This window comes from Aplidium turbinatum, chromosome 1 (assembly GCF_918807975.1).
Source record: "Aplidium turbinatum chromosome 1, kaAplTurb1.1, whole genome shotgun sequence".
Taxonomy (NCBI): domain Eukaryota; kingdom Metazoa; phylum Chordata; class Ascidiacea; order Aplousobranchia; family Polyclinidae; genus Aplidium; species Aplidium turbinatum.
The window spans coordinates 37,038,857-37,183,035 of record NC_137472.1 but is presented as its reverse complement, the minus strand read 5'-3'; the positions used below and the strand labels follow the sequence as shown (position 1 = coordinate 37,183,035).

General features: G+C 38.5%; 3 protein-coding genes, 1 non-coding gene and 2 pseudogenes across 4 annotated transcripts; 3 read left to right on the top strand and 3 right to left on the bottom strand.

The window, feature by feature from the left end:
* The first annotated feature begins 70 nt into the window (after positions 1 to 70).
* Positions 71 to 4,189, top strand: LOC145777343 (mitochondrial import inner membrane translocase subunit Tim17-B pseudogene; annotated as a pseudogene).
* A 10,785-nt stretch (positions 4,190 to 14,974) lies between these two features.
* LOC145782517 (uncharacterized) lies at positions 14,975 to 46,718 on the bottom strand. The gene is made up of 7 exons (XM_082594324.1): positions 46,355 to 46,718; positions 34,644 to 34,739; positions 32,413 to 32,466; positions 30,635 to 30,679; positions 19,930 to 20,025; positions 16,069 to 16,122; positions 14,975 to 15,382 (listed from the first exon to the last, which is right to left on the bottom strand). The coding sequence occupies exons 1-7, from the start codon at positions 46,687 to 46,689 to the stop codon at positions 15,307 to 15,309; spliced, it is 756 nt and encodes a 251-aa protein (XP_082450450.1). The 5' UTR covers positions 46,690 to 46,718; the 3' UTR covers positions 14,975 to 15,306.
* Positions 46,719 to 63,323: 16,605 nt separating this feature from the next.
* LOC145777263 (hexokinase-4 pseudogene) lies at positions 63,324 to 66,051 on the top strand (annotated as a pseudogene).
* Positions 66,052 to 79,263: 13,212 nt separating this feature from the next.
* On the bottom strand, positions 79,264 to 99,944 carry LOC145779829 (uncharacterized). The gene is made up of 3 exons (XM_082591484.1): positions 99,565 to 99,944; positions 83,534 to 83,683; positions 79,264 to 80,092 (listed from the first exon to the last, which is right to left on the bottom strand). The coding sequence occupies exons 1-2, from the start codon at positions 99,942 to 99,944 to the stop codon at positions 83,536 to 83,538; spliced, it is 528 nt and encodes a 175-aa protein (XP_082447610.1). The 3' UTR covers positions 79,264 to 80,092; positions 83,534 to 83,535.
* Positions 99,945 to 106,091: 6,147 nt separating this feature from the next.
* LOC145779237 (uncharacterized) lies at positions 106,092 to 120,145 on the bottom strand. Its single transcript, XM_082590779.1, has 3 exons — positions 119,419 to 120,145; positions 118,084 to 118,272; positions 106,092 to 106,806 (listed from the first exon to the last, which is right to left on the bottom strand). Exons 1-2 carry the CDS (start codon positions 119,796 to 119,798, stop codon positions 118,086 to 118,088), a joined length of 567 nt encoding a protein of 188 aa, XP_082446905.1. The 5' UTR covers positions 119,799 to 120,145; the 3' UTR covers positions 106,092 to 106,806; positions 118,084 to 118,085.
* Positions 120,146 to 137,138: 16,993 nt separating this feature from the next.
* Trnaq-cug (transfer RNA glutamine (anticodon CUG)) lies at positions 137,139 to 137,210 on the top strand. The gene has a single exon. It is a non-coding gene; the product is annotated as a tRNA-Gln (tRNA).
* The last annotated feature ends 6,969 nt before the right edge of the window (positions 137,211 to 144,179 follow it).

Genomic DNA, 144,179 nt, shown 5'->3' with positions numbered 1-144,179 from the left:
ACAGTCCAGGATTCACAGCCATACAGCAGAACTGACCAAATATACACATGTAAAATTCTACATGTAAAATTCTAGAATAGGTATTCGAAATTCTAAATTAGAAAAATTATTCTAGAATAATTCTAGAATAGCTAATTATTCTATTTTGCCCATCCCTAACTGCAGCATATTGGTTTATTTATTATAGTGATTGGAATCATTCCTTTAGGTTTATTTTGTACTGTTGGCTTGTAAGTAAAAGTTTATGCCCACTAAGGCTTGTTTAATTTGGTAATGGATTATACTAGAGATCCTTGTCCCTGGCGGATACTAGATGATTGTGGTGGAGCGTTTTGTCTCGGTTTTATTGGTGGTGGATTATTTTCAATGGTAGGTGGTGCCAGAAATGCTCCAAAAGGAATCACAAACAGACTGATGGGTGCCATGGCAAATGCAAGAATAAAGGCCCCAAGAACTGCGGGAAGTTTTGGTGTGTGGGGATTTACTTTTTCAATGTGTGATTGTTCACTTGTTGCCTTGAGAAGAAAAGAAGACCCATGGAACTCAATAATGAGTGGTGCTGGTACAGGTTTTATTTTAGCAATTCGACAAGGAATTGGGCCAGCAGTTGGCTCAGCTGCTGTAGGTGGTGTGCTGCTTGCGCTTATTGAAGGTGTAGGAATTGCTCTTAATAGGTTTCAAGCACCAATGTATAAACCACAACCCCCCCAGTTTGAAAGTAACAATGAACTTTCCACTACGGGAGGAACTTTACCTGCGTTTCAATAGTTTCTCATTGAAATGTATTTTTGTTATATATACATTCAATTTTGTTATGTTTTAGCAATTTTTGTTAAAATTTTTCTGTATTTCTACGAATGTTTGCGGAATTGTATTGTATATTCGTATGCGCTCATAACCACATAACTTTTTCCAGAAGAAGCAAACGGCCAAAGTTTACACAGTTTTTTACATGCATTCATCGCATAATCTTTGTTCTGAGTCCAGACAGTTAGGTGCCTTCCAATGCCAAGTAGGCACTGTGGCATCAGGATATTTAGATCCAGTACACTGTGGCGCTGGGTCATTTAGGTGCTATTATGTGTGTCAAATTGCACTTATAATCATTTATCAGAAATGCTTGTTTATGTGACAGTTCTTCCCACTGTGTTACAAAGTGAATTTCACTTTGGAACATCTGTGTGCAGTGCTTGACTAATGACTATGTACTGCAGTATGCAAAGCAAGTACAGCCAAGAATCCAATTAGCAAGCTTTTTTGTTTGAACAGGTGCACGAGGTGTAAGGATGAAGATTTTTAACAATAAACATACAAAAGATAAGTTAAAAAGTTAAGGGTTCATGTAGAAGTTGTGGCTTACTCCAGAAGAAACTCCCACATGTCTGACTGGAGCCGCCACTTCTTCTGATGAAGCGATTTACTAAAATTAACAGCCTTTCGTCTGCATCTGTACTTTCTTCACTTTGTTGGCGGTGCATATCCAGCAATCATTTGTTCATACTCCAAATCGCGAGATCTACAGCTCACTTTGGATTCTCCTGTGTGCGGCTTCGTCATGATTTTTTGTTCGATCCGTTCGAAAAAAAACAATGCCTGTGGCAATGTCTGCAGTATTATCATCAAGCACCTAATGAAATAGATTTTACTGGGAATATCATCCAAAAATGACCGGCGCCGCACCTAAATATCCTGACGCCACAGTGTGTGCACCCATTTGGCTGGCATCTAAGGATGTGCTTCGTTTATTCTTTAGGATCACAAAACTGTGATGCGCCCTTTCTCTTGAAGATAAAACATTTTTTTTATTTGTCAGTGTGGTAACTCTGCTGTTGCAATTGTTGAGTGTGTAAAACTTTGTTTTGGCAAACGCAAAATGTCTTTATTTGTCTTAATTTTGGGTGAAGATTCTCAGTAAAAAATTTTATTCCAATATCTAAGCAAGTTAAATTCGTCATGTAGCTACTGAATTGAAATGTATAACAATCTCATCCTGAAGTTAGGTTAATAAAATTCAAAGTTGCATGGTTGGTTTTGTAACAATTCTACAATTTCCGCCAGTTGGAGCAAAAATATTTCAAAACGTACTTGAAAGAACATAATTTTATTTTGCTCAATGCTGGTGTTCGTTTTACACACATTGCTTATTGCTGTCAATGTTACACTTTATGATGTGCTAGATTGCCAGATATTGCGAAATCCTGTGATATAATGTTTTTAGGTGTTAAGGTTTTAATGGTGTGAACTTGATGTAATGCATGTTTGTGCCAATATTGCTATTTTAGGAAGGATTTTGTGAAGGATGAAACAGCAAGATAAAACAACGTTGGTTCATTTTTACATTGATTCAACGTCTGCAAACGTTAAATCAACGCAAAAAAGTTGATTTGCTGTCTGGGCACAAGCACTGTTCTCCCTTTAGCGGAACCCAGTGAATATAAGGCTACGTTTACATGAGAGGCGAAATGAAAACGACCGAAATGAAATCTCAAAGCGGCGTGAAAAACTTTTTGTTCACATGGAATCTCGTTGCGACTGCTGTTAGTTTCGGGCGAAAGGAATTCTGTCTCTACGCATGAGTGATTTTCGCGCTTGTTGTCTTGGCTACTGCACGTCGAAAATAAAGCTAGTTAGTGATCATTTTCACCATCTTGTTGAAGAAGTTATTTCACAACGTGTTAGGCTACTTTACTTAATTAAGAAACGGCATCGGAGTTTTTTCCACTATTGGGGGGTTCACTAGTTGCGTTGATGCAACTGCGATGGATACCCATTATTACAACCGAACTGCGGTAGCTCAAGAAGCTGAACTGCTGTCTTTTAGTAAATGATTACAGCACATTGCATACAAAGCACAACAGACGAGTTAAGAGGTATAGTTAACTGCCAAGCAATTTGTGACGAAAAGGGTTTTCATGAAAGTTGAAGTTCGATGGTCTGGCAGTGTTCATGATGCAAGAGTGTATGCCAACTGCTCCATTAACAAAGCCTTTTCTCAAAAACTTATTTCATTTGACTGTCAAGAAGAATTCTATTATTATGACTTCACAAACAAAACTATTTTATTTATGTTATGTTCAAGTTCTTTTTACGTGCTACACTACAAATACAGTAGGCTACCAGTTAACTGATAATAATCAAACTACTAGGGCAAATCTCATTGCTAGGATCTCATTGCGGCGTGTTTACATAGCCGCAACCAGTTGACATCGGTTTCACTTCTGTCAAAACTACCGATGTGAAATCCAGACCGCCATGAATCTCACTTCGGTCGCCGCGTGTAAACAGATTACGTGTCCGCCAAACGAACCGACACGGAAATCTTTCATTTCGGACGCAATGAAACGTCATGTAAACGTAGCCGAACTTTCCAGGCAACTTCAGAAAGAAATTGCTCTCCATTAATAGAATTGCATTCTATTAATATCGGTGACCGGGTATATATCAGTGTTTCAAAACCCATTGCAAAACTGTACGGATTAAGCTTTCAAAGAGACTTTCTTATTCCTAAGATAAAGAATGGCATATTTCTAACTCGTGAGAGAACCTGGATATTGAGCATCCAGTTTTCTTTAAGGTTTATGCTCCATGTTGTAAATGCTGAACAAGTTAAACAACCGCTTAAAAAGTATCAGTTTCACAAAGCCTTCTATCAAATGATAAATAATAATAATTAATAATAATCTTCACGAATAATTTTTTTTTTAATATTTATTTGCTTGCGTTGCCTGCAGTTTGTCCACTATTGGCGCTCCAGTTGTTCCAGGAACGAGGAGGCGACTGATTCTTAACTAATTCATCAACTTACTTTAAAGTATCAGGTTTGGTGGCCGTGCTTAACTATATTTATTGATGCATATACCGCAATATTAGATCCTTTCATGCACGTCTTAAACCATTAAGGTTTTGCCACCTTTTCCTTTTGTTAGTTTTGTTACTGTATTTCTTTTTCACAATATCATTTCTTTTGCATTCTGACAAAGAAAAATAAATTGAATTGAATTTTGTTTCTCTTGAAGTTGAGGTGACTTGCTCGACTGCGACTGGAGACCATACCAAACAACATTGAAAAATATTTTGTGTGAATTGTATTTGTAACTTATTTTTGGTCTACGTTGCATCTACGCCACGTTTGCGGCTCTCAGTAACGGAAGTGATGCAAATAAAATACGAGAAAATGTACAATGCAGAAAATAAATGTAAAAGATAGTTTTGCCAACTTGGTTGTAGTGCATTTGCAACGCACTAGCACAGGTATTAGGTGCTATACTTCAAATTATTGCGTGCGAAGTCAGTATGGTGACCTCATAGATATGACATCATACAGTGGTAAATTTGATAGTTTTTGAATCATTGGTTATACATTATGTACGAGAATGTTTTACAGACAACAATTAAAAACTTAATCTGAGCCGTAGTTGATCGGAGATTCGTTTTTATCAAACGAAACGCACAAAAAATATACTTTGCTTCAAAAGTAGTAGCCTAATAAGTGCACGGTCCTGTGAAATATATGCGCAGAAAAACAATGAAACGTGAAAATTTGCATGCGTGTAACAAGCTGAAACTCGGTGCCGTTGTGAACTGTATGCAGTTACGTATAATAGGCTAAGAAAACAACTCTGTAGTTTAATCACAATCCTTTTTTTACTAAGCATTGAAGTTACATCAACCATTAAAATTGGTCACAGCGGTAAACCATAATCTCTTCTTGGGAAAATTTTAACATAAAGTTCCCTAATCCGTTCGTCTGTATATAATGACCGAAGAAACACACACTTGAACTTCTTTTCAAACAGTGTATTCCTGTAAAATTAGCCCGAGGCTACCGAAAACGAGGGGGTGCAACGCCTACACCACTTAAACTGTCACTACACAACAGATTACTTGGATAAAAGACGGAACTTTTGTCCAGCTAGCAAGCACTAAGCCAACAGTTAAATGAGCGGCCAACTTTCAAGCAATCATTTTACGAATGAATCAGAAAAGATATCAATATCTCAAATTCACGTAGAAAGTAACTGTGACGCAATAAATGAAAGACAATTATGAAGTCATTCCAACAGGTGTTTAAAGCTGAGGTAATATTTCCTGTTTAAACAGGCCCAAACAAGTTTGACACAAGTCTATGAACGATGGTGCAATTTTGGCACATTTTCTAGCAACTTCCATGACGTAATATTCAGTAGACTTGAACGGTTTTATATGACGTTTGATTTGTACAGAGATTGGCCGTAACATAGCGGCCCCTAGTTATGACAGTCTAACATGGCATAACTAAAAAAGAATTGAAGGACAATCGTGAGCCAATGAATAAAACACACGATACACAAATTTTTTGAATCACTCACGTTTAAGTTAATACGCAAATACAAAGGGCATGCAAAGAATGAACAGCAATAAGAATAAACACGACGATACATGAAATTGGTACCATAGGTACACGCTAAATGACGCTATATACAATAGTTGCGATAATAACCGACTGTTCCGGGCTCAGACAAGTATCGGCCACCGCAGACAAAACCAGGCTCAAACCATAACACTTAGGTGTTCTTTACGGGGGCGAGGCACGAAATATCCCTCAACACGTAGTCTACTTTCACTTTCCCCGTACTCTCATCATAGTTGCAGACGGCAACTTTGGCTCTACGAACCACAGGCTTCCCTTTCCTAATTTGTGGAACTACCTCATGCACCCTCCCAAGTTGATACTTCCCACGTTTACCAATGTCTTGGAGAGAACCTACCACTACAAGTTGACCAGGCTCCAAATTCTCGGCCATTTTTAGCCATTTTTTCCGGCCCTGAAGACCTGGCAAGTAAAAATCGATCCATTTATTCCAAAACTGCTGAGAAAGTGACAAATTGAACCGATAATCCCTTCTTAATTGGTCACGATCATGTGGTTGCCCAACAGCACAGTATGGGTCTAAGTATGGGGTCAAAAGTGAGGCAGGGGTGATGACAGTAAAATCCCTAGGGTCGTCACTCAAAGGTACCAAAGGGCGTTCGTTCACGATCCAAACGGCACTGCCTGTGTACGTAAGCAGTTCAATAAAATTGGGCTTACGAATTGAAGAGTCCAAAATGTGAAAAAAGTATTTGGTCACATCAGCCATGAAACCAAATCTTTCAAGCCGAAATCTAGCCAAGACATCTGCCAGAGGGTTTAACAAGTCAGACAATTCAGGACAAGAAGACATTACATCATTTACACAAGTTCCTCGGAATTCAGATTGTTTTAAAGCCTTCTTCTTTAAATCAGCAGCTCTATCTGACGCCAACACAAAATTGTTAGGTAAATCAATAACTTCCTTCAACGGAACAGGTATCTCAAATCGACCATCTTTCAACTCAATATTCGGTTCGACAAGTTCTCTAGCCAAAATATCATTGCGAGACAATTCACAGGTTTCATTTTGCAAAGTCAAATCCTGAATGACTTTATTCAGGTCTGCTATTTCCATATCGCGAGACTCAATTTTACGCTGAAAGCCAGAGATGACATCCGACTCTGAAGACGTCTGCACTCTGCACACTTTAGCAACGCTTTCAACTAAGGGTGACTTACCACCACAAGCCAACCAACCGAGAGGAGTGAGTAAAGCATGCGGTTCACTACGATTTTCACCAACACGTTCTTCTTTTGTCCACATCAAATAAGCGTTGTCATTGCCAATCAGTACATCTACAGTACTACAATCATTCAAATGAAACATATTCACGTCATGAAAATGACGGAAACCACTTAAATCTTGTTTATGGGGTAAAGTTTTAACATCGTCAGCCCAAGCTGGGTTAACCACCGAGGTTATATCACAAAACAGTTCATCAGTCTCTAACGACTGGATGTTGAGTTTAACAAGGTCAGCACAAGTAGGTTTCTGACCAGCCAGGGTATCCATTTTAAACGACGCTTTATCATACGGTTTAAGACCAAGTTCGCACACCAAGTCACTCGAAACAAAGGTCAACTGCGAACCAGGATCATGCTGACAATACACCAACTTCGATTTGCCAGTCATTGGATTCAAAACACGAGCAGCAGTAACGCGGTTAAAGGCTGCTTTAACATTTCCAATCTTAACATTACGCACAGGAACTCTGGCACCAGCCTCATCTTTACCGACCAAATCCAGAGAATCACGTGACGTCACATAAAAATCATGCAGAAGAAAATAGTGTTTCCTATCGTTGGTAGGTCCACACTTACGACAGTTATTTGCATGATTACAGTCTCTAACCATATGCTGGCGCAAACAATTCAAGCATTTGCCAGCTTTCACAATGACATCTCTCCGATCTTTAGGTGTCAAGCGCAAAAATTCTTTACAATTAGACAAAAAATGATATTCAACTTGACCACGTGACGAACAACAAAAACACGCCGGTATGTCACTATGTCTGGCCACACCGCCGCGCGGTGCGCCAACAGCAGTCGAGTACTGCGAACTCCCTGAAATCACATTATCATGGGGTTTTACCGACGTCTGCCTAACCGGACATGAAGGCAATTTTCCTTTGCCAAACTTTTTAAAATGCTGCGACTCACCAGAATCGCCCATTAGCATAATGCTAAAATCAGTCGACTTGCGCGTTTCCTCCCGTACTACAAAATCAAACAAACTCTGAAAAGTAGGTTCCTCAGTGCTACCATACTGATCACCTAAAAAGTCAAGATAACGCTGCTTAGCGTCAAACGGGAGTCGTTTAGCCAAATCCAAAACAAAACGTCCTTCTAATTTATCACGCTGACCATAAGCTTTCGCGTAAAGCAAACACTGCGACAATTCATCTTTAAACTCTTTCAAATCACTGGAAGAGATAGAAGTCAATTTGCTACCATAGCGATACTTTCTAATTTCTGGTTCTGCGAAAAGACCTCCACGAACTCCAAAACGTTGGGACAAGCGAGCTAACGACATTTCTATCCTGTCTTCCTCTGACAAGCCAGGAGTGTCAGAAACCAAATTAGCAATCGTTTGTGCAGCTGTTCTAACACAAGCTGCTTGTAACAAAGTCAAACGAGTTCCCTTAAAGGGCGAAGCTGCCATCAAGGCCATAACACGATTTTTAAAGAAGACAAATGGCATATTATTACCATCGTAACCAATCAAGGCCGCCTTATCGAAGAACGTCCTACTATTTTGGTATTCAAAAAAGCAATCCTGCTGTTGAGAACTCGATTTAGCGGGAGAAGACAAGCTATATCCCTTAAGGGGCTGAGTGGGCTCAGTCACATGCACAGCCTGATCACGATCCTCAAACACGTTAAAATCAGGAGACACGATACGCCTCTCACAACCACCTAAATTACGTGTAGCTGGGCGATCAGCAACTAGCGGCGCAGAAAACTTTGAAGGGGGCAAAGCATTACTGCTAATGGCGGCCCCGTGACCTGTACGCTCTGGGGGAGGAGTTCGGTTGTAATTTGCAGACCTTGGCTCTACAGCCTTCGGAAGACCCTTAGCCGCGGCCCCGAGACCTCCTGAAACAGCTGGAAAACATGTGGATTGTACAGGTCCACTTACGGATTGAACAGGCGTGTGGAAAAGGTTAGGTAAATTAAACTGTGATTGATGTTCACTTCTGGAATGCCTAGAAGAGCCCTTCCTAGAGCTACGCCGGGAGCCCAACTCAGAACGATATTCAGCTAAAACTACCTCTTTACGTTGTTCGGCCCTCAACTGAGCGTCTTTGAGTGCGAACTCAGCAGCTCTAGCTTCAGCTTTCGCGGCGGCCTCAGCAGCTCTCGCGGCAGCCTCTGCTCGTATGGTCTCAGCTCTCGCGGCGGCCTCAGCAGCTCTTGCTTCGGCCTCGGCTTGGATTTGGAGCTCCTCTCGTCTTAGCTGTAGGTTAATTTGTGCAACTATCCGTGACGAGCTCTCAGACATCCTAGTGCTTACATTTGAGGCGCTATCCTCAGGATGTATGTCAGCATCTAACCTATCTGAGAAATCACTTTCTTTTTGTTCGAAGTTATTTTTTAACGAGTTAAATTCGGGATCTACCCTATCACGAAGTTCTGCCAAGATTGCAGAGTTAACAATTTTACTCAAAAGAGCATGGAAATGCCTTAATTCCTCTTCTAAAGTAGATAAGTTAGATCGAAAAATTAACAGTTCCTGCTTATCACTCAAAGAACCTAGGGCCACAGAAAGTTTCCCAATTTGAGTCAAAATATCCCGTCTAAGATGCCGGGCCTCTCGAACTGACTTAGCCTCATCTTTAATGGGTCCCTCCCCAGAATGGCCTGCCCGACCGCAAAGAACATCATCAGGCTTAAACTCAGTCGAGTCGACGGCGGTCGAGTCCCTGTCACCACCGAGTGTAGACATATTAAATGTTAGGGCTAAATTTAACAATTAAAAAATTAAGTTACACAAACACACAAAATTACAGTAGTTATAAAAAACTTAACTGCAAAGACCGTAAAAATACAAAAAAGAATTTAAATGCACGATACCGTAGCTGTACGAGTATGTGAAGTCCAAACGTCCACAAAACTTGCTTGGATTCTTCCACTTGAATCTTCAAGCACAGATGGATTGCCTTTAATCTTCTTTCTTGCCAATGAATGTCAAAGTTATTTTTCTTCTGTACCAAACTGAGAAGAAATGTCTTTACTTTTTAGCTTAAAGTTCTTCAGTTGCCTACCGAGAAGAAATGTCTTTAATTTTCTTTGCTTCTTTAGACTACCAACCAATAAGATCTTCTTTTATTATTTCTTTGCTTCTAAGTGCTTCTGTGCCAAACACTAGACAGAGAATCGTCTTTTATTTTTTATGCTTTAATTTCTTGGCCCACCAGCTAACAAGAACTCGTCTTTTATTTTTTATGGTCACAGCGGTAAACCATAATCTCTTCTTGGGAAAATTTTAACATAAAGTTCCCTAATCCGTTCGTCTGTATATAATGACCGAAGAAACACACACTTGAACTTCTTTTCAAACAGTGTATTCCTGTAAAATTAGCCCGAGGCTACCGAAAACGAGGGGGTGCAACGCCTACACCACTTAAACAGTCACTACACAACAGATTACTTGGATAAAAGACGGAACTTTTGTCCAGCTAGCAAGCACTAAGCCAACAGTTAAATGAGCGGCCAACTTTCAAGCAATCATTTTACGAATGAATCAGAAAAGATATCAATATCTCAAATTCACGTAGAAAGTAACTGTGACGCAATAAATGAAAGACAATTATGAAGTCATTCCAACAGGTGTTTAAAGCTGAGGTAATATTTCCTGTTTAAACAGGCCCAAACAAGTCCAAACAAGTTTGACACAAGTCTATGAACGATGGTGCAATTTTGGCACATTTTCTAGCAACTTCCATGACGTAATATTCAGTAGACTTGAACGGTTTTATATGACGTTTGATTTGTACAGAGATTGGCCGTAACAAAAATAGCCTGTGCAAATTAAAAAGTTAATAAATTTCTAATTTGTTCAGGTTTGCTTAGTGCGTTAACTTTTCCGTGTGCTACATGTTTCATAAAAGAATTTGAAGCGTTTCAAGGCATTCTTGTTAGGACAATCATGTTACGTTTGGCCTATAGGCCCATTACTTGACAAAAAACACAAATTGATTGAAGTAAAGATTGATGAGCCACAGTTCGGATAAGGAATAATGCATTGCCTACATGTCTGTATTATTTATTTCCGTCAGACAAAGCTGTCCATATCCAAAACAACGAGATAATACACAGGGAGCGTTCAAATATTACGTAACGCTGTTTTTCCCAATTTTTGTCCCCCCCCCCTCCCCCATGTGACGCCAACGTAACGTTTTTGTCAACCCCCCCCCCCCCTCCCCCACGTGACGCTTTTCCATTACAAAGCCCGTTTTGCCAGTTTATATCAAAATTATGACGTGGAAACACGTGCTGATAAAATATTTTGGTTTGTATGCACCTAAAGCTTAAGGTTGAGTCATAAAATTATAGCTATATTATTTTTTTGGATTAAAACGTTATGTACCTACCGAAGACGTTTAGTAGCCTACAGCAAGCGGATGGAAAATTTGTATTGGTGTAGGCCTATGTGTGGTAATTGTGCCATCATGCCGACAATAATCGAAAGCGAATGTTGCCATGACTCTGCGTTAGCCAAAACCAAAACTGTTTCAAAGTCTTGTTGTTTTGTCGCTTTGCTATTCGATCCAAACGCCCGATTGTAGGCTACTCACAGACCTGTACCTAGGTCGATCGAGTTTTGTTGGTAGGCTACTGCATTGACAGTGGCTTTCACATATCTTGAAAAATCAAAGACAGAAGGAACAGCTTCAGGGATGAGCAGGTGTCTGGACTTGGTGCCTTGTAGCTCTGCCTGTAAATCACGTTGGTAATCGTTGGCCAGAAAATGATTGCTGCACACACGGCAGTGCTTGTTTGCAGGTGGGTCTTTGAGTTTCATCGCCGAGATCCATTTCTTCAGCTTGTCGTCATTATTCAGAGGTAAACGATGAAAGGATACCCCTTTGACGATTCCCCGGTTAATACAATCGGAAGCCATACAAGAAGCCACCATTTTAAGGGCGTAAAAACTCCCTTAGCACAAAATTGTTCGCTGTTTCGGTAGCCTACGCGATTTGTTCCTTGTGTTTGGCTGTTTGCACGCAAAACAGTAGACCTTGGATGCGGCGTTGCCAGCCAAACACGTCATCAAAAATTTTGACCAATCAGAATCATTCAAATCAAAAAAGTTTTTTTAATTAATGGTAACACAAAAAATAAAAAAATTGTTGAAAAACGTTTTATTTCAGAAAGATCTACAAATACAAAAGCCATGTATTTTCATTGCAGTGCACCTTTAAGTTTAAAGCATAAAGACCAAAAACAGTCTTTAATAGGGCTACCATATGTCCTCTTTTAGGAGGATTTGTCCTCTTTTTTCATAAAAAATGAATTGTCCTCCGAGGACACTTGAAAATGCTCAAATGTCCTCTTTTTTGCATTGCTATCATTTTCAACAAGGTTTTATTTTTATGTGACCTTGGCGAAAGCTAAATAAGGCTAAGCAACGATACTGAAAAGTAAGGCTATGTTTTCTGTAGGGACAGTAGAATATCGGGATGCGCAACTACATCCGCTTTTGGCTTATCCGCAACACTAGAAGGGTTACGATTTTTTCTGATTTACAAAATAATGTACATTTTATAGGATATATAAGAAGAATGAAGTTGGTTTTAAAGTAATTTAAGGTTTTCGTTGAAAACAAGCGAGCAACAAAGCGTGAAAAAAAATGTCAAATTGGCAATTGACCCTTCTAATGTTGGCGGAACAACGGAGTTGCGCGTCCCGGTATCTACCGTCCCTAGTTTTCTGTGAGCTGTGGCTGAAGTAGGCTATCCTTGTTTAAGAAAAGTCTTTATTGACTTTGAGGGTGACAATACATTGCTTGCTGTGGATATGGTGGATACATTTATTTCTGTGGCAAACGAAGGCAGTGTTACTCGATGACCATACCAGATGTATTTCTATTGTTCGACTCTTGTGTTGCCTATTTGGATAAATAGACCACTAATTTCATTTTCCGAGTTCACATCCTTTGATAGGATGCTTAATGCTTATGCTGTCTTACCAGAGCCGGTCTTACACCAAAGAATAGGATAACGCTTTTCAGCGGTGTGTGGAAGTATCTGTCAGAGAAAAATGTTGGCATTTATGACCTTAAACTGTTCGATCTATACCAAAGCTAGTGCAAAGGCGTCTTAAACCTGATAACTAGCTTGCATTAGCTTTGTTTAAATCAGTGGTTCTCAACGGAGGCGGTACCACCCCCTGGGGAGGGCGTTTTGATTTTGCAGGGGGGAGATATGATTACCTCGACTTAAGGGGGGCGTTTTGATTATTAGTGGGCATTCTGGTTTAAACCATCTACCGCCCAGCGTAACGATTTCGTCAATAAGCTCGTATCTTCGTGGTAGCATTTAGCTTACTAGGCCTACCTCATACCTGGTGGAAAAGGGATTCAGCTGTGTTGTTCTGCTACATAGCCTACCAAACAGGGAAACCCACTTGACATATCCAAATGAGGTGATCTTCGAACGTTTCTCACTGGCTTTACACCGGGTGTGAAGAAACTGGCACTTTCTCACCAAGCCCAAGGTCCACACTGACTACCAGTAGGCCTATACTATTTTCTGTTTATGCTCGCAAATATATATTTGCTTTTCATCAAATATGGTTACTAGTCTCTAAAACCTTACAGCCTGTTTCACCCTAAAAGGGGGATCATCAATCATTTGAATAACTTAAGGACTTTCTGATGATCTCCCGTTTAGGGTAAAACAGGCTGTAAAGGTTTTAGAGACTGGTAACTAGTCTATATTTGATGTAATTCACTCTGCTTGGTTTTGAGCACTTTTTGTAGTATTAATAGTATTTTTTTTCTCTTTCCATAATTAATCATTTTTGTTGGGGGGCGGTAAAATTTTGCCAGTTTGTGAAGGGGGAGTTGGGCCAAAAAAGGTTGAGAAATACCGGTTTAAATGATGGCACATTAGAAAATGGACAGAATACCGTAGTTCAAATATTGCAGAACTATAGATGTAAAACGCATGTTTTCTGCGGTGAAAATCAAATGAACAGCAAAATGTTCATCAACTGAATCTGACAAATAGATATGTTATGTTTTTTATTTGTCACTTTTGCTACATAGGCCTATAATCATCTAAGATGTAAAAATTGTTTAAACGTAAAAATCCACTGGCATTTTACTTGCTTACTAAACATGTCCTCTTTTTGGGTGATGAAAATATGGTAGGCCTATCCATGGACTTCTAAATAGTAGCATCTGGACTGGAAACTCAGTGGGCAACATGAGGCCAAACAGTTGGCCAACAGCCAAGTAACTAACCCTGTTGGCCAACTGTTGTACCAACTGTTTGGCCCCATGTTGCCCACTGCGTTTCCAGTCCAGATGCTACTATTTAGAAGTTCATGGCCTATCTTTACTGAATTTATTAACAATCAACGTAGCCTAATGTACTTCAATAGCTGCTGAAGTCAATCAGACATCTGTGGTCGATCAAAGTTGTCACTTTCATTGCAAAGCAAACATACGGTAGCCTACTGCTTTCTTGCCGACTTGTGTGAAAAAGCGCTTGAGCATATTTGTTAAATTCGCGACACTCCTATTCAACTTTACGTTTCTTAGCAAAATCCATAAGAAAATATTTAGTGTAAATTCAAAATCTAATTCTAACTGAAAACAAAGAAACTAAAACACAAAGAACTAAAGTTTAACCAACAATCACTATTATTTGTATACGTTTCCGGTTTAATTATTACACTAATCAGCCAAATTTCACTTTGATCTATTTTTCCGGCTTGAGACTGAAGGAGATTCTTACAAGAGACAAAGAAAAAGAATGGAAGGCCCGTTTATGACAGAACCTAACATGTTTGTCACTTGACTAAAAACCGAAAACAAATAATTAAAGAACTAAAAAATAACCAACAGTCACTATTATTTGACGTAGTAAGCAAGTAGTGGTGGATTGCGGCAGAGTGTGGCCGCGGGCCACAATTATATAAAGACCGGAAACTGTCTGCGGCCCGCTCAAAATCCCGTCGCGGGCCGGCCCTCGGGCCGTATGTTGCCCTCCCTGACTTAGAACCTGTATGGAATTACAGTATCGTAGTTGATACTTGAAAGAGATTTTGTTGGTGCTGAATAGGTGCTGTTGGATATGATTTCAGCTTAATTTAGTATCCAAACGACGATACCAGCCAGCACAAATAAACTACCGTACCGTACTCGTAAGCGTTACGTAACGTTTTGCTTGAACCCCCTCCCCCCGATGTGACGCTAACGGAACGCTTTTCATAAACCCCCTCCTCCCCCTCGATAGCGTTACGTAATATTTGAACGGTCCCAAAGGTCACAGAGAGCCACTTTGGATGTCATCAGGGAGCTCACTAAATATGTACTGTTATAAATTTATAGGCTACATACAATGAGAGTTGAAAGTACTCATAACGATAAAAACAATCAGATGACATCAGGTCTGATATCAAGCGATTTGAGGAGTTTGGGCTATGCAGCGGTTAATAAACGAAAACATGTTTTTCCTCAATATTGTGGATCTATATCGAGCCACATCTAATTTCCTAGTCTTGACCAGAATTTATAAGCACATTTTTACGTGTAAAGCCTAGGCTACGTTGAAGGCGTTTCTATTAGAACACAATGGATGAAATGGTATGTTTTAGTCCTAATATCTATACTAGGACAACGCTTTGTCTCAGACCATAGCCTAAAACCAATGATTAGGCTACAGAGTAGACAAATGAGAATTTTATGATGTGATACAATTACTTGTTTCTTCAGCTTTGATGCAATTCCTTGTTGAAGAATTTCCAGCACGAATGTCCCTGAAGGGGGTAGGTTATCACTATTATGGCTGTAAAGTGGATACAGTAGGTTACGTTAAGATATATCGTTAAGCGGCGCTAGTTAGACTCTCATGGTGTGCCTTTGAGCAACGCATTTCAGGACTGCTCTCCATTCAGCAGCACCTAGTGCAGGGGCGCCGGAACGATTTTTGGCAGGGGGGCAGGATTATGAAAAAAAGCCAAATTTTTTAAAAGTTTTAAGATAAGATATAGCGATAATGCTCATCTGTCAGCTCACTATCGAGTAATGATACAAGTGTCCGGCACCCAAAGAAGGGCATAGCCTAATGCTATTTTATAATGATGTAACTTACTGTGTTGCAGAAATTTGTGCCGTGAATATTATTTTGAGGCAAAAATGAAAGATTATAACTAGGCTAAAAGTGAATAGCAGAAATTGTTATAACTTATTGCAAAATGTGCAGTATAGCTTACATGACCTTAAAACGGCACCATTGCCCCCTCGCTTCCGGCGCCCCAGACCTAATGGATGGAATAATTCCCAGGTAACAACACTTCAACAATTGGAAACTTCACTCTGTCAATCTCGGTAACCGGCCCTGCGTCAAAAGCCCGAAATTACCAGGAATACTTATCAAAGCTTTCCCAGTCCGAGGATAAAGATTCAAAACCAACCAACGCTACATAATCTATTTTGTTCTTACCAAACTTCTTCATTGCTGTCTGCTGCACTTTTTGACGAATCATCATCTTCTTGTCTGTAACAAGACCATGGGCCATTTTTTACAATTTAAAGTTGGTTTGGATACCTTAGCCAGTCAGCAAACCCAACTGGGGTCCAGTAAAAATTCAAGTGGGTACTTGGGCATGTGGGTATACCATGTGGGGTGGGTTATTTATGGGTCACAAATGTACTAACACAAGTCTAATTTTTCATGTTTGTTTAAAGAACTGTCCCAAAACGAGCCCCTTCTCTTAATTTCAACTTCTTAGTATTTTCTTTTAGTTTGGAAAAGAAAGCAGAAAATCTGTGATCCAGATTACAAAGGACATCAGTCCAACACCCTTCGGAATCGTTTTTTTTTTTTCAAACTGGGCTTCAAACAAGAACTTGAGCCCGCAGACAAATATAACTGGAGCCTAGTTGGGGCCAAAATATTGTCTGTTTGTTACCCAGATGGGCCCCAGTTGCTATTGTTGGCTGGGTTACCAACCGAAAATAGCCTAAATCTTATCAATTAGGTCAGGGCTTCCCAAACTGGGGGTCGCGTAACGAACTTCGGGGGTAACACTTATGTGCAAGATGCTGTGAAAGTTATTAGCCTAACTTTATTGAGAGTCGTGCAGTCAATAGGCTACCCGCATTTTGTAAGCTTATAGTGAAATATGGAATAGGAGTTTAAAACCCTCTTTGCTGCATTGTAAACGTGGATTTCGAAATTATGAGCCAATGCTTTAAGAAGTTATCAGTGTTAAAAATTCAAGTCGTGACTTTTCCAACGAAAAAAAGTTTGGAGTTTGTCCGCTATTTTTGTAAAGACGTTTTTGGAAAGGCTTTTCAAATTATGTTATTTGTCAGGTTTGCTTGAAAAAGGGGAATGAATTCAATTAGTCCTTCCAAGGAAAAAACATCTATGTTTTTACATTGAAATTTAAAGTTGGAGCGTTCATCATAAATTAAACATCTAGAAACAAAAGATTGAAAATGATTTATTTGAGATGAGTTATTGTCATTTGCTTAAAATTGAAGAATGCTTAAAATTTCATGGAAGGATAAAATTACAAACAAAGATGTAATATCCAGAATACAAACCAACATGGAAGTTCTACAAACAATTAAATCAAGAAAATTGAAATATTTTGGCCACATGATTCGCAATAATTCTATTCAAATACAACTACTAGAAGGAAAAATGAACGGCAAACGAAATAGGGGCAGACCACCAAGAATATCGACACTTGTCAAAACTGTTGAAAGAGTTTAAAAAGTATTTTTATCTAGAGTTGGACAATACCAATTTAGATTGGATCCAAAACCCATTTGCAATGCAAAAAACAAAGTACCGCGCACCTCTCTTTAAAATCTCGGGAAAGATTTGCAGATCTATCTTTTGACTCGAAGTGGTGGCTTGAATTTTCTGGAAAAAAGTTTCACACTTTTTGGCTTAGCCTAACGTCAGAGCGGAATATTCACCATTATATGGCTTAGCAGTAACCGCACTCCTGCCGTTTGTCTCCACGTATATGTGCGTGTCAGTGTTTTCAATGTTGATAAAATAACGTTCCAGCGGAAGTAACATTGAAACCGCCTTGAGACCAGCATTGACAAACATCGAGCGACGGCTAGACTTGCTTTGTAGCAGAGCGCAGTCGCACCCATCACACTGAATAAATGTGTGTACTTTTTTATTTTGTTTCCAGCAGGCTACAAGTAGTAGCCTTCGATTACGGATAGCTTGTTTTTAGTTTTCGCTTAAAGCCTTTCAATAATATCACAAACGTATATTTCGCATTGTTTGTCCTTTTAACCGTAAAGGGTCGAGGACAATTTTAGAAGATTAAAGGGGTCTCGAGCAAAAAAGTTTGGGAAGCCCTGAATTAGGTTATAGGCTATTTGTGGTTTTACTTTACTATAAGTTGCTTGAAGAGACGCACAAGGCTTTGCATGTGTAATATTTTGGCCTCAACTAATCCTTTTAGCCCTAATGCTAAAGCATAGACTTCTAGCGTTTGCTTTCACATGCAAAATAAGCACAAATAATTTTTATGGAGTATTTGCAACTCACATGTCATTTAGGCAATTGTTCAATATTTAACGGTGAAATTGTTGGCTGCTACAGACTAATGTTAAATTCATTTGGGATAAACGGCAGGTGGCTTCTCTTTTCCATTCCGTGAGGCGTGAGTAGCATCTATATAGAGTAGCTTAATTAGGCCTACTAACCTGCAAAAAAGGAAACTCACCTACACAGAGCCTTGAACTGGACGCACAGCTGCAAAGTCTAAGGCAGGGGTCACCAAACTTTTTTCTCTGAAGGCCGGATTGCTGCGAGATTAACAGCTGCGGGCCGGATGCAAATTGCGAAAAGATATACAACTATTTAGACTCTCCATTGACTTGAATTGAGCACAATAAATAACAAAGTCAGCGGTGGAATAGCAAAATTGTGATGAAAATCGTAAGGTTGCTGGAAAAGATATCCGCTGCTGTGATACACTACAGGACATCGTGCTCTTGAAAAAACATTACATCTTTCCAAATTTGGTCTATAGGCTGTCCCCATTTGTAGTGGCCTAATGATAAACAACAACGCTAGTCCTTTACAACAAGTTTGGTAACTTTTTTTCCTTAGCTGATATTTCCGCAGCACGCGGTGGGCCGGATGAAATCAGTTCGCGGGCCGTAGTTTGGTGACCCCTGGTCTAAGGAAAACAAAAACCTGCCTCCGACAAGTAGGCTATGGATATGCCCTATTGCAGCTAATCACAGACCACAGAATGTGGTGTAACGTGGCTCAATTGATTAGGGGACAGTGTCCCCGGGACACCTCAGAAGCACAAGAGTTTAACTTGGCATGAAAATTAGACAATTTGTAGACCATAAAAGTCGAAAGTTTAGCAATTATTCAGTAAACCTATTCGTAATAAAGCATGGCCATTTTTACCTTTTCTAAACTTGGCCTATTTGCAAACTCATACGATATAGCATAGCCTACACATGAAAAAGTCTTATAACAAACAAAAATCCAATTCCTTAGAGTTAAGTATGAATGCATGTGATGTAAAATTTTACCAATCTAACTGCAATCAATTCTATTAGCTATACCGTTAATTTTGCTTTTTATTAGCCTCTTTTCAATAGAAATTTAGTAAATATTACTCAGGGCCGTGTTAACTGCCCCCTGTGCCTCCCGGACGGGGAGGGGCTACGGTTGTTTTGGCGCCCACTCATCTTAGTCTGTTTAATGTTTTTTGACTGGGTAAACATGAAAGAAGGACAATCAATAGCTTAAATCATGCAAGGCCGTGTTTACTGCTTCCCAAACCTCCGGTTGGGGCCCAGCAGCTCCACCGTCTAGTGGTCTACGCAAATTTAGTTCCTGCAGCGTTTTTCGGCTTGTACTGTAATTGCAGCCTACAAATGTAACATTTCATATATTTTTTTTTCATTTTTGTAGATTTTTGGGTATGCATACTTTCAGTTAGGGACAGTGGAATAGCCTACCGGGGCCCGGGGCGACTCACTTTATTGATTCTCCTTGCGATACTGTTGGAGGGTCACTGCAAAATTCAAAAATTAGCAGAACTGAAGATTGGCGGAACATTTTTGCTACAATTTGTTTTCTTCTAAAACATCTAGCCTAAGAGTTGTTTACTTTTTGCTGAGATGATAAATGCGAATTTTCTCTCTACATTGAAAGAATTTGCGACCATAACCTAACGCTTTCTGTTCCCTATTTGTAAGAGCTATCATTATACATAGGGGCCCACAAGCGGATTTCGGTAAAGCCCAAGATCGTGCTCACACGACCCTGCTCATACGTTAATTACACCTTAAAACTTACATTGCACTCGCTCCACTTAGTAGACCGTTGGTGGAACAAGAATTGCTTGTTTCCTGTTCGACTGTTTGTGAAGAAACAATAGGTCCATCATCCTCACTGTATAAAATGGAGGCAGTGTCATTTAATTATTAAAAAAACAGGTTCCTGTTACATTGTTTGTTGAAAGTATATTTTTGCATAGATTTTACAAGCATACTTAGTAGCATGCCTTTACTAAATCCGCATCTGAGTTTAAATTTCTTTAAATCTCAATAATCCATTGACTCTGAAGCAAACCTTGCATCACATTTGCAGTAGTGCTCATATTGTCCAATCAATGCATTTGAATGAGCTCTTTTGCTGAACTCAACAACACCATATTGCTCAATCAGAAAACGACAAAACCTAACGTCTACTTTACATTGTAGGTGATTTGACAGTTTTGAAACTCACAATTAGCCTACAATTAGGGTAGGCTATGCAGGAAAAGCTTCAACAAAAATTAGCTTATAGACCTAGGCTACTTTCTATTAAATTAAAATATGCAGCTATACTGTAATCTGCAGTCAACCAGCTCTAGCAAGCAGTAAACATTTTTAAAAAGTTTAGAAATGCCCCTCAAGAGAATCTTGATTAAACTACGCCCCTGGTTCTACACACCAAGCAAGGCTACGGTACGTGATAAACGGAGTTGATGGTTGCGTTACCACCGATTGTCTCGGTGGTAACGGTTAGATGCAACCCTTATTAAATATAAAAATGTGTGTGTGTTTTCGTTGAACCGTGTCTTTGAAACCCATGTTATGGTTTTGCTGAAGTTAGGTTACTGCTGTAGGTGTAGGCCAGCGGTTCTCAACCGGTGGGCCATGGTTCACTAGTGGGCCATGGAAAGATTTTGAGGTGGGCCACAGACCTATTTAAAATTTGCCAGAGTTAGTGAAAAAATTAGTTTCATTTGTGTTACTATAGTTAATTTTACACTTGTGTGTTTAGTTTAGTTTTTTTGATTGTAGCAACAATGAATGATGCTGCTGTAATTTGCTGCGGAATGGTAATCTCCATTCTAATTATTGAAATAATAATTTTGGTGGCGTAATGTAGGTGTAGGTAGCCTAATCAATGCCGTCTGTTGCATAAATAATATACGAACGTTAATTTTAAGCAACTACAGTACAACAGTGTGGTTCTTATAGGGAGCCACTTGGCTCAGGGGCGCCGGAAGCGGGGGGGCAGGGGGGGCGGATGCCCCCCCCTGCCCTCAATTTTTCTGCAGATGGAGGGGCAGGGGGGGGGCAATAGTGCCCTAATAAAGTCATGTAAGCTACTGCACATTTTGCAATATAACAATTTCTGCTATTCGCTTTTAGCCTAATTATAATCTTTCATTTTTGCCTCAAAATAATATTTACGGCAAAAAATTTTGCAACACAGTAGCGTATAGGCCTTAAAACTCGTTTTTTTTTCGGCAGCCATCGTGGCCTACCGTTAGCTCCTTCTCGGCAGCCAAATCTGCGTGTTGGAGGCCAAAATAAAAATAACGATATCACAAGTAAATAGAATTAAACTTGCAACAATGCTAAAATAATCACTTAGCATTGATGAAGTCTGGGCCTGGGCGACGTCCTACAATAGAATCGTTGCACCACGCAATAACTGCTTTATCGGGATTGTAATCCTGTACTGCGGGACCATCTAACGACACTCGCACGAGTGTCTCCAATGTGGCTGTTAAAGAAGTACGCTACTCCCCTAGAATTCGTTTTAGCAACGAAAAACAACGTTCGACATGTGTTGACGATGACGGCAAGGTAATAAAATAAGTATTTTAATGATGTGAAAGACATTACTAAACGAAGCATGATTTTTGCAAAATAAGATCAAAAAATATTTTCCCCTCGGATGTCAACTAACCCAGTTATCCTTTTTAACAACGATTCAATGTCCGACAACATCGAATCGACATAAAAACGACAATATTGCCAGCCGTCGTAAATTGGCACTTCGGATTAAGACTTTGTTAAAATAAACGTCGAGAATTACAAACAAGACTGACAGCGCTGGTGATCGCAGATGGATATATTCCATCAATAATAAATATTCTCGTACAATGCAACAGTGGCGATTATGACGCGCTGACCTAATTTTGCGTCACTCTTTGATACTACATATTTTCAACAGTTAATCCACGATCATTTTATTGCGAAATTAAATAATTGGCTAGAAGAGACCGGCGGCCAAACTTGGCCGATTGAGGAGGTAGCACCGGCGGTCATTCAAGCACTACTAAGCGGCCATGGCCGCAGGCTTCTTTAACCGTTTGTCCTGTGACGGGGGGTCGGGTGGGATTTGGTACTTTTCAAAGCAATATTACTAAAGAACTACGCAATCCACAGCTTTGAAATTTTTTGACTTTTCCTAAAAGTTATTCAAGAATTTATTTCGATTTAAATGACGTTGCTATTGTCTATAGTTTTAGAGATATAACATGATTTTCATAACATACTCTGGTATTTTAGCCTGCTACTAGCTAGCCCTTTTGTTTTCAAATTATACGGATTAATAGGATTACTGAGTGCCGCCGTGCGTGGAACTGCGACGCAGCTATCTCATGACTTGGTTTTGTTGGAACGCATTCAACCGTAATGATTCCGCCTTTTGTTTGCAAACTCGAGTTTTGAGTTGCTTTGATTAATCTTTTAATTACATCTGAGTTTCTTTGAAATTATCAGAGAGCATACGATAAACCATGTTGAAAAAGATGTCATTTTACATAGTTTTCTATGGCGAATACATTTTGTTTCTAACTTATAACAAGAAGCAATACGAAAATTCTTGACAAAACTCAGTTTATCTCATAAAACAAACCGACTGATGTGGTAAGTTTCTTGTTGATTTCTTGTCGGAAAATAACAAGGAGTGAGTTCTTGACCCCCCAATAAACTTCTGCAGTACCGGTACACCTATATTCACATGGATGTTGCTAAAATGTATTATAAAACCGAGAGATTGAAGAATACTGAAAAGAACTTGACATCGGCTATCTAAATTGCTCTGCTTTTGTGGAAAAACACGCGCAACTAAATTATTGTGCTTTGACAAACAATGCACATATTGTATTAGCACTGAATCTTTACCTAAATGGTAATTTTGCAGTTGCTTGAGAGATTACAAAATTATTTTTTCTCTAAGAGGATTCAAAAGTTTGATACATCTCAGCAGAAACACTATTAGGACCAACTCAATAAATTCAAACTGTTTATTCAAATGTTGGTTTTCAAAAGCTTATTTTCAGAAAACGGTGTAAACCTATATCTTTTTCTCAATAAATTTGGACATTTATGTCATTTGGAGTAAAGTTGTTGGTTGGGTTGAAAGAATCTGAAATCAATGCCTCGTTTTTGTAACGTATTGCAACGTAATCTATCAGTCAGCCGCTTTTGTGCCCTTTTGTTTTCGAATACATTTCCGTGCCAAAAGATTGGGTTTTGTAATAACGCCATCAACCGCGAAGTTGCATTCTTTGACTGCATCTCAAACGCTATACCATTCTCAGCAATTTTTCTAAAGCATTGTTACACAAAATGCATATCTGACAAAATAAGGGAAATATGTTGAATTGAATCATTTTTTATACGGATCGTTTTCCTTGTCTCATAAAATTAATTAGAAAAAAGGAAAAACGAATTTTATCGTTTGGCATAAAAATTTGTAGGCCTATATTGAGGTTCACCTTGGTTTGCAGGAGAAATGAAAATCACTACAAAGGATTGCTGCTCTAAGTGATTTTCACAGCTATTTGATCCTACGCGATGATATCAATTATAGTTTCTATCAGATGAAACTTGTTCAAACTATTTTTTTTTAAAACTATGGTTCATTCAAGAATATAGTACTTTGTAAATATAACTTACTTCATTTTTGTGTTTTTACTTCGACTTTTTCACAAGCAAGGCTTTACACAAAACAACTTCAGTGTGAGACTACCCAGTAATGTCGATAAGTAATTTTTAACATGAGTCGATTGACCAGAGTAGCCTAAGTGGACCAGAAAGCTGTGGCAAAAACTTGATTACTTTTTATCAAAATGTTTGCACATTGGGAACAGCAATCACTTTGTTTCACATCAGCAAGTCACTTTTTGTCATTGGTTCAACGTCTGCAGACGTCTGAACTAATATACAACAAAATTGGTTTTCTGGGTCTTTGGTTCGGAAAAACATCATTATGATGTATTGTGACGTGGTCTATCGGCCAGCAGTAGTTTACGCGCTTTTTGTTTTTGAGTGTGTATCAATCACAAAAGATGGCTTTTGCAGTAACGCCGTCAACCGCAAACTGCATCTAAAGTGCTATTTCAAAATTTGAAGAGAAAGAAATCTTCTAATGCGTAAGAAATAGCTTGCCACAAAATGCATGTCCAACAAATTAGAAAAAAATGTAGAAAACGTTATCCTGCAAATCTAGTTGACAACATGAAAAAAGCCATGCCAATCCCAACCTTTTTGACCTTGCGGCACCCTATCAAAGAGATAAATAGTTTGCGGCACCCTGGCAAAACTGGATCAATTTTATGAGGTTTGTGTATTTCAAATAACTGTATGAAATAACACAGAACCGGTTATACAGTATAGGCGTGTAGGCTAAATAAATGTATTTATTCAAAAGTCAGTGTGAAATTTGGGCTTGACTTCTTGCAGAAAGTCCCTTAATATCTGGGGGCACTATTCCATAAAGCCACCCGCATTTCTTCCTCGACTATAAGCAGTCGTTCTCGTTTTTATGTTCATTTATACGGAAAATTCACTCTCACATAGCCTAGGTATGACGTGGAAAACTGCAGAAAAAGCACGATAGCTTTCTTTCCAACGCAAGGATATTCATTTTGAATTTTTTTTCCAGAACTCGTCGAGAGGCATCTGCTTGTGCATAAGCTTAAAATTTCCATCGTTACGAATGTCAATTAATTCTTCTTCTTTAAGATTCAAAACAATATGAGAGTCCAGTAAAAGTGGATTTCTCACCCATGCGTAATTTTCCGTGGACAAGCTGGGGAAAATATTTCTAAATTTTTTCTTCCAATGATTTTAGGTGCTGAGTTATTAATGAGACAACTTCTTTGTTGTTCATTTCAGAGAAATGTGAAAGCATGTCAAAGTTCCCGTTCTCCACTTTTAAGGACCACATTTGCAGTTTTTCTTTCAGTGCTTTCATTTTATCGGTTGAAGTTAAGAGAGTTTCATTTTTGCCCTGCATTCTCACATTCACGTTATTTAAATGGTCGAAGATGTCTACTAAATACCCTAACTTGGAGACCCAATTATAATTGCAAAGCAATTCACAAAATTCCTTTTGCTTTTCAAGGCTGAAAAAAGGAGCATTTCATCCTTCAACTCATATACTGTAGCCTAGTTGAAAAGGAGCGATCTTCCTGGCGTCAGCACTACCTGACTACTTACTATAGAACAGCGAGCATTGCGAGCATTGTGTGAGCGAGTAACCATACCGGTGTAGCCTCCACACTAGCCATTAAGACTTTTCCCAAAAACATGTGTTTCTCGGCAGTCGAGTGTAGCAAGAACTCAGCGATAGACACTTGTTTCGCCCATGAGGCTGGGCTCATCAGTACCGCACCACTAGTTCTTGCTACACTCGACTGCCGAGAAACCCATGCATTCTATACTCGTGACAATGCTTTTCCTCGCGACAACCATCTTACTTGGGACGGTATGCAACAGAAGATTTGCATACTGTAGTTTGCTCCCATATCCTTACAAAGCTTGGCAAATAGACGTGATTTAAGTGGTCTACAGTACTTTTGATGTAGTTGACCATTTCGACAACTTTGTTTAACACTTTTTTAGGTCTGAACCTAATGTTTTCCGACAAGAACTTCGTTGTCATAATATCACCATTTTTCCTTTTTGCTAACGATACATATCCTTCAATTGACCTTGACCCAATCATCGGTTTACAATGGTTCGCAAACAATCGTGCAATTTTATAATCGTGCTGGGTCACACAATCCAATAATCCATCACTGCAATTTGACTTTGTGCGAAATGTGCACGTGAAACGCAAAATAAAATCATGAAATCTGGTAATACTGATGCGTTTCAAACGTTTTTATGGAAAGAACAGCAACGAGTCACAATATCTTTCACGCTGTTTTTCCTGGGCGAAAAAACGAAGGCTTACTGCCAGCCCAGCGACTTCCCCACTAAGCGACCCTCCAGAAAGGAGCCGGGAATAACTGCGAGACGCGCAACTTACGCACTGAAACTCGGTTAGAAATAAATAAATTTCGCACTTAACGGGTTAAAGTTAAAACAAAGAATGGGCCGCACTATTGCAATATCTCGCGGCACCCTTGAGCATTGCAACTGGCACCCCAGGGTGCCGCGGCACCCCGGTTGGGAACCACTGGTTTAGACACAAACGTGTATTTTTAAAATATCAATAACCTTCAATTTTACCGAAGGAAAAAGTCAAAACTTTAGTGATTGTTTTTTTTTTTGTACAACAATAGCAATCAGCCTAAAAAAGATTTTTTTGCAAGATTTAATATCTTGCTAAATGTATTTATTTTTCGTATCGTTATCCCACGACTTTGAGTTTGTCACACAGAACTGGAGTTCCATTTGGCAATGTACAAACGTAAAACGACCTCTTTTATAACCTACCAATACGATTTGACTAAGCGATTATTATCACTACACTTTATCAAAATTGTTTGCAAAATTTTTTGATTCAAAGTGATCATTGTTGGTAAGTATGGAAACATATCACTTTTGCAATGTATCGTGACATAGTTTATCGCTTTTTGTTTTGGAGTGCATGAAGTTGGAACGAGCCTAAGTTGGAACGAGCTCCTATCGAAGCAAGTGGCTACCTTTGGATAGGTTGTTGTTCAAATACCATGTGACACCATCAGGCTACCTTACTTTTCTGTATTCAACCGCTCGCCAGACAGCAAATCAGTCATTTTTTACATCGATTCAACGTCTCTAGATGTTGAAACAATGTTAAAAACGAATGAATAGCTCCCTGGGATGTGCTGCAAAATACAAAGTGTTTCTTGATCATGTATAATCAAATTAGACAGTGTGAGTGTGAAAAGAAAACTGAACTAAACACAATTGATGCCAAATAAAATGTTTACTAAAGTTCATTGCTTGATTTAGTTCTAATATCAAGTGATGACAGTACGTTTGAAAATATGTAGACTATAACATGTGGCTCAAAAAGAACTTGAAACAGTTTTTTTGCGGTGATTTTGTCTCTCTGCAGATGTTGAGACAAAGCGAAAGATTTTTACAATGCCTCCGGCAAAACAACAAGCAAACGCAAGTCGGACGTCAATTACGATTTCATTGAAGCGTGGACGACGTCTACGCATAAAAGATTAAAGTCCAAAAGAAAAGAATCCGCCCGTCACACTCAATTATAAAGTAATTAAGAAGCGGTTTCTCAAATCAAATAAAAAAAATATGACCAGCGATCAAATTATTTGATTTTTCAAGTCTTGCTGTTGAACAAATTGCAAAAGATTTTCGATGCTGTGTTGTCAGATGAATTATCTGCATCATGTGAAAATTTGATTGTTCTATCTTGGGTAGTTTTTGAGTTACACGAGCTCAAAGTGCTAGTGTCGAACCGACCCCCCCGTCCGCAAGTCAACTGGCCAAAATACGTCACAGGAAATAGGGTTAAGGCTTGACAGTAGGTTACATCATTATAACAATAACATAGCATGATGCCCTTCTTTGTATACCGGACACTTGTAGGCTATCATTACTCTATACATAGTGAGCTGATAGATTAGCATTATCGCTATATCTTATCTTAAAACTTGAAAAAAAATTGGCCTTTTAGTAAACAAAAGTGCCCTTTTTTCGTAATCTTGCCCCCCCAGTCAAAAATCGTTCCGGCGCCCCTGACTTGGCTCTGTTAGGAGACATTTTTAATTTAAAGGGAGGAATAATCGTGTTAAAAGAAATTGGGAAGAAATGTAACTTTATCTAAATAATCTATTGAAATGGTTAATTTATTTATGACTGAGCACATAGTTTTACATCAACGTCGAGTTTTTACAACACTTTATGATGTAATAGACCACCTTCTGATTACCTTCAAGTCATAGCCTAACTGAAAGCGGTAGCCCACTGAAATTCGTGCCGATCTGTTTTTAGTAGTTTTTTATGAATTATTGTGGGGAGAAATTGACAATAGTTGTGTCTTTCAAAGAAGGAATTCAGCATAAATGTTAAGAACCACTGTAGCTACAAGTGGTCAATAACGTTCAGGAGAACGCATCTCATTGATGCACGGTATAATCTGTTTTGGAACATTTTCTGCTGTTTTTTTGTTTTTAAATCTATTCTGCAGTTTTTTTCTTGCATAAACAATTAATGGGCCATAAGAATTTTTGTGCAAAGAAAATGGGCCACAAAAGAAAAAAGGTTGAGAGCCACTGGTATAGGCAATAAGTTCAGTTCAGTTCAGTTGTTTTTTTATTTCTGACCATCATATCAAAACAATACACGTCAACATAGCAAAGGTCAAGAAAAAGGTAGAAGCGACAAAACGCGAACGTTAAAACGTGCTTGTGATCGAAGTAAGTTATTGAGTTGAAAAAAATTTGGCACGGTCGCAACACCTTCAGAAAAAATTAAGATATAAAGAGAAAATAAAAAATGTTACAAAACAAATAAACATATATAGGCTATAACTTTATTAGCCTACATAACTTTAGCTGATATATTGAAGATTTGTATGGACAGTTGCTATGAAGATCGGCCATGGTGCGTTATCAAGAGTGCTGATGGTCGTAAGGGGAACACGTCTTGATGCGTTTAGCTCATAGCAAAGAGCAAGGCAGGCAAAGAAAACCCCACAAAGAAATCCTACCACGGGCAAAGCCATTTCAAGCGCAACGCACCAGGCCTTGCACGACTCACAAAATAGATTAGGGAATCACATCGTACTATAGTCTATTCCAGGGCTTCCCAAACTCGGGGTCGCGACCCGGCAAGGGGTCGCGTGATAAACTTCAGGGGTCGCAGGGAGTGTGCCAATTTTACTCAAAGTAGCCTACTGCATATTAACACTTCTGTGTAGCAAGTTATTAACTGTAGCCGAACACGTTGAGAGTAACGCACCTAGTTTACGCGTATTTTAGCAAATTGGTGTGGTAAAACGGAATCGGAATTCAAGACCCTTTGTATTGCAATGTGAAGTAAGATGGCTTTCGAAAGTTGAAGCTAGAAAGTTTAGGCCTATTAGTGTTGAAAACTGAAGTCGTGATTTTTCTAAAGAAAAAAAAATGCAGACTTTGCCCATCATTTTCGCAATGACATCTGGTTCTTGAAATTAAGCTATTTATCAGATTTTCTTAAAAAACTGAACGAACGTAATTTGTCCCTCAATAGAGAAAACATTTATGCTTTTACATTGAAATCTAAAATTAAAGCGTTCATGAACATATTTTAACGTCTGGAAACAAGAAGTTGAAAATGATTCATTTGAAATGTTCTCATTTAGCCTACTGAAAAGTTTTTGGTTAACAATGATGTGAAATCAAATGTTAAGCCTTTGATTATTAAACGTTTGTCAAATCTTTTGACGGTGTCATAAGTATTTTTTCCAGAATTGGACAATACCAAATTTTATTAAATCCAAAACCTAAACCTACCGAGCACTTCTCTCAGAAAGAAATTACTGATCTATCTTCTGACTTAAAGTTTAAATTTTGTGGAAATTTATAAATTTTATGCAAACACCTTCACACTTTTTGTTTTTTGCTTAACGTTAGAGCGGAATATCTACCATGACCTGATTCAGCAGTAGGGCTAACCGCACTCCTGTCGTTTGTTTTGACGTATTTGTCTTGAAAATTTCCAGCAGAGTAAACTGAGGCAAATGCTGGGTAGGCTACTCGTTGAGTGGATCGTCTCACCAATGACGCAATTACTAAAACCAGTTAAAGACTCCCTCAACCCAGCAAACATTGATCTAGAATAGTGGGAACAACTTGCTAGTGATAAGTCAATCTGGAAGAAGAGAACGAGGGAAGGCACGGAATTTTTCGAGAAAAAAAACAGGATGCGAAAGGTTCAAAAAAAATAAAACATTAGAAAATAAGCTAACAACCACGTTCCCAACTTCCCATACAATGTGACTTTTAGCCACGTCTTTTCCACTGTAGAGTAGGCCTCCAAAGCCACATCCGACTGAAAACAAAACCAATGCTCGGACAAGAGCTGGAGCCTACGACGACAATTTGTGCGAGTCAGCGTGTTTAACTTTGATGAACGGACACCATCAAAACTAAGCAACATTGAAACCGCCTTGGGACCAGCATTAGCCAATTGAGCCACGGCTGGACTTGCTTTGTAGCAAAAAACGGTCGCATCCACCACACTCATATCCATCTGAATAAATGTATTTGGTTCTTTGTTTTGTTTCCCGTAGGCTGCGTGTAAACTGTCAAGTAGTTGAGTACCGTCAGCTGGTTTTAAGTTTTCATTTGAAAACCTTTCCATCAATATCACAAATGTAGGCTATATTTCGCACTGTTTATAATTTTAACCGTGAAGGGTCGCGAAAAGTTTTAGGAGATTAAAAGGGGTCGCGAGCAAAAAAGTTTGGGAAGCCCTGGCCTATTCGATACCCTATCTAGGTCTCTTCAGCAGCTACTAGGCAACTCAGTAGATTAGCATCTACTCACCAATCTTCCACGACTTTTTCAAGAATTGATAATAAAACATTTTGGCTGAAAAAAAAAAATAATGGTAAAGTTTATAATGAAGCGATAGGTGTTCGTAAAGTAGGGTAAATCTTTCATACACGGTAAATGCGGCATACTGTATCAGTGCCGGTCTTAGGGTATTTCGGGCCCTGTGCGAAATGTGCTTTGCGGGCCCCAATGACAATGATGTAATTCAGTAGCGTAGCAAAGTATTTTGAAAGGGGAGGGGGTTTGACGGCTGGTGGGCGAAAAGACGACACCCAGCGGAGTGGGTCTGGGGGGCCTTCCCCAGAAAATTTTGAAAAAAATACTTTGAATTTAGTGCATTCTGAGCGCATGTTCAACAGAAATTTGGGTATGAATATTAACTGTAAAATGGTGATGTCCGGTGGCATAGCAAAAAGATAAGATCATGTTTTTTCTGGCATTTTTCGGAAGTAAAGCTGAGTCTCCATGTGTTCTTGTTGCTAATTCCTAAAGCCGCAACTGACTTCAAGAATACTGGTACTTGCTTGTAAATCGAATTGAAAAATTGCGGGCCCTGTGCGATCGCACGGTTTGCACACCCCAAAGACCGGCACTGACTGCATGCTTCACTAATCTTAAAACTAATATGCTTTCCAATTACTGAAGAAGCCGAAAATTTTTGACAAAATAACAACCAAATAGATAGGCCTTTATTATTTTAGGATGTTATGACACCAACATAACGACGACGCCACACGGACAACTTCAGTACTCTACTATTTTTTTAATCTTTGGCTGCCGACAATAGACAAGACACCGACAATCTGACTGATATTGTTTAACTTACTTAGCCCATGCTATTAAGTTTAATCTTTCGGTTGTATACTAAATGAAAGATCCTTGAAAATCTTTGCATAAGTTAATCAATAACATCGACCAACCAGAAAAGAGGTTAAGAAACATCAGCGTCCATTTCATTACTCGTGGTAACCGGTTAGGGTGGTCTACTATACTAAAGCTCGACCAGCTAAGAAGCTAAGTAAAAGCACTGGAGTCAGCATTGTTCCAGACGGTTGTTCGCCTGGTCAAACGTCATATAAAAACCGTTCAAGTCTACTGAATATTACGTCATGGAAATTCCTAAAACATGAGCCAAAATTGCGCCATCGTTCGCAAGACTGTGTCAAACCGGTTTAAACCTGTTTCAGTTTGAAACCTGTTTGGACATGAAATGTTGCGTCACGAACTGCTGGCGTGCCTTTGAGTTATCAAATCACAAATTTTTCTGATTCATTCTCGAAGTTGTTTGTTGGAAGTCGGTCGCACATTTAACTGGTTTATTTGGTGCTTGCTAGCTGGACAAACTCTCCGTCTTTTATCCAAGTAATCTGTATCGTAGTGACAGTTTTAGAGGTGTACGGCTTTGCATCTCGATTTCGATAGCCGCGGGCTAATTTTACAGGAATACACTTATTGAAAAGACGTTTCGCAAGAGTGTTTATTTTTCGGTCACCTACATGCAGACGAACGGATTTGGGAATCTTATGTTACAATTTTCCCACGAAGAGATTATGGTTTACCGCTGTGACCAAGCATCTATAATAGTCTGGTGAGCTTGCAGTTGAGTGGTAGCAAAAAAACACAAAAAAAAATCGTTCCGTTGGACTGAAAGCAAAAATCTTTTGAGCTGCACAAGTTGTAGTTTAGTTCGTAAATCCAGAGACAACAGGCTATTCAGAAAGACTTTTGTCATTGGCAAAATATTTGATGACAAATGCTGATTTTCTTACCAAACTTCTTCATTGTTGTCTTCTGCACTTCCTGTTGAATCATCATCTTCTTGTCTGTAACAACACCCTGCGTCAATTTTTACAATTTAAAGTCGATTTCAGCAAGTTTACCAACCCAAACTAGCCTATATTTTATTAATTAGATTATATTTGTGATCAGAGTTGTTGAGAGGATAATTCAGGCCCGGTAGCCTACCAATGAAACTCTTGGGCACCAACTTTAGACATTTCTATGAAAAACGCAACATATCCAACGAATACGAGATGGTTAGATGGTTTCTTCAAGTTCCCAGGCCACTTGGAATTTGTTTTTTTACCGGCCCTTAAAATCATCTCTGGCCCAGTGTTCCAACAGCATCCTTTGGACCCCCGGTTAACGCGACTGTTTGTGGTTCTTATCAAAGGTTGCTTTTGAAGAGACAAGCAAGACTTCACTAGACAATAAAGGCTAGGCTAAGCCTTTATTGTCTAGTGAAGTCTTGCTTGCAACAAGGCTAGGCTATGGCTGTGCCTGTCCCACTGCAGCTTAATATCGAAGACCACACCATGAGCTACGATACATCAAACTAGTAAACTACCTCGTAAAGCAACTTGCCTACACCCAATGAGCAGTGGGCACTCGTCATCTACTGTACCTTTGGAGAGAAGCTAACCCTTCCTGATTACACGTCAAGCGAGGAGGCGTATAGGCTATTTAAGTTGGAAACACCACATCGCCACATTTGTGCATGTGAGCCTCAGCTGAAACCTAGTTCATAAATTTTCAATAGGCAGCAATGAGCGGTGGGATGGCGCAGCGGGTAAGGCGCTCGCTTTCCAATCACGCAATCCTAGTTCGACTCCCAGCTTATGCTGGTTGTTGACAAACACCGCTCACCTCTACCCAGCCTCCCAGGGTGTAATAAATTGGGTAGGCGTAATTGCTGAAGTAAAGGCGGCCGAGAGAAAGGAACTGGCCACCCTATTCTCGTTAGTGCCGATGGCTTAGTATAATGAGAACCTTATCTTTCCCCGATGCTTGGTTTCAAGCATGGGACTCACTTTTATCGTTTTACCTATGAGATTCTCGGGCCCCATATCAAGACTCTTTTCAGAAAAACGCACTCTACTTAAAGAAACACGGTGGTATCTTTAAGTTTTTCGTGGCCTCGTCAACTTTTCCTTGCACGTGCAAAGGTTAATGGCTCACAAAATCATCTCGGGTTTGGGCAGGGCTTCATAGTATAAGGATCGCCAACTATGCTGGATTTCTGACAAGCGGAGTATAAAAGTGTTGCCAGATATTTTTTAAACTTTTAGAAAAACTATTTTTTGGCATTTTTAAAGAGTGGTGGTCGCCCAAAGCTTGTCTATTTAAAAATTAAAACTAATCTGAAGTTTAAAGTTGCATAAGATCGAGTTAAAGTAGTTTGTAGTTGTGTTACTTTGCAATAAGAATGTGGATTTATGCGCAAAATTTAAATAAAACTTAGAAAGAGAGGTTAAATTTGCAAAGAATATGATAGTTTAGTAAGTGAATAATATATTTTTATTAGATTAGTTTTAAAATAGTTATTCACAGGCAAGTTTTGGGCGACTATTACTTTAAAAATACCAAAATAATATTTCTTCTAAAAATTAAAAAAATATTTGGCAACACTTTTACACTCCGCTTGTCAGAAATCCAGCCGAGTTGGCGATCACTATACTATTAATCCCTGGGTTTGGGTCTAAAATTACCTCCTGGACCCGCTTTCAACGCTATTGTGAACGGGTATGCAAAAAATGCATCAGTGTTTCATATACATCACTAAAATGTGTTGTCAATATCTTAAATTTGATCAATATCTAAGATTTTTACCCTTATGTTTATTGGAAGTGAAGAAAATTAAGGAAGACAAAAAACTTTGCTCGAAGCAAAATGTTGGATGTTTTAAAACTCTTTTTTTGTTCAACAAAAAACTATGAATTTACAAATGTTTAGTGTAAGCTTCGAACTCGTTCCGACTTCGCAAAGAAAACAAAACGGAATTTTTTAGCAAAAACAAAGTTGAGTCAAAAGAAAATGAAATACTTCGAAAAAATGTTTTATACAATGCTAACGTGAAGAGCTATTACGCTCATGTCTGTTGAATAAAAATGCATGTCATGTAAAAATTTAACAATCAAATTGTTAATTTTATTAGCTGGGCCAAATCGAAATATTTTTAATAGGAATGTAGCAGTCATACGTCAATTAGAACTTAACTTACATAGCACTGGCTCCGCTTAGTAGAGCGTTGGTGGAACAAGAATTGCTTCTCTGCTGTTCCACTGTTTGTGAAGAAAGAGTTGGTCCATCATCCTCACTGTATAAAATGGAGGCAGTGTCATTTAAGAAAAAAGCAGGTTTCTGTTGCGTTGGTTACGTAGGCTTTACAAGCATATTTAGTAGCATGTCGTTACTGAATCTGCATCTGAGATCAGGTTTCTTATATCACACCATAGTCATGCTGTATTTGTAATAATGAAGAAGAATATTACAAAACGCCTGGTTCAAGAAATAAGAATAGGTCTACATTTGGTAATCTTGGTTTGGTTTTTGAAACAAAACCAAACCAATCAACCAGCCAATCAATGTTATTGACAACTCTCTTTCTTTAAGTAAGTATAGAAGATAGTAACTGAGCTTCTACTCTTATGCTCAGTCTATAGCAGGGGTTCCCAACCTTTTTTACTCCGTGACCCCCTTTCAAAATTTAAAAAAATCAATGCCCCCCCTATTTTTTCAACTCTTTGAAAAAATTAAGAAACGCCATTTTAATTAAAAAACTTTTTCATACAGTAACCGGTAGTTAGAATGATATAAATACAACACACAATAAGCATGATAGTAGGCCTACATTAATTAGTTATTCGGCTACATATGCAGTTAATGTGATGGTTGAGCTTGTTTTTGCTCTGACAATGTCATAATTGCTGGTTTGGTAGTGGAAGGAGCAAGCTGCATGCAGTGGCGGATTTAGGGCAAAATTTTAGGGGGGCCAAAGAAGTATGGAACAACCTTGCCGCAAATGGCTTGGGAAAATGTTTTGCGTTTTTATCAATAAAATTGCCTAAGTCAGGAAGGCTACCCGCAGTCATTCCCACATCACAAATCAACACCACAAGTGACAATCAGTTGTAAAGTTGAGGCAATGCCATAATGCCGCTCGTGGCAATTAAAAGCAATAACGAACGTGGAATGATAATTTAGGTATTTTTCACTAAAACTTTAGGCTATACAACAGTGATTGCTCCAAGTGAATGAAAATGGGTAACTACCACAATCTATTTCAATAAATCACCAACCTTGAGTGCCTGAAGCTCACTGGTGCATAGCCCAGAAAATGCATTATATAAAACATTCAAACGGCCTAGGTGGACTTAGTACAAGTGAATGGTACTCAGTTAAGATATTGCGATTAAAAAAATAATTCAAATATAAACAAAGCGCTTGCAGCAATAAGAGTCTACTATTTCTGTTTTGTAGACTGAGCGAAATCGGGCTTATGCCCTATCAGCAAAACAAAATATTGTGAACTCACAATGATGCAATTGAGCAAAAGAACAATACGATTAAACTACTCATGCTGATAATGTTGCAAAAACATCTCAATACGTAATTGTAATTTGTAACAACGTATAAAAATGACATTAGCTTTCCTAATGTAATTCGAATGTAATGTAATGCTTTCGTAACGTAAGCTTTTTCGTAAGCTTTTTCTTTTTCGTAATGTAAGCTGTAGCTTTCCTAATGTAATGTAATTCCTAATGTAACAAGTAATTCGATCACAAACATGTTTTGAATAAAATACGTAGGCCTAATAAATTTAGCAGAGATGTGTTTAAGACCAGATCCAGCTTCACTGTCCAAAAGGTTGATGTATGGCATTCCATCCTATCTCTCTGCCTAAACTGCCATAAAATCTGGATTGCTACCATGCATGGGCGTCCGCACATAGGGGCAAATGGGGTCAGCTGACCCCCCCTGGAAAGTTGTTGGATGAAAAATGAAAAAGCGAGAACATGCAAAAATAGGCAATTTTCTGAAAGGGGGAAGGGGTGAAGGCATAGCCGTACGAGACCAAATCATTTTGGGGGGGCAGAACGTAAATTTGCCCAAATCTGCACGCTTTTATAGAAATTGTCCAAATAAGTTATAATGTATGCGGTGCATGATAACAGTGAAAAACTGACATAACAAGATCACCAGCTAGCTAGAATTTCTTACCAAAGTAATCAAGATAGAACAATTGAATTCATCTTTGAAGATACGCATACAGCTTGCCAACATTTTTTTGCAACCAGAAAAAGCAGGTCAAGTGCAAACAACTAGATCTATCTCCACAGAACAGAAGTCAAGATATTAATGAAAATAAGTGGAGCTGCCATGTTTCACACAAGATATTGCAAAGCAAATATTTTGCCAGCTTGCATGGCAGGTTTTGAGTTTGGAAAGCTTTGAAATAAATGAATGTATTATGATTGGTTAGAGATTATATATTTCAGCAGTAGCATTTTAAATGTTGGTGAAATTAACATGACACTGTTGCATAAACAAACTTAATATATTTTTTTTTGCTTCGGGGCGCAACTGCATCATTTTAATTTGGGTAGTTTTATAAAAGTAACCAAACAAAGCTAAGCAACACCACAACATTAACATTACATTTAACAGGTAGGCTATAGCATTTTTTTGTTAAATGTTGTGGCGTTGCTTAACTATGTTCGTTTATGGTTGAAAAAGCACTGTAACCTCTCCACCCGAATTGTTTTATAAAGGTATTCACCAGATTTATATAAATTCATATTTTGTAGTTGCCCAAATCGAGATGATGCATTTATGGATAGTATGAAAAAAATTAAAGACTTTGTAAATTTTGATGCCGAGGCAACTGCCTCACGCTAATTTGGGCAGTTTTATAAATAGAGAGATAATTTCATATTTTTTGTTGCCAAAATCTAAACGATAGGCTACAGTTATGTAAATGGTAAAAATTAATGAATTTTTTCATTTTGTTGAAACTGCCTCACGCTAATTTGGGCAGTTGCATTAACAGACTAATCAGTTTCATCAGATAATTTCATGTTTTCAGCTGCCCAAATCAACACGATGCATTTGTGAAAATTAATAAAATTAGCTATAGGCTATAGCAAATTTTGCGTTTTTATTTGGGCAGTTTCACAAAAGTATTAGAGACATATTTTGGTGGCTGCCCAAATTGGCATGATGCAATTGGTTAAATGCACTTCGTACTACAGTTTGATCACCATGCAATACAATACATAAATAGGCTACGGGTGTGCCAAATGAAAACTTTGCGGCACATTTCTTGTGCAAATAAGAGGCTGTAGCCTACTTTAGTTTAATAGGTAAAATATATTAATTTATAGTTTTTCATAATTCCTGCAATTTTGTAGCTTTTCATATAGCAATTTTTGCCCTAATAGTTGCAAGATTTTGCCCGAATTTGCAATGGTTTGAAACAACAGGGGGGCAGCTGCCCCCCCTGCCCCCCTGGCTCGTACGGCTATGGGTGAAGGTGATACGAGTGATGACTGGCTGGTCAAGCTCACCGATTGTGATCATCACCCTTCTTCGGGAGTATCCCACTTCCTCTCTTAATTTACGAAGATACCTACGAGCTACCCGTAATCGCAAAATTCGACAACTTGAGCTGCTGTACTCTCAGAACCACATTACTAGTGCGGGCACTGGCTTTATCTCACATAAATCTGAAGAAGGATAGTTCACAGTTTCAGATAAAATCATCTCGTATTTCGTGAATTCAATGAAGCTGTTCGTAACATGAAATCATACAGAAAAGAACAATCAGCCACCAGTTTAGTTAATCAGTTCTTGAATAAAAAGTGAAGTCGACGTGGGTCTTTGCCGAATTTTTCGATGACTTTTTGGATGAACGAATTTTGTCCGAGTTTATTCGACTTCTGTGGACACTCATCATACACAGCCCGGATAGCCTGTCGTCAGACAGTTGATCTGAGCCATGTTTTGACCCGCCTCATTGTGCTGAATGATCTTTTTACCGTACAAGTAGTGGCGGGGAGGGTCAGTAATGTTATCATCGCTTGACGTACAGCTGGAAAAAGTTCCATAGTTTTCACCAAGTGCACAAATTCCAACTCTTCCTGGTCTTCGGAAATTTTCCTTTTATGGTTATGTCGTACCACGACATGGCGTCCTGCTGAAAATTGTCAAAGTTGTAGAATTGGTGTATGGTTTTGACCAGGGCTTTGTAGTCTGAACGGTCAGTTTTCTCCATCTGCGCTGGATGCAGTCGGTATAACATTAATGCCAGCATGTTCGTCTCTGAGAAGCGGCTTTTCAGAGACTGGATTAAAGAGTCCATGTGAGGAACGTAAATGGAGCGGCGATAGTATTCCTCACTGGTGCCACCAGTAGGCTATTTGCTCTGAATACTTAACGCTAATTTAAAAAATTTGCTGTTGATATAATCACAACTCATAACTTTTTTCTGTGAATGGTTTTAAAGATTATATAGACTCCCAAATACCATCGCGTAATGGCTTCTTTTTCTCTGTTCTTACCTTCTTTTACTATCTCTTCTTGGAACTACTAGCTACTAGCAGTCGGTCGCTGCGGAAACCACACAGTTATGACAAAACAAAGTGCATTATTACCCCAAATGTATATATTACACATAACGCAAGGTTCACTTGAGCACGATAATAGTACCGGTATGCAATAAAACGATTATATAACTCTGATAATTTTTGCTTTGGCCAATTTTGATAAAAATCCGTAGAAATGTAAACACTGATAAAAATAATAAATTGTCTGGATGGTGTAATGGACAAATTTTCAAAAAAATTTTGCATCCGGCCGAAACGGCAGAGTGAACCCACCTTGACCCCTCCTAACCGAAAACTTGCGGACGCCCTTGCTACCATGCATTATACTATTTAAACTTGAGTTAAAAAAAGTTTCTTTATTAGTTATTAGTATTTTATATAATGTACATTGTCTCTTGTACCGTTATCAGTGGTTATAGCGGTTAGTAGGTCTACTTGCTGAGACTAAACATCACGCATTGTTTTAAGTTAGTAAAATGGAAACTTACAAGTTAAAGTATAGCACAAAAAAGAAATTTGCATGCAGACATAAAAAAATAAATTGGAATTTTAGGGGGCGCTACGGCGCCCGGCGCCATATGTAAATCTTCCCCTGGCTGCATGTCATATTGAATATTCAAGACACTGCGCTGCTTTGTCTTCAGATCGAATTAAAGACCATTTCACGAAGATTTGGGCAAAATGTACTAGTGTTTTTATTAATTTTTTTTTTTGTTATATAGTGTTGGAGTGGACTGAGATGATAAATTTAAAAAAATATTATGTTTCAAAATTTTCCATGGCCCCCTTGAAAGAGGCTCATGGCCCACGAGGGGGCCATGGCCCCTAGGTTGGGAACGCCTGGATAGCCTACTCTAACCAAAAAAGCATTAAACGTTAAAATGCGTTATTGCACTGTATCAACCAGTGTGAGTTAACGAAAAACCATAGTGACGTAATTGAGAAGAAAAAAAGCGTTCAGGAGGGGAAAAGCGTTCAACACCAAACCAAGGTTGCTGGTTCTATGGTTTTTCGGCGAAATTGGACTAGTTTCGTTTTAGAGTCGCAGGAAAATTGCAGCCATAGGCGCCGACTTTTCAAAAAACCTTGAGGGGCGAGAAAGGTGATGACGTCATAACCGTAACGCTATTTTACTCAATTAAAATAGTCTTTGATTAAGCTTACTGTCCTGTTTATACTGACACCTAGGTCGCAAACCGAATTTATTAAAACTGCTGCTTGAAACGATTAGTTTTACACATGCAGGACGCCTAGACGTAAAAAATTGTTATTGTTAGATGTTAGGTCATTATTGGAACAGTTGGAAAACAAGCCGATTAATTTCCTTTCCTGCAAGGGCATAACAACGATCAAGACAGTGAAGTTATCGAAATAAAACGCAAAAAATCATGATCAGCTATCAGTTTTATTAACCTCGTTTTGCTAATTACTTACCTTCAAAGCGTTAACAACGGCGAAGTGTTTTCTTTTGTTTTTTATCGAAAGTCTTTGTAGTCGAATACTGTCGAGTATAGGTCGAGATGTTCGCAAGTGATGTTCACCTCAAAAAGACAGGTTGAACTTATACACGGAACAAGCTGTTTTTTCCAGGCAGATTACAAAATGAACGCATTTTTGCTGCGGGAAATTGCCGACGTAGATTACGGAAGGTGAAATGGCGTCGGCGGAAGCAAGTTTTGAATACGTTTATTTGCAGTGATTCAACCTTAATTTTCAATTTTAATAATTTCTTGTCAATTCTAAACTTTATGCACTTGTTGAGCAATATGCAAAGCTCACGAGACAAAACAGCGGAAAGAGCTGTTTTAAGAGATCGATTTTTTTATTTTTGCGTGTAAGATATAATCGGTCTCATTACGTAACATTCCATGATCGTTGAAGTCGATGTCAAACCTTAGCGGCCGCATAAAACGATGATGTCAGGTTAGCTGGGTGATAATAGCGGTAAAAGACGTCGTTAATGCAGGCAATACCTGCAACCAAGCTCATTAAACACCTTTTCTTTTATCGGTTTTTGATTTAATTCTCACACATTGCGAACAAAACAATGCGTTCTGTTCAATTATAATAATTGATCTCACAGCTGGAAGACCTCGTTGAAAATAGCACGTCTAATTTAGTTGGTTTACTTAATATTGCTGTGAATAGTTACGTGACTATTCCAACAGCGTAAGTTACACTACGATCTACTTTGAAATTTCCATACCTCATGTCAATCCCAATTCTTAGATGAACCATCGAATGGTAGTGTCGGAATAAGCTATTCGACTTATACACGGGTGAAGGAAATAATACCAATTTTCGGCTCAAAAGTAGGGGTTCGACGTATACGAGATTGACCTATACTCGAGTATAGGCTACACGGTAGTGCAGGAGTGTCAAATATCATATAGATGAGTGTATATTGATGAGTGTATGTGATGTATATATTTTCACAATATTTACATCAATATAGTGCTTATTCAAGCAAAACACGGATGACAGTTTTGAAAAATGCATTTTTTCTTTAAGCTGTATTCACGTAATTGTTCGTTGTGTCGTAGTTTCAACTCAATAAAGTTTGCTAAAATCGATTTCATGTTTGAAGTCACAAAAAAATCTAATGGACGCTTGGATAACTCGTGAAATGAGAATAAACATTCAACCTCGCATTCGCTTTTTAGTCCAGTCAATCCGGCTCAAAATAGGGCTTGACCCACCACTAATTGCAAATGTTTTGACCCATACATTTTCTGAAAGCTTACATCATACAGAATAACATACTAAAAATCTGCTGCAAAAAATTTAGTGGAACACCCCTTTTTGGGGGTAAAAACAAAATGGCCGCCATGTGTCCCAAAAATCTTCATTTTAACGTATCTTTTCACCAAATTCATGTAATTTAGTTCTGTGAAAGAGCTCGTTCTATATTTCTGGTACAAGGAATTTATAAACAGACACTGGAAAGTTGAAAAATGAGATAAAAATTTGTCTTAATAAAATTTTATAACAAAATTTAAAAATAAAATGGCCGCTGTGAGTCTCAAAAATCTTCGTTTTTCCTTATCGTTTAACCTAATTCGCACAATTTAGTTCTGTAAAAGACCTAATTTTATTAAACAATTAATAGTTCAAACTAAGGCATCATCATCAGAGTCAATGTCTTCCATTAGGCCTAATGACGAATTTGAACATGACCCATGACATTCGCCACATGCAACTGTACATTCTAAACCAGATTTCCGGCATGTGCATCGAATTGTAGAACAGCCGGTCTTGCAGTTGCAGACAATCATTTCCAGGAACTGAGATGGAGCTGGAGGTTTGTCTGTCATCACAGGCACCAGACTGCCTTCACTAAAATGCCAAACCCACTGTTCCGGTGGCACATCTGTCTCATGACCCAGCCACACCTGCACTTGATGATATATCCTGAGACTGTGAAACCTCGCTGCTGGTGACGTGGGAGGAAGAGAACATGGGTCTACTGCAGTCGTACTTCTTGCTGTCTTTCCACAGAAAATTTGATATCTTAGATCGTCAAGATTGTCATCTTGCCTTCCATAGAGCGACTTCCCTGCTTTTACAACATCATTTGCATTTGCAGAGAATGACATGAAAGTTGCTGCAGCTGTTCTGAAGTTTTCATCAGTTCTTAGTTTTGTAACAGCTTTCTGTTTGCCTATTCCAAATACCCTTGAAGTGGTATCACATCCCAACAGTGCATGGGCAAAGAGAAGATTATTTGACACAGTGTCTCCAAGAAGTTTTCTGGTGACTAAAATTGATATTTTTTAGTGCCCTTTTTAGATGCTGTTTGCAACCAGATGTGTGTGGTATTACTCTTCTTGTAATGTATGAGCAAAATCAGAAGGTCAGTATCACTTGCTAAAACTACAGTGTCTTGTTGCTGTGCAGATGACATCGCGGTTTCTACTATCAGGACATCTGCATCTCCTCTGGCATAGTGGACAACACATCCTGCTCTTTCGAGTCTGTCCCCTATCATATGAATTAGTCGCTGTCTATTTTTATGGTTAGCAAGAAAGTCTTCCTTTTTGGTTTGGAGCTTCATTGTTGTATCGAAGATTACTTCAGCCCCAATCCTACCAACAGTTCTTCGGAAGTGAGCACCATTTTTTGTGGAAGGCGAATCTGTGTAACCATCAAACACAACAATACAGGCTCCATATTTGGACATCACATAATCAGTGTAAGCTACATCTGCATGATTTCATCCCATGCAGCTCCTTCTGTCCAAGGAAGTTTATGGAGCAGGGCACCTCCATCTAGTACATGCTGGACTAAGGGCTTACATGGTTTTGGAGCAGACTCAATTGATGAAGACCACAAGAAGTCAACCAAGGAGGCCTTGTTGGCTGGTCTAATGATGAACTTTGATTCAAACAAGGCTGATGGAAATTGACAAAGTTCATACTGGAATACCTCTGGTAGCTGATTCGTTGTTGTAACAGCCCAGACTAAACGTTGAAATAAGAGGATGGGATCAACACTCACTTTCCTGTCCTTGACTTTGACGGATTCTTTTGCACCCATGGTGATAGCTTGGTGTTTCTTTTTGAAGGAATGCTTAGTCACCTTTACTCCAGGCATTAGTGCACAATGTCCTCTGACCGCGCGACTCACTGCTTTTCCGGACAGCGTGTGGACCACTGAATTAGGTGCATAAACTATTTCCAAGAGTTGTTGAAGTCCAGTTCCGTTCATCAAATGTCCAATGCTGCCTAGGTAGCTCATCATGGTGTCAAATCCTCCGAGTCTTATCACAGATGGTTGAAGTTCTGGCTGACTTTCAACCATGCTAAATGCCTTTAGCCACAATGGTTGATCAAGTGTGATGACAGGACACACTTTACATCTGGTTGCACGAGACGAAATGAATTTCAGGGTAGAATAGATGCATGAGAGATCACTGGGGTCCATGGCAATCATGGGCAGGAACAAGACGGAAATTTTGCCTCCTTGGTGGATAAGTTGCATGAAGCCAGGCCATTGAGGACGTGGTACCTTAGGAACCAAAGACGATTCCCATAATAGATGTGCCATTGCGTATGGTTCTTCTACACCAGGATCATTCAAGTTTCCATACTGCCTTTGATGTAAATTCTCTTTGTCTTGGTGGAAGTACTTAATAGAAATTCTGCCAACGTTAATAATGTGATCTGCTGTCACTTTGACTCTTGGTAGGCTATAACTAATGAGTGCTTTGCTGCCGGTGTCATCATGGAAATAATGCCCATTCCATGAAATGTTCCATAACCATCAATGCTATGCAGATTGTGGTCAACATTATCTGCTGAATATTGAAGAAATGTGCCCTCACTCATATCTTCTACAATGTCAGTATTTTGTGTTACTGCTGCACTTCTCTCAAACATTTGAATGTCACTGTAGGAGCTGCAAAATCCATGCTTGCTCAAATAGTCAACAAGCATTTTTGACTGGAACAGATGATGCATCTGCACGCCTAAGCCTAACTGTAGGGGAGCAGTAATAGCATTTGGTCTTGCTGCTTGCAAAATAGCTTGTCCAATAGAAGCTATTTTAGGGTCAGCATTCTTGCTACAAACCATAGTCTGAAGAAATTGAAGTAGGGACTGAGGTATGAATTGCAGTGCCGTCTCTGTTGACAAGTCTTCAAAGTCTGGGTAGGTGTCTTTTAACTGTTCGACTTGTTTTATGTCTTGCTTTATTAACTTTGCTGCTCTCTCTGCTCATACGACGAAGAACTTTGCTGCTGTTTCTATTATGTGACTCTTTTCCTCATCTCTGTCTTGCTTTGATTCTTGATGAAAGTTGCCAATAATCTGTGAGGCAGTTGCGTGCAGAGTAACTATATTCTCTTTTCCTTGCATGTCTGTAATTATTACCTTCTCATTGAAGTGCTGCTGCATCTCATTTTTCATATGAGTGAATCCATATGGTTTCATGTCGGTGCCCTCCAAAAATTCTTGCATTTTATCTCTCAAATCTTGAATTGACAATGTCTCATCATCATTGTTTGTGAAGTATTCCATTGTCATCAGGAATGCCTCGTGTCGTTTAACATCTTTGGCTCTTCCACTTCTAACAACTTTCTTTCGCTTCCCTGTAGTAGATAATGGGTAATCACCATCAAAAACTTTTGGAATGCTGCGGCCAGTGCGAAAGTTGACATTACAAGCAGTATGGTAGACTGCATCTGCAGCTGGCAAATCGTGTACATAGAGGACTCTCCCCTTGACAGCATCAGCCCAGGTTCCAGGAAAAGCAACACATGCTTGAAGTAGGGTCTATGTTCGATTTACAGTGAGTTATTAACAAAGGTCTTTTGCAGAACTAAATTAGATGAAAAGATATAAAAAAATTAAAGATTTTTGGGACTTGTGGAGGTCATTTTATTTTTAAATTGTTATAAATTTAAAAAAAACACGTTTTTGTCTGATATTGCAACTTTCCAATGTCTGTTTTTGGATTCCTGTACCAGAAATATAGAATGAGCTCGTTTACAGACCTAAATTATATGAATTAGGTGAAAAAATATGGAAAAATGAAGATTTTTAGGACACATGGCGGCCATTTTGTTTTTACCCCTAAAAAGGGGGTTCCACTAAATTTTTCGTGGCAGATTTTTAGTATGTTATTCTGTATGATGTAAGCTTTCAGAAAATGTATGGGTCGAAACATTTGCAATTAGTGGTGGGTCAAACCCTATTTTGACTGGACTATTTGTGCTACCACGCGTTTTGACTGTGAAGTTGCTCCTCACGCACGGGAAGATAAGCAGTGTGTGACTGTGAACGTGCGCATCTCAGTAATTCACGTTCCAGCGAAAGCCAAGCGATCAGCTGCTGTTTTGCAGTCAAGAGCAAGCACAACGTTAGGCTGTTTTTCGCTTTCGGCATTCTTTAAATCCGTTTAAATGATCTAAATCTTTTTCGCGAAGTATTTTATCTTTGAAACACCACTTGTAATTTAGACATTTTTGTTGCCCCTCAACCATAAATTAACGGGGGGCGCCGCCCCCCGGCCCCCCCCGGAAGTCGGCGCGTATGATTGCAGCAATAGAGGTTTGTGTGCTGGTTGAGTTGTTTATTTTCAAACCAAGTTTCACAAAATGAATGCCATTTTCAGCAAAAATTTTTTTTTACTTTAATTTATGCAAACTTTCAAATTTTTGGCTAATTCTTAGTGGCAATTGGGCAGAATAAAAAATATATCTGGCAACTTTGCATCAAACCTATGGTGGAAAAAAACAATGCAGAGCAGATGGCATTAGCCTACATTAGCCTATCATCATGGATGTAACAAACGTTTCATTAACAGTTAATACAACAAACAATCTTACTCGTCAGAAGAAGCAGGTGATGTAGCATGGGCGTGATCCAGATCACAGCCCCCTCTCATAGTTACTGACTTGCCATTGTTCAAAGTGTTAAATCTGGACTGTTGAAACTGGGACTTCGAAGCAAGGTTTACTGTGATCTTATCCAGTTTATTTCGCTTTTGAAGAACTCGGTAGACATACAATCGACGATTGTCAAAAGCGTAGTAAAAACCATCTTTTCTGCATACTCTGATTCTTGGTAATGTATGAACACTCATCCTTCCAGCTGCTATCTTTTCGATTGTATCATTGACAGATATTCCACCCCTAAAGTTGTTGTTTATTCGATGGTGCATGAAACGGATTTTGGAAGGTTTTAAACTTATCATATTACTGTAGTGAGTTTTACAGAATAGCTGCACAAAACTACACAATTCAAATCGAGATACGACGGCGCAACTAGCACAATAAAATTTAACCTTGTTGCTAACACAATGATCTTGCTTGGTCTGCCACTATTGATTGTCTACTGAAGAAAGAAAAGAATTGATCAATGCGCAAGAATTGTTTTCTCACGCAGGGAAATAACCTATTGCCATACTAAGTTCAGTGGCAACCATAATTAGATGACTTCCGCCGCTTCCGCATTGATAAAGCTATAGCCCTGGATCAAGTATAAGAACTAAGAAGGTAGAGATTTAAATCTGAACAAGCGCAAGCTCAGTTACGTTAAATGTTGCATCTGACCTGAATGTTACGGTAAATGTTACATTTGTTTGTTTATCGCCAGCAAAACAATAAACTGAACCATAGGCGTAGCCAGGGGGGGCGAAAGGGGCCATGGCCCCCCCCAAATTTTCGAAGTTTGGATTCCGAAGTTGAGCCCTTTGTTGAAAATATAATAAAATTTGCAGAAATTTATAACGTTTTCCAAGACATCTGGCTATTAACACCCCAAGGACTTGTTTTAGACACACAGAAAGACACCAATAAACTTTGCAAATCGTAAATCACGCAAAATTTTCTGGATTTAAGTTTCTTTTAACCAATTTGTGGAAGCAATTTCAGAATGGCTTACTCTGTTGGGTTTTTCTGTAGCTGAGTTTTTGGTGTTCTCTAGTTTTAGCCGCAGATTTTGACCGTTCGTGTGTAAGAGCTACCTTTAATAAGTTAATAGCTGTTTATCTGCTAATAAATTTCATACAAATATTACCCTAAAAGTGTTTCCAGAAAGCGCTATAATCCATTTATTTAAGTGTAATTTTGCAAAAATTTTCCGGGGGAGCATGCCCCCGGACCCCCCTACAATACGCGTGCCTTCGGCACGCTCTAACCCCCACCAGTTTCATTGTTTCCCCTTGCTCAAGCCACCAGGATACGCCACTGCACATCAGGTGGCGATGTCTTAAATCAAACACTTTGTCATTCTCTTCAATTCATCAAATATTTGGCCCCCCCCAAATTTTTTTCCTGGCTACGCCACTGAACTGAACTGACCAATCCCAAGCCAAGCTTAGAGCCGTAAACAAATTTCAATGCAAAGATTAATGCAATAAAGCAAGCTTACTAAACTTATTGGAGCAAACACTGTATGAAACTGCTAAATGGTACGCGAATAGAAAAAGTTTGGGAATCACTGGTCTATACATTCTTTAGCCCCAAAAATAAATCATGCGAAGCCAGCTAAAACCAAACCAAAGTTTTCAATGTCTTGTTTTACGGTAAACAGAAACACCTTGTTGTACCAACAGTTTGAAATATCAATGGGATATAAATTCTTGGTGTTTGTACATGTGTTGACTTATGTGCATAGTAACCGAATGGGTGAGTAGACTGTTGATACTGTACCGACTTCCAATGTCTGATTCTTATAAATGAACGTATGTACACTGTTGTAGTTGTAACCAAGTTCTCTCTGTGTGCAGTAGCGGTGCCACGGGGTGGACTAGGGTGGACATGTCCACCCCACTCCTTTTTAGGGTCAATTTTGTAATTCGTCAAGATCCGATGAGAAAACTTGGGGGTGTATGCAGGGAGTTAGGGGGGCCTAGTGACTGCGTCATAAATTAATTTCAACTTCTTACATATGAATTACTTTTGTAGCATTGACTGAAGAAACAAAGAATCTTCATTGTTATCGCTCTGTTGTATTGATTGATTGTAGTCTAATTTTACCATTTTGAGGTGATGGCTTTTATCACAGCTGAGACACAAGCATTGTAAGGCCTAATAGGCAAAAGTTTTGATGGGGCCACCAACATGTCAGGCAAGGATGAAGGTGCACAGCAACACCTAGTTGCAGCGGGTGCCAAACTGTCGGTATATTTTCATTGTTTTGCACACCGATTAAATCTTGCGCTTGGGCACAGTGTTAAAAACGTAGCGACAGTCAAAACAATTTTTGAAACAATTGGTAACATCTACCACTTTATGGACTGTTCTCTCAGGAGACATTTTTTGTATAAAGAGCATTTGAAAAAGGAGGGAATCACGTCTGGAAAAATTGCATTGCACTCGTTATCTGATAGGCTACTAGATGGTCTGCACGTTCAGATGATCTGGATGTTGTTATTAATGTAGCCTGTATCCAGCACTGCTGTCAATGTTCCAACAAATGTCAAACGAAGGTAATGATGTAGCTACTGGTTTTTTGTTCCGCATCAAGCAAACTGAATTTGTTACTGCTAGTCTTATTCCTCATAGGCTAAATGCTTTTCGTTAAGTAAACTGGCTTCAGATTATTTAAAAAGTGAAGAAATGGATCTCACCACTGGGGTTGCTGCTATCAACGACTTGACAAGAGCATTTGACTCACTGCGTTCAGAAGAAGATTTTAACAAATTGGTTTTCAACTCATCGTTGTTTGAGGATAGAAATCAAATTACCAGTGAAACCACCACGCCTTCTAAGCGATGCCGCTACCCACCAAGCCATTTCCGAGATTGTCAGATATTATTGATAGGTTGCAACAGTCTTCCGTGGAGTGAATCTGAATCCAGTACAGAAAAGTTAAGAACAGATTTTTCTTTATCCTTTGACAACATACTAAATGAACTTAAAAAGCGTTACTCAGATCAAGCATGTGAATTAATGTTAAATGCACCTGCATTTGATTTCACGCACATGTCTCCATCAAATTTGCCTAAAGTTGAATATTTAGTCAAATTTTATAATTTCCATGAAAATCAGGTTGGGCAGCAATAGGATTTTCTTTTTTTGAGGTCAGCTAATTGTCACAAGTGGAAACTAGAAATTGAAAAGCACCAAAGTGGACCGTGTGGTTGTGTTTGCCTTCACTTTTGAAATTGTGTGGACAAAACGATCTTAAATCGTTTGGACAGCGATTTGTTTCAAATTATTACTACTGTTGCTACTTTGCCCATGACTGTGGCATCTTGTGAACGTATTCACAGCAAAGTTAAGATAATAAACAATTATCTGCGACCTGCCATGTCATCACAAACACTTGAACATCTGGTGCAGGTCAGCAGTGAGCGAGACATTGCCGATAACACTGGTCCTCAAAAATTGGTGAAAGCTTTTAAACTGACCTGCAAGCGCAAAATGAAACTTTAGTGCAGCGATTCTTGACCTATGGCTATTAGGCTATTGGGTAATAGCCAGGTTTTTTAAAATTTTGTTTAAGGGGCCACCCAATAAATTTTTATAAGGCCGCTTATCATTGCAGCAGCTCCATGACATGAAATAACAACAAGCTTGCTAACATCCATTCTAGATCGTAGTCGGCAATTCTATGGACCGCAGAGGAAATGTATGGGAGCGTTTGGCCCCATTCTATTCTTTTGTTCATAATTTAGAGTGCGCTCAATCAAAAACGAGCTTTTACCCCTTTCGATTTCCTTTGTTTATTTTTCAATAAATTTCACAACCGAACTGCAGTGAATCACATCGCAATCGGTAATATTAGTGACCATACTTTACGGTAGTATATTACCTCGAAATATTTTTTTCCACCCCACTCATTTTTGGCTGGCGCCGCCCCTGTCTGTGTGCATCATTGTAACATTTGTTTTAAATCTACGTCATAATGCGTCCGCAAACACTTCCTGCATGCCACATTTTCCAGTGCAAATCCACATTCCACAGGTGTTATTATGCACCTACCCGTGTTTTACGTAAATGTATTGTATTAGCCGTCAAAGAAAAACTGTGAGTTTAATTCTATTTGGGGGAAAGATATTTTTTGCCAATTGCAATGATAAACCACAGTGTTTTGGTGTGCTTGCAAGAAATATCCCTTCCAATGGAGTTTAATTGAAAAACCTTTGCACTGAAGATGTGCCTCATGTTCGCTAGCATATACATTTGCGAAAGCACCTGCTCAATTAGCGATTGACAAGCGACATGCTGACAAGAATGGCTGATGAAACCCTGGATGCTTGCTTTACGTCGGTCGACTATCGAATTTAAAGAGGAGATTGACACAAATAACTAAAAGAAAAAACAATAAATTGTTTTGCTTTGCTATTTTGTTAATGTGCTTTGTATCGCATCTTCTGTACTAGCTGAAAATCACTTTTTTGAGTCACAAAGAAGCTGAAAATTACTTTTTATGCAGCACGTGAATTTTTGTTTAAACGTAATTGTGGCCCTTCATGCTCGCAGTCTGGACCAGCCTGATATAGGATATAGGTTATTCAATGCAGATCCTGTTACTGTAGTCTATTATGTCGTTTAAGCAGCTACGGAATGGTCGTAATTTGACAAAGTAGCAAATATGTGTTTATTTATCGTTTGTAGGCTACAACTCAGTAACAGGATATTAATATTTGTAACAACAGATAAAAAAATATTTGTAAACCATCACGCATCAGCACAAAATATAAAACAATAAAGTAAGCCTTCGGTAAATAATTACTTTAATTGATATTTTTAAAAAGTAAATTTTATCTAGATAGCCTACTAGAGTGCTTAAACTTGCAAACACAGACCTTGCTGTTTCTACTTCGATGGTCATCATAAAGATATACGAATCGAGCAGGCGTGGAACCGATTTCGGACTGTGAAGTGAGTTTGGATGCTGACTGTCATGTCACTTTGCTGTAATAATTTTGCTTTTGCTAGAATGCTTTGAAAAAGTGTTTTAAAATAAGTTGGTTTGGTTGGTTGGTTTTGAATCCTTATCCTCGGACTGACAAAGCCTTGGTAGCCTGGTAGGTTATTCCTGGTAGTTTCGCATACATGTAGAGGCTCTTGACGAAGGGCCGTTGCTGAGATTGACAGAGTGAAGATTTTCCGATTGTAGAAGTGTTTTTGCCACGGAATTATTCCCATCACTAGGTGTCGCTAAATGGAGAGCAGTCCTGAAATGCGTTGCTCAAGCGCACACCCCGAGAGTCGAACCAGCGCCGCGTAGTCTTGAGCGGGGCGCGCAACCACTGAGCTAACGGGGCGAAGATATTGTGCTTGTTCTGTTTGGTGTGTTTTTTTGTTGATTTGAAAGGCCTTTGGAGTGGGCAAACTGGGCGACCGCCCAAGGCCCGAAACTTGATGGGGCCCGCGCAATCACATTAATGCAAGGAACAAGACATTTTCTGTTGGAATATAGAGAAAGTGGCTTCGAAGATGCTATAAAGATTGCTGAAACAAAAGCAATGTCTTTCGATGACCCTGTGCAAGCTTCCTTTCCAGAAACCGTCGACGGAAACGCAAGAGATTCTTGTTTGAAGATGCAGATGAGGATGCTGAAGCAACAGAAACAGCAAGGAAGCGTTTAGAATAGACTTTTTCAATGTTCTCCTAGATGAAGCTATTCCGGTACCAAGATGGATGATAGGTTTGAAAAAATCATGGAGTTCCAAAAAAAGTATGGTTTTGTGTGTGATATTTGTTTGCCGACCTCCATCACAGAAAATCTGTTCAAAAAATGCTCTGAAGCATCCCCAGAATTTGCTGGAGACCTTGACAGTGAAGAACTTTCCACTGAAGTGCAGAGCTTCACAAGAATATATTCACCATTGAAAACAAAAGAAACCACACTTCTCTCTGTTTTACAGTACCTGTATCAAAACAAACTGAATGTTGTGCACTCTAACTTGTGTTTGTTACTAAGACTATTTCTTGCTGTGCCAGTTGATGTAGTTTCAGGGGAAAGATCATTTTCTAAACTAAAGTTGATAAAAAATTATTTTCGCTCTACAATGAGCCAAGAACGCTTGGTTGGACCATAGATATCTTACATTATAGATATGCAACTCAGCAATCGTGGAATTATCGTCACGCTCGACTGACTTTATGGACACAATCAACAATCAAGGTTGCCAGCTTGGCTAGCGTATCTATGGTAGGCTATTATTGTACGGTTTGGGCTTGGCGAGTGGTGGCTTTTGAGCTCCTTTGGAATATTTTGTTTGGCGTATATTTCAAGTTTTCACAGAATAGCCTACTATGAAAAATCAAGACAATAATCTTTCTTCACGTAGGTTATGCAACTTCTGTTTCATGATCGTTGGAACTTTCATTTAAGCTTATTTCCAATGACTCATTAAAGCTTGTTGTAGGCAATTTACAAACCTGAGATAGAGGGGCGCCGGAACAATTTTAGGACGAGAGTTTTAGGATGAGATATAGCGATAATGCTGGGCTCTCGTTCATTTTCCCGCTATTAGCCATGAAAGTCGAAATGTGAGACAGATGAATAATTGCAATAGCTTGAACAAGAAACGAAAGGTAAATTTCACATTCATAGCATCACAATCTGCTGCAAAGTATAAAATGTGTCCACGGGATAATTTGTGTGGGCCTACTGTAGGCTATAGGCCCTATAATTTGGCTATTTGCAGTAGCTTACATGACCTTAAAAGAGCACCATTGCCCCCCATCCAGAGAAAATTTGAGGGCAGGGGGCATCCTCCCCCCTGCTGAGACAGCTTCATTAGCATCACGGATCCAACCGCCAAACCAAGACAATTTTAATGTTTGGTACACACCATAACTAGGCTACCAAATGCTGTAGCACAGCTTTCGGTAGCCAGCAGTAACTTTCATTTTGGTAACACTCAGTAGATTAATTGAATAAAACTTCAGCTTGTCCTGGAACTACAGCTCCAAAAAAGGTCTTTACTTACTTATCAATGGTTGACAGCCTTTTTGTTAGGCATTGTCGGAAATTTTCAGGGGTTGTCAGGCATTGTAGAGTAGCTACTTTCAGGCATTGTCTAGGATTTCCAGGCATTGTCGAACATTATCAGTGGTTGACGGGGTTGTTAGGCATTATAGAACATTTTCAGGCATTGCCAAACATTTTCAAGGGTTGTCGAGAATTTTCAGGGGTTGTCAGGCATTGTAGAGTAGCTACTTTCAGGCATTGTTGGGAATTTCCAGGCATTGTCTAGGATTTCCAGGCATTGTCGATCAATATCAGTGGTTGACAGGTTTGGTAGTCATTATGGAACATTTTCAGGCATTGTCGAACATTTTCAGGGATTGTCGAACATTTTCAGGGGTTGTCGAGCATTTTCAGGGATTGTCAGGCATTGTCGGTAATTTCCAGGCATTGTCTAGGATTTCCAGGCATTGTCAATGCTAGACAACCCCTGAAAATGTTCGACAATGCCTGACAAACCCGTCAACCACTAATAATGATCAACAATGCCTGGAAATCCTAAACAATGCCTGGAAATTCCCAACAATGCCTGAAAGTAGCTACTCTACAATGCCTGACAACCCCTGAAAATGCTCGACAATCTCTGAAAATGCTCGACAATGCCTATAAATGTTCCATAATGACTACCAAACCTGTCAAACACTGATATTGATCGACAATGCCTGGAAGTCTTAGACAATGCCTGGAAATTCCCAACAAATGTCTGAAAGTAGCTACTCTACAATGCCTGACAACCCCTGAAAATGCTCGACAATCCCTGAAAATGTTCCATAATGACTACCAAACCTGTCAAACACTGATAATATTGATCGACAATGCCTGGAAATCCTAGACAATGCCTGGAAATTCCCAACAAATGTCTGAAAGTAGCTACTCTACAATGCCTGACAACCCCTGAAAATGCTCGACAATCCCTGAAAATGTTCGACAATTCCTGAAAATGTTCCATAATGACTACCAAACCTGTCAAACACTGATATTGATCGACAATGCCTGGAAATCCTAGACAATGCCTGGAAATTCCCAACAATGCCTGAAAGTAGCTACTCTACAATGCCTGACAACCCCTGAAAATGCTCGACAACCCCTGAATATGTTCGATAATGCCTGAAAATGTTCGACAATGCCTCACAAGCCTGTAAACCACTGATAATGATCGACAATGCCTGGAAATCCTACACAATGCCTAGAAATTCCCAACAATGCCTGAAAGTAGTTAGCCTACTCTACAATACCTGAAACCCCTGAAAATGTTCGACAACCCCTGAAAATGCTCCACAACCCCCCAAAAATCCGACAATGCCCGACAATGCTTGACAATGCCCGACAATGCCTGACAATGGGTATTTAGAGGTACCCTCTGTGACTGTGATTTGTTTTCAATCGCCAGAATCTCCATAAAGCAGTCCATGCGGAACGAGAATGTGACGTCATCACAAGCAATCCATACGTCAACTTGAAAACGAAGAAAGTTTTATTTAAACAAAAACCAAAAAAATATATTAAAAATAAAGTTGTTTTGCTGTGCCAAGTTTGAAGTCAATGCATACAGCCATAGCTACGCTGTTAGCCTTCGAACATCGTTACGCACCACTGAGTTGCATATCTATATATAAGATATCTAATTGGACCTTTTGCACATTCAAAATCACCAGAGCGTGACGTTTGAGTTACGCGGAGTCTGAGGGTTAAGAATCGCTTGTTTTCTACGGTTTATGAAGGCGTTTCTTGTTATTGCAAGCAAGCGTGAGGTCGCTGGCAGGTGAAAGTAAATTTTTTGTGTTTATGAATTGTTGTAGGTTATCGGTACACTTCAGTTCTTGTTCGTTTTAATCATAATGTTGGCTAACAGACAGTGGCGCGGGAACTATTTTTCTCTAGGGGGGGCTGAAGCTGTCGTAGTGTTGTCAGCTTCTGGGGGGCTTCGCCCCCCAGACCCCCCTTACATGGGGGGACATTTACAACTGGGCATTTGGTCTCCTCCTGTGCAAAAAAAACGACGCTAAAACACACACATTGCAAATTGTAACAAATGAAGAACGGCAAACAGCAAAGCAGCTGTTCAGGAAATTAAAATGAAAACGAACAAATTAGAAAGTTATATGAAAACGACAGTTTGTAGAAATGAGCTCTCACGCGCTTCCGAAGATTGATTTTCGCTCAGGTGTTTTCTCTATAAACTGTGTCATAAGTTCTTTGACATCAACAGTGTCCAAAATGTTTTGGTGGACAAGCATCAACGCAAGATGAGTAGGCCTACCGTAAGTCGTTTTTGTGTCATTGAGCTTCTCAACCACGTTTTCAGGCGTCTTAGACTAAGAGCAGAAAAAGAACGTTGTGATGATGCAACCGAAACCGAGAGGCAAAAGCAGAGCTCCACGAATTTTCGCGTTTCTTTGAAAAGATTTAGTGTTTGAGGGTTTAGTTGCAATAGTATCTCAGCAACCTTTTGAACGGAGTTTGCGGTTTTTCCACTTACAACATCGCTGAGCAAAGTAGGCTAAAATCCGTTTTTAGGCTATCTTTTCTGATGGCATTGGGTAAGCTGATCTCAGTATCAGATTTTTCCTCACCGTTTTCATAGATCAAATAGACCTTCTCTCTGTTGGCTGCTGTAAGCAGATCCGCCTGGTCGAATCTTCGATCAAGCTCAGCTTGAACCAAATCAAAGGCTTCGATGTATTGCCGTTTCTACGCTCCTTCTCCGCAGACGACAAAGCATCCGATTCCTCTGTGTTTCGAAATCTTGCTGGAGTTTTTCTCACTCGGGGATCCTTTGGCGTCTTTAGGTTATTGACAGACGCAAAGACGTTCGCTGCTTCCATAAGCTTGGAAACGGATTCATCTTTTCTGAGATTTTTGATCCGTTTGCGGAGAGTGGTGATTGATTCCAAAGCTGAAGAAGCAAAGATCTTTGGAGCTGTCTTGCGACGGCTTCTGCTGGCTCAAAAACTTCCCCGCTGCAGGTAATCGCAAAATAAAGCCGCGTCGTGCGTGCTTGTTTTACCAAGCCGAATATGTTTGCACGAGCGTTTCCTCTCATTGCACTACGCAGCGTTTCTTAACCGGGGGTGCTAGCACCCCTTGGGGGTGCTGGAATAGACTGTAGGGGGTGCTAAATGCATGCAGTATAATATCAAAAAATGCCATTTTAGTTTTCTGCATTTTTTTGTTATTCTGCCAGTATCAGCAGTTGTCATATCAATGATTGCTGCTTCGAAGTAGCCTACATGATTTGCTGTCATTGTAGTCATCTCCCAGTCAAATACTCAAATTGATCCTGAGTAGATTGTGCAAACTTATCTGGTGGGTGTTTTGTTGTAATATTGTTGCTCACCTCTCGCTTCTAGAAACCACCATGGCAAAGTATCCAGAGTGGATACAGCAGCCTTCTTGGCAGACATGAGTGATCATAGGCTAATAGACTAAAGGAGGAGCTATGATTGACATGCAGGTGAATCAAAGTTGTGGGACAAACTTTCGTCCTTCCGCTTGCTGATTTCTGGTGTGACCAGTTGACAGCACATCCTGCATTGGCACGAGCAGCAATGGAATTGATCGTCCCATTTCCGACTAACTACCTGTGTGAAAAGGCGTTCTCCACCATGCTCCAAATCAAAACAATTGGCCGGAGCCGCCTTCAACATGGGTTGCTCCACGATATGAGAGTGGCTTTGACAAACACGAAGCCTCGAATAGAGAAATTGGTCACACATAAGCAACAACAGAAATCACATTGATACATGTGTAACTAGATAGCCTACCCAGCTGGGTAACTTAAATACGCTTAAGTTGGTCCATGTTCTGTTTCTGGGCAGCCGATTGTAGCATCGAATAGACAGCGATAGACAAAGGCTGGGCTCATCAGTATCGCACCGTAGTGTTAAACTGTTTTATTCGCATCAACAGCGCACGGGTACAAATAATTGACACGGCGAGAGAGCACAAACAAACATAGCCAGGTCGAAGACTTTCAGAAACCGGCCTGCCACACCCCGCGGCGGCGGGGAGCGGCGTGATTTAGGGGTGACGATGCACCCGGAGGGGTAAGTCCATCAGCTTAGGTCGCGAGGGCCAGGCTGGGGAGTCGAGGTACCTGTGGAGGGAGTGTGGAAAGAAAAGAGCCAACAAAACCATGTTCTTTTACTATTCTCGGGTTTTCCTATTTCTTTTATCACCAATGACGACAGTAGTTTTGAAGGATAAACAAAATGATCAATTTATACTTCGCTTTCCTTTCAATAGTGCAGGCCAAAGTTTAATGGCGGCGTCGAAATTTTGACATGCTATTTGATCACTGACGGTATATTTTGTATATTTTGTCGCCTAACAAACGGTGCTGTTGTTTTAAGAGAGTTGATTCACTTACATATGGTTATAATTGAATTTCTGTTGGTGAATGAAAGCCAAATACCAAATCCTGAATCAACTTCGTTAAAACAACTGCTCAGTTTGTTCAACAACAAGAGACTTCATTACAAAATATATCTCCAGCGATCTGAAGGCATGTTAAAATTTCGGCCTGTACTAAACTTTTGGTCGGTACTGTAGTAGTCTTATGTCAATGATAGTTAGTGGGTGCTAGACTGGTCAGGCCTGTTTACAGGGATGCTAAAGTCAGAAAAGGTTAAGAAACGCTGCACTACGGTATCTTCTGTCATGTCGGTCAGACTTGACAAAGCAATATCGTGTATTATTGTAATGTTCAGAAGTAGCCTACGCATGAAATGTAAATATTGCAGAATGATGTCCAATAAACGATGTACCGCCGTGTTAGTAGAGAAGGTGGCTAGCACCGCCACTGAGAGGTATAGCTCCCTGTGATTGACGACTCTTTATTGCAAATGATGAGCGCGACACGTAACAGGAACTCGATTCATCGTAGCAATTAGTGTTCGAAAAAATTTCTGAAATTATGTTATGTAGGCCTACCTTAAATTGTCAGAATTTTCTAGGGGGGGCTGAAGCAATTATTAAAAATTCCAGGGGGGGCTGAATTTTCTCTAGGGGGGGCTGCAGCCCCTTGAGCACCCCTACTTTCCGCGCCCTTGCTAACAGACTAGGAAAGGCAATTTAGGACGGCCATTGTGGAGCGTGTGCATTTTGACCGGGAATTATAGATCACGTTAGTGGTAGCCTACCTTGTCTTGCAACATTTTCTTTTCATTCTGCATAACATATGCAACAAACCAACCACACTTCATTGGTGATGCCAAGCATAGTCACTGGTATTTTCCTGTCGAAGATGTGAAATTGACGAATTTTTTTTATGGCCCACTCTCTACAATACATGAATGCGATGGCGTGCAATACTTCGTGTATTCAACACATCGTCTTCACTCATTTGAGGCCTACCTAGGAAAGGAGAGATATCCAAATGTAGACCAATACCATGTAGGCTAAATCTTTTTCTATAAGAAACCTTTTTTCGGCCATAACAGCATCATTGAAGTGCAGTGCATTAGCAGCTATTTTCTGCTTCAAAAGATGAAACATCCACTCTGACATATTTCTTTGTCACTCACATTACCAGTGTAGCCTACAACTGAGATACAAACATAATAGCCCCATTTCTTAGATCAACTCCCACTAATCTAATGCCTTTGCAGTGTTCGTACTTTTATAGTTCGAGTACGTTTGCGACTGACGGTGAAGTGAGGATGGTGTTTCGAGACGTACTTCAGTGCAGTCGATGGTGATCATGGTGCTTGAGTAGGCTAGTCCTTTTTGAAGTCTAGCTTCATGGCTGCTATGATGACATCACGATGACGGAATATGTTCAAACTAATCAACCTTGAATACATGAGATGAGATGCATTCATGAATAAAAAATACGGTGTACAGTACGAATGCAGAAGTAATACCAAATCTTGTGCCTAAGTCTGTATAAAACAAACCCATGCGAAGCTTCATCAACACCAAGAAAAATTCATCTTCCACCTCTAGTCTATGTAGCCTAGATGCAGTGCTCCTGTATCATTTTGAGGTATTTCGAAAGTAGCATCGTCATCAAGTTCTGCATCAACATTTTGATTTGCATGCTTAGCTTTTGAAGCTGTATAATACAGGAAATTCTTCCTATCTTTGCCGGGCAAGATCGCTTCCAATACAGTAAAGAACGGGTCGAAGGTTAACACTTCTGTAGCCTAAGTTTACAACTTAAAAGAGTTTTATTTTCTGGAAAATTATACTGAAACACTGATACACGCCTGCAAAGACCACAAAACAACAGCTTAAGCAAACGTTAAGCAATTTATTCGCCTGCAAACTACGCCACTAACTCTATTGCACAGCATTGCAAACAGCGGCTAGTCGTTCACGACTCCAACGTCACGCTCTGTTGGTTTGTTATGCAAAAGGTCTATTGAGTACAGCGTGGGCAAAACATGGTACAATGCTTCTCTTATTAAAGAATTTGCCGCAACAAAAGCTAGAAAGGTGCATTTTGTGTAAGTGCTGCAGACGGTTGGTGTAGGCTAATGGTGTAGGACTCGGAGGGCACTGCGGGTGTGGCAGTACAAGTAGGCTACATAGCATCAGAGTTACAATGTGAAGATGTCACAGCATGAAATACACCTTTCTCGCTTACTATCACTGTTTGTTGTTGTATCATGTTAATTCCTTTTTGTGTTATTGTGATTTATGGTTATTTAAGTCTGCGTACTTTAATTTGTCGATACCGGGCTGTAGGTGGGCGGATTTCCCCCTGCCCTCAATTTTTCTGTGGATGGGGAGCAGGGGGGGAAATGGTGCCCTTTTGAGGTCATGTAAGCTACTGCAGATTTTGTAATATAACAATTTCTGCTTTTCGCTTTTAATCTTTCATTATAACATAGCATGATGCCCTTCCGTGCCATTGTTCTTTATATACCGGACACTTGTATCATTACCGATAATGAGCTGATAGATGAACATTATCGCTATATCTTATCTTAAAACTTTAAAAAAAATTGCCTTTCAGCCACAAAAGTGCCCTTTATATTGTTGCATCATATTAGTAAGATATTTGTAAAAAAGGTGAGCAAAGATGCTGCAGTCAAATCACTTTGGTATAGCCTAATACTTGGTAACAGCATAGCCCACAGTGGGGGCCTAGATTACAGCACTCTAGTACATCAAATTACTTATTTTGATGAATAATATGTTTTACCGCCCTTTAGTGGCAGTATAAAAATAAATAATGCCAGAAAAAACATTACACTATCAAAGGGGGACTATGCCAACTTCGTTTAAATCGGTTGAATGATTGCCAAGAAAACTCAAATTACATTTTCACCACCACTGGCAGTAAATAGCTGAGAGTGTATAGGCTACTAATACATGTATGCCTATAACTGCACTCCTAAAGGACAATCCAGAAACACTTTTTTTAAGTTGCGCTGAGAATAAAAGGGTATGTTTTAAAGGTACGTTTAATGATATAAATTTAATACAGCGTCCTCTAGTGGCAAAACATTGAATTTTTTTTTGCTAGTAGGTCTTAAAACTGCCCTTGTGGGTGGGGCAAACGTCAATGAATTTTTTTCAAGCTTTGAATTTATGATCAGTATTCATTAACACAAAAAAAAGGTCAAGCTGACTTAAATTAGAATTTAAGTATCATGGGGCGCCTGCAACACCCTAACACCTATTTTGGACGCCCTCTTGGATTTCGTACCCCAAATGTTCAGAAAAAATGCCACCTTAATTTATTTAAGCTTACCCCATATTCTTTCAGAAGTAAGGGAGATTTTGCTTTTAACAAAAAAAAAAACAAACACGAAATTACCAATAGGCCTCCACTATATAGGGCCAAGTGTGTTTGTTTTAGTAGTCCCTTCATTTGGGATAAAAGGTTGCATTGGTACTGGGCCAAAATTATCCTCAACGGCCCTGCTCCCTAGTCACTACTGACTTACGTTAATACAAAAGTTATGGTCTGTTAGTTCTGAGGCTTGCTGCATTGAGCGTGATGCGAGCAGTAGTGAGGTCAATGGGTAGTGGAAAATTTTGAAACGTCAAATGTCGCTGAAGCGTGAAGACTACAGTAGGTCGTGTTGTTTACTCAATGTGTGCTTCAGTTTCTGAACTTAATTATGCCTGGTTTAGGGTTACAAAGACCAAGTTTTTGATCTGAAATGAAACGAAACATTATTATTGCTGAAAAAGCTTTAGGGATAAAGCAAAAAGAAATCCTAAGGAAAGTCAAAAGCAAAATATAATAATTAAAAATACAATAAACATAATACGCAAATCACAAGAAAACTAAATCGACATGAAATCTTGCAGTGATCGGAGAATTGGCAATTGGCTGATTTGGTTGTTTTATTTCAACAACTAGGACCTGGTTCTATAAGTTCTTCAATTCACGGTCCTTTCCAAACCCAATACTCCACGAGGAGCAGAACTACCTCGAAAGGAATGGGTAAATGGTGTGGACCGTTTCAATGGCAACATGTTCCTGTGAGGCCTCTCCGACTTACCATTTTGTGCATGTGGCTCAGTTTTTTCAGACTGCAAAGTGCATACCACATTATCTACCAATGTCCTACTCCTGTATACCGACCAAGAATAGACATGTGGACCTAACAACGCTCGATGAACACACAATCCATTGGCTGCTGCGCCTGGATATGACAATGTGACCTGCGGCGGCCTCAAACGCAAGAAGAAGTAGGTCACACCAGTAATTAATCAACAACCATCATAAAAATTGGAAACGCTATAAGTCGTTTTTAGCGTTGACTACTGTAACGATAAAGAAATCATTACAGTGGGGCATCAGTTTGAATACGTTTTGGTGGGCGGACTGAGAAGTGAATGCTTTCCTTTAATTCAAATATGAATATGATACAGCCTTAAGCCTTTACTGATCAACATGTTTCCTGTTTGAGAAGAAAAGAAACTTGCAAGTTTGAAGCTAATGCAGCTGTGCAAAAAACGCGTTAGTCACCCTTTTCCGCAGTGTTGACAAAAATACATTTTTCATCGAACGCTAAGCAAATTGTTCCTTGCATCGGTTTATCTACTTTTACAAATTAAAAACACCCTGAGGCAGATTCTTGAAATGAGCAACTTAATGAAGACGATTTCTTGTTGAGTAGCTTCACTGCTTCAAGCAACAGAGGTGTTCTAGGAAAAGCTGATTGTCTAAAACGTGTTTAACCGATGGTTTACCATTGCTGTTCTAAACGTTGACTTAACATCTATGATTGTTGACTTTACGTGCAACCTTGGCTTTGCAAATAGTGCTGCGATCAAATGGAACGATTTGTCTGCAGCAATGTCAACCAACAAGAAAACGAGCAACAAACATGTCAACCGCAATGTCACGTGATTAAAAGTCAGTAGAATTAATGCTTCGATTTATCACTTGCGTCTATATTACATTAATCAATCGTTGCGTTACCTGGGATAAAAACAATTCTTTTTCTTTATGCTACATCGCCATGCTTACGTAACTACAGGTTATGAAGTTTTCATTCACGAGAAAAAAGAAATTTAAGGTTATTTATCACACAAACCGATAGCACGGCACGAGTGAGCAAATCGAACATCAAGAACCGAGGCGCCAAGTGAGTCACGTACTCGTAGCTACAGCAAGATAAGTTCGCGCTGTGCAGGAAGCTGCAACATAGGCCTGCTGCTACTACTGAGGCTTGCATTTTCGAGGTTTAGTAACTCTAGTCTAGTTGCTAGAAGCTGAAATGAGAAATCGTTGCAAAAGAAAGACTGCCGGTTTTAGCGTGTGTTGCTCAACAGTCAAAGCTGAATTGTCATAAAATTAGCTTGATCTTATCTTGGTTTGAGGCGAGTGTTAGTTATTTGCCATTCTGCTTTTGATTTTTGTTTTGCATAGGCAAACTAGTGCTCCAACAATAACTTTGAATAACTTATTTTTCAGCAGAATCATTTTTCACAAACTGTAGCTTGAACTGACTAAGAAAAAGTCAAAATGAAATTAGAAAGCGCACTTCAGTACAAAATGAAAAACATTCAAAACAACTTTCATCTTGACAACGAACGCTTGCAGCAAATAATGGAAATTATGCACTCGGAAATGATAAAAGGTCTAAACAACAAAAATACTGATAATTCAATTCCAATGCTTTCCACCTACGTCAGTTCTTTGCCTAACGGTTCGGAAAGTGGTTGTTATTTGGCATTAGATTTAGGCGGAACAAATTTCCGTGTCTTATTTATCAGGTTGAACGAAAAAGACATCACAGATGTAGACTCTAGAATTGAAATAAGAAGTGAAGTCTTCTTAGTGCCAGAAGAAGTGAAGCTTGGAGATGGAGAAAGTTTTTTTGACCACATTGCAAACTGCATGTCCAGCTTTTGCCAAAATAACGGGCTGAGCGAAACTGACATGACAGTTGGATTTACATTTTCTTTCCCACTTCAACAAGAGAGTCTCAAATCTGCGAAACTCGTGCACTGGACAAAAGGCTTTCAAGCGTCAGGAGTCGTCGGAAATGACGTTGTTAGAATGCTGCATGACGCTATCGAGCGACGAGGGGACATGAAATGCGAAGTTGTTGCTATTCTCAACGATACAGTCGGTACTTTAATGTCTTGCGCTCTTGATGAACCAGACTGTAGGATTGGCTTGATTGTCGGCACAGGATGCAACGCTTGCTACATGGAAAAAGTCTCAAATACAGCTGACCTTGATGTGGATGAAGATGGAGAAATGTGCATCAACATGGAATGGGGAGGGTTTGGTGACAACGGGGTTCTGGAATGTTTCAGAAGCGAGTACGATCGACATGTAGACAGTCTAACCAGCAATCAGACAAGACAGCTTTACGAAAAGATGATCAGCGGTAAATATTTGGGAGAAATTGCTCGAGCTGCATTGTGTGACCTCACGAAAAATTACGGATTATTTGATGGAAAAGGATCGAAGAAGCTGTCTGTTGCAAATTCATTTTTAACTGCCTATGTCTCGGAAATAGATGGAAAGAGAGAAACGAAAGATAACTATAACGTTGTAAGGAACATCTTGAGCTCAATTGATATTGAAGCAAGTGATCCAGATTGCGATGTAGTGATGGAAGTTTGCAGAATGGTTTCCACGAGAGCTGCTCATCTTTGCGCTGCAGGAGTAGCAGCTGTGGCAAAGAAAATCAAAGCAAACTACCCGGCAGAAAACAACACCAACATCACAGTGGGAGTCGATGGTTCTGTCTACAAGAAACATCCACACTTCAGCATCCACTTAAAGCAAAAAGTGAACGAGTTGTGCAAAGATTCCGGAGTTAAAGTGGATTTTGTGCTTTCCCATGACGGCAGTGGTAAAGGAGCTGCTGTTGTTGCTGCAGCCGCTGCAAGCAAAGCATAGAGCACTTTTGATCCAACAAGATTTGGCAATTTGTCGATAACGACCAGTATTATGTCAAAAGGTGTTAATGAATACAACGTGCGAAAATATTGGATGTATTTTATCGTAATAGTAGCCTAATAAGACTATCCTCTGCTTTTAAAGCAGGCTGATAACTTTCAATCTAGGCCATTCAACAGTTGGCAAATTGGACCAACACATAACTTCATTCTCAAAAACTTTTGCTAAAAAGTATCATATAGCCTAGGCTAGATTGTAAAATGAATCTTATTTGTTTTTCTACTACATTTACCTGGAAATCATGCATCCGCTTCTTGCAACCATCTGTGTTTGTTTAGCTTTAAGGCAGTCCGGATACAAATCGTAAGCCCCCACGATAATCGTGAGCGTCTTTGAACAAGTAGGCTATAACCAGCCATCAGCAAGTTGTGGTTGTTGAAAACGAGAAAGTTAAGTAGGCTACTTTGATGAATTTATGCACGTTTGGGTATTTTCAACACATCAAAAGTTCTCTGCTCAAAGTTTTAGCTGGTCCATGTTTTTTTTTTGCTTTTTATGCCGATGGAAATTATTGGCTGGCTAAAGGTCGGTGTAACGGTCCAAGAGTTATCGTAGTCCAAAAGTTACAAAGGATGCCAAATAATTTTATGGTCAATTTTTAAATGTACCATTTCGAGTGTGCCAAACTCTCAAAGATTTTTCCATAATCACTAGTATGAACTTATACAATACACTGAGATACTATAGGGCTCTTAAACCCACTTATAATCTTTCATTATTTAATTGTATCCTCAAGCGTTGAACAATCTTGCTTTTGCCATACCGCAGTGATACATGCGATGTGAAGAAAGCTATGATTTTAAATTCTGTTTAAGCAGTCTACTGTTTCCAAAGCAAAACATTTTTTTCTATAATTAGTTGTTACATGACCACTATTGTCAATCTGATCCTTTATTGCAGGAAAAAAAATTGTGCCTTTTTTGGAAACTTCTGTGCTGCAGTAACTCTTGACCGCCACACTAGGTCACATTGGGTCTTGCAAGTTATACTCTTCCTCGTCAACTCCCAACCTCGGCCGCTGGTGTGGTTAGTTGAGTTTGTTTAAAGAAAACCACGACATCGACAAGGCAAAAGGTTTTGTCTGTGTGCTATTTGACATTCTTGTAATCGTGTCAAAGGTTTTGCTTGTGAAACATCTTACTGCTTATTTTCTTGTATTGGTTGACAATGTTACAGCAATGAAATACACAAGGCGTTTTGTTCCACGATAAATTGAATCTGGTTAATACATTTTTACAACATAGAAAGGCAAGCAACATCGTCAAACAGGGCTGAGGATGTAGGCCTATGTCGATAGGCTATGTTGTGTCCAGATAAATTGTTCAGTTGAGAAAGAGCGAACTTCCTAGTGTCAGCACTACCTGACCACTTACTATAGAACAGCGAGCATTGTGTTTCGCTAACCATATCGGTGTAGCCTCCACACCAGCCATCAAGATTTTTCCCAAAAACATAATGTTTCTCAGTCTAGCCTCGTGAGCAAAACACATATTTATCGCTGTCAATTCTTGCTACCCTCGACAACCGAGAAACACAGATTTGTTGTTGGTTGACACGTTTTGCGATTACACACACAGTCTTAAATCAAACCCTGCATTTTCAACATAATTAAAAGGTTGACATCATTAGTAGGCTAGTGTCACAAAAATTGTAAAAGCCTGTTCACAAAAGCCACTAATGTAATCGACTAGGAGGGGCTCAATTATAAATCGAAGTCCGCCCCGATAGCGCAGTTAGTTAAGCGCCTGATTTCGGAAATGGATAATTGGAAAGGATCGTTCAACTCTTGGGTGTGCGCTTGATCAACGCACTGAAAGACCAGCTTTCTATTCAGGTGCATCTGATGAAGGGAATAATTCAGACAACAAATGCTTCAACACGCAGTAGCCTAACGTAAGTTTGTCACTTTTGGGGACCCGCCGACTTTAGTTGTTCGAAACAAAACTACCAGAAGCATAGCCGTACGAGACCAAACCATTTTGGGGGGGCAGAACGTAAATTTGCCCAAATGTGCACGCTTTTATAGAAATTGCCCAAATAGGCTATAATGTATGCGGTGCATGATAACAGTGAAAAACTGACCTAACAATAAGATCACCAGCAGTGGCGTAGCCAGGAATTTTGAAAGGGGGGGGGGTTTGATGACCTGTTTCGCTTGTGGCGACACCCATCAGCGGGGGGTCTGGGGGGCCTCCACCAGAAAATTTTGAAAAATTACTTTGAATTTGATGCATTCTGAGAATATTTTCAACAAAAATGTGGGTATGAATATTCCTGTAAAATGGTGCTGTCCGGTGGCATAGCAAAAGGATAAGATCATGTTTTCTTCGGCATTTTTCGGAAATAAAGCTACAAGTCTCTATGTTTTCTTGTTGCTAATTCCTGGCTGAGATATTTGAATGTTTGGTAATGGCAAAACTCGCTCTTTGCATATTTCATTTAAAATTAGGCAAACTTTGTTTTAGAGGCGTAGACTGAAAGCATCATTCTCAATATCGTGACGTCACACACGTGCCAAAGGGGGGTGCAACCCCCCTTTGGCACGTGTGTGACCCCCAACCCCCCTGCCCCCTGGCTACGTCACCAGCTACCTAGAATTTCTTACCAAAGGAATCAAGATAGAAGAACTGAATTCCTCTTTGAAGATACCTTGCATGTGCATTGCTCGATGCTTCTGCACTTTGGCATGGTAGATAGGAGTAACAAATATTGTTTTACACGCCACAAATAAAAAACAACCCCACTTAAATATTCAGTTGCGATGTCATAAAAGACTCAGAAAAATAAACATTGCAGAAAACCTGATCAGTGTGACCATACGGATACAGAAAAAAGTACATAACAATAGAGAAATTTAATTAAATGTAATAAAACACAGACATACTACTTCTGTTCAAATAAACTTTGTTCTGAAATCAATTAAAGTAGTTTTGATGATACGAGTTTTAGTACAAAAAATAAAAAGGTCTGGCAGCACTACTTCTAAAAAGATAGTTAGGCTAGGTAATTTGATGACAAAAATTAACTAATATATTCTAAGGTTGCGTACAGACGGTGACGTAGGATTCAAAGAACCCAATTAGTCTAACAGTTCGTATTTACATTTTCAATGTCTGAATATTGAATAATATTCAATCGTCGGATTTGCAGAAGGCGTCGTTGGATTTTCAAAAAATCGCCGAATAGTAGCAGACCCTTTTATAAAAGTACCGTAAACCGGGGCTACTTTGAACGCCAGGGTAACTTTGAACATTTTTTTTTATTTTGTTTGTTCATTGTATGTTTACCTAAAAACGTATCTTCGCTTATTTTATTTTTCTGTTTAGCGGTCAATTTGTAAATAGTGTATGGTAAATTATTTATGGAAACCCTTTCTGTTCGAAAAAAAGAAGATTGCTGCTTTGAGACTAGTTTGCTTTCAACCTCGATTTTGAGGGAAATAATCAGTTTTGGCAAGGTAAGAATACTTCACTGTGTGTCTGAGTGGTTTTAACGCTTTTGGCCAAGACCTTTTTATCAATTGAAGGGTAAGTCATAAGCAAGTTATATCAATATGCACATCGAGTTTTTTTGTAGTAGTTTTGAAAAGCTTGAGTCATATGCTAGATGGGGTTACTTTGAACAGTATTCTGGGGTTACTTTGAACGTCAAAAGTGGATTTCGAAAATGCGGTATTCATCCTTTCGATCCGCAAAAAGTGTTGGAACGGCTTCCAGACTATGATTTGAATGAAAATGGCGATGCCAGTACCGGTACCGACACAGCTCGCAGAGTGTCAGATGCAGTTCTTGGAGTGCTCAGAATGATGTGGATGAGGACAGACCAAAGAAGAGAAGAAAGAAGATCAATGCCATTCCAGGGAAAAGCATCACATGTGATGAGATAGCAGAAGCAGGTGAGCACCAGAGCACATACCGGTAACCATTCTTTTATTTCTAGAATCCTCTGTTTTGTTAGTTTTATTGCAAAGGTTAAATAACTTAATTTTATGTACCAGTACTGGTATTGGTGTCTAATATATTTCTGCTATGAAAGCACATCATTAACTTCATTCGATTTCATTGCACTGCTGTTCTGGATAAATATTTTTGCAGGCACATCTAAAAGTGCAACTGCAGTTACCGGTACGGACGGTGAAGATGAATCGGAAGGCGATGAGTCGTATGAGGACGAAAGCATAGAAGATGGTGCTTCAGAGGATGATACGGTTTCTGATGGTGATATTGAAGAAAATGAAGCAGAAGAATCTAAGAAAAAATATATTGCAATTGGAGAGTACATAATTGTTGAATACGAAGAGCAACAGTTTCCCGGTAAAGTGACAAGTGTTGAGAGCGAAGGAGCGGTGGTATCGACATTGACAAAGTGCAATCGAAATGGATGGAGATGGCCCCAAACCGAAGATGAGATGCTCTATGAGTGGGATGATATTGTCAAAGTACAGCCCAAAGCCATTCCTCTGAATAACAGAAATATTCTTCGATTTCCTGACTTCGAATACATGTGGGGAAAGTAGTTGCAAAACCTACGTTAATATGAACTGTTTTGAGCCATATTCCTTGTCTTCCTGTAGCATAATAATTGCTATTGCCAATTCGTGTACCAGTTTGTGTAAATATGTTCTCTTCAGTGAAATATGTTGTTTATTGTCAATATACTACGGTACCGATATCAAAAAGGCTTTTTAAAAACTTTCAATGTGTTTAAAGTAACCTCATATACAGCCAAATTTGAACAAACGTAAACAATTCACGTCTGTTCAAAGTAACCCCGATCACGGGGTTACTTTGAACACCGACAATTTTCTAAAAAAAGCGGTTAAGATAGAGCTTAAAACTGAATGTTGTTTGTGCTATTTAGAGACCTAGTTGGTCCCCCTAACATATTGCAATTTAGTGCGGATAGGTTAAGAAACCGCTGATGCACTTCATTTTGAAGTCAAAAAGCGTTCAATGTAGCCCCGGTTTACGGTAACCAAACAAAGCTAAGCTACACCTTAACATTACTTTTAACAGGTAGGCTATAACATTTTTTTGTTAAATGTTGTGATGTTGCTTAGCTAATAGCTATGTCTGTTTATGGTTGAAAAAGTACTGTAACCTCTCCACCCGAATTGTTTTATAAAAGTGTTCACCAGATTTATATAAATTCATATTTTGTAGTCGCCCAAATCAAGATGATGCATTTATGAATATTATGAAAAAAATTAAAGACTTTGTAAATTTTGATGCGAGGCAACTGTATCATGCCAATTGGGCAGTTTTATAAATAGACTATGATCAGATAATTTCATATTTTTTTTGTTGCCCAAATCTAAACGATACAGTTATGTAAATGGGAAAAATTAAGGCAGTGGCTATTTGACCGGCGCCGGCCTTTTAATCTGAAACACTATTTAACCGGCTCCGGTCTTTTAATCTGAAACACCATTTAACCAGCTCTGGTCTTTTAATCTGAAACACTATTTAACCGGCTCCAGTCTTTCAATCTGAAACACTATATGACCGATATCATATATAACCTACATTACTGTGGTTGTTCACGAAAAAGCCACTGCCTTAAATTAATGAATTTGTCCATTTTGGGGAAACTGCCTCACGCTAATTTGGGCAGTTGCATAAACAGACTAATCAGTTTTATCAAATAATTTCATGTTTTGAGCTGCCCAAATCAACACGATGCATTTGTGAAAATGTAATATACAATATATATATATATAGCAAATTTTGCGTTTTGATTTGGGCAGTTTCACAAAAGTATTAGAGACATATTTTGGTGGCTGCCCAAATTGGCATGATGCTGTTGGTTAAATGCATTTCGTACTACAGTTTGATCACCATGCAATACAATACATCAATATTGTGTGGCCAAATGAAGATTTTGCGGCACATTTCTTGTGCAAATAAGAGGCTGTACTTAGTTTGATAGGTAAAAGATATTAATTTATAGTTTTTCTTAATTCATGCAATTTTGTAGCTTTTCATATAGCAATTTTTGCCCTAATAATTGCAAGATTTTGCCCAAATTCGCGACGTTTTGAAACAAGAGGGGGGGCGGCTGCCCCCCCTGCCCCCCTGGCTCGTACGGCTATGACCAGAAGGCAGAAACAACCTTTCAAAGAAGCTTTTCCAGTCTGAGGCTATAGCGCACCCAGTATGGGGCTAAAGGGGCTCAAGCCTTCCCCAAACCCGCCACCAAAAATAAAGTTTGCCCGACATGATGCGGTAATGATAGTGATAGAGATACAGTATTTTGTGTCGTTGCCCGCCCTTCATAAAATATCGTTATGGAGTGATAAAGAGGAGTTCTCTTCTGGTGCTAAATTACTACTGTGCAGAATATCTAAACCAGACTTCGTATTTTCTCTCGTGATATCAAACGAAATATTTTCGTTCAGTTTGCCACTTTAGTAAGCAACTACAAAAGGCTAAACAATCGGATATGGCAAGTGCAATCACACGTGATAGCTCTTGAGAAAGTTTTAAATGACGTGAGGCTGGATGCTGTCGAAAAGTTCAACGCAATTTACACGAAAGTTGCAAAAAATATTTTTGATTTGGTTTAAGAATCACGCGGCGCTGGTTCGACTCTCGGGGTGTGAGCTTAAGCAACGCATTTCAGGCTTGCTCTCCATTCAGCGGCACCTAGTGAATGAAATAATTTCCCGGCAACAACACTTCAACATTCGGAAAACATCACTCTGTCAATCTCGGTAACCAGTTCTGCGTCAAGAGCTTCTACAAGTATGCGAAACTACCAGGAATAACCTTTGTCAGTCCGAGGATAAAGATTCAAAACCAAACCAATATCTGCGAAGTGCGAAGTAGCATGAGAGAAGAAAGGCTAAACGGATTGACAATGTTGAACATTCATTGGGAAATTCCAATTTCACCAACAGAAATTTGAAATGAACTTCAGAAACATCAATAAATAGGCTACGGCTTGACATGAAGTTGTAGCTCGTTGGCTGGTGAATTTTGTTTTTGTTCTGGAGTTATTTTACAACCTGTTTCTTCTCGTCTGTTTAAAAACTTTCTCTGATTTTGCATTTCTACATCTAATTTAATTTTTACACAAGGCATTGTATAAATGTAAAACAGATATAAAATATAACGATGGGGGGATACAATTTTTTGGTTTATTTCATTAGAAATTCAGGAAAGTAAAAATGAGCAGTTTAGCAAAGTAATGTAGGCTAGATGGCCCTTATTAGGAGCCTTTAAAAAGGGTGTATTTTCATTGTTAAAATCAAATATTTTTCCAAAGGAGCTTAAACGCTTCGCTGGATCCCTGACACAGGTATCGGCAACCGGTGGGTTGTGGGCCGTGAGTGCCTTTAAATATTAATCAAAGGAATGGGCATAGGCCTATTTTCACTGTCACTATTGTCGCAAATCACTCGGCCGACATTTCTGAATTAGCCCCCCCCCCCATTTTTTTTCTGGGTGCGCTACTGATCTGAGGGTAGAGATTCCATTAACCAAACCAATACTTTTTAAGTTAGTGAGCTCCAAAAGCTACATCGATCTAAGGGTTACAATAGTTGCCAAATAATTCAATGACTTCCATATGGAGCTTGTTTTTAAATAGTCCAACATGAGAAAGTCAAGCAAAATAGGTTTATGTATATGACCATTGAAATATGTAATAAAAAAGTAGGTAAAGTTACACTGCCGCTGATGCTGTAAAATCCGTGATGCCTGATGGTTTTACTGGAAATGCAGTAACATAAAGGTATAAGTTTGTTGTAGAGTGTAAACTGTAATATAATCAATACCGTTCGACGCATAGGTGTGCTTAAAAGTGGTGCCACTTTATAGAATGAAATTTGATAAATAAATCAATTGGAGACCCTGATGACTCACGACAGCTACATCGGATGTCAAGTGGCACATTGTAGCCTACGTTACCTTTTGATACCTAAAAATATTGATGAGCTTTTAAACGGAGTTAAACTGACATTAAAACATCTTATTAGAACTGTAGCCTACTGTAGAGTTTAAACCCTTGACTACAGGTAAATCCACGAGTTGCCAACAAGTGGCCAAAGTTTTCGTCTACTGCCTGAACTGAATTGCAGATCACTTCTCAAAGTCTGGTCGCTTAAATGCTAGTTGCCCTATACTCCACTTTATTTCAAATACCACTAGGTTAGAAAAAGTATATTGACACAACTAAAGACACAAACTATGAGAAACAATTACAATAAAAATGGCAGCTCGTACCTCCAAAGTAGATGAAGCAAAAAGAAAGAGCTACCAGCAAAATGCGAATATCGTGTGCTCGAAAATCAACCAAGGGTGAAACAATTTAAATTATTTAAGAATGGGAGTCGAGTTTTTAACACCTACTTGGTCACAGCGGTAAACCATAATCTCTTCGTGGGAAAATTGTAACGTAAAATTCTCGGATCCGTTCGTCTGCATGCAATGACCGAAAAGAAACACTCTTCCGAAACGTCTTTTCAAGAATTGTATTTCTGTAAAAATAGCCTCAAAGCTGTCGAAATTGGGACGCAACACGGTACGCCACTAAAACTTGTCACTACGATACAAACTACTTAGATAAAAGACGGAAATTTTGTCCAGCTCATTCAAGCAATAAGCAAAACAGTTAAATATGTGACCAACTTCCAAGTAACAATTTTAAGAATGAGAAAATAAATTTCAATATCTCAAACTCATACGTAAACAGTTACTGTGACGTAATAGTGAAACATTGTCAAGCAATTCAAACAGGTGTTCAAAGGTGATGATGCAATGTTTCATCAGGTCTTACGAACGATGGTGCAATATTAGCTCATTTTTTTTAGAAAAAATTCCATGACGTAATACGCTAAGATTCAGTAGACCTGAACGGTTTTTATATGACGTTTGATTTGGTGAACAATTGTCAGGAACACTACTATAAAAACAAATTTTCACAACAATATAGACTAAATGTTGTCCCCAACATTATCACAAATATGGTTGTGCCCCATTTGTAAAAAGTAGGCTTAGATTGTCAACACGACAAACTTCAGTTGAATTTTGTTTCTGCACACAAATCTCAGCCCCAATGGTACAAGAACTCTCGTAAAAAATATTAGGCAGCCTATCTATGTTTCGTAATTAACATACAAAAATAGCAGAACTAAATGCACGTTCAATGGACTTGAGACGAAGTCAGTAGGCTTGATATAGATACTTTTAAACCCGACCGGCATGATCATAGGGGTCCAACACCTTTTGAGAAATTCAGGTAACTTGAAAAACACATCACGCACTCTTTTTATATACATAGCTTTTGCATCAAGCCAACTTTGTTTTAGAGGCGAATGCTTAGGAAAACTATGATATCTTTCTTATTCGATAATTTTATGCTATGGCACTAGCATTCAGTCCTTCACCAAAAAAAGCACTTATTTAATTTTCTTTATTTTTTATAAATCTTTTGTCTAAATTTTGTCGAATCTGGAATTTTCATTGGTACCGAGCAGTGATGTACGCGCATACAAAAAGTATTGACGCCGTCAGCGTAAACGCAAACGTTCGAAAAACCATACGCCGTATGCGTCAACGTAACTTGTAAAAAAAGTCGGCGGCGTCAGCGCATACACTCGCGTGAACTAATTTTGTTTGCTAGATGCCAAACATTCACTCGGTATTAACCACTCGAAACAAACAAGTTTTATTTTGAATTTCCACGAAGATACACAAGCATCTGAAAGTGTTCATCTGACATTTTGCTGTGTTTTGGTTCCAATATGTCTTTGCCCATTGAAAACATTCTTTCAACTGCAGCACTGGAAGGTATTGGCGTGTTGTAGCGAGAAAAAGACATTAACACTTTGCTCCTCAAAGGGAGGCCAGATTTGGCCCCCCCCTCATATTTCCTTTAATTATTTGAAGCACAGTAACGCCATGCACTTGGTTTTTCTTGACTTTTCCTAAAATTGCCAGGCGGATCTGATGATATTAAATTTGATGCTAAAAGTTGTGTAGTTTTCTTGTAAATTCAAGATTTTGGTGAATTTTTACTATTTCTAGCTAACTTCCAGCAAAGCGTGAAATGGATTACATTGCGATGACAAGCCATAAGCTCATAATTGCTTCGTGTATCGATATGCGCGAGCAGAGAGAAGCATCCTCTTGCTTTCTTTTGTTTGGTTTGACCTCAATAATACAAAGCGCGTTATTTCTTATGCTACAAAGAAAAGCCAGTGATCGCAAAGCTGTTAATTAGAAACAATAATAGCAAGCTTTTTTGCGTTATCAGCTCTACAAAGAAGAATAGCAATCCACGATCAAAATAGTAGGCTATGGAGGCCACAAACTATTCAAAACAGTTGTTTCAAGCAGATAATATTCATTGACGAATAAAAAACGTTACAATAAGAAATCTTCTCTTGGATAAAGACACGAAAACCTGGTTTCGAAATAAACGTTCTATGGAAATGCTCTCATTGACAAAACTTGCAATTGAGGAAATGTATCACTGCAAATGCTTTTGGGAGAAGCCGGAGAAATAGCGTTTTTGCAAACAGTAATTGTGAGATACACTCAAAATTATGAGATAGGCTCCCTTTACACGTAGCAGCTAACTCGATGGCGTCCCTTCACTGCTTTATGTCGCCTACTTGTTGTTATGTCCTGTATTTTTGTTTCACAGTGCACTGTGTTTTGTTCCAAAGAGCGCAAAATAAAGATGATAATGCCTCATCTACATTACAAAATATTTTGTAATGTAGGCCTACAAACAAAATGTACAATGTACACAATGTACATTACAAAATATTTTGTACTGTAGACGAGGCATAAATTTAGGCGTCACATAAGACAAACAACAAATCAGCTTTCTTCATCATTGATTCAACATCTGAATACGTTGCGCCAATGTATAAGAGGCCGGCTATTGTGAAGACCCGCCATTTATAAACGATCCGATTATACCAAAAGTGGGACAAACTAGTGGATCAAAGAATGAATAAATAATGCTGAGAAAACTAAATCTAAGTGACGAACAATACCGATGTCTTCATTTATCTTGGAAAAATGCTGCCTAAACTTATCAACAAAAAATACAGTAAATAACGGCAAGGATCCCGAAAGCAGAATTTGCTCGACTTTGGCATGAATTTAGTCAGACATCTACAGTAATAATTCCACACATGATACATAATAATCAACCTGGTTCAAGGCGATTTGTGTAACAGTTTAGGGGAAGACACTACTTGAAATGATGCACCACACAAAAGATTTTCAATGAAGACTGAGTCTAAAAACCGATGTGGATAGTGCTGCACAATAACTTCAAGTTTATGACAGAAGAGGCACAAAATATCACGATAAAAATAAAGACCTTGTGGGAAATTTTCGAGAATCATAACACGATGCAAATACCATAAACGCTTAGTTTGCATGCTGCTCTAAGCTGGCCGGCAACCACAAAGGTAGACAATAGCCTACAGGCAGTTTATAATTCGATAACAGCGCAATAAACATTATAAATACGTAAACCGACAATTTTCTTTTACAAACGTTTTACGTCTAATAGTAAATTTTCCCCCAACAATTTTTTGTGAAGCACTTGCAAACCACGGTTTTGTAAAATAATTCATCATTATTATTTTTTACTTCTCGGATATTGTAAAACGTCATCAGCAAAATCACAAAAAAAATTTCATTACTTCAATGTAGTAGGCCTAAGAATTTTTTATAGAATTGTAGCCACGTTGTTTCAACAAAGAAGACATTTTTTAGCAATGTAAAGTTATAGAAAATAATTTGCAATCATGCAAATGGTTGGAAAGAATCTAGGAAGTCTTCTCACAATCTGGCACAAAATGATTATGTTTATTGTATCTCAGTAAAATGTTTTTTTTTGGCCAGAAACATAATCACTGCCTTGCTGACGTTGTCACTTTTACGCGTATTTTTAGTGCTTCAAACAATAAGGACCCAGTCAGCAATCCAGTTCTTTTACATTGATTCAACATTTGTAAACGTTAAATTTATGTAGATTTGCTGACTGTGGGTTATTTCACATTTCCTTTGTTTACGCATGTTCCTCAATTCGCTGTTGCATTATTTCGACGCTGGCTGACTAAAAATGTATTTTCAAATTGATTGACACAATCTTCAATAAAAAGTGAGCTTCGAACTTAGCTTTGTTGATGTAAATGCTGTATTTTTTGTGGATGTAATTTATGAGTCATGTTTATAAACACCCGTAAGCGAAATGACTTATGATGTGGCCTGCATGATATTTGTGTTGCGACTTGACACAAATCCACAATTTCAAAAGCACCTAATTTGAACTTAGAAATTTCAGATTATTTCAACAACTTGTTCAATTGTCTTCTTTCTACTAAAAATATTCATTCTACAAACTCAATTGTAGACCTAAAATACACAAACGAAGATGTAAACAGCTATTCAAGCAGGCTAAGGTGTTACTTATGAGAAATTTGGTTCCATAAAACTAGAAGCTAGCCATGAGTTTCGGAATGCATTAGTTTAGGATAAAAATGTAAGACAACAAACGCAGTTTTGTTTTTTCAAATTCGTGTAACAATATTACTCTGATTGTAACTATTTTAGAATCAGTGAGTAGCTTACAATAAGATTTGCTCGCAAGTCGTAAATTCTAATCAATGCAATGATTCGGCACACCGCACACACACTTCGTGCGTTCGATCGAGCTCTTTGTTATTTAGAAGTTTGCATGAAATCGGATTAGCACGGTAATTAAATAGCGGCGAGTTAAATCAAAATTGTCGTTTTTGGGTACCTTTGCAAAAATTGAAATATCAAGTTTAACATATAAAATTTTAAAATAATGAGTTTTCAAACTTATAGACAAATGATTTGTTTTCACACCAGTGCAACTTCTGTTGAAATAGCATCAGCGGATAACTCGTAACAGCTGATTGAATTTGATCCAAAAACGGCCCCCCCTTGAGCAGTTAACTTCCAAAAAAACGTTGAAAAGCAAAGGGTTAAAAAGTATGCGTTGACGCTATGCGCTAAAACACCGCGAAAACTTTACGGCGTAACCTCAAGCGCAAACTATCCAAAAAAATGTGGCCGCAAGCGTTAGCGTAAACAAAAAGTCTACTCCGCAAGTATGCGGCGTAGAATTCGCGGCGTAGGCTATGCGTACATCTCTGGTACCGAGCTTAAATTACTTTCTCAATGGCCTGTAGCCTACTGGTTGTAGCTTCTTATAATAATCTAGCCTTTGATTTGACCACCTGAATTAACCTTATAAAATACGGCACCCCTTAACGACGTCTGCGCGACGTTCGAAAGGACGTGGGTTCGACACCGCTCCTGAGCACGCGGCTGTGTCTCAGCAAAAACACTTAATGTCAAGCCAAACTATGGGGAGCAGCTGACTCGAAGACTAAATGTCACTTCACTGCTTCCTGTCGTCTGTTGTATCGCATTTGTGATCGCAGTGTAGCCTACTGCAGGGCCGGATTTAGCTGATGGGGGGCCCGGGGCACTTTTAGATCGGGGGGCCCCCGTGCAAAAAATTTTTTCGCGCCTACGGCGCGTAAAAACCATCTCTATGTCTACAGTAGCATCAGTCCAGTGCTGCACAGCATTTTGCAGAAACTTTAAAGGTCAAAGGGTATAAAATAACACAAAATCACATTTTTTCCACATAGAGAGGCCCTTCAAAAGTCGGGGGGCCCGGGGCAACTGCCCCCTCTGCCCCCCCCTAAATCCGGGCCTGGCCTACTGTATGTTATCGCAATGGGGGCAAATAAAGACATGATTATTATTATTTTCGCTTGAACTTCTTGAATTTAAAGCCAACTATACGCTCGAAACTCGCTCACCACTCTACTAATATGGATTACTTTTAAGAAAAGGCTCAGGCAGTAGCAGATCTAGAAAAAAAATGAAGGGTAGGCTATTAGAATTTGAACATCAAAGAATTTTAAAGAGAAATGAACAATGTAGGCTAAATGTGGTGATTTAATATAAGCTTAGGATGAAAATACCGACAGGGATGTTGGGGGCTTGCTCTAAGAAAAAATTGGTAATTTTTGCTTTTCTGGTAACTTTTGGCGTATTTTGTGCTCCAATATTCTTCTTTTTGCTTGAGACTCACACTTTGTATTTAACTAAAATCATCCAATCAAAAACCAGTTTTTTGTTGATTAGTTCAGTGAGCAATGTGTTTTAGTTTGGAATATTGCATTGTTTTCTCAGTTTTAGAAAAGGACAAAAATGCACACCTCTTAGCCTATCCTATATCCTATACCTTTAACTGAAAATAGGCGATTCCAATATCGTTTGGTTAGGACTAGGTTGATAAAACATGATTGAGCGACCAAAACGACCTAAAGAGTTCGTCAAAAACTGAAAAAAATCACCCGTTTTTCTCCATTTTTGGGCGGTGGGGGTAAGTGACCAATCAGGGTACCACTTCTTGGATCCGCCACTGAACTCAGTTTATAACAAATGAAATTATTTCCAAACATTCTTCTTGAACTAAAATGACAAAACAATTAAAAATTTTCTTTGGGCAGCAAACATCATCTGACATCCATTTCAACATAACAACCTTCTCTTAACGTTGGTAACTTGCTTTTACAAAATATCCTAAAATTTTCCTATTTTATTTCATAACAGCAAACAGCTCTTCGTTATCTGTAACTCTGTAAAAATGAGGTTTTGTCGTTACGTAGGCTACGAAAGATTTATCTCGGTAGCCATTCCGATTTGTGTTCTAAAAATTAAATTACGGTTTGCAGACGGACTTGGACTGTGCAATAAAGTCCGACTTGGACATGAGACTTGGACTTTTAAAAAGTGTGCAAGTCTAATGGTCTGATTCAAATACACAAAAAATAATAAATCAAAAGTTTCAGCGCAACGCTTTGCGTTCATCAGAAAAAAATAATCCGACTACATCAAAGCAGTGAACAATTTTTTTCTTAACGAAGGCACAGTGTTATGCTGCAATGGATGATTTGCCCTTCCGCATTAATTTTTTTTACATATTTAAACAAAATAGGTCTACTAACAGTCCAATCCGATGATTATGTACAGTATGTTATTTAGTTTTATGTGTTTGAATAATTTTTGACAAACGCTTAATGCTAAAACAGACGAGTTATATCTGAATGCTGTCGTCATTAAAACATTACACATAAATCATAGTCTTCACTTGATACAAATCATTGCAGTCATAATAATCATCGTCAAAACCGTGGAAAATATTAATGGAATCATCGTCAACATCACTGAATCTGAAAAAATGATTGTCAAAAGTAAGCAAAATGTCAGATTAAATGTTGTCCACAAACTACAATAAATATAATAAGATTTAAAATTTTGAATAACATCTCTTTGCACTATTTCATTAATGACTTACTCTCCGCAAGAAAATGAACGACAAATTTACAAAAAGCAATATTCTATTTCTCTATATTACATGAAATCCACGCTTTAAGAGATAATTCTTGGATGCTGAGTGCACCTGATTGACTGTTACGAGTTGTTGTATGTAAAATGTCCTCATGTAACCTATAGGCTTCTTCCATCATGGCAAACCTTGTTTGGATTTTTTAGTTTAAATAGCACATACAGCATAGAAGACTGTAGAAAATCAAGCATTACGTGGTGTTAGCCTACTAAAAAGAGTAGGCTACTATAAAATAATTAACTTTACAATTGAAAAGGTAGTAGGCTGTAGTTTATATCAAAAGCATTGTTAAGAAACTGAAGGTATTTTTAGGCATTTTAGGATTCATCACAACCATTTTGCGAACCCCTCTTTGAAAATCACGGAATAAAACGAGAGAGCAAATTATTATAACGGAACTACTGTATTTTGCTATCAGTACCAGTGAAATAACGAAGTTTAGTATCTTGCATGTTGCTAATAGAGAACAAATTTTACTGACGAAATTGCAGTTGTGAGCTTAACCCTTTGAGGACCATAAACTTTTGAGACGTGTTTTATTGAAATATTGATGATTTTTACTACAAGTTTATCACTTTAAAGAGGTATTTGAAAAAAAATATTTTTTTTTTATTTCAAATAGAAGTTACGCTGTGGTACATATGTGTACCATTGGTCCTTATGGGTAATGTGTTTAGCATCATTGCTGGTATGGTTTTACACAGTGGCGGCTGGTGCTGTTTGTGAGCAGTGGGGCTGCAATGAATAGTGGAGGGGGAGCGAAGCCCACCACTGAGTTCGTCGAAGGCGAACGACTTCGCGGGGGATCTGGGGGGTCTCCTCCCAAAAAAAATTGAAAAATCGCAATAAATTTGGTGCGTTCTGAGCATGTTTTTACCCCAAATTTTGAAAAAATGCTTTCAAACTTTGTTGAAAAGTTGATATTTCTATGCTGTATTTTAAAAAAACCCAACAGTATTGCTTTGGAGACAAACTTTACTAGTATTGAGCTTAGTCTTGACTAGCCTAGCCGAAGCATACAAGGTTCAAGTGATTTTGAGATGCCCTAGGCTGGACTAGCACTTCCTATAACCTGTTGAATTCCCTAACTCTACAGCTAACACTTCTACATTCATGGCTCATCGCTACTCTGCGAAATAAAAACTAACTTCAAAAAGTCTGTAAAGTTATTTGGTTACGTGGGACTGTTTTCAGAGGCTCACACGGCGACGACGACGAAAATCATAACTGCTTGTATATACAGTATTGACATAATTTGCACCAAATTATTGAAAATTTTTCAACCGAAAGTAATGCTATCAGTTAAATTTACCTTTGCATGCAGGTCTAAAATACATTCCTAAAATATTACGTGTTATTTACATTAAAATTTCACAACAACAGTCTTAATTTTTATGTTTTTCCCACATCATTATATCCCTTCATTAGACTAATAGAATTTACCCTTCAGGACCTTTGGTACATATGTGTACCACAAAAGTTTAGCATTGTCTAGCAATATTTTTTTCAATTTTTTTATGGTTTTACTGATGGCATAAGTCAGATTAATCACTAAACATTGATGTAGAATAAAAATTATATATTTTTTTTTTTTTTATTGTCTTGTTGATCATTCAAAATTTACCGCTTCAAACCCTGACGAATTCACCAAACAAAACCAGTTAAAACAAAGCTTAAACAAAATACAATTTCAAAATTTTTTTTATTTTTAAATATATTATCTATTTAAGAAACGTTTAGAGACAAATAATTTTTGATAACTACAAGAAAATTATTAGACATCGTGGAAAAAGTTCATGGTACACATATGTACCAACGGTCCTCAAAGGGTACTAACGTTTCCACTCGAGTAAACAGGCAAGAATAAATCTACCAAACAGATTTTGATCTTTTCCAAAGATTTCTTCTGTTTGGTGTCAGTAAACAATCACCTGGCAATGTCAATATTAGACAATACCAATTTCATAACCAAGTCTATTCAACTGAAGAGAAGATTTATACCGGTGACCCAGTTATGCAACACAATAAAATATTATTTAATATTGAACCGTGGCCTTTGTAAACGACAAAATAGTTTTCAACAACTTAAACTTTTATTATAAATTTGCAATGAGATGCATATAGGCTAACCGATTTATATTACACGTTAATATGGCCCAACTCGCACAAACGTAAAACTAATTACATAAATGTCATTCCTCAGTATTTTTAGCATTCGTTATAGGGTTCTAATATGCTTTCAGGAAGTGCATTTGTAGCGATTGTGTGTGGGCAGTTACTAGCGTTGATAAGAAGTCTAGGAGGTATTTTTGTGAACTTGGAACTTTCGAAGGGCCCTTGATGAAATGAAAGCGCCATGCGTTGTTGCTTTGCCACAGCCCTGACGGTAATTCCAAAAGAGACACCTACCCTCCTTCAGAAAGACAATATTTTGCAGAGGGAGCACGGGTGTTCATATGGATTAAGGTCCGACTTATCTTATCAACACCTCGATGGGGTAGTGGCCAATGCACAACATTTAATACAATTTCAACAACGGGTGAAAATTGCTGATAGAGATAGTCATATCACTCATATGGAGTCTGGAGATAGCCTACTCATAATGAGCCGATAGTCATATGGAGGATAAAAGATAGTATAAGATAAAAGATAGATATGCAGCAGAGGATAAAAGAGGAGGCACTTGGTCATGTTCCGTTCCCCAACTCAAGAAAATAGTAAAGTCTATAAACTTTTTTTTTTTTGCAAAATTTTCTAGCTTCCCCCATTTTGCGTAGCCTAGACCTGATTAGGGTGTAGTTGGAATGGTTAAAAGGAGGAGGATGACACCTGATGCTGCAAACTGCAATATATCTTATATAACATTGATTTTAAACCCCATATGATCTGTTTCCCGTCGTATAATTTACTTGTAATCATTCTTTTATCACTTGTTTAGTTTGTGCTTTTCAATCCGGAGTGTCGTTACAGTTATAGTGCATAGTCAGACTTATCTTTCAAATTTTCATGTAGGCTATATTGCAGATGAAGACACACAAAATGAAACCAAGCAAAAAGCTAAAAAAATTGACAATTTTTTAATTTTGTACAAATCTAATGTGTGATAGTGAAGAATCTGCACCTTTCAGAGGCATTGTTATTTCCAGTTTGCGTTGCAATTGCTGCTATGCCATTTGAACGACTTTGTGTTGACAGTTTATTTTTTCGCGTCTTTGTTACTGTGAAGTCAAGTGCGATGTTATTGAAGTAAATATGTTATACCAACCTTCAATAGTAGCCATCAAAATCGGAGTCAGAATCGTCACGACAGTAATAATCGGAAAGATCATCATAATCACAATAATCGTCATTCAAGTCGATTTCTTGCAACCCGAAACAAATGTCATCATCGTCATATTCGTCATCATCGCTAAACCTAGAAAACATTGTTTACGTACCGCAGTATAAAAAGTCATTATCGCTGCCTCACAGACAAGAAAGCACAAACTATATTTTAGCTTATTATAACGTCTTAAAGATCAGTCACCAACACTACAGCGAATTCCTTATTTGTTTGAATGAAAAAACTCGTTGTTTCCTGAATGAAATAAATTAGATTAATCCATTAGCCCAGGGGTCACCAAGTGGCAGCCCGCTGGTCGCAAACAGCCAAACACGCTGTTTTGTGCGTCCGCGGAAGGCATCAACATGCAAGTACTGTATAACAATAATATCAATTAGATTGGAGTTCTAGGAGGGCGTCGCTTAACTGCGATATTCAGCCACATTGTCCTGGTAGGTTTGGTTGGTTTAGACCAGGGGTCGGCAACCTTTCTTCAGTCGCGGGCCAAAACAAAACTGCGCAGATGTCAACGGGCCGTACAAGTTTTCCATTTGCACTTCCGTTTTCTTTACTTTTCATAATATTGTTAAAATTGGCGTTCTTATCAGAGTATCTCCATATTTAGCTACTATAGGCTTATATAGATTAATATAAAGAAAATTAGTAACAATTGGTAACGAAAAACACCAAGTACTTTATTTATTGACAGCACAACATTAATGTGATATTTGATGTTGTTTCCTGCTAGAAAGTTTCTGAAGGTCAGGTGATAGGTTGGATGAGGCAAGAATCATAACATCTTGCAAGTGGTCATCAGTAAGTTGTGTTCTCAACTTGCCGTTAAATATACGGTTAATTGACTATTACTAACGCAACTCATGTAGCCTGCAACTAGCATGCAGTAAATAGGCTAATATAACCGGACTTCAAGGTGAAACTGCCAAGTACCTTGATGCTACCTTCTGCAAGCTTAAGCTAAATTTTGCCCCAAACCTAGTTTACTATAACAAAGCGACCCGTGATCGATAGGTCGCGGGTACAAAGGCGCTTTGTGATAATTTCCTATGCTTGGTGGATTCTAACAAGCAGCAAATTCTTCAAAGACAAGAACCACTTGTTGAAAAAAACGGAAAAATGGAACTGGGAGTAAATTATAACTCTAAAAAATAAAGTAATTTAAAAGTCTGGACCGGCTGTCACTAAAAAGGCCAATTCCTGCTTCCTAAGCTACACATATTTCTAAATTATCAACCTTCAAACAAACTAATTCTTAAAACTTCAAATCTATCAAACTATCTGTCAGGCCTGCAACGTCGCTCTCTCTAAAATGCAGTTCGCAGAGAAAGAATATCAAGGAAATTCAAAATGGCGACAATGCCCTAACTAAGCATTGTTGCGGCATAAGTACACAGGCTACGTGATTACAAGTGAGCGTTACGGATAAATATGGAAAAGTAAAAATTGCGAAAGTTTTACATAACATTTAGTAATCTTAATTCGGTTATGTAAAACCAAATGGCAGCATAAAATAATGGGATGTTCGTTTTGGCCCGCCAACTACAATTTGCAAAAATGCTGCGGGCCGGATAATTTTGCTTGGCGGGCCGGATCCGGCCCGCGAGCCGTAGGTTGCCGACCCCTGGTTTAGACTTTAGAACCTGTATAAAGTGGAAGTTTACTTCCGAGAAGTTGAAAAGCATAGACGAAAACTTCTTTTACATTATAATCATTTTGAAATTTTGGGTGTAAGGTAGGGCTACCATATGTCCTCTTTTAGGAGGATTTGTCCTCTTTTTTCATAAAAAATGAATTGTCCTCCGAGGACACATGAAAATGCTCAAATGTCCTCTTTTTTACATTGCTATCATTTTCAAGAAGGTTTTATTTTGATGTAACGTTGGCGAAAGCTAAATAAGACTAAGCAACCATACCAAAAAAGAACAGTATGTTTTCTGTGAGTTGTGGCATAAGTACAGTAAGCTATCCTTGTTTAAGAAAAGTGTTTAGGGTTATTGACTTTGAGGTTGACAATACATTGCTTGCTGTAGATATGATGGATACATTTATTTCTGTGGCAAACGAAGGCAGTGTTTCTCGATGACCATGTCAGATGTATTTCTATAGTTCGACTCTTGTGTTGCCTATTTGGATGAATAGACCCGACCACTAATTTCATTTTCCGAGTTCATATCCTTTGATTGGATGCTTATTGCTTATGCTGTCTTACACCAAAGAATAGCAGATGGAGACAGCAGAAAAATGGTCTACCACAAGGGAGTGTTTTAGCCCCCATCTTGTACAACATTTCTACAAACGACCAACCAATCCATCCTGGTACAAGAAGCTTCATATACGCTGACGATTTGTGTATAACAACACAAACACTTCACTTCCACGGAGAGAGTACTTAGCGATGCTCTGGATGGGCTGACAACATACTACACGGACAACCACCTGCGTGCCAACCCCAATAAAACCCAAGTCTGCGCATTCCACCTTAGATCCGGGGATGCATCACGCCAACTAAACATTTCCTGGAATGGAACCAACTTGGCACACTGCATCAATCCAACATACCTCGGTGTCAAACTAGATAGGTCCCTCACATACAAATCCCATATCGAAAAAGTAAGAGCTAAGGTGGCTTCTAGAAATAATATTTTATAGAAACTCGGAAACTCTGATTGGGGTGCCCTCCCTGACACAATACGGTAAACTGCTTTAGCCTTATGCTATTCGGTTGCAGAATATGCTTGCCCAGTGTGGAAAAGCTCAGCACATGCCAAGAAAATTGACCCCATATTGAACCAAAGCTGCCGTCTGATTACAGGTTGTCACAAACCAACCAACATCACGTCGCTGCACATTCTGTCTGGAATTGCTCCCCCCAACATTAGAAGAAGCGTGACCAGCAGAAAGGAAAGATCTTGTTAGGACATAGATTTGAGACATCCACTGTATGGTCAAACTCCAGCACACAGGCGTCTGAAGTCAAGAAAAAGTTTCCTTGCTTCAGTTGTCCCATTAGGTCAAGACGATGTCACCGCCAATGTGCAGATTCAACTATGGCAGGAGGGACTGGCAGCCGGACCGACAATGGCCAATATGGAGCTCACACCCATGGAGAGCCTTCCTCCGGAAAACGTGAACCGTGGAAGTATTGGCGATGCCTCAACCGCTTAAGAACTGGTATTGGCAGGTGTAAAACCTTGATGAGACACTGGGGGTATTCAATGGGGAGCACAAGTTGCAAATGCAGACAGTAGCAAACGATGCAACATCTACTCGAATGCCCTGACCTAAAAGCAAGGTGCTCTGCACAAGATTTGGCCGAGTTCAACGATAGAGCAAGAGCCTGCGTGATGCTCTGGGCTACGGCCGTGTGACACACGATGAAGAAGATCAAAGAATAGGATAACGCTTTTCAGCGGTGTGTGGAAGTATCTGTCAGAGAAAAATGTTGGCATTGATGATGTTAAACTGTTCGATCTATAAGTATTGTTCGAATTAATTGAAACTGCCAAGAAAACAGGCTGAATTTGTGTATCTTATATTTGGTTTATTGCGATAATTTAACAGATGTGTATAGTTTCATGCCTAATATGGCCTCCAGCTTCTTTCAATATTGCACGAACACGGTTTGGCATGGATTCGGTTAGTTTTTTGCAGTTCTCTACAATTTTTTGGATCCGAAACCACACCTGAATGATGGCCTCCATGAGCTTCCTTATGGTGGTGCAGTCCTTCTTGCGTGATCGTGCCTTGATTATGCTCCACAAATTATCGATAGGATTTAAATCCGGAGAATTGCTAGGTCAATCTAACACGGTAATCTTGTTTTTTTTTCAAAAAATTAGTGTTTTTTAGAAGAATGGCATGGTGCGAGGTCCTGCTAAAACATGCCCCCACCTTCTGGAAATGCCCTTCGCAGGTCTGGGATAACTTTTTTTGTGATCACATCGATATATCGTTCAGAAATCGTCATTCCTTTCACCGGAAACAGTGATTCAACCCCGCTGTGGCTAAAACTTTCCCAGAACACCCTTCCCAGTTTCCACTTAGCAGAAATATTCCTAGTTAGCATAAACATCCCAGTTTCAATTAATTCGAACAATACTGTACCAAAGCTAGTCTTAAACCTGATAGCTAGCTTGCATTAGTTTTTTTTAAATGATGGCAGATTAGAAAATGGACAGAATAGTTCAAATATTGCAGAACTATAGATTTGTTTAATGAATTGTTAAAAATCCAGCATTGTTAAAAATCGAGCATGCAACAGACTATGGCTCAAAATGCAAAACGCATGTTTTCTGTGAAGAAAATCAAATGAACAGCAAAATGTTCATTGACTGAATCTGACAAATAAATATGTTATGTTTTTAATTTGTCACTTTTGCTACGTAGGCCTATAATCATCTAAGATGTAAAAATTGTTTAAACGTAAAAATCCACTGGCATTTTACTTGCTTACTAAACATGTCCTCTTTTTGGGTGATGAAAATATGGTAGGCCTAGTGTAAGGTAGCAGAGGTGTACGGATCAAATATTTCTAGGATTCGGATCCGATCCTGTTTTTTTTTTTCTTTTTGAGATCTGAATCCAATTCGCACCCGTAATTTCAAGATATCTCAGATCCGGATACGAAAAATATCTGAATTAATTATATTTAGTTTTCATCTTATATTATAGGCCTATTATGTATTATTGTCTGATCACTTCTTGTAACACCTTTGGTTCTCATATAACAAGCATCCTGACTTGCCATATGTTATTTTTCTTCATTCAAATGCATACTACACGACACAACCACTATGGTTGCTAAAATACAGTAGCCTAATCACTCAGTGCATAGCAAAGTAGTATCTAAAACATCTTCAATGGAGGCCTAGTCTTTCTTTGTAGAATACATTGTAACTCATGCATGTTTATCTCTGTAACATTAAATGATTTCAAAACATACTGCAGCGAACATGCAACAAGCAAAACTGATGACTATTGTTGTGTTTTTACAACAAATGAATAAAGCTAAACTAAGCTTTCTCAGTTCGGAAACTGTAAACAAAGATGACCGTTTTTGCATGTCTTGTATTCATTTTAAACCAATCGAAAAAGTACGAAATTAAACAATGGTCTCCTCGTGAGAACGAGCAGAGTTTCCAATTACGTTTCGTAAAACACCATAACACCTCCCACGCAAATTATGAAAGCACATAAATCAATGTCGTAAAATGCACGTTAAAGGAAGGTATACATAAACAAGAATGAAGATGTAAAATGATTCTACATATCATATGGCACCCTGGGTTTGATGGCTCTTTTAGGCCGAATCGATCTTTGGGGACTATTCATATCACCGTCAACCTCATGACCCAAACCGGTGCCAGCCAAAGGCTCAGCTGTACTCTCGTATCGTGGACGAAGCTGATCAACGTGTCTGCGCCATATGTGTCCACTGTCAAGTACTCGCACATTAACAGTGCGGGTTCCCAATACTTTGATAACAACAGCTGGAACCCAGCGCGGTCTGTTGCTTTGTGTTTGGCCACACACTAGGGCGTAAACGTTCATATCCTCTGTGTATGGGTTTTTATTCTTATCGCCATTTCCCTTTGCTGATCGGCGAGCTTCTATGACTTGTTTCTTTTGTGCAGCATGGGCAGGTGACGGCAACAGGACGTCGATTTTCGTTCTGATTTGGCGTCCAGTAAGTAGTTGACTAGGAGAGTATCCACACGGTAGAGGCGTACGTCGGTACTGTATCAAAAACTCATGCAGAGCGGCTTTCGGTGAAAGAGTGGACTTTCGCAGAGCTTGTTTGAAGGTTTGAACAAGTCTTTCAGCAGCTCCGTTGGTAGCAGGGTGGTAAGGTGCTCCAGTAAGATGGACAATTCCTCTTTCCTTACACCATTGCTGAAATTCGTTTGACATGAAGGTCGCTGCATTATCCGTCACAAGGCTGTGCGGGTATCCAAAATGAGTAAACGAATCTTCTAGCAGTTCCATAGTGGTATTTGCCGAAACAGAACCGGTTGGATAAATGCAGGGGTATTTAGAATATGCGTCAACTATAACTAGCCAGTTTCTACCCATGAATTGTATCGCGTGGTCCGCGTGTATCCGGCTCCACGGCTTTTCTGGCAGCATCCACGGGTGGTTGTCCATTTTAGAAGGTTTATTCTGAAACTCTGCACAATTGAAACATTGTTTGCATTGGTCTTGAATGTCTGTGTCCAGGCCGGGCCAATAGACAGCAGTGCGGGCAAGTTGCTTCATCTTTTCCATGCCGAAATGTCCAAGATGCAATAATTCAAGAACCGATTTTTGTAGACTTTGGGGAATCACCAGTCTCGATCCATATAACAAACATCCATGTTCCACTGACAATGAGTCAGCAATTTTTCTGAAAATTTCAACCTTTTGGTTTTCGGATAGTTTTCCTGGCCATCCCTCCTGCGTATATCTCATGGCTGTAGATATAGCTGGATCTTTTGCTGATTCTTTGCGAACGGATTCTGAATCAGTTGGTTTGATTTGGGAGCTGATGATTTTAATGGTGTTCACAATGTTAATGTCATCTTCCTCTTCTTCGTTGTCAAACTCCTCATCATGGCCACTTGGTAAACGACTCAGGGCATCAGCATTGCCATGTTCAGTTGTTTTTCTGTACTCGATGGTGTAGCTGTATTGTCCAAGAATCAGTGCCCATCTCGCTAATCGGTTTGCAGCTAAAACTGGTGTGGCTTTAGTGGGACTGAACAATGCCAGAAGTGGCTTATGGTCTGTAACCAAAATAAACTTCCGAGCATATAAGTACTGGTGAAATTTACGAATGGCAAACACAATCGACAGTGCTTCTTTTTGTATCTGACTGTATTTTCTTTGTGTGGCAGACAGAATTTTTGAAACATTAGCGATTGGTCGCTCACTGCCATTGAGTAGGCGATGAAATAGCACAGCTCCGATTCCAACCCCAGATGCATCACATGCTATCCCAATAGGAAGTGTAGGGTCAAAATGAGCTAATACCATATCTGTGTTTAACATTTCTTTAAGAGTAGTGAAAGCCACTTCTTGCTGCTCTCCCCAATTCCATTCAGTGTCATTTCTGGTCAAGTAGTAGAGCGGCTCTGTGATAGTGGCAAGGTTAGGTAGGAACTTACTGTAAAACTGAATAGATCCCAAAAATGATTTGAGAGTTGAAATGTCATTTGGTCGAGGCATGCTGAGTACAGCATCGACTTTGCGTCCTTTGGAAATGCCTTGGTGGGATAAGGTATGACCCAAATACTCGACACTATGCTGTGCAAACTCACATTTTTCTAGTCTGCAACGCAGTCCTTTGTCTTGCAACCTCTGCAATAATTGACGTAAATTGTGTAAATGTTCTTGGGCATTATCACCACTGACAAGGATGTCGTCCAAATACACGGCAACACCTTTCAGGTCTGAGGTTAACTGGGACATGATCTCCTGAAAATACCCTGGGGCTGAACTAATACCGAAAGGCAAGCGCATTTGCAGTAACACTCCTTTGTGAGTGCTAAGTGCTAGCCGCTTTTGACTTTCTATACTAAGAGGTATTTGGTTGTATGCATCGGCCAAGTCAATTTTGGTGAAGCCATATCCTCCCCCCAACTTATGCATTAGTTCTTCAGGTACTGGTATTGGCTGTCTGTGAATCTCAAGTTGTGGGTTGACAGTGACTGAGTAGTCCCCACAAACTCTAAGAGATGGTGCAGCAGTTTGCCCCGGCAGTAATGTTTTTCTTATGGGTACCACAGGTGTGCCATAATCATTAAATTGTACAGGTTTCCACACCCCTCGAGCAATGCCTTGCTCATAAGCATGAGACAAATCGTCCTGCAGTGCGAATGGCACTGTGGACGTGGTTTACAAAAAATGGGTGCAGCATCAGATTTAAACTTAATGTCAAGCTCAATATCTTTTAAACAACCTAATTCACTTTTAAATACATCAGGAAACTGGTCACACAATTGTTTACATGCACTTTGCAGGCTAGAGTCACCATTCGTACATTTATGAACAGATTCAGTTGTCAAGTGACAATCTTGATTAGGATACAATACATTATCTACCGATACTCCAAGTTGAGTAATTGCATTTCTACCTAACAAATTCAATTGCGGTAGTTCAGTAACAACAAAATTAACATCATTGGCACAAGCATTAGTACAGTTATTCTGAGAAAACGAAATCAAAGTTGGTTTGAAAACACCAAGAACAGGTAAATTATGCCCAGAGGCTGATTCATACCTCTTTTTAGAAAGTTCAAGTGTTGGTTTTCCCAATTTAAGCCAGCTAGTTTTTGATAAAAAACTATCCCCTGCCCCGGTATCTATTTCAAAAGTTACATCTTTGCCATTTAAGCAGAGGGTTTGTTCAAGGTGAGGGGTATCGACAAACTTAATTGTTTGAACTGGCTGAGTTGCTGTGTCTTTTCTTTTTTTAAAACATGCATGCTCTATGTGACCAACTTTTTTACAATAATTACAAGTAAAAGTTTTGAATCGACAGGATATACCTGTATGTCCATGCTTTCCGCATCTTCCACAAGGATGTGTGGGCTTATTTTGGACAGTTAGTTTTTCATGTTTAACAGTCTTGTAGGAATTTGGTTTCAACATGGGCTTGCGAGTATGGCTCTTGACAACAAATGTCTCATCAATATTGTTGCTAGCAGTCTCTTTAGCTACCTTTGTTGCTTCTTCGATTTCTTTTGCCATCTGGATTGCTTTCGCGAATGTCAGTTCTCCCCCCTTTTCTTTAAAAACTGCTTTCAGGAAAGATTCATTTTGCATAGAACAAATGAAACGAGTGCACATGGCATCATCCCGGGGGTCTTCAATAGAAGAAAATTCGCATGTCAGTGCATCTTGGCGAATTCTTGCAGCCAGTTGAGATATAGACTCTCCTTTTTTTCGTTGCAGGTCACTCCAAAACTTGTATCGCTCTCGTATCACAAATAGTTTAGGATTAAATTGCTCAGACATGCATTTAGTTAATGTGTCTAAATCAGCTTCATTGATGTTTGTTGGAGTTGGTTGTTGTGCAACATAATTTTGCAAAAGCTTGTATGTCTCCACTGATTGATTTGTGAGAAAAACTTGTGCAACTTTTTGCTCAGGAACTGAATGTGCTTTCACAAATGTTTGAAAACGAAGATAATAATCATTCCACAATTCTTTAGAAGGGTCAAACGCTAAAAATGCAGGAACTGAGTAGTGCACTTGATGTGTAGCAAGTTGCCTGTCATTAGTTTCAGCATCACTAGTACTTGGTTTGGCAAATGCTTGAAAAGATTGCAAAATAGCATCAAGCTGTTGTTGATTTTGCTTACCTTGAAGCTGCAACTGTTCTTTTTGCAAAGCCAATTGCGACTGTTGTTGGTCCAATTGCTTTTTCATCAACTCAATGATATCTTTGTTGCTCATTCTTGCTAGGCTAAACTGCTGGACAGGTTAAGTCTAGATCAATGTGGTGGTTCTGAAACCTCGTCGCCAATTTGTTGTGTTTTTACAACAAATGAATAAAGCTAAACTAAGCTTTCTCAGTTCGGAAACTGTAAACAAAGATGACCGTTTTTGCATGTCTTGTATTCATTTTAAACCAATCGAAAAAGTACGAAATTAAACAATGGTCTCCTCGTGAGAACGAGCAGAGTTTCCAATTACGTTTCGTAAAACACCATAACAACTATGATCTCACAACATCAACTTTGACCTGATCAAAATCTCAGTGTTTTTACAAACTCAATGGTGCAAAACTTTCTATGGGTTTGGAAACATTGCCAGAAATTTATTCAAAATTTATGCCTTTGTGTTCAAAATTTAAAAAAATCCACGCAAATTCAGGATCCGGATCCGGGTCCTGTTTCTATCAAAAAACAAGATTAAAATCCGATCCGGATCCGGCGAAAAATCGTAAGATCCAGGTCCGGATCCGGATCCTTTTCCTGTACACCTCTGCAAGGTAGAGTGGATGTAGTTGATTTGAATAGTTAGCTGCTGTTGCCGTAGGCCGCAATGAAATGTTGTTGTAGGTTCCAAGTCTCACAGTAGGAAACTTGAAAGGCAGAAGTTTTAACGAAAGGTGGACGAATGATTAGCTGGCTTTGTTTCAAAGAAAAGCGAAGCAAACTGTCTAATATATCATAATGAAGTAGCCTAACCACATAGAAAGAGTAGCCTACAACATAAAACGCATTACGAAAGTTGCCACAATTAGTTCAAGTTGCTAAGTAAAAAGTAAGTATAGGCTAATCAAAAGATTGCTACTGTACTTTGAAAAGAAATCAATCTAAAGAAATTTACTAATGCAACCCGCCACGGCTCCTTAGTACCAAAGTGGCCTGCATGCAAAAAAGGTTGATGATCCTTGCATTAGTCAGTGCATTGCTTCAGGCACTCGGGAAAAGGAAATGCGGAGTCCGATTGCACATTTTTCGAAGAATACTTGTCTTTCTTCATAAATTTGTAGGCTAATGGCTCAAAGCCGCGTTCTTCCTATACTTGTTTGATCCATCGCCTTTGCATAATCCAGTGGTGGGATTCAATCTTAATAACCGGTTTGCTTACTTATTCTTTGTTGAAGGTCAACTTATTTTTTGCATAGGTATTAAAAAATATAACAAAAAATACAGGTATTAAACTGCCTCTTTCTCTCAAGAAACAAGTCTACGATCAATGCATCCTTCCAACCGCTACACATGGTGCAGAAACTTGGAACCTTACAAAGAAATTAACACTTAAACTAAGAACTATGCAGAGAGCACATGAACGAATCATGATGGGTTTAACATGGCGAGATAAAAAGACTGCCGAATGGATCAGAAACCAAACGAAATTACGAGATATATTAAGCACAATCAAGAAACTAAAATGGTCCTGGGCAGGTCATATAGCAAGATATCAGGACAATAGATGGACTAAAAAATTAACAACATGGACACCACGAGAAACCAAAAGAAAGAAAGGAAAACCAAAAGTGAAATGGAGGGACGACATTGACAAACAATGCAATACAACCAATTGGTACCAACTAGCACATAATCATGTAAATTGGCATGAAAAGGGGAAGGCTTACGCTCTGCAGTGAGCTCTCACAGGCTGAAAATGATGATGATGATCATTAAAAAATACAAATATTTAGGTAATAAATTTATTTGCCGCAATATCTATATACTTCCATGCAGAAAGCTTATTACTATTGGCTAATTTTTCAAAAATATTTTTAGCTACGCCCTACGCTGCATGCAGATTGAATGAATTTGTAACAAATGAATTTGTAACAAATGAATTTGTTAGCCAACAAATAGACGATGACTAGAGTCTGATTAACAATATTAACCTCAGAAAATTAAGGTATTTTGTAGGCTACATATAACAAAAGAAGCAGCTTGTTGAAAAATTTAATGTTGATTGGGAAGGCAAACGAACAAAAGGACGACAAAAAATGAATCAAGCAAATTAAGGAAATAAAAAGTATGCCAGAAGTAGCCTATCAGCAAAAAAACAGAGCAAAATGAAGGGAGTTCTTATGGGAGGCCACAGCTGATCAAACATGATTAATCTGTTGAAGAAGAAGCATGCAAATTAACTCTTTTTGGTTAAAATTAACTATATCTGGCTACCTTGAGTATTGTGATTATATTAGGTCCACTCGAGGAAGTTGGCTATAGAGACCAGGTTTCGAAACTTTTTATTGTCAGGAAGCTGTTTGCTCGAATCGGGCAGCAGACCAAGGCAAACAAATAGCGAGTGGTTTATCGAAGTTCACAGGTAACAAGTAGCCCACCTTTTACTGGTCAACTGTTTTTCGGGATGGATTAAATTGTCAGTGCTATCGAGTACAACATCTCCTGCCGTCATTAATCACGTAAAGTCTATATTTTCTCGGCATGTTCTCGAGGTATTAGCTTTTGACAACGGTCCGCAGTACAAGAGCCGAGAGTTTTTAAGCTTATAGAAGATTTTAGTGTAACTCACGCCACGTCTAGTCCAAGACATCTACAATCTAATGGTGAAGCCGAATCAGCTGTCCGAACTCAGAACCATCAAGAGATTTCTTGAAAAATGTAAAGATCCTTACTTGGCAATGTTGGCTTATCGTTCGACACCACTGAGGAATGGATTTGCTCCTTCAGAGTTGATGATAGACCGCAAACTGCGGACTAAACTTCCATGTTTTTCCAGACAACTTGCAGCCAAATTGGCTAGATTTCGCACTTGTCCGTAAGCTTGACCTTAAGGATCAAACCAAACAAAAAATCGACTTTGACCTTCGCCATAGAGCAAGAACGCTATTCCGCTCTATCCAGATGTGGGTGACGCAGGCATCCGGGTCACTGTGCGCAGAGCGATGTTGATGGCAGTGTCGATGTTGTGACAGTGAGCACTGCAGCACCAAACAGGTGCACAGTACTCTGCTGAGGAGTAGACGAGGGAGAGGGCTGCTATACGCAAATTCAGGCGCAGATCTATGGGGGGGCCCAAGGGGCCCGGGCCCCCCCGAAATTTTGTGAGAAATTGTTGAATGGTTTGATCAGTGCTTCCACTTTTACAAAGCTAGATTACCACTTGTATTACCACATTTGTCCTCAGATTACCACATTTTTTACTGTGATTTTCTTCCCGATTTTAACCGTACTTCGACTTACTTTTACATTAACAAAGTGGTTATTTTGACCCACTTGTTGCCATGGTTACAATCAGGTGTTGCCAGAATTAGGATAAAAGTTAGGAAGGTTAGACCATGGCCACCTAAAGATACGGCCTGATTTGTCACATTTTGCAGAAATTTCCAGGTTTTTCCAACTTTGGGCAAACGTTTAAATAAATTTTTCTAAAAATTAGATTTTTACGCTTTCTTTACTCTTTTCCCCAGATGACACAATAGACTTTAACATCCTCACATGTTGAAAAATAAAGAAAATTTGATTTTGTAGATTTTAGTCAGACTGTTAATTTTCAATAACAGTCTGATTTTGCGTTTTTCAACTTAGTTTTTTTCATTTTCTACTGCTTCCCCAAGGCAACAAAAAAGTTTTTTGTCATTAGGAAACCGCAAAAAGTAAAACCATCTCAAAAAATGTCAGTCAAGCACTAGCAGTAGCTGTAATCAAAATCTGCAAAATGTGACAAATCAGGCCGCATCTCCAGGTGACCATGGTTAGACTTAGGAATAAGGTTAGGGTTGTGATCTTTACCCATAACTAAAAAAAACTTCCAAAATGCAAGTTTTTGTTTTCAACAGCTTTAACTTTTCTCAAATTACGACAGAATTCCTTACCGTATCTGGCAATGCTAATATTTGACTATATTTACACTATATAGTGTAAAATAAGGTCTAAAACAACTACTCAGTATATTAACAGTACCGGTTATTATTAGTTATTAAAACGTCCGAAATAAGTAAGAAAAGTACTGTACTTGACACCGCAGCTACAATCTGAAAGACATCTTGACTATGAATATGATCACATGGTCACCCAATGTTCAAAGCCAAAAGCCAGGACGCATTCCAAACTTAAACCGAAAACAGTGGAACATGCTTGTCACATGCTATAAGTAGTTTTTTGCATATCTGTTCGATTTCGGAAGACAACAGTTCAAATGCTCTTATTTATTGATAGTATTTTATGACAAATGTTCAAAATTTATAATTTCCACATTTTGGCAACATTTCCACACAAAATTTCCATATTACCACTAAATTACCACAAATTTTTCATTACCACATTTTTACCACAAGCATGATAAAAATTTCACAATTGTGGTTATTACCACAAAAGTGGAAGCACTGGGTTTGATATGCTTCTAAACAGCTGATATTAGTCCCACAGCGGACTTACAACCCTCCCTTTGGCACGCGTGTGACGTCACGAGATTTAGAATGATGCTTTCAGTTTCCATGTCTCTAAAACAAAGTGTGCCTAATTTTAAGCGAAACTGCATTAAAAGAGCGAGTTTTGCCAATACCAAACATTCAAACATCTAAGCCAGGAATTAGCAACAAGAAAACATAAGGACTCAGCTTTATTACCGAAAAAATGCCGAAGAAAACATGATCTTATCCTTTTGCTATGCCACCGGACAGCACCATTTCACAGGAATATTTATACCCATATTTTTGTTGAAAATGCTCTCAGAATGCACCAAATTCAAAGTAATTTTTCAAAAATTTCTGGGGGAGGCCCCCAGACCCCCCGCCGCTGGGTGTTGCCTTTGGCGAACACGCCGTCGGGCCGAACGCGCCGTCAAACCCCCCGAATTCTTGACTACGCCACTGATTGTTCATAGGCTATCTGTTTTATCTTTTTCTTGCTTTTTAATTCATTTTCAAATTTTCTGGCCCCCCAAAAAAAACTCCTAGATCCGCGCCTGCGCAAAGTGTCAGCCCTCGCTCCCCAGCTGGAGCCTGCCAAGCGCTTGAGCAGCGCAACGTGCGATGATAGTTTTTTGCGCAGTAACATCAAATGTTGGCGGTACGTGAGCGACCTGTCTACAATGTCACCCAGATTTATCCAAGTGACAAGATATCTGCTAATGATCGTCAGACTACTCGCCACACGGCAACAACTCAGCAAGTACATTCAGCTACGGCTAAGTCAGAAAATAGGATTTACGTGCTCGCGTAGGACTTGCTTGATGCTTGGTCATCGCTTGTCAAACTCATTTTGCTGACTTGTGACATTCCAAGTTTCGGCTTGCTCAGTTGTTACTTGATCAGTTTCATCATTTACCAACTTCTGCCACTTGCTCCAATGTTGCTAGCTCGAAGTCGGTTGTCACTTGCTCAGTTTACAACTGTTGACTTGTAGGAGACTCTTGTTAAAGACAGCAGAGCCCCTCAGAAAGGGTCCATGAGAAACGCGTATGACGCCAAAACAGTCATACATCGTCATAGATGCCAATCGAGGAGCATCAGTTCACAGAAACCGCAGCGCATTGGTAAGAACAGCCTACCACAGGCTGGTGAATTTGATAGAAATAGTAAGGTAAAATGTGAAAACTCTTAAGCTATTGACAATGATGTATTAACCACTAAAGCAAATACGAAGGCCAGTGACTTCCAATATAGCAACAAGAGCCTTTAGAATCTTGAAACCATCTGAACGCTTATCATATTAACTGTTTATGTTTATTTGTTAGGGATAGATAATGTATATTGATTTAATCTGCCATATTTGTTTGAAAGTGTCCCACGATATGAAACCCAATAACGTTCCGCGAAGTCTTGTGGTTGTCTAACTCGTTTACATTGGACTTGCTTGCAGTATAGTAAAAAGAATCTTGTTTAAATATGCTCATCTCTTCCCATGGGCCATGAACATGTGTGAAAAGCTTATTCTGTATATTATGTTTTCAACGCGTGCGTATACGTCTGTTCCTGCTTGATGACCTTACAGTAACCTACCTCGAAGCTTGGGTGAAGTTGTACTGTGCAGTGGTATAAAGGCATAATACACTGTTATGCTCTAAAAAGCCGCGCAATGGTAATCAACCGGCGCTGTGCGCGCGTACCTGCTGTTGGGCAACGCAAGGACTGCCACGTGAGCGGTTACTGAGGTTTATGGGATTCATTCCAGATTAACACAACACTACCTATATTGGAGTTTGTCCATATCAACAGCGTTTCAGTGTCGGCACACTTCTTCATTTACCAGTGCACTTTGTTCGTAGGCTATATATTATAAATAAGAGTTGACAAGCACGGTGGCAGTGGCGGTTTGTGTCAAAAACTGCATAATGAGAGAATTTCGTTTTGCGACTCTATCCTTAACACAGGCGTTGGCAGCAATCAGAACACAAGATCGCCACTTCAGAATCACCAATGGCAGCGAAACCCATTAGGTTAAATGGTCGAACAAACATCTTTCTTTATGTGAAAATAACTGAGAATTTAGATTTTTTTCTAAAGACTAATCTGAAACCACAGGTACAGTAGATACTTACATTTCAGGTGACGATGGTGGCGAAGTAGCTTCAGAGTGGTGAAGTGTTCTTCCTCGTGCAAGTGTCACTGATTCTCCATTGTTTGTGGTTGTAAATCTGGATGGTTGAAATTTACTCAACGGAGCCAGCTTAACTCTGATACTGTCCAAAACCCCTCGGTAGTGCAGCACTCTATACACGTAGAGTCTTCTATTGTCGAAAGCGTAATAGTAGCCATTTCTTCTCACTACTCTTATCAAAGGCAAATCGTAAACATCCATCAACCCATTTTCAATTTTTTCGACAGTTTCGTTTAGTGACCTTTCATCAGAAAATTTACTGTTAATTCGATGATGCATAAACCGAATTTTAGAAGGAGACAAAGATATTTCTCGTGTCATTTTTATGCCTGGTCTGCTTGAAAACGCAAATGAGGAACTGCTTAGGAAAGGTGACGTTATTCAGAGTTGCCAAGCTGATACAAGAAAACTCCAAAACCTTTTATGTAGTCTTTGTGGAAAATTTTTATTTTTTAATACATTGACAAGCAAAGATATTTGCAGAAAAGTTTAAATACGAAAATTATGTTTCCATTTAAAGTTTGATTGAATTTGAAAAAAAAAATACAAAAACAACTTTCGGAGGTTTTGCTTTATTTACTCGAAACTGTTTAACTGCGTTGTGTATTTTTTAAGTGCACGCCCACTTCTTTATTCCATTTAACTAATCAACTTTATGTGATCATCCAGCTGGCAAGCCTGCAGGGCGTAGGCCTAGGCCTACTTCACTAGTTGGTCTACCCAGGGCCTGGTTAAGGCTCACGGGGGCCCGAGGCACATCTAAGTTTAGGGGCCCCTATTGGCAATCGCTTTCTTTGCAATGTCGTGTAGTCTCTGCGAATGATGAAATATGGGCTAACAAATAGTTCAAGCAAAAATAATAAATTCATGAATATTAATTTAGCCAATTTACCTACAACTTTCTAACAGTATGAACACTCTTATACTTGTTACAAAAATTATTGGATGAAAAATCTCTCTTAACAGATTGGAAATTGAGCGCATTTCATACTGGAAACACACTTGCAAAATATACACTTGAACTAGCAGAGTTTATTAATGGTTCCTTGAATCCTATGAAAGTATTGACTTTTTTACACATGATGGAAGCTGGAATTTACTTTCACTACATACGCTTATGGTACTAATGTATAAAAAAATGGGGGCCCCAAACTAGGGGGCCTGAGCCTCGTGTGCCTCATGGTTAATCGGGCCCTGGGTCTACCTTTCACCGCTTATAAGAGGCGGATCCAAAGAGAAGTAAGCGCTTGGAGCGGTCAGCTCACTTTATAAGAAAGTACCTTTATTTTGCGGTGGGATGGCGCAACGGATAAGGCGTTGGCTTTCCAATTATGCAAACCTGGTTCGACTCCCGGCTTCAGCTGGTTGTTGAAAACACCGCTCACCTCTACCCAGGGTGTAATAAATTGGGTGGGCGTAGTTGCTGAAGTAAAGGCGGCCGAGAGAAAGGAACTGGCCACCCAACTCTCCTTAGTGCCGAAGGCTTAGTAGCCTACAATGAGAACCTTATCTTCTCATACCCGACACTTGAATCAAGTATGGAACCTCCCTTTACCTTTTTACCTTTATTTATTGTTATAAATTACCATTTTTGTTTGTTTGACGAAGTGACCTTGCAATAAGCTTACCACTTTTTTAATGTAGTGATCTATATCGTTTTGTTACGGTTTTCATACTTTTAACTGGTATTTCTTAATTAAATACACCCAGTTTAGTAAATTGTTCATCAGAAACAAAAAACTTAATCTCATTGCAATTAAATGTTACAGATCGCTCTTGTCCGCCTAACATTATCAGAGGAATCCGTTCTCCCCACACTTCTTGATTGTGTTCATGGTCGACCTAAACTTGATTTCAGGATCGGTCATATCAAGAACATCAAAAGCTCACATCACGTGGTGGGTTGATCTGGAAGTAAAATTTGCTTTAAAAGCATTTTGTCAAACAAAAATCAGTTTAAAAACTACAATCTTGTGTCTTGAAACATTATGTCAGACTAAGGTAACAGACTACCAGTAGCGTGTCTATGAATGGCAACACGTTTAATGAACCGGTCACGGTATCTTGAACATAAGCAAAATCTTGAACTGGGTGATATCCCCACCCTTTCTTTCTATATTTAGATCACTTGGTGCCAATCTTGTGTTAACAGAAAGAAAGCCTTTGCTGTCTTCACAAAACTACCCAGACAGCCACTTTATCTGGTCCAGATCTTATAAAAAAAAAACTGTAGCTTAACCTGATAAATTGGACTATAGTGGTCGGCAACCTTTTTTAACAAAAAAGCCATTTTGCTATATTTTTCAACAGATATGACCAGCAAAGAACTACAAAACGTAATATAGTCCACTCTACCATCTCGTAGTATTTCTGTAAATATAGATCAGAACACATGTTTGTCTACTAAGTTACCTCAAGAAAAGATTTTTTTATAGCTATACCGTAATCTCGGTCTGTGAAGGGCTTTCCACGCTTAACAATTTCTTGAGCTGCCACAAAACTAGCAGCACTGGTGCGGCATTGGGACTTTACTCATTTATTGAAAGCTTCCTTGCTCAGCTCCATTAGATCAAATACTGCACTGCTTTCTTTTTAAGCTCATCTCCGAAATAGGGTAGCCTACTTTTGCAGCAAATGCGCTTTGTCTGTTCCGAAAATATCTTAGGACGTCATAGTTTTTTTCCAGATATTTCCCACATAGAAAGCATTTGCATCAAAAGCAAAGTGCAGGTTTATCTATCCAAGCCAAGTTAGATAATCTGTTTTCGTCTAAAACTGCTCTCTTGTTTGATTTGTGCATGAATGCTGATAAAAACGGTGTGCTGTTAGCGCTAAAAGCTATGAACCGATCTGATAAAGCCAAAACTTAAATTGGCAAAAATTGTAAAACAAATTTATTGTTTTCTGACAAAGTATAGTATCACTCAGCAGGGCTCATTGCTGCATCATCTTGCACAACTAGTAAACAGGGGTTGATACTGTTTCATTTTTCATCATAGCAATAAAATTAAACGCAAATTTAAATTCCAATTTTTGTCAAATCTAATATAGGAGACGCTTTAGAGGAGCGAAAAAGCCGCAGGTTGCCGACCCCTGCATTGGGCCTGTAATAATTCTACTTAAGTTTAAGAATTATATAATAAAAGCGCATGTCCTTAAAAACTGATTAGGCCTATAGGGTCCGTCGTTTTATAGGTTAAAATGATTTTACAGTATAAATACTGTGTTTATTTTGGAAGAGATATTTTAAAAATGCAAAGTACAAAACTTTTTTTAACATTTGGATTTTTCACAAATTGTTTAAAAAAAAGTTGTAATAAAAAATGCTTTTTTAAAAGAGTTATCGCAAACGACTCAAATTTTTAGTCAATAATGAAAAATTTTATTGCCAATAAACAAAAAAGCTACCCCATGTTTAGAATTGCTGCTTTAAGTAATTGCACACCATTGCTGTACATATAGGGGAGACCGGAGCTTAAAGTAACAGGGGTAAGTTGTAACACTATCATTTTCTCCCCAACTAAACAGAAAAATATATTTCTCTATTGCGCCCTCTATCAAGTGTATTGTAGCTAAGTTACAGAGAAACCCTTGTTTCAATATCTCTCCGTACAGTTGAGTTATAACGAAAAGCATTTTTTGCCTACTGAAAGTAAAATTTTAGAAAAGTAAACTTGTAGTTACTACGACAAGAAAAAGTAAGCTAGAGGGCTGGTCTTTTTTTTTGATATAACCATTTACTTAGGTTTTTAAAAAATTAAAGTTGACCAAAAATATGTGGCATTTTATTGGTGAAATATCGAACAGTTTATGGCTAACTGGTATTGGGGCAAGATGTAACAAGAGCTGTGTTATGTTCTTTGGCAGTAAATGAACTAGATTATTTGGTAACTGTTACAATTATGCGTAATTATAAAAGAAAAAGTGATCGTGGGAAGATTCCACCTGCTGTATTAAAACGTGCTGCTGAGGAAGCCATCGCTGGAAATGAGTCTATTCGAAAAATTGCCAAAGATTACAACGTATGCCATGTGACTTTGTACAGACTGGTTAAGAAAGTTAAAGGTAAATTTAACTGGCCTACCTAAGATAGCTTGCTGATTGTAAGAAAAAACATTGAACACCTGTAGGCCTATGTCTTTTCTATTTAATTGTTGGCTAAATTAGGCTAGTCAGCCTGTTTTGAAGATTACAAAGTGATGATGTAAGCAGACCATCTCATGTTATAAATAGCTGGTTGTCACACTGAACTTACAGAACAACAGTTGAGAAAAGATTTGTTGCTATACGGTGTCATTTCAGGCTTTGCTTGTTTTATTATGAGTTTAAATGTCAGTAAAACAAACTATAGGCTATAGCCTACAAGCTAGCTTATGTTAAACTATATTCTTTTTTATAGCAACTGCATCTTCCCAAGTGCATGAAGTTAGGCAATGCTTGGAGGACCAAGCCGTTGGATACACAAAGCATAGACAAGTGTTTTCTGATGAACAAGAAGAAATATTTGCAGATCAAATTAAACTTATGAGTGATATATATTTTGGCCTAGCTCCTTCTGATATTAAGATGTTGGCTTACAAGTGTGCTGTCACTTATGATATTGCAATACCATCATCTTGGAGCAAAACTAAAAAAGCTGGTGTGGATTGGTTTTCAGGATTCTTGAAAAGACGCTCCGAATTGTCAATTCGATCTGCTGAAGCAACTAGCTTAGCAAGGGCAACAAGCTTTAATAAACACAACGTTCAGTTGTATTTCAACAAACTTGGTGAAGTTTTGAATCGTTACAAATTTAAAGCCTCTGACATTTGGAATTTGGATGAGACAGGGGTCACAACTGTGCAAAAGCCCCGTAAAGTTGTGGCTCGAAAAGGCAGCAGACAAGTTGGTGCTATTACTTCAAGGAAACGGGGAGAATTGGTGACTGTTTGTCAAGCAGTTAATGCCACCGGCAATAATGTGCCGCCAATATTGATTTTTCCTAGAAAAATTTATAGAGACTGGTTTATTCGTGGGGGACCACTTGGCTGCATTGGTATAGCAAATGGTTCAGGATGGATGCAGGAAGCTCAATTTTTGGAGTTTACGCATCACTTTATTAAGCATGTGCGACCCAGTAAAGAAGCCCCTGTTTTGCTACTGCTAGACAACTATTCTGCACATTTGTCTATTTCTGTACTGAACTTAGCCAAAGAAAATGGGGTTGTGTTTCTGTCTTTTCCTCCGCACACTACCCATAAACTCCAGCCTCTGGATGTTTCAGTTTATGGGCCTCTAAAGAAATATCTTGTTAGTGCACAGGATAATTGGATAAAAAATCATCCTGGTGAAGTAATGTCAATTTATCATCTGTCAGCCATTCTTAATGAAGCTCTACCAAGAGCCAACACCCCAATCAATATCATGAATGGGTTTAAGAAAACTGGCATTATGCCTTTTAATCCAAATATCTTTGAAGATCATGAGTTTGCTCCTGCTTCTGTTACTGATAGAGATGACCCTATCCATGGCAATCCTGCCCCTGCTCTACCTATCATCACAGATGAAAATACTTCCACTGAGATAAAAAGTCATGAACAATCCTGTATCACTCCAAGTGAGGATGTTTCTACTGATCAACCTTCAGTTGCAACACCTTCTACTTCTCTTCGTTCAAGTGAAACACCAAGTCCTTCTGTTTCTTTGAGTGCTGGTTCAACAGTGTTTTCTCCTATCCAAGTAATGGGAGGATTGCCTATAAGGCTGCACCTAGAAAAGTTGGGGCAAGAAACGCAAAACTAAGCAGTCTGCAATCTTGACAGACGCACCGGAAAAAGAGAAGCTTGAAGAAGAGCAACATGCTTCCAAATCCAAGCACACAAAGAAGCGAAAGCTTACTTTTGAAAAGAAAAAGAAACAAGGCTGCTCGAAGAAAACCGAATGGTATTGTTTGGTGTGCTCCGAAGCGTATTCGAACAGTAGACCGGGAGAAAACTGGGTCAGGTGTGAAAAGTGCCATGGTTGGTCGCATTCTCAATGTACCGAGGGATTGTCAAAGTATTATTGTCACCTTTGTGAAGAGTAAAGGAAAAATGTGAATTTTTGAAACGCCTATTATATTGTGTGCAGTTTTGCTTCAGTGTGTACCTTCTGGTGAACATTTTCTGACCTTGAGGAGTGAATAAACCTTTCTTGAGAAAAAGTGAATGTTCAGTAAAGTGTTTGCTATTTATTAGCAGCAAAAATATTCTGTTACAGCTTGCCCCTGCCTGTGTTACAACTTGCCCCAGATCCGGGGTAAGTTGTAACGCCCGATTGAAGTTTTTCTAGGGCAATTTTCTCAAAATCCTTAATACATATCACAGGGCTTTAGGTGGAATAATATGCGTAAATAGTCTACCTATACAACTAATCTCCAAAAAATTCGCTCAGACTTGTTTTTACAGACATACAATAAATAATTCAAAAAATGTTACAACTAGCCCCGGTCTCCCCCTACTGTATATATAATATTGTATTCACAGAACATCACACGGTTCAATATTCAACAATTGCTTGTAGATAAGATGAAATGTTGTGAAAGTCTCCGGAACATTGAAATGAACTCCTCTTAAGGTTTAGTCTGTGTGGGAATAAGTTAAGCAAGGTTTAATACTGAAATTCAAAATTGATATACTATAACAAAAAAAGTTGGTAACTTTGGTAAAATATCGCAATTTGTCGAATACTGCTATGTAGGCTATAGGCTACAGTGAAACGGGATGATCAGAAGCCATGCACAATTGCACATTGCACCAGTAAGCTTGAAATTAATCTGCTTACATTACACATGCTTACACATTACAAACACAGTGATAACGAACGACGATGATGATGATTTACATGATGACGACATTTGGACAAGAGACAAAAAAATCAAATCACTTAAAATCAGAAACCCTGATAGGTTAAAGTTCTTATCTTTTTATCATTTCAACGTCTATGGACAATTTTGAAACTGGCACAAGACTTTGTTAGGAAGGAAAAGTACTGCATGGATATTTAAACTCCTGGGGTGAAAACTATAGCTTCGTTGAGTTGAGATTTGATTGGTAGATAAATTGTTCTAAGGCTGAAGAAATTTTGAAAAGGATTTTAACTCAATTGTAAGTTGTTTTTTTTTAGCGGTGATTAAACATCAAAGTAGACTTCGTGATCCAAAGTTCTGAAACATAAAATAATCTGCAGGTTTGTAAATCAAATTAATATTGTTGCTTGGTCTATAAAAAGTAAACTAGCTTAATCATATCCATAGCCTACCTACTTACCCTTAGTAGCCTACTTCATTATATGATTTAAAAATCAAAAAACTTTGTTGACTATTGCAGTTACTCAATTCTCTTATAAATACAAGTCGTAGGCTATATGATGCAACACTGAATGAGATTTCTTATGCTCTTTGATGCAATTAATCTTAGGTAATCACTAGGGCCAGTAAAAGCTATTAAAGTCAAATTGTTTTGTTGGTACAGAAAGTTGTGTAACTGATAATAGTGAAAGAACTACGTTGTTATGAGCTCTATGAAGTTATAAAGTCATAAAAACTCATACTTTCTGTTTTCTTAAAGGTCATAAAATATGAGTTTTATTTTTTACTTTAAATTACAAAATTGAACCCTAATAACTTCTTAAATGTAGTTCAAGCAGCTCCTGTAAACATTGAAGTTTAATAATTTGGGAACAGGGGCGTAGTCAATAGGAAAAGAGGCAATCAAATAGCCCCCCTCTACTAAAATGTTTTTGTACATGCAACCAATTCCTAACAGACTTGAAAGCTATTAAAAAGATGTTATTAAGAAAAGGTTTAAAAACGAAGATAAAGGTTTATTAAACGAAGATGTTTCTTTGAGAAAGGTCAATACTATAATGGACGATAAAAGTCTGACTAATCAATTGATTGATGTCAGCCAATGCTGTGCTGTGTCTGTATAGTGGGCTGACAAACTTAATGCTCAAAACGAAAAGTTGCACATACACAGTACAAGAGGCCTATGATGATATTTACTCCTTTGATTTGGGAAGCCACCTTGTGCAATTGAAAAAATACATTAAGAAACGCTTAGGAAAAATGATGTAAAAGCATTTGTAAAGCTGAGTAGAGTAGATATTTCTCCAACATGCAAAATTGTTAAAATACTTCAGCACATGTGGAGCAACCGTTTTTTTCTTTTGAAATCAATGGTTCGTTCAAACAAAAATTTTACAGACGTAGCCTACACATTGTATACTAAGACTGTAGACACGACCTACTAGAACACGGCCAAATATGTTGCTATTTGGGAAATTTTCTAAGAGTCTTAATTGTTACAAACAATCATAGCCATGACAAACTTGTCACTTTCCCATTTACACAAGTATGTAAAATAAGCACTATTTGCATCTATAGACACATTTTTGGCTTGTTATGCCGGAGATTAGTTATGTATGTTAAGTACAATTTATGCAATAATAATGCAAAATATGTAAGACTTTCCAACTGCATCCTGGAGGTAGTATCATCATATAGTGGTTAGATTTTTTGTGTAGCAGGATCTTTCCCCAAAAGACATATTTTACTTGCAAAATTAAACTTGGCGAAAAACAAAACAAACTAAAATTTAAATTGGCACACCGAATGAACAGCTTAAAACATACAATCCACAAAAATCCTTAATATTTTAAATGGAACATGCAATGGCACCAAACGATACTACCTCCAGGGTGCAGTTGAAAAGTCTTACGTAATACATTACAATTGTGTGAACTGTGCTCAACGTAAATACCTAATCTCCGATTAAACAAGCCAAACACATGTCTAGGTGCAAATATTGCTTATTTTACTTACTTCTGGAAATGGGAAGATGACAGGTTTGTCATAGCTATGATGATTGTAACAATTCAGACTTTTAGAAATTTCCCCAAACACAGTAGAATTCTCCTATAGTGACTTTGGCAATAGTGACACTTCGCCTATAGTGACACCTGTTGCAAAGTCCCGTTTGCATACGCAACAGTTGAGTAGAATTCGGCCATAGTGACACTTCGGTTATGGTGACACTTTTTCCGCGGTCCCTTCAGGTGTCACTATTAGCAACATATTTGGCCGTGCTGTATACTTCATGAAATTGTACTGGAATGTTTATGCATTAGATGCATGAAACATTTGAATTCTTGCAGTGATTTTGAAGGAAACTAGGTGTTTTGTTCGTTGTTCGAATATATTCAATAGTCAACAAAAAATTTGTTGCATTTTCATATTCACTTGGTCTTGGGTAATTTTGGAGTGCTGAATCCGAATATGACGTTATTTTTGGTCTAGAAGCCTTAGATTTTTTGTAAATTTTGATTTTTTTTTTCTTTTTTTGAGTAAAAACTGAATATTTTTCAAAAAAAAAATATTTTGATGAATAGAAAAAAAAAACATCTTTTACGACTGAAATAATAGGGTGGCCCCTTTTGAGGCAATTTTTTCATTTCAACTTGCCTGGGTGATAGATTTTTGCCTTAGCCCAAAATATTAATAAATCCAAAATTTTTTTGAAATCTGACCCTGTTTAGACCCTGCCCCAACACCATTATTAAATCGAGCCCTCTAAATCACGTTTTTAATGATAAAATTAGTAGGCCTACTATTTGAGCTAGATATATGTTGTTGGTATTTATTTTTATTGATTATCAGAAAGGAAGACACTTACACGCCTTAATTCAAGATTTGAACAACTTTTTTATTAATTCATTTTATAGTATCAATGTAAATGCTTCTTAAATTGACCGATGAAGGCATAGGCGTCGAAATAGGCGTCAAAATAGGGTGGGCCGGGTGGGCGGCGCCCACCCTGCCGTGAAACGAGGGTGGGCAAAATATGTTTCGCCCACCCTGTTTTTTTTGTTAAACGCTGAATTATCCAACCAACTGCAGCGAAACTTCTTGTTTTACGCTATGTCTCTCGCTAGGCATCCGACAGAACAAAGCAATTTCGCAACAACGCTGCGTTGAAAATCGGTCACTGCATTGTTGTTGCTACGGCAACTGCCACACGCTGGCATTTCCTGGTGAGAGAAAGCCACGTTTGATCTTTTCTCCGAATGTTCTCACTTTCGTTGCGTCACAATCAAGCTTCTGTTCCGGGTGAGCGTAAGGAAATATGAATATGACATCATAATGAACATGACAATAAAATAACCGATACAAACTATAGACGTACGTACTGGAACAATCGCTTTTTACAAATCTTTTCTCACAAACTTGTTGCTGGATATAAATTGAGGCACCGCGCGATGTTGTCATTTCATTATTGAAAAGTTAAACATGAAGCAAAGTCTAACATCTATTCGCGCATTCTTTAAACCAGCTTCCTAAAGGCGTCGAGATGAACGCTGAAGAAGCCACGTCCTGCACGAATCAACGTAGATATAACATTGATGAAGAAAGCAGTGCTTCAAGGATGGACAGTGGTGAAGTCAATGTCTCAGGCAATGCGCTGGTAGTTGTAAAAGACAGCATGAGCCATGGATTTCTACCTGCTCCATTTGACGTTAGCATGCTGCCGGATCAGCTTCCGGCTCGGGAAGGTCGTGTGTTGCAAAGGAAGCTTTTTTTCCGAATTCCAGTGGATGCGTCTTAACCCTGATGGTACTTGTTACTGTAGTCACCTGTCCGAACATTGTGGGCAAATTCAAAGGCGACACTTTAAAGTTAACAGGTCACGAGTCACGCGCTTTTTAGGTCGCAAAGGAAAACATAAAAGAAGTTTGTTTAGTTTAGCAGCGCTCATAAGATCGCAAGGCGCAAGAAAGCAAACATCAAACCTATTAAAGCTTAATTGCTGCAGCGACGCTAAACGCAGTCTTTGTGAGAAAGACTATCATTGGGAATTTCCGAACATACACATTCAATGAAATCTGCTTGAAAACTCTCGCCCACCCAGTATTCCTCTCTTCTAAGAAAAAATCGACGCCTATGGATGAAGGGATATGATTTTTTTCTGAGAGTTAGGCAAAAAACAAAGTGATGAAAACACTACTAACTTATTGACCAAGAAGTAACAGCACGTCGCATTTCACACATTAGAATCTATGTTTGCTTGGATTTTCTGGTGACACGATATTTTTTCCTGATCCATGGCTTTTTCTTCCTGCTGTGGTGCACAAAGCTTCACCAATTTGTCGGTTTTGCCCGGCTATCCGCCCAGTTGCTTTTGTTGTCAGTTTAACTCCATGTTCTACAGATTGAGTGTGATTTGGATAATTTAGATGAAAAGGATGTTCCACAAATTGCTTAATGTTAATGCATGGTTTGGTCAGGGGAGGTTCATTCAAGGGAATGATTTCTTTTTTATTTGAGAGGTAGGATATTGTGGAGCACCCACTGCCATATATGGTTATCATTTCTGTACTGTATAAGATGTTGCCTCAAAATTTAATTTGGGAAGGTGAAACTCTTGCACTGTACAATTTTACGACTCCTTTAAAAGTTTGATGTTGTGAGAAAAGTTCACTGGCTGAAAATAGAAAGCGAAATCCACACTACATGCTGGGCAAAAATTGGCGTTTGAGGCTCTTGCGTTTGTAAGATTTTTGGGGGCAGTCTCGGTTAATGCTCCAACAGTAATCTGCCATCATGTGTCGCTTCCATCGGCCTTGGTAACGTTCTTCTACTTTCATAAGATCCTGGTGGAACCGCTCTCCTTGTTCGTCACTGACAGCTCCAAGGTTTTCTGGAAATTTGTCCAGATGACTGAATAAGAAATGAACTTTAATGCTCATTCTGCATCCTAAGTCGCAGAAAGCAAAGAGCATTTTGCTCGCAAAAACCTCGTAATTGTGAGCGTTTTTGTTTCCAAGAAAGTTTTTAGTGACATCCACAAAGGATAACCTGAACGCCTGAACGCCAAAGTCCTAAACCCCACTTTGTACTTCACCAGGGAGGCAACACGATTGAACAAGTGTCTTCTTTCAACTATCTTGGTTCTCTCTTAACAGCGGACGCACGATGTAAGAAAGAGATACGAAGAATAGGCCTAGCTAAAGACGCTTTTAATAGACTACGACCTATTCTATTGGATCGCAAGCTTTCTATTCTTCTGAAGGTGCGACTTCTCAAAGTGTTAGTGTGGTCTGTTCTCCAGTATGGTTGTGAAACATAGTCCTTCAACACAGAAACTAGGCGTAACATTGAAGCAGCTGAAATGTGGTTTTACAGAAAAATGCTCAGGATTTCATATACTGATCACATCACAAATGCAGAAGTTTTAAACCAGGTACATCAAAATAAGGAACTATTGAACAACATAACTCAAAGGCAACTCAAATTTCTCGGTCACATTATCAGAAAAGAAGATTTCGAAAATCTCTGTCTAAGCGGCCGCCTTCTCGGGAAACGTGCTCGTGGCAGACAACGAACAACATTTATATCCAATTTCAATACATCAATCAGCCAACCAAGAACACTTTGGGACACTGCGCGACAAAGGGAACACTGGAAAAGTTTACGAACTGAGCATCTAGTTCATCAAAGGCCGCGTCGGCTATGATACTGTTGTTGGTTGGAAATGTGTGAACAATATATTGGAAGCAGTCGCTATCAGGGCTTAAAGCTTTCACAAACTGTTTCATCAACCCTAACTTGATGTGAAGAGGGGGGAAAACAATTTTGTTTCTATACTTACAATCGGATCGTTTAACATGGTTGGCATGCCGGCTTGAAGTGTTTCACGTATGGCCAATCGTTTTGGGTCCAATGCTTGTCATTAGCTCTGCTGTCCCACATGCAAAGACAACATGGAAACTTGGTGTATCCTTTTTGCTGACCAAGTAAGAAACCAACCATTTTCAGGTCAACACATAATATCCAATTGTGCTAATGATATTTCAGCAAGTCAATGACTAGCTTAATATCATCATATAATTCTTTTAAGACAGTTGAATGACCAACTGGAACTCCTCCATATGCATTACCATTGTGCAAAACAACACACTTCAGGCTTCGCCTGGAACTGTCTATAAATAAGCGCCATTCACTTGAATCATATAAAAAAACTCCTAGTTAGACGAGAAGACCTGGAATATCATTGCAGTAAATTAACTGCTTTTCCTCTGAAAAAAAAAATACATAAACATTTCATCTCGTTTCCTGAAAAACGAAACCTTTGTGGAACGGTCCAATACGTGATTTTCACTAAGGCTTGATGCTAAAAGCTCAGCAGCTTGCTTGAATAAGTCCAAGTCTCGTACCAAGTCATTTAGTTCTGACTGGTTAAATTTCTGAATGGTTTCAAAATTAAAGCCTTCTGAGTCTGCATCTGCTTCCTTAGTATACTCGCATTCCATACTACCGTGGTAAATCTCAGAGTCTGTTTCTTCTTCATCGGAGGATGCAAAACCATTTAATACTGGAGGTGGAAACGTTTCAGAGTGAAGGACAGGTTGAATAGCGGAAGGAATATTTGGATAAGAAATATTTTGTCCACTTTTTTTTTGGCGTTTATATCGATTAAAACTATACGAAGCCATGTCAAAAACTCCAAAAGAACCGGTAGCCTATAATAGAACTGTAAATCTAAACAATTTATAACGTCTAAACACAAAAATATGGTTACAAGTCGACACATAGTACTGAGTTTGCACTGAAGTCTTTCAAAATATGATTGTAGCACTCAAAAACTCTCAAAAACTAAACATCATGTGTAACTAAAAAAATGCCTGCTTTCTACCTAGTAATATGAACAAATGAAAAAGAAAATCGCAGGCTTCACGCTTGAACAAAATTTTGTACTGTTGCCAAAAACAAAACTCGAAATTGGCTCTAACAGTAACCTTGCCTTGAATTGCTTATTTTTATCTTTGTCTTATCTTGCCATTCTATAGTTTCTTCTTACTGGCTTTTACATTCTACCTGCAGCATGTGTTGTGCTCATTTTAACACATACCATAAACATGAAAACTGGTGGTAAAACTATGTAACTGCCAGTGACGATCGGTGAGAGAAAGCAAGGAAAGCAGAGCTTACCTGAGCGAAAACTATGCAAAATATAATGACTGAATTCTAGGTTTAACTTCTTATTATTTTTATCAAGTCTATTTTAACTTGAAAATTACTGTATTTGTGACTAGAATTACTCGTAACGCTTGTGAGTAGTCTAATTCCTTACCAAACCGCATGTCTTGCCTATAAATGCCAATTAACGCAAACGCTCCTGTCAGAAACAACCATTGAGGATTCAGGGAAGCAACTATCAAAGTTGCTTTCCCCAGGTTCAAAAATGTCAAAAAACGCCTTCGTTTTATCCAATCCTCACTCGTTTTGCAAAACGTCACTAGCTGCTTAGCCAATCAGATGTGTTATGGTTAGAGTTGCTTTCCCAGTGACGTCAATGCGTACATTCGCTAGAGCGGCTAGACTAACTCGTCAGAATGGTCTCTCGTCACGGTACACAGCACAGCATCATAATGCCGAAAAGATTGTTGCTGTTTTTTGATGTCTCCTCGCCATGTACTTTAGCCTACTAGCTTTCATAGTCATGCCTTTGCCTTTTTTACAGCGTTGATATGACGTTACTTCGCCAATGAACGTTCAGGTGCGGATGCAATATTTAGTTCGTTAAGCTTCTATACGCAGGAGGCAAACTTATCCAGCTTTTTGTACAAATTGCTTGCGGTTGTAATGTTTAGGCCTAAGTGTTAGTTTTTGTAGTGTAGGCCTAGGCCTAGACAACTATTATTCCATGTCCAACACTGGATTTTGGTCCTGCAACGTTAAAATTAAGATTGTTCATGACTTCTAAACATTAAATGGATGTATGATCACGACATAGGCGAAGCAAAATTCGGCAGATTTTTATTTTTGATTTGTTTTGGAAATGCTCTCAGAGCGCACCAAATTGGAAGTGTTTTTCAAAAATTTCTGGGGGAGACCCCCGCAGACCCCCGCTGGAAGTGTTGCCTTCGGCAACACGCCTTCGGGCTTCGCCCGACAGTTACGCCCTTCGTGCCTACTACCTTGCTGCAGCACATTTCCAAGTTGCTGTCCCAACGGTTTAACCCACCGAACGTCACTGTTAACTGCTGTAGGACCTTCAGCACTAACGTAAATCTAACTCAGACTCTCTGACCTCTGACTTTGGACAAGCCACACTTTTCATCCGAGTTTTCTACTATTACATCACAATCCCTACATCTAATAGCGTAGTGATATTGGTCATTTTGTAGTATGTATTTACAAAGAAAAAGCATATCGTATTCTAACTGCAGAACTTCAAAATTGAAGCTATCAGTGGCGTACCGTGACCACTTTGATAGGGTGTTCAGTGACGGCAAAGCAACGGCGGGGGGTCTGGGGGGCCTCCCCCAGAAAATTTTTAAAGCTAACATTGAATTTGGTGCGTTCTGAGAGCATTTTCAGCACAAATTCTGAACATGAACAGAACTGACAAAAATAATGTTGTCGGAATGGAGAAGAATACAAAATAGATATTTATTTAACAGCGGCTATTGAATAAAAGACTTAATAATATCAAACATTAAGTTGCATTTCTAAAGTCACATACTTCAGTTCAGTTTTTATTTTCGACCATCAAAACGAACAATATTACTTTCCATAACACAGCAGGAGTCTGAAGAAACGCGAAAGTTAAAGCGTGCTCGAGATGGAAATGATTTACTTCATGCAAAGATTAGGCACGGTAGCAACACCTTGAGAAATGTACAAGCGAATTAAAAACAAACAGGTGAAAGTTAAAACAAAAAACAATAGCAAAGCAACTCGATAATAAACAAGAAAAGTCGATTGCTATGTTGGTCAGCTGTAGGCCTACTTTTATCCGCCGTACTACTTAGTAAAAACGAAAATGTTTAACACCTCGACTACAGAAGAAAAATTCATCTATAGCATAATTCGATTCTTCTTGTTTGTGCAATAAATGTTTGAATTACACCGTCGTAGAAAGCTTGCTTATGCTTCAGTTCTAGCAAAAGTTCCTTCTCTATTGAAAGCAAGCTGAGCGAGCTCAGTCTTGCCCTTGTGTGGAACGCAAGCAGGTATGTATTCTCTTTAGTGCTGAGAAGCTTTGTTCTGCCGATGCTGTAGTGCTGGGAATACTAAGTACGAGCTGCGTTAAGTTAAACAATTCGTTGAAGCCAGAACTTAAAGAGTTTTGATGAACATACTCATAGGCCTACATGTTTTGAACAGTTTGTTGCGAAAATTCTGGCAGCGAATACACAATTTACTGGCACTTGGTGCATAAAAAACATTTTATCTTATCTTGTTTCCAACTCTGATCACCTCAAATTCTAATCCAACAAGCTAAAACTTGCTATTGCCTGGGATTCCCCCAATGACGCGCCAAGGTGTGCAGATCAGCGAGTGCACAGCCTGGCTGACCTAAAACCATTGCAGTTTTCGCTGCCTTGTGACGTCATTTTTCTTAATTGTTTATTTTAAATAGCACTCGCCAAGCTGTCAGTGCACGGAAACCACTTTAACAAGTCGAAATTCTGCCACTGAAATTGATTAGAATGCAACCGCCAACCAATCAGAACATGTTATAAGAGGCTACCGTCCAATTGTGATCCATCTCGCACTCATCCAGAGAGTTAATGCTTGTTTTGAACTTTATTTAGTAATTACAGAAGAAAAAGAGCAATAGCAGTAGTGGGAATCGAACCCGCGTCAATGAAATGACTACTTTCTAGCCCTAACCTTAACCCCTAAGCCAACCAGCTGACAGAAAATCCATCACTTAATTTGCTTTCTATCATCTTCTTTTCGCCATTTTTTACGTCACTTAAACCATAGCTTGTGATTGGTTGGCGGTTTCATTCTAATCAATTTCAGTGGCAGAATTTCGACTTGTTAAAGTGGCTACCTCAGTGCACACCCAGCTTAAAGGTAATGACCGAAAAAAATTAAAGGCAATGACCTCAAACGTTGGAGTATTAAAATTAGAAGGGGACAAGTTTTGCAATTGAAAAGAAAGCAATCAGCATGCAGCAAGATGTTAGAATATCATGAAAGTAAAGAACATCGACAACTGATGGAAATTTTCTTTTTTTCTGAATTCCTTGGGGTGTTCGGTGCACACCTTGAACACCCTGAATATACGCCACTGGAAGCTATTGAATTTTTGTGAAAATTTTAAATTACCCGCTTGGTTTTATAAAAAGTGCATGCTGTGACGTTATTAATATTCAGATCATCAAAGCTGTAAAACCAAGCATCGTATCGCTGTAAATCGAGGTTAGCTGCCGGGTAACTAGAACTAAATAGTTGGAGTTTTGTTTTAAATTTCAGACCAAATGCTGCAAGCCTCAAAATATCCACTGGTGTATTGCATAAAAACTAGAGCTTGCAGAAGAAAACTGATTGCAGATTTGGAATCAGTGGCTAAAACTCATTCAGAATCGATCAAAAATCTCTTGCAACAAAAAATTTTTTTTTGTTGACCAGTGTATTGTTCAAAATGCACGTAAAAACTTGCATTCAAGTTGTCAATTGCGGAAATTAACATAAGTTTGATGCTTAGTCATATAATGTCGTATATTTCAAAAAATAATATCATATTTTTCGATTTTTTACGTCATGAAAAACTTGCCCTAGTAATCATTAATCACCCAACAGGGCTTCATCAGTACAAAGGATGCGGTTGTTTTGCATTGCACAGATCATCACTTTTGATGCAATTTTGAACAATTAAGCATACGTGTAAATCGCAGGCAACTGCTAAAAGGCGGCCTTGTAAAAACACGGTGTAACTGTTTAGCCTAGCTCTTTTTGGCTTGCTTAGACGTAGGGACAAGCGTGGACGTCGCTATAATAGCATCTGGACTGGAAGCCAAACGCTGCCGTCCAAGATGAGGCCTGAAAAGGATTGCCATATAGGCGGTTGTAACGCTAAATTTGAGAAATTTGGCGTTCTTTTAATGAGTTTGAGAGGCTATTTTGAGGTGGCATTTTGGCATATTTTTGGCAGTTTTTTTTAGCATTTTAAATAGTTTATAAAACAATATTTTATCAATTCGCAGAAGTCTATTTATTCATTATTGTTCAAGTTTGAAAAGGCAACTTTTTTTGAACCCTGATAGTATTTTTCATAAGATTGCATTTATGTTTATTTTTGTCAGCAGCATGATTACCACTATAGCTTAAAGTGTTGCGATCGTGCCATATTTTAACCTGCCATATTTCTTGTAATCCATTAAAACAAATTTGGAACGAAAACCTAAAACCGCCTAATTGGCAGTCCTTTTCAGGCCTCATCTTGGACGGCAGCGTTTGGCTTCCAGTCCAGATGCTATTATAGCGACGTCCACGGGACAAGGTAGCTTATTCAGTTGTATTAAACAACATAGTTTATTTTTTCATAATCCCTTGTCTCCCGCGTTACACCACGCATCTCCGGTGGTTAGCCGACCCAGTTTGAAAACCTCTGGGCTTGATTATTGACAACAAATATTTCATACAAACCTCTAACACCAGTCCAAATCGTAGTCAAAATCGTCATCACGGTCATCATCAAAAATGTAATCGTCAAAATGGTCCTCATCTCCAAAGGAAAGAGTGTCGTGGTCATCAAAATCGTAATCGTCACCAAAGTCATAACCATCTACTTCAAACTCACTAAAAATGTCAACGTCGTCGTCGTCGTCACAAAGCCTAAAAAATAATGTTCACAGTAAATCATCATGTTTTTACCAAAAGCTACTGTATGGTTGCTAAATAAGTAGAGACATGCGGAGGCTAATGTTCAGGCTCTTCTTATGTTTTAAATTCAAAAGTTGCATGATGGCACTCTGTAACCTGCTTTGGTAACTTGCTTTCTTTTGAACTGAAAAACGAATATTCAGTTTATTTTTGCTTTACAGGCACATGAATAGAGGAACAGGACGTAAATAGGACAATTCGAACATGTCGTTTGTAGCACTAGTTGCAACGTTCATCCAATGAGATTGAAAGTAAAAGCAACAATAAACAGGATGGTTTATTGCTTCACTGACGTTTCGCACACCATGATAATGCGCATCCTCAGAGCGAATAACATACAAAATAAAATTTCACAAGGTTATGTACTGCAGTGCGATTGAAGGCAAGAAAAAATATAAAAAACACACAATATTTTAATATCTTTAAAGCTTAATAGCTTACACTTTTGATGAGTCATTAGTTTTAATAAGTTATCCGTCGTAGTTCATTGAATCTTTTCAACAATACAACGAAACCAAACAGACGTTAATCTATTTTTACTCTCACAAGCTAATTAAAATGCAAGCTTACTTTAAGATAAACACTTAACTTATTGTTTCTATTATAACTACAAACACAGAGGCAACAAGTACGCTTATGCATCATCAAAATTTAGTCTTGGCTTTTTAGTCGTAACTTGGAGCACACATTGCTGGGTTACATAAGCTAGTTGGTGAACCAAAGCAATGCCTGTTCTAAAGCTCTAGATGTGATGCGTCACTGCGTGCCCACATTTCAACTAAGTTGTTGAATAGCCTACACACCTAACTACGTGAGGTCTAGGTAGGACTAGGATCGTTGAAGTGATTTTGCGTTGATCTTTGACAAAGTTGTCATTTTACTGAACTTTATTTGGGTCTCGCAGTTTTTTCTTCCAAATTAAAAAAGTCCGTCAAACGATTTTGGGCAAAGAAGAAAGTTAAGAAAACAGGGTTGTGGGGTCGAATCGGATCGTTAAAAATTGAGACAAAGTTGTAGTCCTAAAGGTGTAATCCGACTCCACAGCCATGGGAAAAACGCTGCTACAGCCCTACGCAAAGTAAAGGATTCAACGCTTACCTTTCAGGTGAAGATGGTGACGAAATTGCGTCAGAGTGCGGAAGTGTAACCCCTCGAGAAACTACCACTGACTTTCCATTGTTCTTTGTTGTAAATCTAGATGGTTGAAATTTACTCAACGGAGCTAGCTTCACTTTGATGCTGTCCAAAACCCCTCGGTGGTGCAGCACTCTGTATACGTAGAGTCTTCTATTGTCGAAAGCGTAATAGTAGCCATTTCTTCTTACTACTCTTATCAAAGGCAGATCGTAAACACTCATAGACCCATTTGCAATCTTTTCAACAGTTTCATTTAAGGGTTTTTGATCAGAAAACTTACTACTTATTCGATGATGCATAAACCGAATTTTAGAAGGCGACAAAGATATTTCTCTTACCATCTTAAGACTTGCTTTTCTGAAAAGTGAACGTGTAGGTTTGGATTGGAAAAAAAAACTATTCAGTGTTGCCAGTATGCAGCGGACAAAAGAGTGCAATAAAATAATTACATGCTAACAAAAACTTTTCACAACAACTCATTTTGCACCATCATATTTGCCAGTATTTTGATTTGTGGGATTGTAATTAAACTTAAGAAATTTTGTTCATGATTACTGTGAAAATAGCCATTCAAAATGTCATCTGATTGCAATTCTCTAAGCCGTAGCATACTCATGTCATGACAAAAGATTGATTTTAATTGCCTAAAAATACTCAAACTTGCAGTTGACTGTTGAAAATAACTATATAATTTATCACCAGCAGAGTAAAACTTTTTAGAATTTTTTTTTCTACAACCTGATTTCAACTTTCAAAGTACAAGATTTAAAACATGAACCTATAATTTGCTAGAAAACTTGTAAAGAGCAACTTTGTGTGATTATATTGCTATAGGTCAGCGACTACGTATAACAAGATGAGCCGTTTCTAAAGATTTTATCATAACATTTTACAATTTTTTTCGTTTTCGATTTAGATAGGCCTACAACTTTTACTTTTATTTTTTAACTGTTGTGCCAGAATGTAAACTTTGTATAAGTTATTTGACAATTTTAGATTGTTGGATTACCGAGTGACTTCTTGTAGCCTAGCGCTGAATAAAATTTAGCTACCAGATAAACTGTTGCCTAAAATTTGTCATTATCTTTACGGGCGGCATAGCCTACATTCAGTACGCAAGTAATTTTGTGTTGTGACCTAAATCAGTTCAGTTTGTTTTTATTTCTGACCATTAATTTACAATGAAAAACAATATATGCCAAACACAGCAGAGGTCTAGAAAAAAAGTAGAAGTGACAAATCATATGACCAAAGTAATAGCTGTAATAAATTATTGCAAAGTATTAGGGGAAGGTGGGGTAAAGTGGAATACCTAAGGGTTAATTCAGTACAGTTCACTGATTTTGCCAATAAAATTAACTTTTTTTTATTTGAGCGTTAACTCTAACATATTTCGACAATTTTTAAAGTGCACTTTTGATGACTGCCAGCTTTTTTATATATTTTTTTTTAATTTTAAAATTACCTCCAATAATCCACTTTACCCCACATATGTGGGGTAAACTGGACCGTTGTAAGTTTTGAGCAAATTCCGTAATTTTTTTCCACGCAATCAAATTATTTACAACTAGCATCATTAGCGAAGACATTATGAAACTTCACAATTGCAGTTCATAAGTCCATTACGAATCAAACTTTGAAATTTTTTTTTAAAAACGGAGTTCACAGATAAAGTTGTCATCCTCTTCATTGCAACCAGCACAGGCTTCATACGCCCACAGGATGTCCTTTGGTGATAACGAAGCATTCTGAAAAACAGGAATATAACTAAGTTAAGAACCAGCTCGTCTACTCGATCATGATTGGTGGGATATTCCGCCCCGTTAGCTCAGTGGTTACGAGCCCGGCTCAAGATTACACGGCGCTGGTTCGACTCTCGGGATGTGCGCTTGAGCAACGCATTTCAGGACTGCTCTCCATTTAGCGGTACTTAATGGATGGAATAATTTCAGGCAACAACACGTCAGCAATCGGAAACTTCACTCAGCCAATCTCGGTAACCGGCTCTGCGTCAAGAGCCTCTACAAGTGTGCGAAACTACCGGAAATAGCCTATCAAGGCTTTGTCAGTCCGAGGATAAAGATTCAATAACCAACCAACCATATCAGAACAACTATCCACTTGAGTGCTAATTAGGCCTACACAGCTGTTGTGTAAAATAAGCTACAAAATTATAAGTAACACAGCACCTAATTCGGTCAAGAAATCATAAACAAGAAAAAATATTTATGACGGGGTAAAGTGGATCACCACTGGTCCACTTTACCCCACCTCTACATTACTACTAATTTAACTGTTGGTCAAATTTAGGCTAGTCAGCAACAAGAGTGAATCTACGTAATGCGTACGTGATATAGTGAGGCTCATTTTTATTATTCAAAAAAACTTCTACCTAATGTACATAAGATACAATTTAAGTTACCATACATACCTTTCAATAGATCAGAGGGTGCCAAAAGTAATTTCCACGCTTTTTTGTGTCTTCTAAACCATGAAACCTTGAATAATGGCGTGTGCAGCTACTTTTCGTCATGCTTCACTAAACTTAATGGTATCCGCACAATAGTGAAACTTTAATAGCAAAAAAAGGCGGGGTTCCACTTTACCCCGTTGGTCCGCTTTACCCCACCTTCCCCTAATTGTAAGCTATAAAGTCTAAATAAATTAGTTTTAAACAATAGTGCCTCAAAGCCACTTCGCTCAAACAACAATGTAATTTTTATGTTTTTTTCTAGTTTAAAAAGTTTTTTTGCATCATATCTGAAAGTGAAAATATTTGCAAATAAGTAAAATAAAATAAAAATATTTTGTACCTGGCAACACACTGGTGTCACGAGATCTATAAAAACGTAAATGTAGAACTTGATTTTCGAATGCGGGAATTCCCTTTCCAGCCCACTAGATTGATACACATCATGCCTATTGCCTAGTAAAGTCCTTGGCTGACACATCTCCACTTGCTTTAGATATGTGAAACCGAGAGGTTTTTGCAACCAATTCATCTGCTTGCTTAAACGGTTAGGTTTGGTGGGCGTGCTTAATTTGCTTTAATCTAAACTAGATCGTGGACGTCGCTATAATAAGCGACGTCCACGATCTAGATCAAGGGTCTCACACCCGGCCCGCTGTGCATTTTTGAACTTTTAAACATTAACAACACAGCAACTGTTTGTGCCATTTGTAACTATTATAGCAAATTGTCCACTGTTTATTCATTGTTACGTAGGCTATTTAAGTAATTCTTATAAAACACACCCTTCTTACAAGCGTGGTCTTTTCGAAGATCAACAGTTTGGATTTTAGGAATACCTGCTGACATTCTGTAATACAAAATGCCTAAGCAAGCTAAATCGTCTTCAGCAAAAGTTAGACAGATTTGTGGAGCTTTTCTTATCGCCAAAAAATACGATGCCCTTTTTATAATCCATAAAACACATTGACTTTTCCACAAAATATTACGTTTGGGTCTGAAATTGACAAAATATTATGTTTGGGTAACTGGTATCTGTTACGGACAATTTTCATATCAAACGTCATATAAAACCGTCCAGGTCTACTGAATCTTAGCGTATTACGTGATGGAAATTTCTAAGAAATGAGCAGATTGCAAGACCTGTAAAACATTGCAGCTGCAACATAACATTACATCATCGTTAAATCTTGAATTGCGAGGCAGGTGTTAGCCAAACTTGAAACAGGTGCTTGAATAGTTTATCATTGCTTTTCATTATTACGTCACATAAGATGCTTACGTGCGATTTGGAATATTGCAAATTATTCTCTCATTCGTAAAATTGTAGCTTGAAAGTTGGTCGCATATTTAACTGTTTTGCTTAGTGCTTGCTAGCTGAACGAAATTTCCGTCTTTATCCAAGTAATCTGTTCTGTATTAGTGACAGTTTTTAGTGGCGTACGGTGTTGTGTTCCAATTTCGACAGCCTTGGGCTATTTTTACAGAAATACACTTTTTGAATAGACGTTTTCAAAGGAGTGTTTTTTTCGGTCATTGCATACAGACGAACGGATCGGAGAATCTTATGTTACAATTTTCCCACGAAGAGATTATGGTTTACCGCTGTGACCAGTATCAATTCAAGGAAGAACTGTGCCCTCTACAATTACGCAATTTCGTTAGGCCAAAATAAAATCAAAAAAATTTTTTTTTAGGTCAAAATAAAAATGGCCCTAGTGATGACATAAATTCAAATATTTGCAGTCTTGCGTGAACCACCACTCGTAAGCTTGCGAACTGTTCGAGCCATATTCACGAGTTCCTCGCGGCTGGGGGCGTTCAAACGTTCTAGAGTCAAACGTTTTTAGGGTTATTTTTTTTAAAAACGTCACAACCCGCAACGAAAAAAGTTTCAGTCATTTTATTTATTTGTGTCTCTATAGCCTTTATTTGTCTCGCGACAAAATGAATTAAAAATTGCGCTATGTAATTGTTAAACCACAAGCAATTGCTACAGTTTCGCAATGATGAGTTCTCATGCACATGTCAGGGTATAACAATATCTGTGAGCACTTTATTATGCAAGTGTTTAGATACGAAGTGGAATCATTGTGTGACGCCACTAGTGATGCCCTTGAAAACTGAAACTACGCACCAATGGGCGTGGCGACGCACAGTTTGAGAACCTCTGACCTAGGCAGTGGCGTAGCCAGAAAAAAAATTTAGGAGAGGCCAAATATTTGATGAACTCAAGAGAACGACAAAGTGTTTGATTTAAGACATCGCTACTTTGATGTGCTGTGGCGTATCCTGGTGGGTTGAGCAAGGGAAGCAATAAAACTGGTGGGGGTTATAGCATGCCGAAGACAGGCGTATTCTAGGAGGTCCGGGGGCAAGCTTCCCCAGAAAATGTTTTGCAAAAATACACTCAAATAATGGATTATAGTGCTTTCTGGAAACACTTTTAGGGTAATATTTTTATGAAATTTATTAGCAGATAAACAGCTATTAACTTATTAAAGGAAGCTCTTAAACACAAACGGGCAAAAACCGTGACTAAAATTACAGTAGAGCAGGGTTTCCCAAACTGTGGTCCGCGGAACACTGGTGGTCTGCAACGACTGCACAGGTGGTCCGTGGCGATACGACAAGAAATTAAAAAGTCACACTTATACGTTGTACAGTAGGCTACGTAGCCTACCCTGTTAATGATAATTGCCGCAGTTCTTAATTAATACAGAGTTGATTTTTTCTGACGTTACACAACATTTGGAATTGCTTTCTGCACATTTCAAGAAGTAGGCCTACTTTTTAAAAGAGACATAGGCTATGAGAATTTTGACTGGATTTTAAACCCTTTTGTTGTTACAAAAACTGATCTGTCAGGACGCGAAGAAGAAGAATTAGCCGAATTATCATCTGATCGAACTTTAATGCTTATAGTTTCAATCAAACAGCTATTACATCTTTCTGGTTGAGTTTTGTGGAGGAATACTCATTGCTATCGCAAAAGGCAACTAAAATTTTATTGCCTTTTGCCACGACCTACATGTGTGAGACAGCATTTTCAGCTCTTACCAACATGAAGACAAAATACAGGTCCAGACTTTCCGTGGACCCTGACTTACGAGTTTGCCTTTCACAATTAACTCTCAGAATTGATGACTTATGCCAGGGGTGTGCAACCTTTATTACAGGACGGCCAGATATAAATAACTGGGTGAAACCACGGGCCGCACGTTTATTTAACATATGCTTTCCAGCAGGCACAAAAAAGTAGTTTTTTTGTTATTCATGTTATTCTTTTAGCATTATTAGGGGAGATCTCCTTGCAGAAATGATAAGTTAAGACGCATAAATTTCTGAAGAAAACTGCTATTCAAATTTATTGTCACACCGACTTTAAACGAATTCAGTGAGAAATTTGCAGCTGGCTTCTTTTCCCGACGACTTTTATCAAATTTACTTTAATGGAAGTGCTCTCAATTCGAAGTCCATTTTCCAAGTGTTCGTCTGTCAGGACCGCTCGATAGGGAGATTTCATGACGCCCGCCTATTTTAGAAAAAAATTGTTCGCGCAAATACGTTGAGCCAAAAAGAGCCATTTTTGAAGCCATGAATTTTTTCAAATGTGAAAAGTCATCTTGGTTTAGATGTTTACGGTAAAAATCGCCAAGATTCATTGCTAAATACTTTGCTTTCAAATCCGTTTTCACATGAAGATCAATCAGTTCAAGTTGGATATCATGTTGTGCTTTGTCAACGTCTGTGTTGAATAGCGAAGAGATTAATGTTCATGAGATTTAAAGTTCTTGAAGCGAGACAAAAATTCATACAAATTTTCAAGTTGGTCTGCAAATTCAGTTTTCTTCTCAGGATGCATTTCATAGTCTCTCAAAGTTGGAAAGTGAAAAAGATTTCCTGTCTGTATGTGAGCTTTCCAAAGACACAATTCAAAATTGGCACATTTTTGCGGGCCGCATTTGGCCGCACATTACACACCTCTGACTTATGCAATAAGAAGCAATCTCATCCATCCCATTGATTTTATCACTTTTTTAAATAAACAAAACTTGGTTTTATTCATTTTTACTTTTGTGTTGGAATTGGGGTCCGCGAATAAACAGATTCACAAATAGTGGTCCGTGGCCCAAAAAAGTTTGGGAAACCCTGCAGTAGAGAACACCAAAAGCTCAGCTATTTAAAAACTACACGAAAACTCAACAGAGTAAGCGATTCTGAAATATTATCACATGACTCTGGAAAAGCGTAGAAACTCGTCGAAACGTCCCAAACTTAAAGTCAAGTGGGCTACGCCAAAAGCAGCGAAGAAAACGTTTTTTAAGATATGACCTTGAATTAATTGAAAAAGACATAAACCAGCAATCTAACCCTAATTATAATTGTTTCTCGTGACATACAATTACATTGTCAAAATCGCAGGTTTCAGGAGTTAGGACCAATAGTGAAATGACACAATCGGCAAAAAGTCTGAATGTAACTTAAAACTACTTTGTTCATTTGTTTTTACAAAATTTATTGGTAGTTTTCTCTGTGTCTAAAGCAAATTCTGGGGGGTGTTAATTGCCAGATGTCTTGGAAAACGATATAAATTTCTACAAACTTTATTAACTTTCAACAAAGGGCTCAACTTCGGAATCCAAACTTTAAAAATTTGGAGGGGACTATGGCCCCTTCCTCCCCCCCCCCCCCCTGGCTGCGCCAATGGACCTAGGTTGTTTAGCAGAAAAGCCAAAACTTTTCAATTTTCAATGTTGCTACTGTTTACACTGACGACGGCTAAACGTTCTCTTAATCTAGTTTTTGTCGGATGTTTAAAGAGCGCTTACAATATTACGTGCATGCAGCTGCAGCACTCCGTCTGTTGCGGCGGCCTGCGGGTTGCATAATCATAATGCATGATATACGCCTACGATTACAACGAAGCGGGACGCAATTAACTGAATATCAGTATTATCTACGTGACTTAAACAATATGTTTATATTTCTATGCTGTTTAAATAATATTTACTGTATCGTTTTTTTGTTAGTCTTGCAAGGACTGGTGCGTTGCGATCTAAACTGGCTTTGCCCGTGGTAGGACTTCTTTGCCTCCCTTTCTTCATGATGAGCTAACGCATCAAGAGTGTTCTTCAAGACCATTAGCCCTTTTGATAACCCACCAAGGTCGATTAATATAGCAACTGTCTTATTGTCTTGTTTTTTTTTTTTTTTTTTTTTTTACTCATATAAATTGTAAAAAAAAATTCACCAACTTTTTTTTCTCTCTTTTTTTCTAAATTTTTAAAAATTCTATGAAGGTGTTGCGACCGTGCCACATTACTGATTGTCCTGCTTTAGTATCGTGCACGTTATAACGTCCAAGTTTTTTTGGCGCTACTATCTTTCTCTATACCCCTGCTATGTTTGGCACATATTGTTTTTTTCGTTGTGATGGTCAGAAATAAAGAATAAACTGAACTGATAGCAGCAGTAGGAGTGTACCCTATTTATTGGTCTTCTACTAATCCAACAGCTCAACAGCTTACTGTAATTATATTTAGTCTAATATTAAAATCTTTTTGTCTTGAAGCTCTGCGCTAAAATTCGTTAAACTTTCTTGCCTTTTTATTTTATATTTTTGAGATTTTCTGATTGTAGCGTAGGTGGTACGCAAACACTGTATGAAACTGCTAAATGGTACGCGAATAGAAAAAGTTTGGGAATCACTGGTCTATAGCCTATCATCTTTAACCCCAAAAATAAATCATGCGAAGCCAGCTAAAACCAAACCAAAGTTTTCAATGTCTTGTTTTACGGTAAACAGAAACACCTTGTTGTACCAACAGTTTGAAATATCAATGGGATATAAATTCTTGGTGTTTGTACATGTGTTGACTTATGTGCATAGTAACCGAATGGGTGAGTAGACTGTTGATACTGTACTGACTTCCAATGTCGGATTCTTATAAATGAAAGTATTTACATTGTTGCAGTTGTAACCAAGTTCTCTCTGTGTGCATCATTGTAACATTTGTTTTAAATCTTCGGCATACTGCGTCCGCGAACACTTCCTGCATGTCACATTTTCCAGTGCAAATCCACAGGTGTTATTATGCACCTACCCGTATTTTACGTAAATGTATTGTATTAGCCGTCAAAGAAAAACTGTGAGTTCAATTCTATTTGGGGGAAAGGTATTTTTTGCCAATTGCAATGATAAACCACAGTGTTCTGGTGTGCTTGCAAGAAATATCCGTTCCAACGGAGTTTAATTGAAAAACCTTTGCACTGAAGTTGTGCCCCATGTTCGGTAGCACGTACATTTGCGAAAGCACCTCCTCAATTATTAAGCGATTGACAAGCGACATGCTGACAAGAATGGCTGATGAAACCCTGGATGCTTACATTACGTCGGTCGACTATCGAATTTAAAGAGGAGATTGACACAAATAACTAAAAAAAAAAACAATAAATTGTTTTGCTTTGCTATTTTGTTAATGTGCTTTGTATCGCATCTTCTGTACTAGCTGAAAATCACTTTTTTGAGTCGCAAAGAAGCTGAAAATTACTTTTTATGCATCACGTGAATTTTTGTTTAAACGTAATTGTGGCCCTTCATGCACACAGGCTGGACCAGCCTGATTATAGGATATAGGTTATTCAATGCAGATCCTGTGCTGTAGTATAGTGGCGTAGCTAGGGAATGTGCCGCCCGGGGCGGATTCAGATTTTTCCGCCCCTTCAAGAAAAAGCATGTGAAAATGAAATGCGTTTTTTTATCAGGTTATAATCAAAATCAAAAATCGTAGTCTGAAAGTGCTGCCCCAGACGTGCCGCGCGGGGCAGTCCGCCCTCCCCCCTAGCTACGCCACTGACTGTAGTTTATTATGTCGTTCTGTTGTGGTTATTATGTAGTCTATTATGTGATTTTGTTCCCGTATTCTATTTTAAACACCATCATTACTGTAGCATTCCGACCAAGAAAATTCGCTTCAATTCAAAGCAAAACTCAGCCAATAATTAGAAATAGAAGGTTTGTTGTTATACTTTTGTTTGTTGAATAAGGCTGGGGCAGTGACTGTTCAAACAAATTTTCAAACTTGATCCGTTTGCACACACCACAAAACAATTTTTAAATAACATAGCCTACGAATAATGTGATGAAGCCTTTTGGTACAATCTATGGTTGTATGTTAATATATAGGTTATAAAACAGAGTAAAACGATGGTGGTGAATAAAGGTGTGGCTTATGCACTGTTATAAGGTGTACACAATAAGTTATTTTGTAACCTTAACAAAACAAAAGTTGATTGTTATGTCGGCATCTTTTGTGTAACAACGTTTGCTGTACCTCGACGAGATTGCGTTGCCCGCACAATTTGGTAGATGAGTGCCACGCAGTGGCGTAAGCAAGGGTGGGTATGGAATAAAACCTCCGTCCTCCGCTCTATTGAGCGGGATGTGTCTGATTTTTTATTATTTTATTGCTTATATGCGGTGGTATCTTCAAGTTTCCGGCCCCCTTAGATAAGTTACGGGCCCTTAAAATCATCAGGGGCAGAGTGCAAAACAACCTTCTGGACCTCCTAACAACGCTACTGCGTAAGCCTATGGGAACAAAAAAATTCAGGGGAGCAAAACAAAAAATTGCTTAAATGTGGGCAATTTTATTGAAATTGCCTAAATATATATCGAAACAATTAGCAAGTAAGGCCACTGTGAAACTGGCTATTGTGCCCTGGCAAACAAAAACTCTACACTTTGACCCTGTCCTTTATGCAATAGGCTACCAAAACCTTTGTAGAAAGCCTCCTTTCAGATTAACAAAATTTTCTAGTCACACTTTTTTTTTTCCCGCGCTTTTACAAAGTAAGCAGCAAAGATTTTGCTCTTCAGGTCTAAATATATAAATTGGATTAAAGAAAAACTTAGGCCTGGATAATAGCTAATTTTAGACAAATCAAGAATGGAATTTAATTGTGGTCATTTCAGTCCAAAATTTTTCGAAATTGATAAAGAATTCGCAAAGACAGAACAATTCAAAGAAACTCATATCAAGAATCCAAGCCTGCGGTTGCCGCATGTAGCAAACAAACAATTGACTCGCCAGCCTCAGCTCTGAAAAAATAGGGATGAGGAAAGTAAATTATTATCCAGTGAAGCAAATGAAGTACAGTACGGTAGAAAATTTATCAAACAACGATTAGTAAGCCATGTGGATTAATTGTTTTACATTCTATTGTGTAACATCTTGTTTGCTGCCCATTATCAAATCGGTTCAAAGTTTGTCCTAAAATTTTTTGTTTTAAATTCAGTTTTTTTTAAACTTTTCTTAGTGTGTGTTGTATCTGTGTCACAATCAATGTGCGAGGTCTTACGACGGGCCGCTTGTACCTCGATCGAGCGTGCTGTTTTGATTGTAAAATTCTTATGCTATAGGTTATCATCGGTCATTATCCTGAAGTAACCTCTGATTACGAAATCTGTATTATGTAACGTGTATTCTAGGTCATTCGATTGCTACGTGCAGTTCTAGAGTCTTCTTTAAACTTGCTTGTTTATGCCGCTCAATGCAACGTGACCGAACGATGAGTTTGTGTGATGCAACATTACGTAACCTTCTCGAAGTTGCTAGACCGAACAAACCTTTTATAAATAGTGGTGTAATTTGCGTAATGAATTATTATGATGATTTATTATGAGTTGATTATGAGAGTTGTGTTATGAGTTGCGGATTGGTAGTTGGTGCAGAAATTATTGTTGATTGAGAGTTGAAGTAATCGAATACAAGTAGATGAGAATTGGTGCTGATATAAATTGTGTTCGAAATTAGAGTTATTTGAGAAGCCGTTCGTTAAAGTCCTTCAAGAAGTTAGATTATCATCTCACTAGTAGAACCATTCGACATTTAATTGACTGCTTTTCGGTTTGACCCATTAAACTACGTCATTGAACCTTTCCAAGTCTTTTTCCTGGTAAGAGATAGAAAGAAATCGTGACAATCTGTATAAATCAATTTAATTAAACCAGCGCAAGAGTTTTTAATGATAAACTAGGCTACTTAGTTTTTAACATGAAAATCGAACGTTGGCCAGCAATCAAGCCTAGTCAGTTTTTAAGCAGGGCTGTCAGACAAGTTTGGATCAATCGCACTTAAATCAACAAAAAAGCTTTTTTTTCTTGCTTTTATTTCAATGCGAAGTGTTTGATTTTTTTTAATTGAATTTAAATTTTGTTGCTTTATGTCGGTGGAAAAGTGATAAAAATTGTTCTTTTGGGCTCAAACTTTGTAATGATGCGTTGTCTGCATTTGATTTGTTAAATTTCGTCTGAAGAAAACATTATTGACCTATTGTGTTATTCGGTTACACTCAATTATTTCTTATTTACATTCTATTCAAATTCCTTGTCAAATTATACGGTCACATTGCGCTAGTTTCATGCAGCCTAACAGGTCACACTGAGAGTCACTCAGTCATTTCTTTTATGACAGAACAATAGGCCTATACCTTTTTTAAATTGTGATTATTTTTGTATTGTAATACTGTTACTGAAATTGTTTTTACTCGTAGCCTTGTACTATTTATTGGCTTGAACTTTTCTTGGTTGCACTGAAGTTTAAACGCCATTGCTACAAGAGTTTATTGATTTCAAAAGTTTTTCCTATTTTTAATCACCCGGAATAAAGTTTATATTTGAATAAAACCTCAGGACTTCACTTGAGGATCGCAGCAGCACATGATTTCTTTTCTTTCATTAATATTACTGAACATCAGCCTATCTTGTTTCAACGTAATTTGCCGATGCTTGACATTTGTCACATTAAGAACTGAGAAGCAGCTGACTTGATGACTGATATAGTCTTTTGCTGCTTCCTGTCTGTTGTGGTATTTAGATAGCTATGGTACTATTTTATTCGTATTGTGTATAATTGTACCGTACTATTGTCGCAACAGACAAAATAAAAGGTTTCTCTCTCTCTCTCTCTCTCTCTCTCTCTCACATTGCGCTAGTTTCATGCAGCCTAACAGGTCACACTGAGAGTCACTCAGCCATTTCTTTTATGACAGAACAATAAGCCTATACCTTTTTTTAAATTGTGATTATTTTTGTTTTTGTAATACTGTTACTGAAAATGTTTTTACTCGTAGCCTTGTACTATTTATTTTATTGGCTTGAACTTTTCTTTGTTGCACTGAAGTTTAAACGCCCTTGCTACAAGAGTTTATTGATTTCAAAAGTTTTTCCTATTTTTAGTCACCCGGAATAAAGTTTATATTTGAATAAAACCACAGGACTTCACTTGAGGATCGCAGCAGCACATGATTTTTTTTCTTTCATTAATATTACTGAACATCAGCCTATCTTGTTTCAACGTAATTTGCCGATGCTTGACATTTGTCACATTAAGAACTGGGAAGCAGCTGACTCGATGTCTGATATAGTCTTTCGCTGCTTCCTGTCTGTTGTGGTATTTAGATAGCTATGGTACTATTTTATTCGTATTGTGTATAATTGTACCGTACTATTGTCGCAACAGACAAAATAAAAGGTTTCTCTCTCTCTCTCTCACATTGCGCTAGTTTCATCATATGTAAGATATCTATGGTTTCATGCAGCCTAACAAGTCACACTGAGAGTCACTCAGCCATGTCTTTTATGACAGAACAATAAAGCCTATACCTTTTTTAAATTGTGATTATTTTTGTTTTTGTAATACTGTTACTGAAAATGTTTTTACTCGTAGCCTTGTACTATTTATTTTATTGGCTTGAACTTTTCTTTGTTGCACTGAAGTTTAAACGCCCTTGCTACAAGAGTTTATTGATTTCAAAAGTTTTTCCTATTTTTAATCACCCGGAATAAAGTTTATATTTGAATAAAACCTCAGGACTTCACTTGAGGATCGCAGCAGCACATGATTTTTTTTCTTTCATTAATATTACTGAACATCAGCCTATCTTGTTTCAACGTAATTTGCCGATGCTTGACATTTGTCACATTGTCACAGCTGACTCGATGTCTGATATAGTCTTTCGCTGCTTCCTGTCTGTTGTGGTATTTAGATAGCTATGGTAGGCTACTATTTTATTCGTATTGTGTATAATTGTACCGTACTATTGTCGCAACAGACAAAATAAAAGGTTTCTCTCTCTCTCACTATTTTCTCAAGTATTTTTGTGTTATTTATTAAAAATGTTAATAGCAGAGCTGATAAAACATTTTTTCGGTCTTGCATTATTTCTTATAGCTAAAATACTGTAAATAAAAATTCCTGCTTCAAGAAGAAATGAATATAAGTTTACAACCTTAACAAGTAAACATCTTTCAGGTGGACATGAAGTAGCAGACATTGTGACTAGTGTTTTTACACCTTTTTACAATTTCTACTTTGGGTATAGCTACATGAATGTTTACAAATAATTTTGCATCTGTAGTTCCTATTATCAGGCTGCTATCCTGTAACTATAAGTTGTAGCCTACAAACAATACATGAACATTCTGTATATGATGGACTACATTATCAGATTATGCTTACTCCGTAGCTGCTCAAACGACATAATAGAGAATACGATTTGTATTGTATATGTCCTTTGTTCAATAAAATAAGCAACCGATCATGTTACGTCAGGCAATTTCATAAATAGTTTGACCCAATTCAACTGATGTATTATTTTTTGGATGCAGAACTAGGCATGATTCAGTTGTGTAAATCAGCAGTCCTTACCATTTTTCTTATCTTTTTTTTTTTTTATCACGGACCGGTTTTAAAATGAAGCTAGCTTCGCGGACCGGTAGTAGGAAAAACGAAGTTTGACCATCCACTAATATGTTCAATTTTTGTAGATATTAGAGCAAACTTTAACAAAATTCGTAAAATAAAATAGACAATGTAAAAGTCTAGGTTGAGAAAGGACAATAGTTCAGCAGGGGGTTTTGGACGTTGTTCCGTTGATGTTTCTGGCCAAAGCGTGGAAGCCATTTCGTTGCCCTTGTAAGCCATAGGCCTAATAGTAGGGTCATTATGCTGACCAACTCCCAAAAAAATGCAAGAAAACGTTTTTTGATGTTTTCCAATAGTTTTCAGTTCAGAGAACAACATACAAAAAGTTTTCCAAAATTCGAGCGTCACAAAGGGTCTAAATATTACGTAATTCAAGATGGCCGCCATTTTACCGAAATACTCGTATATAGGTTATACCAAATCCAAAAAAACACTGATTCTTAACCAATGAAAATGGCAAATTTAACCATAAACTGCATTACCCCAGTAATCTTAACAGTTAACACCAGGGGTTCCCAACCTTTTTTACACCGTGGCCCCCTTTGAAAATTTTGAAAAATCAATGGCCCCCCCTATTTTTATCAACCTTTTAAAAAAATTAAGAAACGTCATTGTAATTAAATAACTTGTTTATACAGTTGTTAGAATGATCAAATGATATAAATACAACACACTATAAACATTAGGCCTACCATATTTTCATCGCCTAAAAAGAGGACACGTTTCACCAGCGGGTAAAATAGCCTACAAGTAGAATGTTACGTAGTCTTTGAAGGAAAAGTTACAGCAAAAAAAAAACAGACAAAAAAAACCCAGACAAATTTGTTTTTCGCAAGCCGATTTGGTGCGACAAAATAAAAATGTGATGTGATAATGTAATAAAAATGTGACAAATCAAGCAGTATCTGCAGACTGCAGGTAGCCATGCCTAACTTTTTTCAGAAAAAAAGTATCAGCTAAAACAAAGTCATAAAATTACTTGCTTGAAATATAATTGAAGTTGTAGGCTATAAACCTACAGCTGTTAATGAGATGCTAAGGACAGACTCAACTAAATGGCTGTTACCTTCCTTGTAGGCTACTATTGTGACTGCATCATAGATTAAATTCATTCTGCATTTGCACCCACATAAGTTGTAAGCATCCACGCCACGATTTATTTTTAAAATAAATATTTATGTTATGCACATTGGATATTTTTTCGATTTGCTTCACTTGACAAATTAGCCAAACTATTAGCCTATGTCGGTAATCAGCAACGTCTACAAATGTTGAATCAATACAAAATAGATCTGGGTAAAACAATAATTTATTGTAAAAGTGTGAGAAGCTTAAAATGTAAATATGTCAAATCTTTTGCAATTTTTTTAATGATTTATTTCTTTGTGAATTAGCCTACTCCATTTTTTTTATTTTGTCCCAATTTTTCATTTTCATAAATTTGTTGATCAGATCTCCTCAAATGAGGAAATTTCCTCACAATTGTTGCTTTGGATTTGCAGTTCCACTTGCACTCATCGCTGACCACTATTTGGCTACTTTGCCAAAGACAATCGCAAAGCAATGTAGTATGTTTCAATGAACGTCTAAGATTGTTCAGAACGGCAGACCAAATACAGTAATACATCAATGTTTTCTTGAAAATCTATTTTGAAAATCAGCGTGTTGCATTGGTACAGAAATCGTTGGAGATTGCGAAAAAGTCACATAACAATGAAATCATGTAGAAAATATTAGCAAGAAAACAGAAAATGTAAAAAAAGAGGACATTTGAGCATTTTTGGGTGTCCTCGGAGGACAATTTATTTTTCTTCAAAAAAGAGGACAAATCCTCTTAAAAGAGGACATATGGTAGCCCTAATAAACATGATAATACATTAATTTGTTATTACATGTGCAGTTAATGTGATGGCTGAGTTTGTATTTGCTGTGACATTGTCTAAACTCTTAATTGCTGGTTTGGTGGTGGAAAGAGCAAGCCGCATGTCATATTGAATATACAATACACTGCGACGCTTTGTCTTCAAAAGTAACATTGTTAAAAACCTGTCTATTCTCAAATAGGCTTCTCCAGCTGATTAAGAACCTCTTTTTGCCCGGAAGCTCTGCTGCTTGTGAGAGGTCGTTTTCCAATCTTCGTAGATTGAAAACCTGACTGAGAAATACTTTGGGACAGGAAAGGTTAAATGCTAGCATTGTTTGCAACATTGACCAAAATATTCTTAATGACATCAGCATAAATTACAATGCTAATGTATTTTCAATGCGCACTACCGTAAGACGCAATATGTTCGGTTGTAACAAGTTCTTGTGATGTGTTTGAAAGTTAGCATTTTTGTCATAAATTTGCAGATGTTCTTCTGTAGCTTCGATTGTTTTCAGTCTCCTGACCAGTGACTTTGTCCTATAGCGCACTAAGTGTAGTGTTTCTAGTGAAGGAGAGGGCAAGAAAAAAAGTAGCCTATAACTTCTGTTGTTTTTTTGGAAAAACTAAGTATTCATTGGAAGGTCATAGGTTCGAATCCAGCTGGAGGTAGGCTACCAATTTTTCTTTGTTTGTTTCTTAATCTTGAAGCAGTCATTCACAAGAACACTGGTAGCGCTTTTATCTCCACGATTTATTGTTTGTAGGCTATATTATGCTGTTAGCAGCTAATTTACCGACTTCCGGTGATTGTTTAATAAACCTAATACCACAACCACTAAAATTGTGTATAAAAGTAGCCTACGCATCCCCCCCAATGTTCAAAATTGTCTAAAATTTGATAAAATTTTGATTTATCCCCTTCAATCCTCAACTAACTTCGGCACCACTGCGCAGATGGATATATTCCATCAATAACAAATATTCTCGCACAATGTAACAGTGGCGATTATGACCCGCTGACCTAATTTTGCGTCACTCTTTGATACTACATATTTTCGACAGTTAATCCACGATCATTCTATTGCAAAATTAAATAATTGGCTAGAAAGAGACCGGCGACCAAACTTGGCCGATTGAGGAGGTAGCACCGGCGGTCATTCAAGCACTACTTATTAGCGGCCATGGCCGCAGGCTGCTTTAAGACTTCAGTATAGGTTACATCATTATAACATAGCATGATGCCCTTCTTTGTATACCGGACACTTGTAGACTATCATTACTCAATACATAGTGAGCTGATAGACTAGTATTATCGCTAAATCTTATCTTAAAACTTGAATAAAAATTGACCTTTTATATAGTAAACAAATGTGCTCCTTTTTCGTAAACTTACCCCCCCCAGTCAAAAATCGTTCCGGCACCCCTGTGGTAGGTCATCGATTTTTGTAGTTAGCATCTTTTTCGTTCCGGACGCATGATGAAAAATAAAATGATTGATTGATGATTGAAAAAGAAGTGACATTTAAAAGGTTGTTTTATTCAAAAGCGCAAGATTCAACGTAGCGACGCAACTGGTCTCATGGTGTAACGGTTAGCACTCAGGACTCTGAATCCTGCGATCCGAGTTCAAATCTCGGTGAGACCTTCACTTTTTTTTTTCATTTTTGAATTTGCTTTGTCAAAGTTTTGAATTAAATAGAAAATAAACTTTGGCAACAGGGTTGCATTCCTAAAATTTTATTCGGGGGGGCTTTAACACTTAGCTGTGTTGTTATAGACAAAGTATGTAGTATAAGTAATCGGTGTAGGTTAGCCGACAATGTTTACCTTTTTTAAAAGGAAACACTGTTCAGTTTGTTTTTACTTCTAAACATCTGAACATATAACAATGGGTTTGGTGGCCGTGCTAACTATTGATATATAGCCTACTACATAATTTTTCATTCAGGCACGTTTTAAACCTTTCAAGGTTTTGCCATCTTTTCCCGTTCGTTAACGTGCTGGTAGGTTTATATCGATTTTTGTAGTTAGTATCTTTTTCGTCCCGGACTCGTTAATAACGAAAAATAAAATGATTGATGATGATGTCGAAAAACAACCAGGGGCGCCGGAAGCGGGGGGGCAGGGCGGGCGAATGTCCCCCCTGCCTTCAAATTTTCTGCAGATGGAGGGGCAGGGGGGCAATGGTGCCCTTTTAAAGTCTTTTTTTTTAATATATTTTTTGTTTGTCGTATCCAGGTTTACACCTGGTGGTTGAAGATTCCCTGAGATTTATATTAAGTGGACGGAAAGGCAAGGAAGCCAATCTTCGTGTCCACCTTCAGGCATGCCTTTAAGTGTCCTGCCAAAGACACAGCCGCATGCTCTTGAGCGGTGCTGAACCGGCGCCCTTTCGATTGCTGTTCCAGGGCTTTCACCACTCGGCTATGCAGCCGACGTTTAAAGTCATGTAAGCAACTGCACATTTTGCAATATAACAATTTCTGCTATTCGCTTTTAGCCTAATTATAATCTTTCATTTTTGCTTCAAAATAATATTTACAGCACAAATTGTTGCAACACAGTAGCCTACAGGCCTTAAAACTCGTTTTTTTTTCGGCAGCCATCGTGGCCTACCGGGAGCTCCTTCTCGGCGGCCAAATCTGCGTGCTTGAAGGCCAAAATAAAAATAACGATAGCACAAGTAAATAGAATTAAACTTGCAACAATGCTAAAATGATCACTTAGCGTTGTTGAAGTCTGGGCCTGGGCGACGTCCTACAAGAGAATCGTTGCACCACGCAATACTGCTTTATCGGGATTGTAATCCAGTAGGCTACTATTCAAACGACACTCGCACGAGTGTCTGCAATGTGGCTGATTTTATAGAAGTTCGCCACTCCCCTAGAATTCTTTTTAGCAACGAAAAACAACGTTCGACATGTGTTGACGATGACGGCAAGGTAATAAAATAAGTATTTCAATGATTAAAACATTACTTGTTAGGCTTTAACTGCCTTTTATCAGAACTGACGATGCACTAGCAAGTGCGAAATATTTTTTCTGTTTCATCTACTGACATCTGATCCCTGTTGCCTTAGCAATTGAGGTTTTAGCTACTTCAATGATGTACATTACTAAAAGACATTACTAAAAGAAGCATATAATTTTTGCAAAATATGATCAAAAAATGTTTTCCCCATTGATGTCAAATAGCTTAGTTCTCCTTTTTAACAACGGTTCAATGTCCGACAACATCGAATCGACATAAAAACGACAATATTGCCAGCCGATGTAAGTTAGCACTTCGGATTAAGACTTTGTTAAAATAAACGTCGGGAGTTACAAACAAGACTGACAGCGCTGGCGATCGCAGATGAATATATTCCATCAATAACAAATATTCCCCGCACAATGCAACAGTGGCGATTATGACCCGCTAACCTAATTTTGCGTTACTCTTTGATACTGCATATTTTCGACAGTTAATCCACGATCATTCTATTGCGAAATTAAATAATTGGTTAGAAGAGATCGGCGGCCAAACTTCGCCGATTGAGGAGGTAGCACCGGCGGTTCATTCAAGCACTACTTAGCGGCCATGGCCACAGGCTGCTTTAAGGCTTGACAGTAGGTTACATCATTATAACATAGGATGGTGCCCTACTTTGTATACCGGATTATCATTATCGCTATATTTTATCTTAAAACTTGAAAAAAAAATTGGCTTTTTACTAAACAAAAGTGCCCTTTTTTCGTAATCTTGCCCCCCCCCCCAGTCAAAAATCGTTCCGGCGCCCCTGAAAACAACCCATGCTAAAACAAAGCTTGAAGCAGTGGCATAGCCAGAAAATTTTTTTGGGGGGGGCCAAATATTTGATGAATTGAAGAGAACGACAAAATGTTTGATTTAAGACATCGCCACCTGATGTGCAGTGGCGCATCCTGGTGGGTTAAGCAAGGGAAGCAATTAAAGCTGGTGGGGGTTAGAGCGTGCCGAAGGCACGCGTATTCTAGGGGGGTCCGGGGGCATGCTCCCCCGGAAAAATTTTGCAAAATTACACTTAAATAATGGATTACCCTATAACGCTTTCTGGAAACACTTTCAGGGTAATATTTGTATGAACCATATTACGGTAGCAGATAAACAGCTATTAACTTATTAAAGGTACAGTAGCTCTTATCTACACACAAACGGGCAAAAACTGCGGCTAAAATTAGAAAACACAAAAAACTCAGCTACACAGAAACCCCACAGAGTAAGCGATTCTGAAATTGCTTCCACAGATTAGTTAAAAGAAGCGTAAATCGCGAAAACTTTGCGCGATTTACGATTTGCAAAATTTATTGGTGTCTTTCTGTGTGTCTAAAACAAGTCCTGGGGAGTGTTAATAGCCAGATGTCTTGGAAAACAATATAAATTTATACAAATTATATTATATTTTCAACAAAGGGTTCAACTTCGGAATCCAAACTTTGAAAATTTGGAGGGGCCATGGCCCCGTTCGCTCCCCCCTGGCTACGCCTATGGCTTGAAGTACAGAAAAAGTTAGAAGCAACAAAACGTGATTGAATCCGATATAAAACTATAAGTTTGAAATTTGGCTTGGTTGCTACACTGCGACCTCCTTTGCTTTTTTTTTACTGCGTAGGCCTACACTTGAAACTCGATTTGCATGAGCTAATTCCAATCTCTTAACTCAATTGTAAACTTATTTGTATGAGCCAATCCTAAGCACACTTGCAAAAACATTGACTGTAATAGGAAAGTAAGGAAATGCAATTCTTGAAATAAGCGCTTGTGGTTGCAGATTTGCTATATAAGAACCAGTCTCTAATAAGCTGCCAGTGTGACAGTTACACTAAAATCTCATTTAGTTCTTAACGAACAGTTTAAAAAACTCCAGTTGCAGTAAAAACATATTCCAAGTTGGTGCAAACGTGATTACACAAAATAAATAGCCTGTCTGCCAGGTCTTTGGTTTTATGGGCTAAGTTATAAGCATCACGACAGTCCTTGATTTTAGCCAGCAAACAGTTTTTGCAGAGATTTGAGTTCATTCAATGTGGGCAGCTTAGAATGCTTAACTTGAATATCCACAGCCGACCGATGCATAGGCGTAGCCAGGGGGGGGGCGAAAGGGGCCATGGCCCCCCCAAATTTTCCAAGTTTGGATTCCGAAGTTGCCCTTTGTTGAAAATGTAATATAATTTGTATAAATTTATAACGTTTTTCAAGACATCTGGCTATTAACACCTCCCAGGACTTGTTTTAGAAACACAGAAAGACACCAATAAATTTTGCAAATCGTAAATCGCGCAAAATTTACTCGATTTACGTTTCTTTGAACTAATTTGTGGAAGCAATTTCAGAATGGCTTACTCTGTTGGGTTTTTGTGTAGTTATTGAGTTTTTGTGTAGCTGAGTTATTGGTGTTCTCTGGTTTTAGCCGCAGTTTTTGCCCGTTCGTGGGTAAGAGCTACCTTTAATAAGTTAATAGCTGTTTATCTGCTAATAAATTTCATACAAATATTGCCCTAAAAGTGTTTCCAGAAAGCGCTATAATCCATTATTTGAGTGTAATTTTTTTTAAATTTTCCGGGGGAGCATGCCCCCGGACCCCTAGAATACGCGTGCCTTTGGCACGCTCTAACCCCCCGCCAGTTTTATTGCTTCCCTTTCTCAACCCACCAGGATACGCCACTGCACACCAAGTGGCGATGGCTTAAATCAAACACTTTGTTGTTTTGTTCAATTCATCAAATATTTGGCCCCCCCCCAAATCTTTTTTCTGGTTACGCCACTGGACCGATGAGTCTGCAACCACTTCTGAGTTGCCGCAGTGCCATTCCGTAAATGTAGAGGTGGTCCATTGATGCTGATGAACAACAATGCTGAAACAAGTGATATGGTCAGCCGTGATCGTAGCGATGTGATGATCAAGTTCATTTGTGAAAATCCACGTTCGGCTTCAGCAGAACTTATAGCAATCATGTTTAGTACTACGTTCTTGAGCAATTTTATCGTATCTGGTATATGACAAGGATTGTCAACATACAATCGAAAATCGGAAATAGGAGTGATGACATGAAATCTCTCCTCTATTTTTCGTAATCTCTGCTCCCCTTCTTGCCACGGAACTTCGACTGCAGCAGGCCATAACTCTGGTACAATAATTTCCAAGCTCTTCACAGAATTTTCATTGTTGGTGTCCACCATCCTGCTTTCAATGTTGTCAACCAAAGCTTGAATAAACCGATTACGATCAAAAGAAGGGTACCGGTAGTCTCTACGTCGAGCTTTGAACTGGTCCAATGTTGTGCCTTTAAAGTAGTACTTTTTTGTACTTCCTGGACTCAAGTTAACAACTTCATCAAACGAATACTTTCCTTCTTGAATAGCTTTTTTTATTTGAAGTAGAGAATTAACAGTCCATTTGACATGACGATTAGCTAATACGAAGTTGATATTCCCAGTCTGGAGAGTTTCTGACAAAAGTGATAATTGGCAATTGCTATCAACTTATGTTCGTGTTTTTTTTGCGGTTCTGTTGTGAGAAAGCTGTTAAAGTGTTACTTGTTCAGTCGAGAAGTTGTTGTTCAGCCAGAAGAGCTAAAAAATGGAAGCTTGAACGAGCCCCCTGAGCCCCCCTACATCAAGCCTTTTCGTATTTCGGGGGGTTGAGCCTCCCCAGGAATGCAACCCTGTTTGGCAACCTTTTTGGTGAAATAGTAAGTGCATTTAAATCAATTAAATCGCTAGAAAGTTGTTTCACTTGTAACTTTTTTAAAACCTTTGGAAATTAAAACTGGAATTGATTGAACAAAGTTTATTTAAACTGAAGTAATAGCCTATGCCTGTATTTTATTAGCATATATTTAATAATATATCATCTATATTTTTATTTACTTTGTTTCTGAATCCGCACGGTCGTCGGTCACACTGAGCCTTTTTTCTGCAATTTTTACCTTTCTGAGTCTTTTATGACATCACAACTAAGTTTTTGATTGCGAGACTCTCAAAGTAAAAACTTCACGAATCTTGTCACTTTTTGAATTTTTATTTGTGTTAAATAAGGTTGTCAGATTGGGCGCTTTTACGCCCAATTGGGCTACTTTTGATTTCTCCAGGCGCCAAAATTTTGCGTTGGGCGCGCATTTTTGGCTGGCGCCCAATTGGACTACTTTTTAAAAAAAATACAATATAAATTTTGATGTAAAAATTGTATCATGTTTACGATTTTTACCTGATTTGTAGTTATTTTATTGAATAGCAGCGTTTTAGGAGGCCTCCGTCAGGCAGGGTTACCAATTTGGTATAAAGATGCCAATTTTCAAAAATGTGAATGTTTAAGCTTTAACATCTGGCAACCTAAGTGATCCAGGTTTCCATGAAAATGCAGTTTGTTTTTATTTCTGACCTTTACAATGAAAAACAATATATGTCAAACATAGCAGGGGTCTAAAAAAAGGTAGAAGCGACAAAACACGGACGCTATAACGTGCACGATGCCAAAGCAGGACAATCAGCTTAATATGTTTTTTCTTTTGTTGGAAGATGCGAAGTATCGCCTAACATCTATTTGTTGCCTCCCTGATGAGGTTCAATTGCCATCGTATATCAAATTACCGTCTTTATTATAATAATTCTATGTAATGTATGCTATTATCTAGTCTTGATGGCTGCCATGTCATCTGATTGTTTTTATCGTTCTGAATACTTTCAATTCTTCTAACCTGCACCACTACCGTAGGCTACCATTGTATGTAAACTTGTAACAGTAGATAGCCTATTTAGTGAGAGTTTAAACCAGGGGTTCTTAACCGGGGGTAAACTTACACCCTGGGGGTAAATTTCACCTACCGAGGGGGTAAATTTAATGAATCATAAATTGAAGCATACTTCATTTTTTCAGTTATTAAAAAACTGGTAGTGTTGTACTCGATTTTGATTCAAATTTATGCTGTTCTCCTTTATCACACTGAAGTTCGGTGGCTCTCTAGGGGTCTTGTTTTGTCTCGAATTTTCGAACTACATAGGCTTACCATACGTCCCGTTTTAGGCGGGACAGTCCCGCTTTTTAACGTCTTGTCCCAGCGTCCCGACCGGTCAGCCCAACGTCCGCTTGGGCGTTCAGCTAGCCAGCATAATACACGAACATTACCAATTAGCATGTCTCGTTACCGTATTGTTGTTGCTGTGTAGCGTACCGGTAGCCTACTTGCTGAAGGTGAATGCGTGATTTTGGGCAAATAATTAATGGGCAAAATAATGCAAAGGTAAAAGGGCAAAATAATGTTTTCCTCGAAGTGAAAGAAAAGGTCGAAAGAGATCTGACAGGGATCGGATGTGCAGCTCATATTGTTCACAACTGCCTCCAACATGCTGTGGATACTCTCCCTGTATGTGTCGAAAGTCTTGTTGTGAAAATCTATACATTTTTTCACATTTACACCGTTCGAGTTACTAAGCTGAAAATGTTTTGCGACTTTGTAGCTATTGGGTATCAGCATATCTTGCAACATGGCAATACAAGATTTCTCTCTTTGCTACCAGCTTTGCAAAGAATACTTGAAATGTTTGAGGGATTGAAAAGTTACTTCAACTCCCAAGAAAGTTGTCCTACTCTCATCA

Excerpts from the sequence above, each read along its gene's own strand:
- LOC145782517 (XM_082594324.1), bottom strand. The coding sequence starts at position 46,689 with ATGCACCATCGAATAAACAACAACTTTAGGGGTGGAATATCTGTCAAT. Across the intron at positions 34,740-46,354 it reads TCACCTGCTTCTTCTGACGA|TGAGGATGATGGACCAACTC; the intron begins GTAAGATTGTTT and ends CATTTTATACAG. Across the intron at positions 16,123-19,929 it reads CTAAGTGGAGCGAGTGCAAT|ACAAGAAGATGATGATTCGT; the intron begins GTAAGTTTTAAG and ends GTCTTGTTACAG.
- LOC145779829 (XM_082591484.1), bottom strand. The coding sequence starts at position 99,944 with ATGACACGAGAAATATCTTTGTCTCCTTCTAAAATTCGGTTTATGCAT. Across the intron at positions 83,684-99,564 it reads CCACCATCGTCACCTGAAAT|GTTTAGCGATGATGACGAAT; the intron begins GTAAGTATCTAC and ends AATGTTTTCTAG.
- LOC145779237 (XM_082590779.1), bottom strand. The coding sequence starts at position 119,798 with ATGGTAAGAGAAATATCTTTGTCGCCTTCTAAAATTCGGTTTATGCAT. Across the intron at positions 118,273-119,418 it reads TCACCATCTTCACCTGAAAG|GCTTTGTGACGACGACGACG; the intron begins GTAAGCGTTGAA and ends ATTATTTTTTAG.